General features: G+C 41.0%; 3 protein-coding genes across 4 annotated transcripts; 2 read left to right on the top strand and 1 right to left on the bottom strand.

Annotated features, from left to right (window-relative positions):
* The first annotated feature begins 22,459 nt into the window (after nt 1-22,459).
* LOC139464407 (cartilage matrix protein-like) lies at nt 22,460-36,539 on the top strand. The gene is made up of 5 exons (XM_071245941.1): nt 22,460-22,523; nt 32,883-33,437; nt 33,670-33,771; nt 35,195-35,296; nt 36,517-36,539. Exons 1-5 carry the CDS (start codon nt 22,460-22,462, stop codon nt 36,537-36,539), a joined length of 846 nt encoding a protein of 281 aa, XP_071102042.1.
* A 24,334-nt stretch (nt 36,540-60,873) lies between these two features.
* LOC139464391 (metaxin-1-like) lies at nt 60,874-74,524 on the bottom strand. 2 transcript variants are annotated; one of them, XM_071245921.1, is made up of 7 exons: nt 74,425-74,524; nt 69,349-69,418; nt 68,192-68,268; nt 67,596-67,688; nt 66,633-66,889; nt 63,776-63,933; nt 60,874-61,575 (listed from the first exon to the last, which is right to left on the bottom strand). In XM_071245921.1, the coding sequence occupies exons 1-7, from the start codon at nt 74,506-74,508 to the stop codon at nt 61,307-61,309; spliced, it is 1,008 nt and encodes a 335-aa protein (XP_071102022.1). In that variant the 5' UTR covers nt 74,509-74,524; the 3' UTR covers nt 60,874-61,306. The 2 variants fall into 2 exon arrangements, with proteins under 2 accessions (XP_071102022.1, XP_071102031.1); XM_071245930.1 differs by lacking the exon at nt 69,349-69,418 and having other exon boundaries at nt 74,425-74,506.
* A 224-nt stretch (nt 74,525-74,748) lies between these two features.
* On the top strand, nt 74,749-113,042 carry LOC139477680 (ADP-dependent glucokinase-like). Its single transcript, XM_071260061.1, has 5 exons — nt 74,749-74,967; nt 93,183-93,408; nt 95,140-95,205; nt 102,739-103,155; nt 103,853-113,042. The coding sequence occupies exons 1-5, from the start codon at nt 74,795-74,797 to the stop codon at nt 104,399-104,401; spliced, it is 1,431 nt and encodes a 476-aa protein (XP_071116162.1). The 5' UTR covers nt 74,749-74,794; the 3' UTR covers nt 104,402-113,042.
* The last annotated feature ends 16,745 nt before the right edge of the window (nt 113,043-129,787 follow it).

Here is a 129,787-nt window from a genome sequence, read left to right as displayed (position 1 = left end):
CAGTGGGGACAAGTAAATCTTTCTGATCAGTCCGATCAGATTTCTTTTTCAAATTGGCTGTCTGATATAATAATAGTTACGTGTATGTGACATGGGTGCATAATAAACTTGTTCATAAGGAGTGAACAGAATTGTATTTACGTGAATAAGTATACAGTTGGGAATAATATGTCTTTCTGATTTCTCAGGTCATATTTTTTCTTATGAACAAGGATTTTGTGTGAAAATATTTACGTGTATGTGACATGGGTGCATAATCAAAATTCGCCGTCATTCGCTTGGTGTTCAAACATGGCAGAAAAAGGCCGAGAAGAGCGGTAGCCACTTTACTAATCTCGCCATATTTCGCAATCCGTAGCATTGTATAAAGTATGAGTTACACGATGTTAAAGCTAAGATGATTTGGGTAATGATGGTTATAGTTTTGACTTTGCGCACTCAGTGTTAAATATCAAAATTCACAGTTTAAAAGGGCATTTTCTCGGGACCATATATGGTCCCCTGGCACTATGCGGGTGTGAAAAGTGAGGGACCATATATGTTCCCGTGGCACCAAGAGGGTTAATACTTGGGACAGTGAATGTTGTATAGTGTACTTCACAAGAGATAATGCATAGTATCCCACACAATAAACCTAAGAGAGTTAACTTAGCATCTATGTTATCTTGTTTAACATGGACCTAATCCGGTATCAGGTAATATTTAAGTTTCTCTATTCGCGATTGTCGAATAATACCTGTTGTGTTTGAAACGATATTGTAATTCAGTTTTCGGGACATTGGCTGTGAGCAGGATTTTACAATATACTCAATGTGTGAGCAGTGTCAGCCGCGCTATTCAGAGTTGTTTCCCTTTTCCCTTAAACTGTAGCTGCAAATGTTGAGGTGCTGTATTAGAGGTGCTGTGTTGAGGTGCTGTATTAAGGTGCTGTATTAAGGTGCTGTATTAAGGTGAGGTGAGGTGAAATGGGGTTTAACGTCGCGTCCAAGATTATTACACTTATATAGCGACGAGCATGCACGTGTATGTGTGTGTGAGTGTGGCTGCTTGTACTAGTCCGGACCGATGCCGATTTATAGTGCTAGCTCACTGAGATACCATGCCGCAGTTTAACCTGTTGTGTTTGAAACGATATTGTAATTCAGTTTTCGGGACATTGGCTGTGAGCAGGATTTTACAATACAATCAATGTGTGAGCAGTGTCAGCCGCGCTATTCAGAGTTGTTTCCCTTTTCCCTTAAACTGTAGCTGCAAATGTTGAGGTGCTGTATTAGAGGTGCTGTGTTGAGGTGCTGTATTAAGGTGCTGTATTAAGGTGCTGTGTTGAGGTGCTGTATTAAGGTGCTGTATTAAGGTGAGGTGAGGTGAAATGGGGTTTAACGTCGCGTCCAAGATTATTACACTTATATAGCGACGAGCATGCACGTGTATGTGTGTGTGAGTGTGGCTGCTTGTACTAGTCCGGACCGATGCCGATTTATAGTGCTAGCTCACTGAGATACCATGCCGCAGTTTAACATGAATACCCCACTCAGACACAGTATACTGACTCCGAGCCGACCAGTCCTTGTTTAAGCCCCTTAATGCCGAGCCACAGACAGGGTAACAACAAGTACCATCTTTTATCGTCTTTTGGTATGACGCGGCTGGGGATCGAACCCCGGACTTTCCGCTCTCCGGGGGGACGCTCTACCATTAGACCACGGAGGCGGTCCTGTATTAAGGTGCTGTATTGAGGTGCTGTATTGAAGTGCTGTATTAAGGTGTTGTATTAACGTGCTGTATTGAGGTGCTGTGTTGAGGGGCTGTATTGAGGTGCTGTATTAAGGTGCTGTATTGAGGTGCTGTATTTAGGTGCTGTATTGAGGTACTGTATTGAGGTGCTGTATTGAGGTACTGTATTGAGGTGCTGTATTTAGGTGCTGTATTGAGGTACTGTATTGAGGTGCTGTATTGAGGTGCTGTATTGAGGTGCTGTATTTAGGTGCTGTGTTAGGGTGCTGTATTGAGGTGCTGTATTAGAGGTGCTGTGTTGGGGTGCTGTATTGAGGTGCTGTATTGAGGTGCTGTATTTAGGTGCTGTATTGAGGTACTGTATTGAGGTGCTGTATTGAGGTACTGTATTGAGGTGCTGTATTTAGGTGCTGTATTGAGGTACTGTATTGAGGTGCTGTATTGAGGTGCTGTATTGAGGTGCTGTATTTAGGTGCTGTGTTAGGGTGCTGTATTGAGGTGCTGTATTAGAGGTGCTGTGTTGAGGTGCTGTATTGAGCTGCTGTATTGAGGTGCTGTATTTAGGTGCTGTATTGAGGTGCTGTATTGAGGTGCTGTATTTAGGTGCTGTATTGAGGTGCTGTATTGAGGTGCTGTATTGAGGTGCTGTGTTGGGGTGCTGTATTGAGGTGTTGTATTTAGGTGCTGTGTTGAGGTGCTGTATAAAGGTGCTGTATTGAGGTGCTGTGTTGGGGTGCTGTATTGAGGTGCTGTATTAGAGGTGCCGTGTTGAGGTGCTGTATTAGAGGTTCTGTGTTGAGGTGCTGTATTGAGGTGCTGTATTGAGATGCTGTATTAGAGGTGCTGTATTGGGGTGCTGTATTAGAGGTGCTGTGTTGAGGTACTGTATTTAGGTGCTGTATCGAGGAGCTGTAATAGAGGTGGTGTATTGAGGTGCTGTATTAGAGGTGCTGTATTGAGGTGCTGTGTTGAGGTTCTGTGTTGAGGTGCTGTATTAGAGGTGCTTTATTGAGGTGCTGTATTAGAGGTGCTGTGTTGAGGTGCTGTATTAGAGGTGGTGTATTGGGGTGCTGTATTAGAGGTGGTGTATTAAGGTACTGTATTTAGGTGCTGTGTTGGGGTGCTGTATTGAGGTGCTGTATTGAGGTGCTGTATTAAGGTGCTGTATTGAGGTGCTGTATTTAGGTGATGTGTTGGGGTGCTGTGTTGGGGTGCTGTATTGAGGTGCTGTATTTAGGTGCTGTATTGAGGTGCTGTATTAAGTTGCTGTATTGAGGTGCTGTATTAAGGTGCTGTGTTGGGGTGCTGTATTGAGGTGCTGTATAAGAGGTGCCGTGTTGAGGTGCAGTATTAGAGGTGCTGTGTTGAGGTGCTGTATTGAGATGCTGTATTAGAGGTGCTGTATTAGAGGTGCTGTGTTGAGGTGCTGTGTTGAGGTGCTGTATTTAGGTGCTGTATTGAGGTGCTGTATTGAGGTGTTGTGTTGAGGTGCTGTATTAAGGTGCTGTATTAGAGGTGCTGTATCGAGGTGCTGTATTAGAGGTGCTGTGTTGAGGTGCTGTATTAGAGGTGTTGTATTGGGGTGCTGTATTAGAGGTGGTGTATTGAGGTGCTGTATTAGAGGTGCTGTGTTGAGGTGCTATATTAGAGGTGCTGTGTTGAGGTGCTGTATTAGAGGTGCTGTGTTGAGGTGCTGTATTCAGGTGCTGTATTGAGGTGCTGTGTTGATGTGCTGTGTTGAGGTGATGTATTGAGGTACTGTATTGATGTGATTGACAAATCTACATACCAAACGAATTTCAGTTCACTATATTTCTATAAACCATTTTCAAAATGTTTGTGGCCACCCACAAATACACCTGAACTAAAAATATAATGCGTGGTTCCTTAACTACAAATTTATTATATCTACTCTCTGTACAATATCGACTTGGATCTAACACATACCGCGCCGCCCGCAGAGATATAGAGGCTGTGCCAGATCCCAGGTGGTGCCCCCTAGAGCGCCAGGTACGTCCTGAGCCGCCAGGTGGTTGCTTCAGATACGGGCAGGGGTCTGTTCTGGCTAAATATTTGTATCAGGTTGAAAAGACAAGTCATGCATTACTGCTTTATCTTTAATAGCGACTTTACAATGAAAAAATCGACTTCTCATGTACTTATGTTACTGCAAATGGACGAGCGAGAGTATATGAATGTTTTCATGTTAGTTTAAGCAATATCCTAGCAACCTAATGGCGGACGCCAGTCCCCCATCCGAGTATTTTTTTACCCTATTAGTTTCTTGGAATATGTCCTTAAAACTTAACGATATCGCACAAAGACATATGTATTAAATAGCTCCTTCGAAACTAGCATGTTTTCTTTCCTTTACTTATAAGCAGATGTAATTCAAAATTAAGGTATCGTTTATGGTTTGAACAAAATCAGTTAATGCACTATGGTATGACTGGATTTCTGGTTCATCACTTGATTGTCTGGTTTCTTTACAGGCGCATGGCAGTACTGTTGTGCGATGTCAGGCACCACAAACTGTGTGAGTGGCGGGTGACACCTGGTGTCAACAGCATGTCAGTGGTCCATTCATATTCCTTTTACCGCTTATTTGCCAATTTTACGCCCAATGGAATCGGTTTCGCCGGAAAATCGAGACTGGTGTTGACGTTTTACGTTGACGAACATCAGTTCGTGTGTGGGTATATACTTGGCATATGATGTAGTAGACATTTTTTTAGTGTCTGTCGTGAGTGAGTTGCGTTTTACACCTTTTAGCAATATCCCAGCGGTATAGTGACGGGATACCCTAGAAATGAACTTCACACATTGTATCCCGGTGGGGAATCAAACCAGGTCATTCGGCATGACGAGTGGACGTTTTAACCACTAGGGTACCCCACCAACCAGACAATGTCTACAGATTAATAGAGTTAGTGAGTTAGTTAGTTTGTGTATCAGTGTTAATAGTGGCAAAGTCTGTAGTTACATCGAAATGTTGGGTGGTTTGTGCCTCAATGTTAATGGCAGTGCAAGTGTCTGTAGCTATATCGAGTTAGTTGGTGGTGTGTGCCTCAATGTTAATAGCAGTGAAAGTGTCTGTAGCTATATCGAGTTAGTGGGTGGTGTGTGCCTTATTGTTAATAGCAGTGAAAGTGTCTGTAGCTAGTTACATCGAGTAGGGTGGGTGGTGTGTTCCTCGATGTTAATAGCAACGAAAGTGTCTTTAGCTATATTGAGTTAGTGGGTGGTGTGTGCCTCAATGTTAATAGCAGTGAAAGTGTCTGTAGCTATATCGAGTTAGTGGGTGGCGTGTGCCTTATTGTTAATAGCAGTGAAAGTGTCTGTAGCTATATTGAGTTAGTGGGTGGTGTGTGCCTCAATGTTAATAGCAACGAAAGTGTCTTTAGCTATATTGAGTTAGTGGGTGGTGTGTGCCTCAATGTTAATAGCAGTGAAAGTGTCTGTAGCTATATCGAGTTAGTGGGTGACGTGTGCCTTATTGTTAATAGCAGTGAAAGTGTCTGTAGCTTGTTACATCGAGTAGGGCGGGTGGTGTGTGCCTCAATGTTAATAGCAGTGAAAGTGTTTGTAGTTATATCGAGTTAGTTGGTGGCGTGTGCCTTATTGTTAATAGCAGTGAAAGTGTCTGTAGCTATATCGAGTTAGTGAGTGGTGTGTGCCTCAATGTTAATAGCAGTGAAAGTGTCTGTAGCTATATCGAGTTAGTGGGTGGTGCGTGCCTCAATGTTAATAGCAGTGAAAGTGTCTGTAGCTATATCGAGTTAGTTGGTGGTGTGTGCCTTATTGTTAATAGCAGTGAAAGTGTCTGTAGCTAGTTACATCGAGTAGGGTGGGTGGTGTGTTCCTCGATGTTAATAGCAACGAAAGTGTCTTTAGCTATATTGAGTTAGTGGGTGGTGTGTGCCTCAATGTTAATAGCAGTGAAAGTGTCTGTAGTACATCGAGTTAGTGGGTGGCGTGTGCCTTATTGTTAACAGAAGTGAAAGTGTCTGTAGCTATATCGAGTTACTTGGTAGTATATTCCTCAGCGTTGGTAGCAATGACTGTCTTTCATAGTATATACGTAGGTGCTTGTAGTTGTGACACTGTCTGAGATATTGTAGGCATATGCTTTAGCCTAAACAGTTTTGATGTGGCTTGTAGTTATCTCTCGGTTCGTGTCTGCTAGGTGCCACAGCGTTGGTAGTTGGTAGTAGTGTTTCTTGGATCAACATTTTAGTAATGTTTATAATTTGTTAAAATGTATTCAGTATATCAGTATGTCAGTTGGGTACAAGAGTATCGTACCAAAGTGTGTATCACCACGAGATGTGTACTCTTTACTAAGCCAGGGCGGTTGTTCCGCACCTCGGGCATCCGTGTCAAAGACTCGGCATTGGCCGATCCCTTCTCAATCCCTTCTGGTGCTTTTTCAACACCTTCACTTAACGTTTAACACTGCGCATGATGGTTGTGTTGAAGGATGTGGTCCCTCTTGGTCTTTTGGCATTGGGGGCTCTATGTTTTCGTGGGTACAAGGGGAAAACGAGTGTGCAATGTTTTGTTTTTTTTAATCAATACCCCACGTCCAGTGGCATGGTTGATGACAAAATGGAGAACTGAGTTGCCAGAGTTCTCAGACGTCCATGGTTGGAGGTTATGCATTCGTATCATGGTAAAAGTAAATAAGTCAGAACTCATAATATGTGCTATTAAATAGGCGAGAGGAGTACCAAGATAAAAAAATTAATGAAAAACAAGACACATACCAAGAACAATAGTATTGTTTCATTTGTGAACACCTATAGCCTCAGAAATTGCACATCTAATGCCAGTTGTGCGCGTTAACTTTCCAGGACCAGTGCAACACAAACAGATGAAGGATTGTTGAAATAAGTTAAATAACTTCACTGTGCAAGACCGACAAAGAACCTTAAAAGATTGTTGTGTTTTGTCAAATTATAATTCTGTTCAATTAGAACAGACTGTATGAAGTGTGAAAGACAACAGCAATTGTAGGGATGCGTTTTTCTTTCACATGTAATGGGCTTTATATCTTGAAAGTTCTATTTTGCATGACGCAGTTCTGTGATATCCAAATATTACCTGTGAAAAGAGGAACAAAATGAAGTCAAGTTCTACATTTCAGCGTGCCAAGAACAGATTGACTTCACGATTTCATTAGATCTTTCGCCAAACATTGCGCAGGGTGAATTTGATAGTGCGAAGTGTGTTTTAACTCAGATCATCACAGGTGATGTCGGGCCAAGTTCAATCCAAGTTGGTCTCATAACTTTCCGCAAGTCGGGAACCTTCCAGTTCCATCTGGACGAGTATACTGACACTGCCCATGTGATCAGTGAGATCCAAGCCGTCATTTTGATTCAATGAGATGAGCTTACTGGCACAGACACTAAGATCCGCATCGGACTGAGGGACAGCAGATGTCTGATACTGCCTCACCGCCTCAAGAGACAGACCATGCAACTGCCAGGAATGTCGTCCTGCTGATCACGGACGGAAAGGCAAACAGGACATCATTCTTAATAACACAGACCAACAAGTTAACAGACCCATCATAAGCCGAGGTTTATGTAATATGGATGGGCAACAACCCCTATATCGCTCTGCTGTCGTCCATACCGTCCTAGTAGAACCTTCTCTGACTATATCATATATTTACTGCAGGGAAACTTGCTTGCATAAAGCAACAGTGTTTGTATTATGGTTACATCGGGGCTGCTTGGCAGTTCGTACAGAGATTGTAATGTTTGATAATCAAGGAACGCTTGTAAAACGTAATATTTAAGCAGGACAGTTCCTTTTTAAATGTTGTCAAGTGTTGGATGAATACTGCGGCTTTGTCAAGGTGACCTGTAAATAATCGAATATGGGCCAATGACTGAAAACATGAACAACGATGCACGCCATCTGCTCACGATAGGATGACACGTATTTAGCCCTATTGCAGAGCCTGAACCCATTTTAGTCAACTCTTCCGAAAGGCATTGATTACGGAGGACCAGTTTGTTTTTTAATGGCTAGATTTAAAAAAAATGGTTAATTTCGACACTTTTTGCTTGTTTTTGTACTGGGCGTAATTCCTGTTAAGGAATCTACTATCCATCTTGGATAAGCGGGGCCTGAACCGACGGCACATGCACCTGCAACGATTGGTTGAAGAGGATGCTTGTGATATATAGATGATTGATTCGGTGAGTAAGTGTTGTTTATGTAGCAGTCACCAATATTGCACCTATATCAAGGCGGCCTTGAAATAATCGAGCATGGACCAGGCACAACAGTGACTAAAACATGAACAACGATCAACACCATCAGGCCAAGATGACACGCAATTAACCATACAGCAGAACCTGAACACCAAATTCATTTTAGTTGACTCTCTCCACAGGCAATGGTTACGAAGGAATAGTACTTCACAGGAATGCTCAGCTAGTCACACGTGGTTTGCAAATGGTTAGATCGATACAAAAACAGATTGTTCTATCATTGTTTTCTTTCCAGGAATATTAAACTATTCACATATGTTTTCTTAAATGGGTTGATTAATAAGAAAGACGAGTTGTTTCAAAATTGTTGAATGATCAAGTCTGGGCCAGGCAAACCAGCAAATGAAAACGTGAGATACGATTCACACCATCTGGGCACGATGACATGCAGTTAGTCAAGGCACATATAGCCTGGTGGACAGGGCACAATATAGGCACATATAGCTTCGTTGACAAGGATATTTGGGAATGTTAATGCAGGCACATATAGCATGGTGGACATGGATATTGAGAAATGTCAATATAGGCACATATAGCCCAGTGGACAAGGATAATGAGGAATTCCAATGCAGGCACATATAGCCTGGTGGACAGGGATATTTGGGAATATCAATGCAGGCACATATAGCCTGGTGGACAAGGAAAATGGTGCATATCAATGCAGGCACATATAACTTGGTGGACAAGGAAAATGAGGAAACATCAATGCAGGCACATATAGCCCGGTGGTCAAGGATATTATGGAATATCAATGCAGGCACATATAGCCTGGTGGACAAGGATATTATGGAATATCAATGCAGGCACATATAGCCTGGTGGACAAGGAGAATGGGGAATACCAATGCAGGCACATTTAGCATTGTGGACAAGGATAATGAGGAATATCAATGCAGGCACATATAGCCTGGTGGACAAGGATATTTGGGAATGTTAATGCAGGCACATATAGCTTGGTGGACAAGGATATAGAGGAATGTCATTATAGGCACATATAGCCTAATGGACAAGAATAATAGGGATTATCAATGCAGGCACATATAGCCTGGTGGACAAGGATATTTGGGAATGTTAATGCAGGCACATATAACCCGTTGGTCAAGGATATTGGGGAATGTCAATGCAGACAAATATAGCCCATGGACAAGGATATCGAAGAATGTCAATGCAGGCACATACAGCCTGGTGGACGAGGATACTGAAGAATGTCAATATAGGCACATATAGCCTGGTGGACAAGGATATTTGCGAATGTTAATGCAGGCACATATAGTCTGATGCACATGGATATTGAGGACTGTCAATATAGGCACATATAGCCTGGTGGCCAAGGATATTGAAGACTGTCAATATAGGCACATATAGCCTGGTGGACATGGATATTGAGGAATGTCAATAAAGGCACATATAGCCTGGTGGATATGGATATTTAGGAATGTTAATGCAGGCACATATAGCCTGGTGGACAAGGATATTGAGGAATGTCATTAGAGGCACATATAGCTTGGTGGACAAGGACATTGAGGAATGTCAATGTAGGCTCATATAGCCTGGTGGACAAATATATTGGGGAATGACAATGCAGGCACATATAGCCTGTTGGTCAAGGATATTGGGAAATCGCAATGCAGGCACATATTGCCCGGTGGACAAAGATATCTAGGAATTCCAATGCAGGCACATATAGCCTGGTGGACAAGGATAATGGGGAATATCAATGCAGGCACATATAGCCTGGTGGACAAGGATATTTGGGAATGTTAATGCAGGCACATATAGCCTGTTGGTCAAGGATATTATGGAATGACAATGCAGGCACATATAGCCTGGTGGACAAGGATATCGAGGAATATCAATGCAGGAACATACAGCCTGGTGGACAAGGATATTGAGGAATGTCAATATAGGCACATATAACCTAGTGGACAAGGGTATTTGGGAATGTTAATGCAGGCACATATAGCTTGGTGGACAAGGATATTGAGGAATGTCATTACACGCACATATAGCTTGGTGGCCAAGGATATTGAGCAATGTCAATTTAGGCACATATAGCTTGGTGGACAAGGATATTGAGAAATGTCAATATAGGCACATATAGCTTGGATGACATGAATATTGAGAAATGTCAATGCAGGCACATATAGCCCGGTGGACATGGATATTGAGGACTGTCATTATAGGCACATATAGCCTGGTGGCCAAGGATATTGAGGAATATCAATGCAGGCACATAGAGCCTGGTGGACAAGGATATTTGGGAATGTTAATGCAGGCACATATAGACTGGTGGACAAGGATATTGAGGAATGTTAATATAGGCACATATAGCCTGGTGGACAAGGATACTGGGGAATGTCAATATAGGCACATATAGCCTGGTGGACAAGGATATTGAGGAATGTCAATATAGGCACATATAGCCTGGTGGACAAGGATATTGGGGAATGCCAATGCAGGCACTTATAGCCTGTTGGTCAAGGATACTGGGAAATGGTAATGCAGGCACATATAGCCTGGTGGACAAGAATATTGAGGAATATCAATGCAGGCACATAGAGCCCGGTGGACAAGGATACTGGGGAATGTCAAAATAGGCACATATAGCCTGGTGGACAAGGATATTGAGGAATGTCAATATAGGCACATATAGCCCGGTGGACAAGGATATTGAGGAATGTCAATATAGGCACAAATAGCTTGGTGGACAAGGATATTGAGGAATGACAATATAGGCACATATAGCTTGGTGGACAAGGATATTGGGGAATGACAATGCAGGCACATATAGCCTGTTGGTCAAGGATATTGGGAAATGGTAATGCAGGCACATATAGCCTGGTGGACAAGGATATCGAGGAATTCCAATGCAGGCACATATAGCCTGGTGGACAAGGATATTGAGGAATGTCAATATAGGCACATATAGCCTGGTGGACAAGGATATTGAGGAATATCAATGCAGGCACATAGAGCCTGGTGGACAAGGATATTGAGGAATATCAATGCAGGCACATAGAGCCTGGTGGACAAGGATATTTGGGAATGTTAATGCAGGCACATATAGACTGGTGGACAAGGATATTGAGGAAAGTTAATATAGGCACATATAGCCCGGTGGACAAGGATACTGGGGAATGTCAAAATAGGCACATATAGCCTGGTGGACAAGGATATTAGGGAATGTTAATGCAGGCCCATATAGCCTGGAGAAAAGTGGTAGGAGGGAATGTCAATTTAGGCACAGAGTTATGAAGATCCAGATCACCCAAACGTGCATATGAGATTTTGCAGAAAAATATCATATACACACGAATCCGTTGATCATAATCTATGCTTTTTTCTTTCTTCCTCCCTGGCTCAATTCGGGAAGCTTTGTTTGTTTGTAACGCCGCATTCAGCAATATTTCAGCTATATGACGGCGATCTGTAAACAATCGAGTCTGGACCAGACAATCCAGTGATTGATATCATAAGCATCGATCCACGCAATTGGAATACGATGACATGGATCAACCAAGTCAGCGACCCTGACCACCCGATCCCGTTAGTCGCCTCTTACGACAAGAACATCAACTTTAGAACCTCAACACTAGTGGTTATATGTTCAGAACATCAACACTAGTGGTTAAATGTTGACTGAAATGAAATAATTTACTTTTAAGTAATTTACATGCTCACTTTATTAGTGACCGTGGACACTTAACACGTTACTATGTGACATTATATTGTTACATGTTGTTAGACGAACGTAATGTGATGCTAATACTAAGCTGCTAAAGACGTATTGCTTTATATGAAAATGACTTATTGACAATAATCACCATATTCGAGAGAGTCATAACTAAACTATCCAGATGACTTTATGGATACTAACATTTCAGTTGTACTATTGTTGAAATGGTTAAACAACAAAATCTAAATTTTAGTAAAACCCAGTAGAAACCGTACGTTCAATGTAGCCCCAAACTGTAAACATATCATAAAACAATTAATCTATGCCTACCCCGGGTCATCCTTGTGGTTTATCTATCCTCTCTATTATACTTTATACAAAGTACCAATATCACGCTTCCAAACAAACTACCACTACCTATTACAATCATCGAAGTATTAGCATTCATCCAAAACAAATACATAATCTCGTCCATGCTCCAACACAGAAATTATAGATAATGGTATCAAGATATGCACTAATTGCCAAAGGCTTAATACTAAGACAAAGCTAGACGTTTTCTAAAAATTTGAAAGGAAGAAGACAAATATATACTGTTTAAAAGGCATTAATTTTACCCCGAAACTAGAATCAAAGGTAAATATTAGCTCATATAAATTCAATGCCGTGTAAAATAATTAAATGATATTGACTCTGAAAACTGCTATATTTCAAGATTACTGACACAATACGGCCCAAGGTGACCATCTTTCTTCGTAAATATCATAAATATTGTTTGAACACTAGAATCGGACTGCTTTACTACATGTGGTGACTGGAACTTGAAAAAGAAAAAGACATAATTACTAACTCATAAGAAATTCAAAATCTAGAGACACAGTGTTAGAGTTTAAGGAATAATATAATTTATCCATTGTGATAATTAAACTTAACTTCAAAGAGATCGAGACAACCAAATCCAGTAAAGCAATCCAGGTTTGGCTTCATTTTAGTATCCTAAAAAGTCTCTCGTAAATGCTGGTATCGATACAGAATACAGATCACATCAATTGATATATTGTTGTTGTTGTAGTTTTTTCTAAAATTAAAAAAATGTTGAAAAGGGTCAACGAAACTGGAGATTCTCTTTGAGATATAGATATGCTAAATGCACTGAAAAAAATGAAACATGGCAATAGTCCGGGCTCATCGAGGATTTACAGTAAAATTATACAAGTTCTTCCGGCTAGATTAAAACAAGTTCTTATAAGATGATTAAACCTAGGTTATTTGAAAGGATAATTATCAATAATAGTCCAGACAAAATAAGATTTCACATTACAATTTATTTCATTACAATGCATTTCCAAAGAACGGCATACTGAAAGTCTCAAGCAAACCCAGTTTAGGAAATATGTCTTATTTGCATAATCCAATATGGCCACCAATTATCAATATATACTGATAGAAACGAATAAGCGAAACATGAAAATTATAGGGAAATAAGTTTTATTGTCAGTACATTTGACGTAGCGCATACATACAAATTCAACACATGTCAGAATCAAATGTTGATATGTCTTTGTGTGTATTGTTTCCAACGCATGTTTGGTAGCCAAGGCTGGGAGCTCATGATAGCACATCATTTTACGTTGTCTAAAACTATGTGTTCCCATATTCATTTCCATCAGTATATCTGTCATATATCAGATGAGGTTCAATCTTTGATGAAAAAGCATGTGTTGTATTGCAAAATAGCTGTACTGTTTCTCAAAAGATATTCACAACTACTGAACGATTTCGACAATTGACAAATCAATTGTTTGATAGGCATTATTAAGAAGTTGACGGTTACAAGGTAGACACATTTTTATGGATAACAACTTCTTTAATACTGTAAAGAGCAACGTTTCGGTATAGGTCAAGCAAGACTGAATGAGGGACATAGTACAGAATATATATAGTAGGTGGAGGAGTAACACTAACAACAATTGCATACATGAGTGGGATAACATTAGGGTTACAGACCGGCGAAGCCACATTTCGAAAATAGATAGCCCAAATTGATGTGGCTCTCGCGGCAATGGTTATGGTTGCGTGATTGTATAATGTGGCTCTTGCGGCTATGCTGTCAAAACATGCTTTGTGATTCTAACAGGTTACCGTATATAACAAAACAAGTCTTGTTTTCTCATTTTTTATTCAACAAGGATAACATATTCATCAAAACTTTACATTGATGAATATGAATAGCATATGAATATCATAGTGGATTTAATGTCATTACTGCATTACTGCAAAACGTGCATCGATTGCCTTGTACTTCTTTCTTCGTGAAGGTTCTGACCACTGGTGAGAGAGTCTCAGGACTGCAACCTCTTTGAGTGACTGCTCTCGCTGAAATAGCTTCACTACCTCGTAGATGTTCGGGTGGCACTTCTTGGCAAGTTTCTTTATCTTGTTCTGCCACCCTTCCAGGGGATTGTTGGTACGGTGGCCTTGGTTTTCGAAATGGTTCCAAATCTCTGGCATGAAGGCCCCTCCTTGAACCCAACTGGTTGTCACATAGTCCATGAAGGCAGTCACTTTAGGGCCAGCAGGAGAGTCAGCAATGGCATCAAGCCACACATCATCCACTTTGTCACGAGGTACTAGAGGGAGGGCAGCAGCTCTTCTTACCAGCTTCTTCACCTCCTCATCTTCCTTATAGTCCATCACCAGACCTTCTTTCTGCACCCTCCTCCAGATACATTGGGTGAAGTGAAAGAAACACCCTCTAACTAATGTCCCAGGAAATACATCAGTCACAGCATTGTGAGCTGCACTTTCAAAGTCCAACTGAATTGTAAGTGGGTCAAACTCTAAACCTCCTCTACTAGCAAAATCGCATAGGTACTGAAACATGTTGACATAACACTCTTTTGTTCGATTGGACAACAAACAGTAAACTAATGGAAACATATGGCCAAACACCTCAGCATGTAAACAATAAATATGATCTAACAACTTGGGACAGGCATAAAATGTACCATCACAAAATACAATGTCTGCAGAACACAAATGTTCAATGTTCTTGTCTGTAGTGAAGATGAAGATGTCGTCACTAACACGGTGTAGGAACTGGTCGCCTCCCTCAGTCTGGGAGTATTAAATTAGGAGTATAATTAAAATGTGGGACACTCATATAAAGGTATCGGTAATCGGATTAATTACTTACCTGCTAGAATAGTTGAAATGCACTCAGCTGAAAATGTGGCTCTACCGGCAATAGCCATTTCTGAAATGTGGCTCTCCCGGCTAGACACCAACATTAGTAGGTGTTGACAACAAAGGGATAATGCTGTCACAACACGATGGACAGAGAACACATAGGTGGAAGCCAATAGTCCCAAACCATCCCTGTTTGGAAAAGATGTCTAATTTGCATAATCCAATATGGCCACAATTATCAATATAACTTCTGTTTCAAATGAGGTTCAATGTATTGATGAAGAATTGATTGCGAAATAGCTTTGGTCCTTGTAGAAATGCATTGTGTTGAAATAAATTCAGATGCAATTTGTTCCAAATTAAGTGAAAATATGACCTAGATTGCATGGACTATCAGTGGAAATTGAGTTTAAAATGAACATGCTGCTTCATGAGCAGCATGCCACAAAGATACGAGTATAAAAGGAACGATGTATTGTTCATTCACACCTAAATCGTTGATTAATGATGAATAAGATGCCAAGATTAACGTTACTACAGAAACTAAAAGCAATTGGTATGATAAGTCAAGAAGCAACGTATAACAACGTCGCAAGGGCGATTGGCTGTAGCCGAATAAGAGTCACCAGGCCCATGGCCAGTTACAGGCAAACGGGAGAAAGGCCTCGGAATGGCCGGCCTCGGAATGGCAGGCCTCCTGTCACCACCACCTATGAAACCACTACGTACGTATACTCCATCTGGGGAATCGTTTGTCACGGTGTCGTGATCAGCGGCGACTGACATTGGCCATCCGTCAGTCGCTGAACAATGTCAACAAGACTGCGTCGGTACATTATCAGAGCTTAAAGACCAGTAGGAGGCGCAACGCTAACACCGTACGTCAACGAGATCGATAGGCTCTAACCGAAACTGACAAAGAGTTATGTTCACAGACGAGAGTAGATTCCATTCCAAACTTTTGGAAGGAAATATCACTGAACAGTGTTACATTGACCAACTTCTCCGCCGTATTGTACTATCGTTCCTGTTAAAGACGTCCCGGACCTTGTTTCAACAAAATAACACAAGGCCCCATGCAACGTCTTCCCTTGACCAGCACGATCACTTATAACTTATAGAATACGTGTGAGACGACCAGTTCGCCCTTATAACTGAGCTCAGTTAGCACAGACCCTCCGATAAGAATGGTGTCCAATCCCATTTCTTGTCATGAGACGTCTCACATGCGTCTCTGCCCGTTGCCGTGCCAGGGGGTTCATTGAAACCCGTGGTGGGTCATAAACGATATTCTGAAATATTAAATGGAGTTTCATGTTCTGATTTCACTCTTGATAGTTGATCAAATTTGAACAACTAATCACATCCTCCAAACTGTGGACACAATACCTTCATTTTTGTTCTCATTCGAGGCAAAACTTGTAATGCTGTTGTAGTTCATCTCTTTTCACAATACAATAGTTATCATATTTAGTTCTTATCATTATATTGGTCCCGTTCTATTCTATGTATATATTTTCACACAAACTTATGAAATCAAAATATCCCCCTCCCCTACCTGATGTAAGGTAAGACTATTCTGCCCCACCAGTACACAATACACAGAAAGGTCAATTGTTCATCTGGAAAAAAAACAAGTAAAGGAAAAGCTTTAAAAATTGATAATAGGGAATTGCATAATTTCTGTAATTAATGCATCACCTTTGGACATGTCTTCCACACGTGTAAGACAGATATTATGGAAGCTTTACTAATGTTTCAACCCTGATCAAACAAATTTTGAACAAGAGTCAATATGGCAATATGTCAAAATTCAAAAGTGTGAAGCATGACTAAGAAAATGAATTTGCAAATTCCTCCACATGTCTACCGTAAAACCTTTTCAAAGCTTTACTGGGGCCTTTAAATTTGATAATTGGGACATTCAAGTTAGCTCTTGTCATATTGTGTTGTGGAAAGTTTTTTTTCATTCTGAATGTTAATGTAAGACCGGTTTGCCTATCCAAGCTGTTTTCTGAATAAAGATTTGAGAATACCAATAATTTCCTCTGAAAGCATAACATTGAATCTTGAGGTCATGATAAAGTCACCTGTGACTATATGACCAACAGGTTGGTGGCAGTATGAAGAGTCTTTGCAGCAACAAGTAGTGGAATTTACATCATGAGCTGTCAATTCACGTTTGCAATATGTCCCTATTATTGAACATCATGGATAAAATGGTGTATTTTAACTTCTTGAAAATTCTTTAAATTTTAAATATTGTTGGACATTTGGGAAAACTAATTTTTATCCGAGAAAGTTACTTAAAGTTTAAAACGGCATCAATTATCTTGTTCGCAAATTTCAATTTCAAGAACATGCGGTCTTTTTTCTGATTTAGTTGAATCTGTTATGGGTTTGGTCAAATGTACTATACACACGAGTCGATACTGCAGGCTCTTACTGCCTGTAGATTATTTGGGGAATTTTGCTAGAGATCTCTATTGATCCATGTACATAGTGTAATCTGCCGCCCATGCGTAATCCTCACGATGACGTCACACTGTAACAATTATGCGAAAGGAGAGAAAGTACTGAACGTATAAATAAGAGTATTTTGACATCGTAGTTACTTTGTTTTTTTCTATTTATTGCTTACACACACACAGTAGCCATATATATATATATATACACAGTAGCCATATATATATATATATATATATGTATATGGCTAGTGTGTGTGTAAGCACATATATATATATATAATATATATATATATATATACTTCCTTAGTATATATATCATTGCATCACTGCATGGTTCTGATGCTATTCTGCTGGGGGAAGTTTCTTGTTGCTCTCGCAGTGTGGGCACGGGCGTTATCATGCTGAAACTCGTGGTTGTGGCGACGTGCCAAATGAGGTATTGTGGCAGACACAAGTGTTGATATACAGTTTTGTTGTACAATGTTTTATATATTTGAGGTCATTTAAGTCTGTAATATTATTTTAAGTTGGTAGTAAAGTAGGTTGGACTTGTGGACTTCTGGATAAGTTTACTTATAATGTAGAGGGTGGTTGGGTTGGTCCATGTTTTTGTCACTGTTTCTTCACTTGTTCTAACCCAAGCCTTGTTTTCATTGGTTTGTTCAAACTGTGCACTTTTCATCCATCTTGCACAAGACACTACACCATTTCAGAAGTCAGTCAACAATTTGAACTTGGACGCATCTTGGATAAATAATTCGATTGTTAAGGTTAATAATCTATAAAATTCCGAGCTAATATCTATGTATGTATTTGTATAATAATATAACTTATGTTATCTAAGTTATTTGGAATGCTGTTTCAGTATCATTAACATGCTTATCTATGGTATGGTGATTGTGTCACCATATTGCCAAGTTAATAATTAAATAAGGCTAAGTGAACACTATAAATGCTTCTCATCCTTTTTCTATTCTGTGTGTGAATGTTTGAGTGAATGCGTTGATTTTTATAATTGTGTAAATACTGTATTTGTATGCAGTGTCAATCATTGTAAGATAGTGTGTAGTTATATAGTTACATTTCCTACAATTCTTCAATTCTATTCTATATCTTATATTTATTCATAGTTGATTCTGTGAATAGGAGTGTGCTGATAGCTGCATAGCTACCACGCAAGGCGGCTGCTTGGAGAGGACAAACACCGGTTACAGTATGGCGTGTGGTCTCCAGACTTGATCAGTGTACCGAGCTGCTGTGACACCATTGCCTCTCCCTTCACCGATGTTCTGAAAGACCACAAGGCCTACCCTCTGTGTAAGACCAATTCCATCCCACACCACACCACCGTCGCCAGACTCTCTCTCTCTCTCTCTCTCTCTCTCTCTCTCTCTCTCTCTCTCTCTCTCTCTCTCTCTCTCTCTCTCTCTCTCTCTCTCTCTCTCTCTCTCTCTCTCTCGGCTGAGAAGAGGACTCTTCTCCACTGCTGCTGGTGGTGCCAATGCTGGTGCTTTGTTGCCCACAGAAGACGGTTCCGGCGATGACGTGGTGTCAGAATGGGTCCTCGGTGTGGCCTGTGACAGTGGAGGCGTCTGTTCGTTAATCGTCGACGCGCGGTGTCCGCACTAATGTGTCGCTGGTGTGTCCCCATCGTCTGTCGAGCAGTTTCCGCAGGAGTAACAAAGCGATCTTGAAGATGTTGTCGCACAATCTGACGATCCTGTCGTCGGGTGATGACCCTTGGTCTTTCACTACATGGTCGGTCATCTGTAGTGTTGGTGGTCGGGTACCGTTGCAGGAGCCTGCATATGGTCCTTACGTGCATTGGCTACTTGACGGGTGGTTTGTCCAGCTTGCAATCGTCCAAGGGTTTGGTGTCGCTGATTTCTTGTCAATCTTGTCATGATTTAGCAATTCAATAACGAATGAATGTCATCCGATCTGGGTGGATATGTTAGAGCAAGAAATGGGGAAACGATGTGCATTTCAATTTGCACGGAACTCACGTGCATCGGGTTTTCATGGCTGTTGCCGTGATGCGTTTGGGCGATCGGTTTTATTGTCATCTGCTTTGTTTTTTTTATCATCAAATTTCATTTTTCCGGACAAGGTAATGCTAAAGTTTAGAAACAAAAATTACCCAGATATTTCAATGACAACTTTTCATGCAAGGTTACTTGGGGTGACGTTTCTTTTGGTGTCTAGTATATTATATAAATTCATATACATTCATGAGATATTCTATCTGTCAAAGTTTGACATAGGAAAAAAAGAACACATTTAACTGTCATCGGTTACATGTGCTGAACACCTGGAGCCTTAGAACGGATGGGGAGGTCACAAAAGTCAGTCGATGTGTATCCAGTGCTATCATGTCTAGTTCATCTGCTGCTGTGTAGAAAAAGATCATAATGTTTAAGACAGAATAATTCAGATAATAGCCACAAAATATCGTTCGCACGCTTATTGGTACTTACTTGATTCATCTTGAGGGAGAGAAAAACAATGTAATTATTCGGCTTCAGAGAAAAAATATGTGTCTGGCAAAAAAGAAGAAGCTTCGGACTGGATCGATTTTCGTACTCATTAAATTCAGCAAATTGGCGTTTTGAATGATTATTCACACTAGCATAGTGGACATATCAACTTTGCAGATTTTCATACTTTAGGGCATACTTCATCACAAATTCTTGACCAAAATTAAATTTGAAAATCGAAATAGCCTTTAAAAAGATAATTAAAAACGACACGCGAATTCGTGAGGATTCCCCTTGCTGGAGGTTAAAACGGGTTCCCGCTGCATGACACACTGCGCATTTTCAATGATCGTGTCTGCGCCCAGTCTGCCTGGTGGTTTATTACGGTTTTCCTACTTGACCAGCACCTATTGTTATGGGTACAAATTCACCCGAGCGTGGTGATGGAAAGACAACAGTGGATAAAGAATAAAGAGGGGAGGGGGGGGGGACTCCCATAAGACAAGTAATTGGTGAATATTTCACAAAATATAACGACACAACTAATTGGTGAACTCTATTCACATACTCTGTACTGAGTGAAAAGGTTTAATTTATATGTCAATGAGTGAGTGAACATATTAATCATTAAGTACAATTACAAACAAGAAATAATTGTCCACTGTGGTAAATACGCAAGTTTAATTACAGTTTTTCCCATTTCTAATTGGGATCAGCTCTTGTTTTTGGCCGGATAAAAGTTCACGATTAAGACCAGACGTCATACTTCCATTCATTTGACACCATCCATCATTAACACCAAAGATGACAGGAAACTTCTCTGAGCAGTGGGACGGCGCTACAAATGACCTCGAAGTGTGGCATCCAAATATGTACGAATTCATTGAGATACTGCAGGTTGAGCAGGATAATACAGCGATCACACTCCAGGTAATTGGATCCCACCCAGGAAGAAGTATCTGAACTGAACTTTATTTACACCCAAAGCTACAAAACATAGCATACTGAGGTTAACAGAGAACATACTTATGTACAATGGCGATCTATACTTATTATACTGTTGTAGTGCAAACCATTTCAATACTTGTATTTAAATAGCTCAAACCATTTCAATACTTTTATCTAAACTTCATTCATCTTAAATACCTAATGGTTCAATATGTTTAATATATTCAGCAAACCTTCGGCTATCCCTTCAAATCAAAAGCCCCCTCCGGACAGGATCCTTTATCTCCAGCGCTATCCTTAAATGTCAGTTAACACCTCCTTACGTCGCCGGGTCCCACGTAGAAACATGCACGGGGGCCAATGACCTACAAAACCTGACTGACATGGTTAGACGGGCCCTGATCATCGACTCGTGTAAGTGACAGAGCTGGTCTCCGCATCGGGGAACATTGGCCACTCGGTCCCGGTGTGTGTTCTGTAATGTGATTACCATTACGGGTACCATTTCGACCTATTTCAACCTGCAACAATAAACATGGCTGCTGTCGTCTTAAAATTCACCCTAGAGTTTTATCGTCTGCCATCACATTGAGCTACCATACGTTCTTGGACACTACCTAACTACCATGGTTATTAGAATAAGTAATAAACTCATCAAGTAAAGTCGCCGACTAACCTCAGCAATGACTCTCGGTATATGTATAGAGTGCTACCTAACTACCATGGTTAACTATACATCAAACTAACTCTTTTAGACATCTCTTAAATGTCATTTGAATAGTGAAAAATATATAGAGGATATTTCATATGTCTCGTGAAATATCATGTTTCTCTCATCGAGTGACGGGGAAAGGAGAAAGGAGAGTGGCGTGGCCAGGAGTGAAAATATCTCCCTTCCCCTGACACGAGATGAGAGAAACATGGTATTTCACGAGACACATGGAATATGCTATTTATTATATGCATTTTGTGTAGTCAACCGGAAAGTTTTGTTTTTCATTCCAAAAGTGATACCTTGAAACGTAAATTATCCCAACCTAACACGCAGGGACGTTACGCCACTTAAAAGGAGTTCCGACTTTTCAAATCTTTAAAATATAAACAAAAGTAAAAATAGATATATGAGGTCACTTAACCTTTTTATCATACATTTGGATATGATTATAAAAAGTCTACTTCAGTCAAAATATTCTTGAATGCTAAGAGAACGCAGTTGGAAGACGCGACATTAATTCCATAAATGACCATCTGTCATTATTTTGCAACATGGAACGAACGTAAAAGGGAAGTCAAAAGTTTGTGTACGGGCCAGACACTTACGTTAAAGAGAGACAATTTACCGGGAGGTAACTCTTGTATGACAATAGTTCTGTCTAATTGTTATGTTCACTGCTGTTGTTGGTTTGTTGTTTAACGCCACACTCAGCATTATTCCAACTATATGACGGCGGTCTGTAAATAATCGAGTCTGGACCAGACAATCCAGTGACTGCAATCACGAGCATCCGACAAACGCAATTTTGATACGTGCAGTGATGTCAAAAATATCTGTGTCATTGTTTTTTTTACATGTGCATGAGCTGCGTCCCCATCTGTTGTGGCGTGCCGCAGTGCTCGCCTACTGGTCGACTCGTACTGCTTACAGCCTCACACAATACGGGAAAGGATCATAGATGTTAAGATGGGGATTATCACTTATCTGTGTATCTACACCTGTCTGATAACAGGTACCCTCTGCACCCAAAGTAAGTTTAACTACTTTAAAGTGCTTTACATAAATATGATTACAACATTTCAGGTGCGAATGCCATTAACAATATTCGCTTTAAGTCTACATATATTCTTTCCAAAATAATGTCTATATATACTACCGACAAAAATAAGGGACTGATGAAACGCCAGTGATAGTCAATAATAATGTCAATAAATGTCTGTCAAATTAGTTTTGGGTGTTTAGATCAATATCTGGTGTGTCCACCATTTTGGGCGATACATGCACGACACCTTGATGGCATACTGTTGATTTACTTGCGTACGGTTGCCTTGCTATTGCCCGGCATTCCGCCTCAAGAACTATCCAAGCTGAGCCACGCTGGCGGGTGCTGGTTCTCTAGCGTACACTCTCCACCCGAGAACATCCCACAGATGCTTTATTGGAGACAAGTCAGGGGACTAAGCGGGACAGTCTGATGTACGTATGCCTTCTCGGAGATACTCGGTAACAACCTGAGCACGATGTCTGGCATTGTCATCTTGCAGTTCAAAATATATGCAATAAATATCTTCAATTATTGTCAAATGTCCATTCAACATATCCATATCAGTTCGCCTGTCACGTTTGATACCGCCCCACACCATGACAGTACCACCCCTATACCGATCATGGTCAGGAATTGTTGCCATGACATACCGCTCGCCTCTACCTCGCCGACTGGTGTTGCCCAGGCTTTCCCCAGTCTTTGCCGTCTTTGGTAAGCGTTCACACCTTCACAGGACGCCTTGCTTTCAGGTGGGCTCCATATAAACGGTTTTCAAGGTAGATGTTGGAATTCGCCTTCCTGCTATTGTACGGAATTCTCTATTGATAAGAGGAGCAGATTTGAAAATATTGCGTAGTGACAATTAATGAGACGATCTTGTCTAGATGTTGTTTTTAAGCCTACCACGCTCAGGTCTCATTGCAACACGGCCCGTTTGACGGTACTTGCCCAACAGTTGAAAAAGTACACTTTTTAATTTGCCAAACATTCGGGTAACTTGGGACATTGACGCCGCCATTTTGTCTATTGATTGAGATACGGAGGCAGTTTACGCCCGTGGTTACCTCAGTTGCTTTAGTGATTATGAGTTCGCCTAAAGGTGCACACCCTTTGGTGTATGTGTGCACCTGCATCATGTGCTCTTCACGCATAATGTGCAATTTTATTTTGATTAGATATATTGTAAATGTACACCTCAACGATAGCTGCATTCCAATCGATAGTTCCCATATTTCTGTTGGTAGTATACATGTTTTTATGTTCACTGTTTCAATTAATGTTTTGATGGAATCGAAACTTTGTTGTCACGTTAATTCTTGTGTTTATTAAGCTGATTCAGTTATGAATATATGAATAACATATATTGAAATAGATCAGGTACCTTCTATATATCAACGTGTTCTATGTGTGTGATAGATCAGGTAGTATGCCTTCTATACATCAACGTGTTCCATGTGTTTGATAGATCAGGTAGTGTGCCTTCTTTATATCAACGTGTTGCATGTATTCGATAGATCACGTAGTGTGCTTTCTAAATATCAACGCGTTGCTTGTGTTTGATAGATGAGGTAGGGTGCCTTCTATATATCAACGTGTTGCATGTGTTTGATAGATCAGGTAGTGTACCTTTTATATATATACGTGTTGCATGTGTTTGATAAATCAGGTATAGTGCCTTCTAAATATCAACGTGTTGCGTGTATTCGATAGATCAGGTAGTGTGCTTCCTATATATCAACGTGTTGCATGTGTTCGCAAGTAAGTCAATGTTAACTTTTTCATTATAACGAAACTGTTGAATACTCGACTTATGACCCTAACATCGGAATTTGCATAATATGCGAATAAGATCCTATTTTTGGTCATAACTTTAAAATGTATTTCTCTGGTTCGTGTACTAGTTTTTATGTAGACTAATGACTCAGAAATTATTTTGGCATGCCAATCCTTACTCTCTTTGTCTTAATATGTTGGTTTAAAACATATATTGTCGCAATCAAACATATACTGAAAACATACTGAACATACAGTAAAGTAGCCCCAAACGAAAATTGTGGCGTCTGTTTTCATTATGTGATTTCAACCTATCATAACGTGACTTGGGGTGTCGATAACAATCCATATACAACAGTCTGCACCAATACATTACTCAGCGATGATAATATATAGAACACATACATAGGTTCTTCCTACTTCACCAAGCACAGCTTTGGAAGAAACCTTTTATTTACACATAAATATAGTTTAAGAAATAACTCTGATAAAACAAAATAAGATTTTCCACGACAAGTATAACTTATATTTCCGAACGATATAACAATATGGAAGGTGTTATACTGTCAGACATTATAGATTTTACTTTTAGAGAAACGTTTTGATATTCATTAAAAATCTAAAGAGTGGTACATAAGACCTTCTTGTTTGTAGTATTCAAGTCATCTGCAAATAAGAGTCCATCCCTGACAAACATATCTCAGTCAATAATTCTTCAATTCCTCAACTAACTCAGTTATTAAAAATATAAAAGTAAAACATGATTCAACATGCAACCTTAGCGTACCCAACATGATGTCGTGAATATTTCGAACTTCCTTTTCTAAATATGAAACGTCAACACCAGAGAATAATTATTAGCCTCGATTATCTGCCGAAATAGACTTCATTGAGTGTGAAAAAAGAGCAATAACCCTGAAAATTATATAAGTGGATGACTGAAAATCAGTGGTAAGCATGTCCTGCCCTACCAGCAGCATCCGTTAGTTGAGTCCAGTGATACCATAGAACATCTACTGAAACGTGTTCTTTTTGCAACACAGTCGGGGTCAGTTTAAATGTCTCTGCCTTAACACAACCTGGCATCTTGTCAGACATATCTTTCAAAATTTTGAACTAGATGTGAATATTTTACTCATTACACATAGTTTACCAATGTGTCATATAATCATTAACAGTTTCGCCTAACCCATCACTACCACCACAACAAGTAGGGTTTAGCTCATTTTAAAAATAGATAGAAGCTACTTCTCAGAAGAGATGTGAATCTTTTCATTACTGTTCTGCAGAAAGGATTTATTTTAAAACTTCTTACGAACACCAACTGCAACTGCAGTCAACCACAGCTGAATAAATTTAATCATAGTAATGTTATTTAAGAATGGCGACTGTATTCACGTTATTGAATAGCGTGCTTTCTTCACAACAGGTTATACAATGGGTTTTAACATACTCCTCACGCCTTTAACATATACTAGCCACATAAAGAAACTGTGCACGGAGAAAATATAGATATAAGGGCACACCGTCCATATATGAAATATAGGTTTGAACACAGCAATTATTGGAGACATTCAAACGCTCATGCACGTGCCATGACGTCATTGATGGGGGCCTATGGACGTGCAATGTGTTACTGCACGTGCATCCTGTGCAGCTGTACACAGCATGTGCAACTCAAAATTCGCTGTCACTTTGGAAAGCATGATCTGTGGTCATTCAAAAATTCAAAACTTCTCAGGCGCAGACACAAGTATATCACAAGCAAATCATGCCAAGATTGACAGCTGCACAGCGTCATGAAGCCATTGGAATGATCCGAGCGGGAATGAGGCAACAACACATTTCCAATGCCATCGTCACACGATATCGGCATTGGTGAGGCGTTATCAGAACACAAATGACGTTGCCGACCAGCCACGTTCAGGACGTCCCCGAGTAACGACGCCAAGACAGGACAGATGGTTTTGAGTTACACATCTTCGACACAGGTTCCAAACGGCAGTAACGACGTCCCAGACAATTCCTGGACTGCGCCGTATCCATCCCAACACTGTCGGGAATCGTTTACGTCAGTGCGGGATTCGACCACGACGCTCTGCCATACGTCCCATCCTGACACACCGTCATCGATTCAACCGTCTAAGATGGTGTCGAAATCATGTTCGCCAACCTCGAAAATGGTGGAGAAATGTTTTCTTTACAGATGAATCGAGGTTCAACATTTCCCACAGTGACGGGCGCCAACGTGTCTACCGGCGTTTGGGAGAACGTTATGCACGCAACTGTATTGTGGAGAGGAATCGTTTTGGAGGTGGCTCTGTGATGATTTGGGGTGGGATAACAGCACGGCACCGAACCCCTTTGGTGGTTGTTCAGGGCAATCTCACCGGTGTTGGCTACAGAGATCAAATTCTGAGGCCTGTGGTCATTCCTTTCCTGCAACGTCATTGCCCGGGATTGACATTTCAACAGGACAACGCTCGTCCTCACACGGCTAGGGTCGCAATGGATTTCCTTCATCATAACAATGTCATGTTACTGCCATGACCGGCAAATTCTCCAGATCTCTCCCCAATAGAGCATGTGTGGGATGAAATGGAGCGCCGTCTGCGTCGTCTTCCACATCCTCCAGATAACGTCCGTGACTTGGCACAGGATTTGAGGAGGATATGGCAGGCCATTCCCCAGGCCTTCCATGCCCATTTGGTGGACTCCATGCGTCGCCGATGCACTGCTGTGATTCACGCACAGGGTGGTCATACCCGTTATTGACTTTGTGACTTTGTCATCTGACCCCCTACTCCATTTTGATCTTCTGACGTCATCGTAACAGATGTTGTTCAGGTCCCGTTGACATTTTCTTATGGTCCGATCATTCAGCTGCTACAGCGCCTGCATCATTTTGTTCTTGCTGTGTTGTATTTCAATCCAGAATATATTTTCTCCGTGCACAGTTTCTTTATGTGGCTAGTATACATATGCATATACTCACTAATTATTAGTCAGAGTAACATTAACTGCTGACGTAACCATGTTGTTAGTGACTATTTAAACATAAGATAAACATACATAATAAAATAGTATTTGAGTAACAAGACATAAAAAGAGCTTTCCTTAAGTAGAAGTAAGAATAATGTAGATACAGATGCGTAGAGCAAATTGTGCGTTCCAAGCTTATTACAGACGCTGAGTGGTTTGGATAGTTCTGCCCTGCTCTCAAATTGGCAAAATGTTGATGAGGTAGAAACACAGTTTCCTCTGAGTAGTCGAACTGGATCTCTATTGTTTAGTATGTATGGCTACTTTAAGCACTAGGATATGATCAAATGCGGTTTACTTGTTTCCCGACCAGTGGATCCGTTTGTATTCCAGTTTTCTTTGGGAGGATACAACCCAAACTGCCTCCGGGCGCTAGAGGGTTTTGTACATCCACCTTACATATCGGGTACCCGTTCCCTGCTAGGTGAACAGAGGCACATTTGAACTAAGTCACTTGCCATGGGTGGCACCTCACGTTTTGACATGGGGGTTTCTGGTGAATGTACATATTTGTGCCATCTACCATCGGACGGCCCCGTGAAAGATCCGGGTTAGAGTAGGTCCTCAGCAACCCATGCCTGTCGTAAGAACATGCTTGTACGGGATCTGGCTCGCTGACTTGGTTGAAGCATGTCATCGTATCCCAATTGCGTGGATCGATGCTCATGATGTCAATGTCATGGATTGTCTTGTCCAGACTCGATTATTTACTGCGTCACACAGCTGATATATTGCCGAGTGCAACAAACAACAAATACACATACACAAAAAACAACATTCTAACACGAGATTACCTATTTGTATAATACAGTGTGTCATATTGCTTTAGCATTATAATAGAACTTGTCTATCTGCTATAATACATCTTTTAAGAATATCCAGTATCTTAATACTCCACAATGTGTGAAGCCCATTTCTGGTGTCCCCCGCCGTGATATTGCTGGAATGTTGCTAAAAGCGGCGTAAAAACCTACTCACTTAATACTCCAATGCAGCAGTCGATATATATGCTGTCAACCTCATTCTGCTACAACTATTCTCCTTGGCCCACTTTATCAAACTCCAAGAAAAAAATTGCAAAATATGTCATGTTCTTTTTTAATTTGTCATATTTTGATGTGACCCTATCTATAAGGTAAGATGGGCTCTATATTGCTGTCAAATAGAGGCAATAACCGTTAATGGTCTTATATCTTTGAATTTTAACATAAATCCTGTTAATCCTGTCAAAGACTGATGATTTACAAGCCAGCGAAAAGATAGTACCAGAAGAAAACGCACTTCCTCTATACTACTCCTATTAATAAACCATCACCTAGTCCTTGAAAGTTTCTTAAAACAATGATTTTTGTTGTATCTATGTAAAAGCTCTGCACGCTAACGTCGAATCCATTCGACAGAGGTGTCACTTCCCGTGCATCTGAGTGTCGAACCCATTCGACATGCGAATAGCATAACGACACCCCAAAATAAATCTTGCCATATCTCTTTACCAAGAAGGCTTTGCGTAACATTTAAATTATGTATGACATGCATAAATGCTCAGCTTGCTCATTATCAAAACGTTCAGTCATTTATTTACCTCAACAAGAAAATATCGCGAGTTAAAAAAGTTTCGGCCAAACTTCTCGGCACGCAACTACCAGAAACGGCCATTGTTGACTTTTGGCACTTCACGTTGAGCGGCATGCAGTCCGATATTTTCTTTATAATTTCATCATTTTTCCTTTTCGATCATAAATTTTTGTTTGCTGACGAAAGAAAAACACTCATGTTCCTTAATTTCTAAAATTTAGCAACTTTCGGTGTAACTAATTGTAAACAAAAACAATCTGAATCGTAACATCATCGATTGGATGGAACTTGTACGATCATGGCAACGGCGGTAAACAAACAACTCCACAGGCATAATTATCCCGTTAGACTATTACAATCATTTTGTCACATCTAACTTAATTTTCTAGAATTATTGACACGTATGTATAAATCTTTGTAAAAAAATCATTTTTAAAGAGTTTAAGTGATTTCGTTTGATAAACTTTCCGACACATTGACAAGCCGACAAACGTCTGTGATACGTTTGGGCGTGGCCTAACTTGCGATTTGTTGAGTTGAACAAAGTCAACAAACACTGCGAAAAATGACAAATATTGGATGATACGCAAAATCTGAACTGATATACATTCTAGGTAAACCATTCAATAGCAAAATAATGCAGTTTACGAGAAATAATCAAAATACTTGCAATTTTAGCTATCATTTCTGAAACCGGAAGCACGTACCACATGTGACACATGGAAGCAAAATATATATGCAAATGTTGGCAAGCTATCATGAAGAAATTCCGAAATAGATTCAAATTCAAAAGAAAATTTTTACTTTACTATTTTTCGTCAACTATTTACTATTTATTGATCTGGAGAGCAGTCTTCACTCATATTTGTTTCATATTTCTTCGTGATTGTCGCCATCAAATGTGTAAGTCTAAATCCGAAACCGTAATGGATTTCACGCTTGATGATTTTAATTTTAAAATATTTTCTGAAAACGAACGCAACGGAGAGCGGTATAACGTATTGATATGCAATAATGATAACAACATAATATTGTTATTAGTCTAACATTACAAAAAGAACAATTTCAAATATTAAAGATGTAGTTGAAAACTTTCTGAGAACCTCCCGTCCTCTTAACCAATACAACTTTGGTACACGACGAAGTAGTGTTAATATATAGAGATTCTAGGCTCCTATATGTGATTTTGTACCCAAAACAAATTAAATTGTACCCAAAATACTTTGTGAATTTGTACCTAAGAAAATAAGACAATAGATCTATAATTATATTTATGTTTTCATGTAGATGAACAGAACACATAATAAAATATTTCATCAAGTTCCTAATATGATTTTGACTGTGTTTAGTTTTGAGAGAAAATTGACGTCTTGTCACTGAAGAAGAGGCCAGTTAAGGTGGTTAAACCTAAGTTAGAATGAATTGTTTTGATAGGAAAGTGATTTTATGTTACGTTTAAGACACCAAAATTAATGTATATTTTTGAAATAACTCTAGGTAGATCTACAAAATCACATACCCATTTGGGTAACAAATTACTAGAAATTTTGGGTACAAAAGTCACCACTGTACATTTCAACTGATTTTCGTGAATCAATGGGATAAATAAAATTCGTCTGAATGATTCCTTTTCTCATTTTATAAGACAAGAATTTGTTTTATATAACAAAACAGGCAGATCTACACGGATCACGTTTTGTCCTAAAAATATATTATAATGTGAAAAATATGGACACCTCAGAAATGAGGGCTTATAAGGTTATAATTCTACCTAAATTGTCAAATGGTTTGACTTAGATCTAGGTCTATCTAAGAAAAGTCCTTATGAAAAAAAAGATTAATTTTTTTATGACACTGACATTTCTGGCACTTAGACAAAGAGTATTCAAGGAAAGACAGATATGTTTTTGAATGAAAATATGACTTTCCTTTATAATTCTTTTTTTCATGATGACAGGGGAACCTTTATACACACCAGCTGAGGAAGTTGTGATACTGTGATTGCATACAAAGGTCTTAAGGAAAAGCAGGTTGGAAACAGTACCTGTATGTATAAAATAGACCACATAAGGTGAACAAAAGTAATGGATTGGCTGACTGGAAAAAATACATCTGCCAAGGGTAAACATGTACACAGGCATGTTTCTTTTCATTCCAATCTGAAGACTGAGATAGCATTTTCCTTAGAAACATATGGCAAACTTACCAGCTCATGTGCCACCATGGTTCTTGTGATTAAACAAACAAAAATGTCAAGTACTGTTACTGTAATTAATGTATCATATTCCTATTAAATTATATTTCTGAATCGTTTAATTTGGAAACAAACCACTTAATGCACAAGATTAATGTCCATATGAGTTTATGTATATGTTTAGGATCTGATTAATTTATTCATTATTCATAGAATACCAAAATTAAAATGATGACATCAGAGAGTTACTTATTCACATAGTTAATTTTCAGAGTGAAAGATAATAATTGTTGAAAAAATATGTTTAAACTAAAGATAATAATTGAAGTTTGATCACCAAACATTATCACATCAATTGCAAACAAACCCGTGAAGATCCAGGTAAGAATAGGTTTTCAGCAACCCATGCTTGCCATAACAGGCAAGGCTGGCTGATTTATTTTATGCGTGTCATCTTATCCCAATTGCGTAGATCGATGCGCACGATGTAAATCACTGGAATGTCTGGTCCAGCAAATCGACTAAATACGTTTGATATTTTTCACAAATATTTATTTAAAAAAATAGGGTCAATAAAGAATATGATTAGAAAATATCTATGTGAAAATTGGGTACGAGACATGTAGGCAAGAAGTAGAGATCCCCATTAGCATCAATTGTAGCTCATCTGTATCAGCATGCATAGGAGTCAGAATTTCTGCTCGGATTGGCAGTCGAAACAAGGGAATTTGGCAAAGAATTATACGATAAGATTTAGGTACATGGATTATCTCATATATGATTTTGTATGTGTTTGCGACGGGGTTGTGTGTTGGGGGCGTTACTGGCGGGACAGGATACGCCTACCTTTTATGTGATACAGTACAATGTACGTTTAGAATTAGATTTCTTATGATTATAGAATGGGTTTGTTGCTAGAATTTGATATACCAGCCAGTGCAGCTTCCATACACCAACGTAATGCATGTTTTGGATACATCAGATTGTGTAGCGTCCACACACCAATGAGTGAGTGAGTTTCACGCCGCTTTTAGCAATATCTTAGCAATATCACGGTGGGGGACGCCAGAAATGGGCTTCACACGTTGTACCCATGTCGGGAATCGAAACCGGGTCTTCGGCGTAACGAGCGAACGCTTTAACCACTAGGCTACCCGACCACCCCCACACCCCAACGTGATGCATATGTTAGACAAAACGGGAAGTGCTGCTTCCATACACTAACGTAATGCACATACCAGGTAGTGTAGCTCCAATACATTACCGTGATGCAAATTCTGATAGATGAGGTAGTGTAGCTCCCATACACCAACGTGATGCATGTTGGTGCTACCGTTAGGGCAGGACATGCTTGGCCCTTTTCGCGAACACCTTGTGTCATCACTGATTTTCAGTGGTCCATTCATTTTCAAAGATATTTTGTCCTTTACGCTAAATGGAATAATCTGGATAATCAAGACTGGTAATTCTTATATGTTTGGGACAAATCATATAGGTTAATCACCATATATTCAGGTAATTCAGGTCTATACTGAGAAAAGAAATGTATACAGGCGTGTTAGAAATATTCGAGAGAATGCTGTTTAACCTGACAATCAGGGTACGATAGCACACTATTGTGTAGATGACGAGTGAGAGTCGATCGTCCCCAGCTGCCCAGCGCACTTTCAGACCCCCGAAGTTCAAGCGTATTCCTCTCTTGTGACAGACACGGAGCTCTGTTGGCATAATATTAACATGTACATTTACATTTTTAACAGATTGTGGCAAAATCGACCTACTATTCGTTTTTGACACATCCTGCTTTCACCGCAATGAATTCAAGGAATTGAAAGCAATGGCAATGCAAATTGTGAACAACATCGAAATCGGAGACGACAAAGTCCGGGTTGGGACAATGACATTTGCCAGACGAATCAAGGTTAACTTCCATCTCAATAGATATTCGTCGTGGCAGAATGTGGCAAATGCAATTCGATGGATCAAACCACAGTTCGGGCCCGACTACCTCCACAAGGCCATCAGAGAAGTTAACAGAAACATGCTTCGAGCCTCATCCGGAGACCGCCCTGATGCTCGGAACATAATCATATTTGTCACAAATGCACTTACGCGATCAAGAAGTAGTTTGATCTTAAATGATGTTGACTCGTTGAAGGGAAACGGCGAGACTGAAATATATGTTCTGTGCTTTGGCCCCAAAGCCAATTACCCGATACTTCGCTACATTGCCTCAGACCCTGATAGCCAGTATATGCTCTGCAACCCTTCGGCCTCCTTCCTTCAGTTTGTCACCCTATTCAAGGAACTTCTTTGTAAGTATGGATTTTTGACGAACATGAGCACTGTGTGTTTTGGTTACTTCCAACGATTTCATTGAGTGATTCACATATGCTGCACTTTGATAAAAAAAAAATGTCATGTTATTGCTATTCTGTTTATATTCTTGGTTTGTTTGTATGTTTTATTGTTTGTTGTCGTGTGTAGTTGTTGGGTGAGCACAAAACATATTCTCGTAACCCGATGGTTGTGCTCTATCTGTTGCAGGTCCCACTGGCTGTGGTAGCTGCAGTGAGTGCCAGAATGGTGGGGTGTGTGTTGCTGGCGTGTGTCAGTGTGCGAATGGCTTTTGTGGCGAATGCTGTGACAGTAAGTATTGCGATACATTCACCACCCGGGCCTCTAAGCATATTGAAACCCTCCTTGGCTTTATTTCGAAAAAAGGTTTCGAAACCTCTTATTTCTTACTTGGAGTGATCACGAACATACCTGAAAGATATTTACAATATTAACGAGGTTAGTTTATTATTTCCGTATAGAAATAATTATAATTTTACTTATAGTGTATTAAAAAAAGACTTAACTTTCATTCCCTGCAGGAGAACCGCCTTAAATTATGCTGAATATAGATAGGTAATGCCCCACTAGTTTAACACAACAACTGAGTAGTAATAGGAGTCAACGTTTTCAGCTCAACACCCACACCAACTAAAACTTGAGGAGCTGGCTACCAACCCAGTTTGATAAGGAATTTGCCCCCACGGGTGGCATGTGCTAATACGCACGTTTGGAACTTTCTGTAAAATTCCACTTCTAGTGACGATCCTATTATCACATACCCCAGCTCTAAGATCTATTCCAAATGCTTAAATATTGATCATATACCATAAAATAACACGAACACTATAAAAGATGGAATAAAACTTGTTTTAAGGAAAATAGTATCTCTTTAAGGAATTACACATAGTAGGAACGAAGTTTGCCCTCTTTCCAAAGGTGACTGACTTGTCGCAGAGAAACAATTTTCTCAACTAATACAAGTTTGTTTTGGATATACGTCTATGACATCATGTGTTATCCACATAAAAGATTCCCTATCATGAAATTCCTTCTATGTGATGTTCCAAACTTATAAATCCTCCCTCGTATATGTATGTGGTACTACAGCCGTTACAAACACAATAGTATACCCTATCAAACCGTACGTGCGGAGCCCGGGCTCTCTGTGTGACAGTGATGTAAAGTGTGATATTGAACCTACAACATAACGACTGGACAGTACATGGTTATACTGTAAATCTTGAACTTAACGCGAGCGTGAATTAAATGCGAAACATGCGAGTCGTTTTTCGCATTAACAAAACTTCGCATTTAGGTCTCCAAAACAAATAGCAACAATAAGACGGCCTCACTGCTGACCCTGGATAGCGGAAATACCAACTTGAATATATACACAAACACGGTTTATTGAGCAGCAGCTGTAACAAGAACATAACAACGTCATTCAAAGAAAAGGAATTACACAATAGGCACCGATAACGAACCTATAACATACAGGTTGGAAAGTGCATCTGTAATATACGTTATGTTGCAGCTGTGATATACAGTACAATAATGAACCTATAACATACAGAATGGAAAGTGCATCTGTAAAATTCGTAATGTTGCAGCTGTAATTATTAAAGGCGTAATAGTGCACCTGCAATACATACATATGCAGGGCAGTAACACTTTTCATAAATTTGGCGCTTTTGGGTTGATATCCTTGATTCCCCCTACTCTTGTGTTACAGCACCCATGTGTGGAACGTGTCTTGAGTGTGTCAACAATGGAACGTGCATTGATAATGCATGTTCCTGTCCCTGGTTTGTAACCGGCGTCTGTTGTGAAACAGGTAGGATGCTTATGCTACCATCACACCAAAGTAGTTTTATCCCGTTCTACCCTGTTCTAAACAAAATACTAGATCGGGCTGTGATCACGGTAGAAGGCGTAGTTTGGCGTAAAATACGATGCTAGTTCGTTCATAAGCAGTCCTCAATACGTCTGTCTCGTGCTTATCTCGTTCTTAACCAGTCTGCAGTCTGTTTGTATCCAGTTCAGATCGTGTAAAATTGCCCGTTCACCTCTTCCCGACAACGTTTCGAAACAGTTCGAGCATGTCCGTAGCCGTTCTCAACCCGTTCTTAACCAGCTCAACCTCGTTCTACCTCGTTCACAATACGTCCAAGCCAGTTCTAACTAATTCTTAACCCGACCAACTCGTTCGCAGTACGTCCTCATCTCGTCCCAAGTGCGTGTGTATTCGCGTCCTTGCCCGTCCTGGTCCGACTCCTAAGGATACCGAGCGCGTTGTAGCCAGTCTTCATTCAAGTTCAGGGCTCCGAGCTGTACACATTATGCCTCCAAAGAGAAGTCGACCCGGTCGGTGTGCACACGTGCTGAAATTTATGCCCGACTTCAACATGTCCCCAGTAGGTTCGAAGTACGGCAATTCCGTTCGTAATACGTCTTTCTCGTTTTAAGTACGTTGTCAGTCCGATCGCGACTAATTGCAGAACAGGGTGGACGGGATAAATTTTTGAGCAGACTCAAAGTTCGAGAACCCCTTCCCAGTCCGAGCCCGCCCGAGCCCGCCCATGAAATTCGTAAAAAGACTGTCTTTAGTTGCTACTACTGTCCACTACGTTCATACACAGTTGGAGCCCGTTCGACAACATTTTCACGAACGTATTTAGAACTAGTTTGGTGTGATGGGGGTATTACATAGCAACGCGTCTTTCACTTCGATCTCTCATAACGGAGACCCCTAAACAGTGTGACATTGTCAGCAACAGTGCATTGCACATTGATACTTATGAAACCCATGTCAAAAACAAGTTCACCTGATACAACTGTATTGATTTGTGACCACAAGCCTGACAGCATGTGCACGACTAACTTTCCTCACATAATCATTGGCCTGCTGTTGAGTGACGCAATCTACAGTCCGTCAAATTGAACACTTGCTCTCTTGTCATAATGTGTTTTCTCGATGACTTGTGTGGTTAAACCTGATCTCATTTGTCTACATCAACCTATCCTGCCACCTCAAGCTCATACCTCGTGTTTCAGATGAACGGTGCCCGCTGATGTAAACTCTTCCGATCTGCAATAGCCAGCTGTGGTGTGATGTGGCACTTGTATAGATGGAAATAAATGCAAAATAGCCTACACTTGTTGTCAGTTTCAATTCTCACACTCCGTGAGATTCAGCTTCCATGTAATGGGATCCTATGTTAAGAAGTGTCTTAGAATTACCATAAACACAACCAGTAGTGTAGGTAATAGGGGTTCTGCCGCAACTCCACTGGAGCCGGATTTATATACCTATACTGCTAATAGGTAATAGGGGTTCTGCCGCAACTCCACTGGAGCCGGATTTATATACCTATACTGCTAATAGGTAATAGGGGTTCTGCCGCAACTCCACTGGAGCCGGATTTATATACCTATACTGCTAATAGGTTATAGGGGTTCTGCCGCAACTCCACTGGAGCCGGATTTATAAACCTATACTGCTAATAGGTAATAGGGGTTCTGCCGCAACTCCACTGGAGCCGGATTTATAAACCTATACTGCTAATAGGTAATAGGGGTTCTGCCGCAACTCCACTGGAGCCGGATTTATATACCTATACTGCTAATAGGTAATAGGGGTTCTGCCGCAACTCCACTGGAGCCGGATTTATATACCTATACTGCTAATAGGTAATAGGGGTTCTGCCGCAACTCCACTGGAGCCGGATTTATATACCTATACTGCTAATAGGTAATAGGGGTTCTGCCGCAACTCCACTGGAGCCGGATTTATATACCTATACTGCTAATAGGTAATAGGGGTTCTGCCGCAACTCCACTGGAGCCGGATTTATATACCTATACTGCTAATAGGTTATAGGGGTTCTGCCGCAACTCCACTGGAGCCGGATTTATAAACCTATACTGCTAATAGGTAATAGGGGTTCTGCCGCAACTCCACTGGAGCCGGATTTATAAACCTATACTGCTAATAGGTAATAGGGGTTCTGCCGCAACTCCACTGGAGCCGGATTTATATACCTATACTGCTAATAGGTAATAGGGGTTCTGCCGCAACTCCACTAGAGCCGGATTTATATACCTATACTGCTAATAGGTAATAGGGGTTCTGCCGCAACTCCACTGGAGCCGGATTAATATACCTATACTGCTACTACAGGGGGATTTTTTTATGTAAAAATGACGATGCGATTCAACTATAGTCATAAGATTAAACTAAATTGTAATGAAAATATTCTCTATCATTTTTACTAAAACAGTTTACCGTTATTTTTAATGAAGTGATATTCAACATTTTTACTAAGTTCTTCGTTCATTTTACTAGGAGACCAGACTATATACTCTTCTTGGTAATTGGAAAGAAACAATTGATGACCGTATTTGGTTGGTTTGACATCACAAATATAATATATAACTATAATTAATCATGGTAATTCTATCATGGAACTGTTCTGGGTGAACAATACCTTCCAAATGGCGTGCTGGATTTCTTGGGGGAATTAGTCAGCAAAGAGCCAGAGTCACAGGAGACTAATCACAATTTTATTTACAAGAACAATTAACAATGAGCAAGTTACAATATCTTAGAAAATAACTGAGGGTGTCACAGAGAGTCGGTACAACACTCTGGGCTGTGGGAGAAAGATCTGCTTGGTAAGAGAGTCAAACCCCGTCTCTGTCCTAACAAGACTGACTGATATAGAAGATTTAACGTGCGCTTTCCGACTACAGCGTATTTCGCACACGGGCCTGGCTGGACCATTTAGTGTATTCCGAGAAGGGTGAAAGTGGTGTGTGCAACCCAAGAGGGGGCTTTTAGGGGTTGCTTATATTGATTTTTTGAAATTTTTAAATTTGGAATAAATGCCGAGGTGGGTGGAGGAGGGAACTAAGGGAGCCGGGTGAGGTGGGTGTTTGTGTGTTTATTGGATTTTGGATTGGTAGATTAATTAATTTTTAGATGCGCTTAATTAGGTCTGTTTTGATTAGGAAAACGCCTAGGGCCTTGAAGTTTTCTAGTTTATTTTGAGGGTTTAGTATTTCATCTAGAGTAGGAACCTTATTTAGATTGAGGGTGGTTTGTAGTGAGGTTCTGTGTGTTTGGTAGTGGGTGCAGTGAATGAGTGCGTGTTCTGTGGTTTCGGGTTGTTTGCAGTGGGGGCAGTTGCCTGTGGTGTGTCTTTTAAGTTGTTTTAGGTGGTTATTTAGGTTAGTGTGTCCTGTTTGGAGTTTTGTAATTAATCTGTCAATTTTTTTAGAGGGGTGTAGGATTTTAGGTTTGGCTAGTGGTTTTCCGAGCACTTTTTTGATTTGGCTATTTGAGTTTTGATATTGATTATGCCATTTTTTGGTTATTGTTTGTTTGCTTACACTTTTAATTTCTGATTTTGAGATGAGGTTACTGTATGTATTTAACAAAAAATAGAACAATAAAATGGAATATGATTGGTTTGATACACGATGGGTTGTGCCCTATGCTAAATGAATGGCTAGACAGAGGGGAATACTTAATCCTGTTAATCCTGTTGGACTGGCACTAATCCTGTTGACATATTTACTGGATGCTTTGAAAGAGATAATGGTGTCACTATAGACGGGCTTGTGTTGGGGCTAATCCTTAATGCACTATAGACGAGCTTGTATGGGGGCTAATCCTTAATGCCCTAGAGACGAGCTTGTATGGGGGCTAATCCTTAATGAGTCTTAATTGAAGTAATTGCTGAATGTTATTCTAATATACCCCGGTAGGTGATGACAGATGTAATTAAATAAAATAGTTCAAGGTAATCTATAAGACTATGTAGACATATCCTTTGTCTGGGAGATGGGATCTTGATACCTTAGGCTAGCATTTATCTAAAAGCTTCAAATCAATTAAACTATGTAGACGTAACACTTGTTTTATTGAATAGTATGTCTAGGAGATGCGCTCCCATTTCCTTAGGCTAGCATCTGTCTAAAAAGCTATAGACTGAAACTACTGATATTTTATATATGCATATTACCTGATGATAAGTTTTACTTGGTAAACTATTATATGAAATTATGTATAAATATTAAACCATGGTAACTCATAAAAGCACTTGATGTGGATCTAATTATTATAGGATAACTAAGTATAAATGTTAACCATGATAATTCTCTCCATTTGATAATTTTGTCCCTGAGCATAAATGTTTCAATAGCTTTTTCGAGTTCTTCCTTTGTTGTTTTGTATTTCTCCATTATTATATACTTACGTAAGCATTCGTTTAAATGAATTTATGATTTTTTATGTGGTACATCTAATGATAGTAAGCAATCTATTTTTAATCTCCAACCAGTTCTGTTTTGGCACGGAATAATTGACACGCTTGTTGTCTCCCCTGTTCAATGAACTTGTTTTTCTCTTCTTCGCTAATACCACTGGTCTTACGAGATTTTGATCGAATCTCCTGCTTCATTACGTTGTATTTGGTGAGTTCTGACAACACTAAACGAAACTCCTCCTCGGATATCTTACAATCAGCCATTGCTGTTGAAATATGATCCTCAATGCTGTTCAACTTTGCTTCGGTGAGTATCCGAATACTATCGTGTTTTAATGCTTTCTTTTGCAACCTACGAGAAATTAATTTTATCACTATTCCTGCCAGTCCTCAGACTCCGTCGGCTATTTCCATGCCAAGTACGATAGGCGCGGCGATTATAGTTGATAATAAACCAACACCTGCTACACCGAGTCCCATGCCAGCTGTTACAAGCGCGGTGTCAACTCCGTCCAGAGCATTCACGGCTCTGCGATACTTTTTATACAATCCAAGTCTCAACTCCCTCTCCTTCTCTATTCGATGTTTTATGTCGCTTATTTGATGTAATCGAAATCCATCAACAGATTCCATCTTTTCTAATGCCTCATCGAGCGCCGGATATAAACTCATAGTATATATTACGGCCATATAATAGTCTTTAATTGATCTTGCTTAAATGTTTTGAGAGTATACATCAACCTTATCAAATGAATATTATACGGCAAGAATATCTTAGTAAGAGAAATGCTGTCACTTTTAAAATTTGAACCCCCTCGAGGGTTGCAACGGGTGATGCTCCAATATGAATAAAACGTTGACGTTGGTGTTTCTTGAGCCATTTAATGATAGACCTGGTAATATTTCAAAGACATTTTCCGGTGCATCTCCGAACAAAACTTCAATATTAAGCGTAGAAATATTAGGTATTGCACTCAAGTTAACTTTAATATCATTGAATTCAGTAAAATTTAATCTAACATTTTGGACTGCCGGACGACTAGATAACATATGACCTGGGTTTTCTGGCAGGGGAGAGACTATCACACTTTTTCGTTTTGATGGGATATAAGCCGCGAGTAGGATACCACTATTTATTATCTTAGTTAAATTATGTGCCTTACCCGTCATCACATACGGTGGGGTAATGACGATATTCAGTAGCCATGTTTGCTTCGACCATAGTCCATTTTTTATCATCGTTGAGAATAATATTGTACGAAGTGTTTTTAATGAGTCTACTAACGTCGACATCGCTTAAATCTCCTAGATTACCCGTGAATGCGACTTCTTTCCGCTTGTATACATTATCTTGTAAGTGTAAAGCATATAACTTACCATCGGTACCGGGTCTACCGAATCCTTCTGTGTCTCCTAGATCGGAAAGCGCAATTGTATTACATTGTCTGAGTGTTCCAGGGCCTGATGAATCAACCATTATTTATAATATGGAGTGTTACACTTAAGTATCCTATATGTACAGGTTGGTGTTTTACATCTAATACAGAAATTTTGAGGTCTGAAATAATACCACTCTTTAATTTTGTATATTGTAATGTTGAGAAAGATTCCGTTCTATCGCTATTATATTTTTCATCTTTGACTGGAATAGATCTGAGTAGAGTTGAAGGACTTTCGAGTTGAATATTATCCGTGGTGCTTATTTGATCAAGATGGATGCACAACTCTTTATATGGAACTAAATCGGGTTATTTAACCCCCTGTGCTGTTATGTTAGGTTGTATTAATCCTTCGCTGCATATTCAAGTGTAATTGCTAAGTTCTCGTAAAGAATTACACCCTTTTCTCCAGCGCTTAAAATCAGTATCCCGTTCGACTCATTTTGTGTGAGACTAATTCCATGAGGCTTAAAACTTTCATCATTGAGTGAGCAAACACTGTAATATCCATCAGGTATAATAATGAGTTTGCCAATACCACTATTTTCAAATATCCATATCTCATTATTACCTCTTGCATCATTTATATTGGTCCACCGCGGGTAATACGTTACATCGCATAGAGCAACTTCAAGTTGTCCATCCGAGTTATCGATAGTATGAAGCAGTTCAATAGACTGACCATTTGTTATTCCCGGGAGTGTAACATACATATTAAATATACAATGATACTATATCATAACTTAAATATGGAATCAACCATTATTTATAATATGGAGTGTTACACTTAAGTATCCTATATGTACAGGTTGGTGTTTTACATGTAATACAGAAATTTTGAGGTCTGAAATAATACCACGCTTTAATTTTTTTTATTGTAATGTTGAGAAAGATTCCGTTCTATCGCTATTATACTTTTCATCTTTGACTGGAATAGATCTGAGTAGAGTTGAAGGACTTTCGAGTTGAATATTATCCGTCGTGCTTATTTGATCAAGATGGATGCACAACTCTTTATATGGAACTAAATCAGGTAACTTAACCCCCTGTGCTGATGTCTTGAGCACTGTTATATCTCCATCTGCAAATCCAAGTGTAATTGCTAAGTTCCTGTAAAGCTTTACTTCCTTTTCTCTAGCTTTTAAAATCAGCATCCCATTCGACTCATTTTCTGTGAGACTTATTCCATTAGGCTTAGACAATTCATCATTGAGTGAGCATGCGCTGTAATACCCATCAGTTATAATGTGTTTTTTACTATTTATTACTGTCTCATTATTACCTCTTGCAGCATTTATATTGATCCACGCATAGGGCGACTTCGAGTTGTCCATCCGAGTTATCGATAGTATGAAGCAGTTGAATAGACTTACCATTTGTTATTCCCGAGAGCGTGACATACATATTAAATATACAATGATACTATATCATAACTTAAATATGAAATCGAGATACATTACTAATCAATCTATTATAGTAACTGCCTCTGGTTTTGATTTTTTTCGTTAAATTCCCTTATATCTTCGAAAAGTACAGGGTCACGGCAACTAGTGATAAAATGGTGCACGATTGGTTTCACAATCCGATGCAATTTTGGCAGAATCATTAAAACTTTGCCATATGGTGTGCCACAACGGGATGTGGTGTATCTCTTTATGCTCCAGGATTTGAACTGAATAAGTCTGTGGTAACATTTCACGTATACTATCAGATTAGACATATACTTAAAGAAATTAGTGCTCCATTACCGCAGGATCGAGCATGGAATTCCACAAATAATCCGTACAATAGGTTCGTGTAAGAGCGTATTTGTCAGGAATTTAATATTTCTAAGAGTAACGATTGGCGTATTAAAGGAGCAAACCATGGTCTAGATGTCCCGTACAGCGGACAAAAAACTGTTAAAGAAGTCAGCGATGATTTAGTTAAAAAAAACTCATCAACCATTCGATCCATTTAAGTTGTTACAGAAAAACAATCTTTTTGTAAGATTGCATAATCTTAATCATGGCTGGGAACTTTCGAGTAACGATTGGAGAGTTTCTCTTATGAGTTTTAAGGGTGGTTTGGCTTATATTTTTACAAAATTTATACAATTGAACCATACCGCAAACGCTTGGAATAGATTTCTTAATGATAAAACAGAAAATTATTTTACTAACCCAGGAGTTGTAAGAGTTAATGAATCAACAAGAACTTATGTATGGGCAATTCTCGGTGCACTATCGCAAACACAAACGTGTTTCTGGGACGGCACTCAATGCGCAAAAACAGTTTGTCGCAAACGTGGAGGACGCCATTAATTCACCAGTTGACATACCATCTTCTAGAAAACGTTATCAAGATGTATTACAGTACGCTCAATCCAAAGTGGACTACGTTTATGTGCAGGGACTATACATGTCTCCGAGTAATATGGAACTTAAGATCGGTCAAGTGATAGGTTATAATAATAAAATTGTTATTGCTAACGATCAACAAAAAACAGGTATAAATTCAGATATTGACACCGAATTAATAACGCAAACAAACACAGGCGAAACAGGAATAGTCAAGCCACAGTTATCTACTATTGCTCAACCATCTACTGACGCACAACCACAAGTACCACCGCATATTGTGGCTAAAAATCAACAACATATCGATGAAAAAACAGCGCTTGTACTAGGTGGAGTCGCGGCTGGTTTACTCATGATTTGGTTAAATAGTTCTTAGCGAACTGATTTGGTTAAATAGTCTTTAGCAGATATGTACAACAGCCCTGCAATTGCTACGATCAGTGCCCACAAGTTTTGACTAAGCCAAGTGGTGGTCCTTGCTAATAAATTCAAGAGCCAGGAAACAATACTCCCTATTATACCGGGAAGTGCAGACGCGGCTTTCCCAGCGAGCTTTCCCAGTGCTGAACCTAATGCTTTTAAATGCTTTTTTATCCACTCTTTTATACCATCCCTATCAGTAGGGTTGTGGGCGGTGTGGGTGGTCCGCTGCCACCGGTTAACGCGAGAGTCAAAGTCGATATAATAAATCCCAATGCGGTTAAAATACTGGCAATGGTTATTCCCTGTTCTCTGAACAATGTTTTAATTTTATCGGCTAGTGTAGTGTCATCGTTGATGACTTGATCGATAGTTTCTCGAATTCGACTGATTTGTGAACGAAGTGCCTTTTTATTACTGTAAGCAGCCTCGAGGCGGGCCGATCTTTCATCTTCTAAGTTAAGCAATCTTTCTGCAACGCGACGTCTACTGAATTCATCACCCGCCTGTTCAAGTTTTGTCTTCTCATAAGCTATATGCTTGTCGATTTCGGATATCTTGGCTATATTATTGATGAGTTCTCCCCGCATTGTTCGCATAGCCTTGTCAAGACCTCGTAATTCCCTAATAATGAACTCTGAATATGGTGATACACTGACTGTGGAATTATCGTAGTAGGTATCCAAGATTTCTCCGAGTCCGTCTGAGGCCACCTTCATCACGCACAGTCCTAAGAACCTTAGTAGTCTTCGCGGAAAGTTTTGCTCCTCGTGAGTAGTCTACAAAACCTAATTCATTACGAACAGTGCTGATGCCGTGTTTAGCCGCTATCGTCGGCAAGGCTAGAGGCTTACGAGTACGAGAATTCATAAGATCAATATCCAGAGCACCACGCAGTTGCAATATTCCTTTACTATCTAATTCAAACTTTGAATAGTCAAGACCAATAGGACTAACATCTTTAAAGGTATCGTAATAATCATTGACAGTTGATTGTAAAAGTTCATCGTTAAGATTCATGCCACCAAAGCTGGTTTCATCAGTACCCTCTTCGATTGTACTAGTATCAGTTATGTTATCTAGATTAAAATCATCCATTTTTATATTAAACATATGGTTATATAATTTCAATATAACAATTTCTTCGCAATACGGACGCATGTTAAACACACAATGTAGACTTCGAGATCCATTAGGGGTCAAAGCAATTCGTCAGTCTGTAACTATAACTAATAACCCTAGTACCATTGATCAGAATCAAACGCTTCTGGTTCTCTTTCCTAATCTCGGCGCACACGATGTGTTAGTTCCGGGAACTGTCCGACTAGCATTTACGATTAGTTTGACTTCTACCGACATTAACAGGGAACCCGTTCAGAACATAGGTCGTGCTATCGTTAAGAAATCGCGATTAAAATTAGCGGTGATGAGGTTTTGAGTATCGACAATAGCAATATACACTATTGTTACATGGATCTCTGGAGAATGGATAAAGAGCGGAAATACTTACAGTACCAAGCTATTTGTAATCGGAACACATTGAGACTGCATGTAGATGCTTCTAGTGGTGATGGTACCGTCGTAAAAGATCAGGCCGTTGCCGACGCATTAGGTAACCGATTCTATATTCCCCTAGACTTTGAATTACTAGATTCCCACATGCCCTTTTATCAAGCATCCCTAGGCGATAGGTTAGAATACGAACTCACTTTTAATGACTATGGTAGAGTAATCAGAGCTGCTGAAGATGCTAGCTTTTCCATTGACAATATCTCGCTTGAGTATGATATGATAACAGATCCCGAATTAGCCAGACAAATTCGTAACCAGTATACAGGAAGTTTAGCCATTTTGAACGATCGCGTGCTGCGACATCAAACGATCACCAGAAACAAAAAAGATACGACGTGGAATATCAATCTAAACGTCCCTACGAGGTCGTTGAAGGGTATTATGATGTTGTTCGAGGACCCCTCCGATGCATTTAAAAGAAACACCGAGAAGTTCTACAATCCAAAGATTACAAAAGTAGAATTGACTATCGAGGGCGTTCCTAATCAACTATATAGCAAAGGAATGCTAGCGTATCAACAATGGGATGATATTAAAAAACTTCCTTCTATAAAACGAAGCCCAGAAGTTAATGCGGTCGTGAAAGATCTGTCTCTCGGGGGTGTATCGATGGGTGAATACCTCACCACGAAGTATGCGCTATGGCTCGACATGCGAAGAACGGACGATGACCAACTACACGGCAGTGGGAGGAGAATAGAAAATACCAGCAAGGGTGTCACTATACAGATAACGAAGCTCCAGGAATCAGCTGGTAAATTATACATATATTTGTACGTGATTATGGATGCACAACTTAATATGCAGAATGGACGATTCGTGCAAACAATCTCTTTATAATCTTTTACCTAAAGAACCGCACTGCACTATCATATGCGGGCAAACAGGTTGTGGAAAAACAGCTTTTATTCTAGATATTTCATTATCGGGACGTTTTTGATCATATTTTTATTCTGTGCCCAACTATAAGTGTTAATGAAACATACCTATCGAGAGATTGGGTAATGAATGACGACGGGGTACACAGAGTCGATCCGGGCGATCGTTTACAAGGCTGTTTACGAGTATGTCACGAAAAATACAAAGGAGAATCAACCCTTTTCGTAATAGACGACTGCAGCGCGAGTAAAGAACTCACCAAAAAGAAAGATATGCTTTCTTATTTAGCATTCTCCGGACGGCATACTCAGCATAGCGTTTGGGTACTTACTCAAAAATGCAACTCTTTCCTGAAAGATCTCAGAGACTGACCAAATGGGTAGCCCTGTTTCATTGCAAAGACCAAGATTCATTCGAGGAATGTCTACGCGAAAATGATGTTATTTATACCAAGCTAGAACAAGATAAAGTCAGAAAACTGTTAGCGGCAACGAAGCACTGTAAACTCGTATTAACAACCGATCAACCAGCTGCTTATGCAATTGCTTAACAAATTATGGTAAAATTGTAGCAAAATGTGGCAAAAATTATAGCAAAATGTAGCAAAATTATAGCAAAATGTGGCAAAATGTGGCAAAATTATAGCAAATATAGCAAAATTATAGCAAAAATACGATAAATTGAACATAAGCGGTTAATATGACATAATGTGGTTTAAAATCCTCATTCTTTCGCAACAGTTTATTATTACGGGTTGTATTGGATATGCCATATTATATTATGTTAGACTTAAATATCTCCTTAGGTATTACATTATGGAATGCGACAAACACATCGAACAAATGCTCAAAGAATCTGATCAACATGCAGAAGAACCTATGACAGATAAATCTTTTGATAAACATAGAGAAAGACTCGCGGCTTTGGTAGCCGGTGGAAAATGTTCCCAATATTTGGGGGAAAATTATACCATCGAAACAATTGATAACATGACCGACGAAGAAATTAAAAAACTGTACGCGCGTTTCGAGTCTAGACTGGGAGCTACCATGACTAAAACGATAGGGTCGGCTATATTACAACTATACACAGTCGTAGCTAGTACATTTCTCCCTATCCCGGCAGAACATCGCATGTATTTATGCGAATATCTCGAGAAAGACCCATTCATCGAACACGCTATAAGCTCAGTGAGCTGTGAGTTTTATCATAGATACGGAATGTTCTTAGCTCCACTCACCACAGCTTTAATAACGGCTAGGTATTGTCAATTTAAACATAAGTGCCCACTTAATAATAATGGAGACTCAACAAGTGACACCACAACAGATTGTGAACGAGGAAATAATAACCCCGACTGCACAACCACAACAGATTGCAGAACAACGAGTGAATGAGGAAATACCAGCGATTGCACCACAACCACAAACACAAAAACAAGTCAAGAGTGACGAGGAAAAAAACCCAAAAAATCTCGGCAGGCAGGTTGGGAGGACTCGCTCGCAAAGCGAAACTAATGAATAATTCAAATATTGATCCGATTAAAACATGGGCACTAGTAGGAGTTGTTGCTATAGCAGCTGTATGGTTGGAGACCGGAGAAGAGAAAACGTCACCCCCGATGTCACAACAAGAAGTTCAATTAGAGTGTTAGCTCCGTCACAATGGGCGCGGCAGAGAATGGAGAGATTAGATTTTATTCATGAAGAACTGCGTAGGGAGGGACATTCAATTCAAGCGTTTAAGGATGTCGAATCTGCCATGCACGAATACTTCCTCGTTTATGGGAAAAAACTTGACCCAATACTGAGACCAACAATGAGTCAGTTCTATACACCATCAGAGGCTCAGAAAGACTGCGAGGTCATATTCATCATAATCGGGTTGACTGCTGTGGCTATTTATAGTTACACAATAACTACGCATAAACCATGACCTAGTTAGGGGAGTCAGAGTGACAGCTAATCAATAAATAGCCAGTGGAGATGTTGAGATTTACCTTTTAGACAAATGATACGATATGTGTATAACCATGAATCTGTGTAAATATACACTCATGGGGAAATCGATTCAATGTCAGAAGCCATCTGTTGGTATTTACTGTGGCGCCCATGCTTATAACATAAGAAAGGGTTTTAAAAATTACGTTTGTTCTGTATGTGGGATTGGAGTCCAATGTAGTTACAGTTTATGTAAGAGTCATGGCGCTGATAAGGTCAGGAAGCAGATTATTTACGCTAGGAAGAGAGATTACATCAATGAGAGGAATAGGTGGTGTCTAGCCGCGAAAGCCACATTTCAGAAATGGCTATTGCCGGTAGAGCCACATTTTCAGCTGAGTGCATTTTACCTATTCTAGCGGGTAATTAATTAATCCGATTACCGATACCTGTATATGAGTGTCCCACATTTTAATTATACTCCTAATTTAATACTCCCAGACTGAGGGAGGCGACCAGTTCCTACACCGTGTTAGTGACGACATCCTCATCTTCACTACAGACAAGAACATTGAACATTTGTGTACTGCAGACATTGTATTTTGTGATGGTATATTTTATGCCTGTCCCAAGTTGTTTGATCAGATTTATTGTTTACATGCTGAGGTGTTTGGCCATATGTTTCCATTAGTTTACTGTTTGTTGTCCAATTGAACAAAAGAGTGTTATGTCAACTTGTTTCAGTACCTATGCGATTTTGCTAGTAGAGGAGGTCTAGAGTTTGCCCCACTTACAATTCAGTTGGACTTTGAACGTGCAGCTCACAATGCCGTGACTGATGTATTTCCTGGGACATTAGTTAGAGGGTGTTTCTTTCACTTCACCCAATGTATCTGGAGGAGGGTGCAGAAAGAAGGTCTGGTGATGGACTATAAGGAAGATGAGGAGGTGAAGAAGCTGGTGAGAAGAGCTGCTGCCCTCCCTCTAGTGCCTCGTGACAAAGTGGATGATGTGTGGCTTGATGCCATTGCTGACTCTCCTGCTGGCCCTAAAGAGCCACATTTTCAGCTGAGTGCATTTCACCTATTCTAGCGGGTAATTAATTAATCCGATTACCGATACCTTTATATGAGTGTCCCACATTTAAATTACTAAGCGTGGTGTTCTTTAGAGATACCTTTAAATGAGTGTCCCAGTATTCAGTTGGACTTTGAACGTGCAGCTCACAATGCCGTGACTGATGTATTTCCTGGGACATTAGTTAGAGGGTGTTTCTTTCACTTCACCCAATGTATCTGGAGGAGGGTGCAGAAAGAAGGTCTGTTGATGGACTATTAGGAAGATGAGGTGAAGAAGCTGGTGAGAAGAGCTGCTGCCCTCCCTCTAGTACTTCGTGACAAAGTGGATGATGTGTGGCTTGATGCCATTGCTGACTCTCCTGCTGGCCCTAAAGTGACTGCCTTCATGGACTACGTGACAACCAGTTGGGTTCAAGGAGGGGCCTTCATGCCAGAGATTTGGAACCATTTCGAAAACCAAGGCCATCGTACCAACAATCCCCTGGAAGGGTGGCACAACAAGATAAAGAAACTTGCCAAGAAGTGCCACCCGAACATCTACGAGGTAGTGAAGCTATTTCAGCGAGAGCAGTCACTCAAAGAGGTTGCAGTCCTGAGACTCTCTCACCAGCGGTGAGAACCTTCACGAAGAAAGAAGTACAAGGCAATCGATGCACGTATTGCAGTAATGCAGTAATGACATTAAATCCATTATGATATTCATATGCTATTCATATTCATCAATGTAAAGTTTTGATGAATATGGTATCCTTGTTGAATAGTAAATGAGAAAACAAGACTTGTTTTGTTATATACGGTAACCTGTTAGAATCACAAAGCATGTTTTGACAGCATAGCCGCGAGAGCCACATTATACAATCATGCAACCATAACCATTGCCGCGAGAGCCACATCAATTTGGGCTATCTATTTTCGAAATGTGGCTTTGCCGGCCTGTAACCGGTTGGGGAGAATACATATTTATATATGAAAAATAACCATTTAGACAAATAAATCATTTTGTATATACCATGGTCACAATGGTTTTTGTCAGAGAGTTGAAGGCTATGGCAAAACAACGTGGTCTACATGGATATTCTCGAATGAGAAAAGCTGAATTGATCAATTTACTCGGTTTGGAATACAACAAACCCCAGACTGTTAGAGAACTCAAAGCTCAAGCAAAAAACAGTGGGCTGAGAGGTTATTCTCGAATGAGAAAAGCTGAATTGATCGCTTTACTAGATAATAATGATGTTGATAATAAATCAGTTGACGATGTTGATAAAAAACAACAAGAATTAAAATTTGTACCCACATCGGCCGGCGTTGGTAAATATCTAAGAGGTTGGAAGATGGATATTAATTCCAACATGGATGTTAATGATGTTAAGCCCATCATATCGAGCAAAATTAACGAGGAGTTAGATGATTTACATAGTATAAAATACCAGCTGATGATTAAAATGTCATTGAGTAAAAGTAGCGCAGATGATAGCACTGAATATACTGAACCATATTTCCGGAGCAATCAAGAAGTTATAACCGAATCCGATACTATAAACACATCATTAGATACATCAAATCAGAGGATAAAGGAAACTTTAGAACGTTGAACTAATAGAGGTTCGGGTTGGGGTGTGGATAAAATCGATAGTTTATATTTAGATATAGCAAATTATATGCCCTTCAAAAATGGATCTTATATAGATTTACCCCCGTATCATAAGAAGAAGAAAGCCATAATTAATGTAAAAAATAAATCCGATGACTGTTTAAGAATGATGATAAGATCTGCATTGTTCCCCGTAGATTCTAAAATTGCAAATAGACCTTCGAGCTATCCCCAAAACGATGGACTCAACTTCGATGGTATAGACGAACCTACACCAATATCACAAATTGATAAGGTGGAAAAGCAAAATAATTTAGTTTTCGGACATTCTTCTAAAGGAATAGTTGTTCACAGGATAAGCTCCGCTCCGGAACATATTCCCAGAATCAATTCATTTCTGATCGAAAAAGATGGTAAATATCATTATACATGGATAAAGAGTTTAAACAGGCTATTATACGATCAAACTAAATATAAGGGGAGGGAAAAAATATATTAAAATTTGAACATTATTGTAATCAAATGCCAGTACCGTACGTAATTTACGCCGACTTTGAAGCGGTTATCAAACCTATAGAAAATAATCAAGATAATAATCAAGATAGTAGTTTTACGTACAAAACTCAAGAACATATTCCTTGTGGGTTTGGATATATAGTTGTAAGGTATGATGGGAAAACAAACCCGCCCGTGATTTACAGAGGTCCCGATGCAGCGGGAAAGTTCCTAGAATATCTACAAAACAAAGAGAGAATAATCAGGGAAAATATATCGTGTAAGAAACCCATGTGTATGACGGGGGATGATTTGAGGGCCCATAAGAAGTCAACGAGTTGTTATGTTTGTAATAAACCCCTGAATGGGGATTCTGTAAGAGATCATTGCCACGTCACGGGTAATTATCGGGGAGCCGCGCATAACGAGTGTAACTTGAAACTAAAAATGAATTCTCAAACAATACCCATCCCAGTTGTGTTTCATAACCTTAGGGGATACGATTCACATCTCATCATGCAAGCTATCTCAAAGACCGACGGCGGCTTAACGTGCATTCCTAATAATATGGGAAAATACATATCGTTCTCGTTGACTAAAACTATACATTATACGGACAAGGATGGGAAAGCTAGAATAAAGCAAAGTAATGGGCTTAGATTCATAGACTCCGTACAGTTTCTGTTATCTTCCCTGGACAATTTAGCTAATGCGAACAATCCCGGTGACTTTGCGATAACAAATCAATATACCGATAAGATAACTCGTCATTTGTTGCTGAGAAAAGGTGTATATCCTTACGAATATATGGATGATTGGTCTAGATTCGATGAAACTAAATCACCACCCCTTGAATCATTCTATAGTAATTGAACAGAATCTAAAATAACAGATGCCGATTATGAACATGCTATGACGGTGTGGGATAAATTAGGTTGTAAGAATTTAGGCGATTATCACGATCTGTACTTAAAAAACGATGTACTGTTACTCGCCGATATATTCGAGATATTTGGAAAGACATGTTTAAAACAATACGGCTTTGACCCGGCATGGTACTATTCCAGTCCCGGACTATCGTGGGATGCATTGTTGAAGAAGACCGGCGTAGAACTAAAACTACTCACGGATTACGATATGCACTTGTTTATTGAGAAAGGATTAAGAGGTGGTATATCAATGGCAGCGAAAAGGTATTCTAAGGCTAATAATAAATTAGTGGAAGAATATGATCCGAGTAAACCCGACACGCACATATTATATCTCGACACCAACAATTTGTACGGATGGGCTATGAGTCAACCTTTACCCACGTTTGGTTTTGAGTGGGTCGGTGATATCATTGCGAATTATATTGAAGTGAATGATATCGTTGCGAATAATGTGAATAAAGGGTACATACTTTAAGTTGACTTGGAATATCCAAGTTTGTTACATAAATACCATAACAGTTATCCGCTAGCTCCCGAAAGATTAATGGTTAATAAAGATTGGATGTTGGAATATCAACACTCCTTGATGGGTAATACAAGGTTAGCTAACGTAGGAAAACTCGTACCAAATTTGATGGATAAGACAAAATATATAGTTCACTACAGAAATCTCCAGTTATATCTATCGTTAGGTATTAGGTATGAAACTTAAGAAAATACACAGAGTTCTAAAGTTTGATCAAAGCCCTTGGATGGAGCCCTATATAAGGTTGAACACAGATTTAAGAAAGATAGCTACCAGCGATTTTGAAAAGAATCTATATAACCTCATGAATAACTCAGTATTCGGTAAAACTATGGAGAATCTAAGGAAGCGTGTTGATGTTAAATTAGTCAGATCTAATGAGGAAGAAAGACTCAGGAAACTTATAGCCAGTCCAGCTTTTAACAGAAGCAAGATATTTGATAACGACTTAACCGCGTTGCATATGCAGAAGAGTAATATAAAATTCAACAGACTGGTGTACGTTGGCATGAGTATTCTTGACTTGTCAAAACACTTAATGTATGACTTTTATTACAACCAACTTAAGAAGCAATACGGCGATAGATGCGAGGTGTTATATACCGACACAGATTCTTTGTTGATGGAAAAACAAACCGAGGATGTGTATAAACATATGGCAGAAAAAATAGATATGTACGACACGAGCGATTACCCAAAAGATAATCCACTGCACAGCGTAGTAAATAAAAAGGTGTTAGGAAAGATGAAGGATGAATGTGCTGGGACTCCTATAGCGGAGTATGTCGGATTAAGACCTAAGATGTATTCTATAAAAAAGTCTGATAATGGAGAGATAAGAAAAGCTAAGGGTGTTAAGAAGTATGTGGTAAAAAAGCATATCAAACACAAACAGTATAAAGAATCATTATTTAACGGTAGAACGTTCAAACACGAGATGAACTCTTTAAGAAGTTACAATCATAGGATATATGGATTAAGAATGAACAAGACATCATTATCCCCCTTAGATACAAAGAGATGGATTGATAAGGATGGTGTAACTACCTATGCTTATGGTTATTTAGGGCGGTAATACTGTACCGTTGGGAACTATGAACAACTCTTCTCGTACAAATGCCCTGCCCGGTCCATCTTTAAGATGATATAGAATAGGCTCTCCTTCTTTCATAACCAGTCGACTAATGTTATATGTCCTAAGGGACCATATTGGATCGGTTGTGCGACGTAGGCCTCCTTCGAGTTCACCGGGCTGGTATAAATATCTTACCCTTACTCTATCCGGAAGATTTTGTTCTTTGCCTCTCCTCGGTGCTGAAGATTCGGAAGTCACGGATTTCATTTGGATGGTTTCTTCCCTATTAATCTTGTTACTTCATTATTCAGCACTGATACAACAACTGATAATCGTGTCACCCATTCGGTTGATCTCAATCGGTCCGATTTCATTTCAATCCCATACTGATAACCAAACAAACGTTCCGCTAAAGTCCTGTTAAATCTTTCGACGATAGCTTGACTACGGTGGGCCTCTCTTTCACCACGCCTGATTTCGACATCATGCTTTGTTAACAGTTTAGTTATTGATCCCATAAACTCGCGACCGGGATCTACTTGAAATAGCTTAGGCCATTTTAGTGGTCCGTGTTTATATATACGACTCAGTGCATTAGCTACTTCTGTTGAATCTTTCGAGGTTAATGGCTCAGCCTCTTTGTATCAACTAGCCACATCCACTACGGTTAAAGCGTATTTATACGTTTTGTGTTTTACCTTATCATGAGGAAGCAACAAGAGGTCAGCCTGATGAACTTCATTCGTTGTAAAAATATCAAACTTCTTCCTCGGTATATAACGCGGTGCTGGCAAGTATATTTACCACATCGCTTGTTTCTTTAACCAATCCTTGGCCACATCTTTAGATACCTTAGCCGCGGTGGCTAATTTTTTTATTGCTCCTACACCTTTCCAATATTCTCGTGGGCTATAGTAAATTTTATTCATTATTAATTAATATTGATATTTCTTTTAATACGACTTAAGACTATCGTTGAATCGCATCGTCATTTTTACATAAAAAATTCCCACTGTAGTAGCAGTATAGGTATATAAATCCGGCTCCAGTGGAGTTGCGGCAGAATCACCATTACCTATAAAAATTTATATCATAGAAGCATTGAATGGCTCCAAGTGGTGGTGAGCTAGAGTCATTTTAGTTTAATCTCATGACTATCGTTAAATCGCATCGTCATTTTTGCATAAAAAATTCCCTCTGTAGTAGCAGTATAGGTATATAAATCCGGCTCCAGTGGAGTTGCGGCAGAACCCCTATTACCTATACTACTCAACCATTTAAAGATCAGAGCATCGGAGGGCTAAGATCTGTTGTTGATGTTGTTATTGTTTTTATGTGTTTTCTTTCTTGTTTAAAGTCGCATTGAGCACTATTTTAGCTATGTGACGGCGATCAGTAAACATTCGATTCTGGACCAAACAATCTAGTGATTGATGCTACCTTAGTCTAACCTAATATGTATACGGGCATTGTGATAGGTAAAGATGACACGACCACCATGGGAGTTATTACAAAGTAACAAGTCTTTAGAAACACTGCAGCTGGCTTTTCTCAGAATTGGCACTGACACACAGCACAGACAAACGTACATGGACATGTGTACGTTAGCTGGAGTGTGGCATAAACCATCTGAAATTCCCAATGTCACCCTACCTGCATATAATCATATCCTATATCACCTTTACCCACCTATCACTCTACCCTATGTACCATTACCCACATATCATTCTACTCCCGGGGGCGGTCGGGAAACCTAGAGGTTAAAGTGCTCGCTCGTCATGTCAAAGACTCGGGTTCAATCCCCGACATGGGTAGAATGTGTGGAGCCCATTTCTGGTGTCCTGTCGCCGTGATATTGCTGGAATATTGCCAAAAGCAGGGTAAAACCGATGCACCACTATCCAAATGTCACCCTTTCCCATATCACCCTACTCCCATGTACCACTACCCACATATCACCCTACTCCCATGTACCACTACCCACATATCACCCTACTCCCATGTACCACTACCCACATATCACCCTACTCCCATGTACCACTACCCACATATCACCCTACTCCCATGTACCACTACCCACATATCACCCTACTCCCATGTACCACTACCCACATATCACCCTACTCCCATGTACCACTTCCCACATATCACCCTACACCCATGTACCACTACCCACATATCACCCTACACCCATGTACCACTACCCACATATCACCCTACTCCCATGTACCACTACCTACATATCATTCTACTCCCATGTACCACTTCCCACATATCACCCTACACCCATGTACCACTACCCACATATCACCCTACACCCATGTACCACTACCCACATATCACCCTACACCCATGTACCACTTCCCACATATCACCCTACACCCATGTACCACTACCCACATATAACCCTACTCCCATGTACCACTACCCACATATCACCCTATACCCATGTACCACTTCCCACATATCACCCTACACCCATGTACCACTACCCACATATCACCCTACTCCCATGTAACACTACCCACATATAACCCTACACCCATGTACCACTACCCACATATCACCCTACACCCATGTACCACTACCCACATATCACCCTACACCCATGTACCACTTCCCACATATCACCCTACACCCATGTACCACTACCCACATATAACCCTACTCCCATGTACCACTACCCACATATCACCCTACACCCATGTACCACTTCCCACATATCACCCTACACCCATGTTCCACTACCCACATATCACCCTACTCCCATGTAACACTACCCACATATAACCCTACACCCATGTACCACTACCCACATATCACCCTACACCCATGTACCACTACCCACATATCACCCTACACCCATGTACCACTTCCCACATATCACCCTACACCCATGTACCACTACCCACATATCACCCTACACCCATGTACCACTACCCACATATCACCCTACACCCATGTACCACTACCCACATATCACCCTACTCCCATGTACCACTTCCCACATATCACCCTACACCCATGTACCACTACCCACATATCACCCTACTCCCATGTACCACTACCCACATATCACCCTACTCCCATGTACCACTTCCCACATATCACCCTACTCCCATGTACCACTACCCACATATCACCCTACACCCATGTACCACTACCCACATATCACCCTACTCCCATGTACCACTACCCACATATCACCCTACACCCATGTACCACTACCCACATATCACCCTACACCCATGTACCAATACCAACATATCATTCTACTCCCATGTACCAATACCAACATATCACTCTACCCGATGTACCAATACCAACATATCACTCTACTAGACTAACATCTAGTTTCTGAAATGAACATATCGTACAGAAAAAACCAGTTGTTCAGTTATCTTAATAAAATATAATAAAAAGGAAGCCCAGTGATTTTCTTCATTTTCATATACTGCAGTTATCTAGACTTGCCAAACATTATAGACTTGCATGGGCTGTATTTGGTATATACTTGCCAAACATTATAGACTTGCATGGGCTGTATTTGGTATATATTTGTATCAGGGTCTGTAAGACAGACTAATCACTCTACCTGATGTACCACTACCCACCTATCATTCTACTACCATGTACCACTACCCACATATCATTCTACTCCCATGTACCACTAACCACAGATCATTCTAGTCCTATGTGCCACTACCCACATATCACCCTTTCCAATATCAACCTATCCCCATGTACCACTACCCACGTATCATTCTACTCACATGTACCACTATATCTGTAGACGCCGAGTTGGCGGTACACATGATTTGGAAATCCTACCATTGACCGACACCATGGCAGTTTACGAACCGGATATCGATTTTGTTACACGATTTTGATTGGACTACAATACAACCAAAATATCATTCCATATTTCCAGCCAAGTTTGGCAACGGCTAAACTGGACTTTTATAGTCAGTTAACTCCCTTGCATCAGGAAGATTTATATTTGCAGCATCAATAGTGTCGCATTAGTCTAAACCTTTGGGAATGAAGTATGTATGGATGTGTTGATTTCAAGATATCTGAATTACTAGGTTTAAAAAAAATTAGCATTTTGATTCCATGAAGTGTTGACATCAACTCCCTCAGAGTGGAAGAATGAATCATATCTTTTTCATTATAATGGAACCGGAAATGAAATGGTGTGATACATGGTTTACCGCCGCGTTTCTAGTGATTTACGCATTAAAAGCAACTTACCTTTTATCAGCCCACTGAGCAATATTATCTAGGTCATTATAATTTACATTTGCAGTGGCATGGCAAACAGATAAATGTTATTATTTCTTTTTTACCAAGATATTTTACCTTGAATAGTGATATTAATCTCTGTGGTCTGTTTTTGGGGTAGCTGCTAAACCACCTTAACATATTTCCATCGATACCACATGATTTCAATTTAAACAAAATACTTTTATGCCATATTTAATTAAAAGGCCTTGTTAACATCACAAAAGACGTCTTTCCGGCTATCCAAAGTTGTTCATCTTTCCTGCCGAAGAAGTCTACGAATGTTGGAAGTAATCCATGATTCATCTAATTAATTAATTAATCTAATTCTTACTTACTTATTAAGTATGAAAGTATCACATATATTAACAATAGCCTCTACAATACCATTTGCAAAACCATCAACATTCGAAGAATCTTTTCGACCCAGTCAACATTACCAATGCTTCCATTCATGCTTTCAACATTGACTAAAGGATAGAAATAAAGTTTTCACATGAAAAGGCCTGATTAAAATGGCAATAAAATTATTATTGTCAAATTTAGTGACGCTAAAATGTATGACAGTTTTATATATTTTACATGGACAGCTCTTGGTTATTTTGGACAGCCATTGGCCATAGTTGACAGTTCATGGTAATATCGGACAACTCTTGGTCATAGTAGGCAGCGCTTGGTCATAGGGTAGAGCAGTTGGTTATAGTGGCCTGGTGATCCACCCGTGCCTATGAGGCCCAAATTCCCTAAGGCACGCCAGGATACAATCTGATATGAATACCAGATTATATCCTTGGTTTGGCATCATACCAGTGCTCGTAGGTATACCAACCTGGTAAACGTCTAGCTCCCATGAGCTGACACTCTTGTGATAGAACTGAAATGCTGTTTACAGCGGCGTTAATCCCATCTTCCCGAGGCAAGGGTAGTCAGTTTTTTTTTAACGGCCTTGCCTCGAGTAGATGCGTAAATCCACGACCCCCATTAAGTCACTCACCTACTAATCAACTCACCAACATAACATTAAGAGCTGCAACGTTAACAAATCTTAGCACGTCATGTTTTACATTGAGAAGGGGTGGTCTGGTGGCCTAGTGGTTGAAGCGTTTGCTCGTCAGGTTGAAGAACCGGGTTCAATTCCAGATATGGGTACAATGTGTGAAGCCGATGTTCCCTCCATATTGATGGAATATTGCTAAAAGCGGCATAAAACCATACTCACTCACTATGCTGAGAAGCTGCAGTATTCTAAATTGTAAGATTTTTCCTTGGCAATCAGAGGTTTGAAAGGTTGACAATCCTGTCATTCTCATGGAAGTTACTGGATACATACAACTGCACCTGTTGAAGATGGATTGTAAACCTATAAACCATCATTTGTACTGCTTGGTTGCAAACAAGGTTATACAAGTGACTCTTAGTCTTCAATCCCTTGACTTGAAATATTGAAAATGAATGAGATTATACTCTTTATTCGCATAATCAAATGCTATAGGGTCTAGCAAACGCTTGCAGAGTGTGTTCTTCAGTCATGCCACATTCCCTTCAGTATGGGTTAGAACCCCAATTCGCCCTAAGATAATTGCTTTTTAGCACTGTATCCTTGCTTGTTTACCCCCTGTGTCACATTGTGCCTTCCTCCCACATGGGAGCTGACAAGCCGTGATATGCCTGAATTAGTGTTCACAGAGTGTTCACAGAGTCAGTGGGTTTGATCCCCGGCTGCATCATACCAAAAGACGTTAAAAGATGTTTTGTTACCCTGTCTGGTACTCGGCATTATGGGGCTGAAACAAGGACTGCTCATCTCAGAGTAGTGAGTGGGATATCCATGTTAAACTGTGGCATGGTATCTGATTCTTTGAACAGGAAGTAGATAATCTATGAGATGATTTAGTTTTTGTTTGTTGTTTAACGCCGCACTCAGCAATATTCCAGCTATATGATGGTGATCTGTAAATATTCGAGTCTAGACAAGACAATCCAATGACTGACATCATCAGCATCGATCAATGCAATTGGGATATGAAGATATGCATCAACCCAGTCAGCGAGCCTGAATTGTTTTATAAATATCTTGGTGCAACCTTCTAAGGAGGTGTCCTGAGATCTTAATGCAAAGAAGTATCATATCCAGAAGAAAGACTTGATCTTACTAAGATTGTCTGATCCCCTTTCAGAATCTCTTGTGACCATGGCAGAAGTTATGGACGCCTGTACTGCCTTTGAATTTTTAGGAGAGGCTGTGCTGTTACCAATTACTAGTTGTCAGACCATGATTGGATATCTTTAAACTTCAACATGTTTAAAAGTTATTAAGTTTAAAAAATTAGAAACCTCTTAACTAAAAGCCCAGTTGGATTCACTCCATTCTCTCTCTGCAGTGATGCGGAAGAGAAGCAAACTAATAGTCTGAAATATATTTGATACAGCCAAGGACCATTCAAAATGCAAGATTTCAAAGTGTCATGTTAGAATAAAACTTGAAAGATGACCACCTTGATGGTTGCCCTGAAATGGATCTGGAGCATCCTCAAGGCCAGGATAAGTATAACATAAATACATTTCCAGTGTAAATATTTATGCAACATATCTGTGTAATTTGCAAAGTGTACACAACATGCAGATCCTGGGGATATCTCAATCAGACATTTCCACACATCTACATGCCCAGCACCCATAGTGAAGCATAGACTATACTTAAAGGATGAATCTCTTCAAACATATATACAGAGCTTAAATCTTTTGCCACAATCACTACAGTTCTTTTTGAGATCTACCTCCTTGTGGTACCACAACCAGACCGTGTGAACTGACACTAGATACTGTGACCTAAATTATGGTCCCTCAACTGGGGACAGTTAAATAACACACTGGCTCACATGACAGCTAGGACTTTGTATAATATTGTTCAATCTATCACCCAAAGGCATGCTCTTAATCAGCATCCATCTATTGTCACTGTTCCATACACGGATACATTGCTTTTTGCCACATTTGGAGGTTACTCCTCCTCGTTATCTCCTTCATCTTCAAACATCTGGTCAAATGCCTGGAAGTCGGGGGGTTTGGTCTGATTTTGTTGAGGGTCTGTCTTTTCTTCCGCAAAGTCCAGTCGTATGAGTCCACTCATGAATGCATATCCCACCATTGTGGTCAGGGCAAAGACTGCTGCTAGAACCATGTTCCTTCTCTTGTTGGGGAACTCTGCAGCATCAGAGTTGGTGTTGCGACGTTTCTCTTCTGCTTCTTTCTTTCGCTTTGCTTCTTGCTCTAGATAACAACAAACATCCAGTTACTCTCATTTTGGTTGGTTGGCTTGTTGTTTAACGCCTCACTCAGCAATATTCCAGCTATATGACTGCGGTCTGTAAATAATCGAGTCTGGACCAGACAATCCAGTGATTGATATCATGAGCATCGATCCACGCAATTGGGATCAATGACATGCATCAACCAAGTCAGCGAGCCTGACTACCTGATCCCGTTAGTTGCCTTTTACAACAAGCATAGCCGCCTTTTAAGGCAAGCATGGGTTGCTGAAGACCTATTCTACCCCGGAATCTTCGTGGGTCTACTCTCACTTTGATGCCATGTAAATAATCAAATGATGACAAGCTACTAGACAATCATCCATGATTATCCCATATATTATATCTCCATTCTATTAAGATAAATACAGTTTCTCCAGCTTGCTACCATAGCTTCGTTCTGAACTGGATTCAAATGTCATGACGAAAAAACATAGCCATTCGATCAAATTGCACTCATGACAGGACAGATAGATGCTGACATCACATTCGAAACAAAGGTATGGTGGAGGAAGAGTTCAGGGTATCTGGCATAATAACATGGAGGTCTACTACACAGCATAATCCAGGATGCTAGACAATTGTAGTTGAGATGTTAACATGCTGGCAACAAACTCATTGTCTCCATTGCTGAGGAATGACATAATTTTGTTAACAACATAACTAGCAGCTCCTCCAACAGGCCTCAGTCCTGACCTATCAATATAAAAAGTTTACAGACATATTTTCTTAAATTGAGATAAACATTATCAGAGTATTTCTGCATTAGTCAATATTTCAAAGTAGTTGTGGACACCGCCATTCTACTATGGAAACTTTTAACTCAGAGTCAAAAACAGTATTTTACACTCAATGACATCTACCAGAGAGTGGGTAGGATTCCATACTGACAACAAATGATCAAAAAGGTAATATTTCTGAAATCCTATTTCAAATCTACACTAAAATAGCCAGCTCTGAACTGAGATATCTGTGTTTCAACGCCATCCCAGTAACCACACAACAGGAGTCTACAGTGGCCACAGAGATGGAATATCAGCCAAATTCATTAAACAGCATAACAATGCATTCAAACATTCACATGACTTATCCGGAATCCATGTATCAGTAGTGCAACTCCATATCATAGGAAGACAGACATCATTAAGTAACATGTTTCAATGACACTGCTTTTGCATCCTAATTGTACAATACTCCTGCCCTACATGGACTGACCCACCCGCATGGAGATAAAGAAACCAAACTACTTTTAACGAGGAAACGCTGAAGTAAAGGGGGATAAGGATAACTCTTGCAACCTTACAATACATTCACCCAGTTCCTCTCAATCCACTGGTGTCATTGGGGCCATATTTGCTTTGCTACACCATCAAGTAACAAAACACAATATTGTGGCATTGTGATCCTGATCTAAATGTAACAACATTTTCTCATTGTGTTTTTATCAAAATCAAAGTGTATAATGTAACTCATTTCTACTGAGCATTTATGTCATGACATGCCAAGACTGTACATGGATTAAGGTGAAAGTGGGAACATGTAATATGACTTCTCCAGTGCTGACTGAGATGTGGTAGTGTATTAAGCCACGTGGAATCTGGTGAATGACACTGATAGTTCTAAGGGAGATTTTTTTAAATGTTCTCAGGGACACCTGATCTTTGTAACATGGGACAGCTAGTTACAGGAATGACACCTCACAACTTCACAAGTTCCCCTGAAACACTGCTTGGCAAGGTTCACACAGAGGGTGGAGCAAGGGTAGACGACATTCCCGAATGCTCAACTACTGCCTCCTGTACTGTTAGGAAGATATACTGATGCTGTTAGAAGCAGAGATTTATCAAGACCTATTCCGAGGCCGATATTTACAATCACTAGTTGGAGCAAATGACAGTTCAAATTCCTAAATGCAAAAAAAAAAAATCATTCTTGTTATTATAGTACATATGATAATGTTTCTCCCAATTTTCCTGCCAAGGGCACTTAATATTGAATTCTAGATAAATCCATCTCGACATTTACAATATTTATTAACTGAATGAGCTATTATCCGGGAAAGCCACTAAATTATTGTTTCTGTGTGGTTACTGTTTGATGCCGAGAATAATAACAATGTCATTCATCTAATAAGGCTACAAAAAAAATAAAAGCCTTAATACCTTCTGGATCTGGAGGGAAATATCTCTGCAGTATCTTGTTGACAAGACTGCACAGATTGTCACAGCCTTTTAGGTGGTTCTGTATTTGGTTGTTGGGCAGTGGTGCCTTCAGTATCGGGGCCAGATAGCCAAACACGAGAGCATCCAGCGATGAGGGTCTGTGTAAACACAAGCAATATCAGCCATCACAATAAGAAGTCAGGGCAGACACTCATGACAGGAAGTCAGGGCAGACGCTAACGACAGTAAGTCAGGGCAGAAATGACAGGAAGTCAGTGTAGATACAACAGGTAGTGAGGGCAGACACAAATGACAGGAAGTCAGGGAAGACATGAAAAGAAGTCAGTCTGAGCAGACACTTATGACAGGAAGTCAGGGCACACACTCATGACAGGAAGTCAGGACAGATATTCACGATAGACGTCAGACAGGGCAGACATGACAAGAAGTCACTCGGTGCAGGCACTCGTGACAGGAAGTCCATCTTCCCGAGGCAAGAGAGTTAACTGACTTTATAAGTCCAGTTTCCACCCTTGCCAAACTAGGCTGGAATTCCTGGGCTCAATGTAGCGCCACCAGTGGCTATTACGAGTAATGTCCTATCTATGCCTCTCCTATTGACCAATCAGATTCAACCTCTCCTATCACTTGCATTTGCTTCAAACAAAACGGTGGCGCCCAGTCAAGACGATCTGATCGTTAATCAAGATCTCAAGATCTATATTGTGATCAAACAAGTCTTTCATCGTGAAGTGCATCAAATCATGTGTGCACCTTGATTAAAAACATGAAAAGATATAGAAAATATCTGTTGACAACAAGTTAGCGGTGCACATTCTTTGCAAATCCTGCAGTCGACCGAAATCTGCATGACACTTTATGAAACGGATTTCTATTTTGGTGCGCGATTTTGATTGGACTATGCATAGACTCGTTAGTCCAGCCAGATGTAACTCCATAATACCAGCCTAGTTCGGCAAGGGTGGAAACTGGACTTTTATAGTCAGTTCACTCACTTGCCTTGGGAAGATGCAGGAAGTCCGGACAGAGACAATAGGAAGTCAGGACAGACTGTCACAATAAGAATTCAGGGCAGATACTCATGATAAGAAGTCAGTCATTGCAGACACTGACAGTCAGGGCAGACATGACAGGAAGTCAGTGTAGATACAACAGGTAGTTAGGGCAGACACTAACAACAGTAAGTTAGGGCAGACACTAACAACAGTAAGTTAGGGCAGACACTAACAACAGTAAGTTAGGGCAGACACTAACAACAGTAAGTTAGGGCAGACCTGACAGGAAGTCAGTGTAGATACAACTGACTATTTTCCTGACTTCCTATTGTCTCTGTCCTGACTTCCTGCATCTTCCCAAGGCAAGTGAGTGAACTGACTATAAAAGTCCAGTTTCCACCCTTGTAGATACAACAGGTAGTCAGGGCAGACACAAATTACAGGAGGTCAGGGCAGATACTAACGACAGGAAGTCAGGGCAGACATGACAGGAAGTCAGTGTAGATACAACAGGTAGTCAGGGCAGACACTAACAACAGTAAGTTAGGGCAGACACTAACAAGAGTAAGTTAGGGCAGACATGACAGGAAGTCAGTGTAGATACAACTGACTATTTTCCTGACTTCCTATTGTCTCTGTCCTGACTTCCTGCATCTTCCCAAGGCAAGTGAGTGAACTGACTATAAAAGTCCAGTTTCCACCCTTGCCGAACTAGGCTGGTATTATGGAGTTACATCTGGCTGGACTAACGAGTCTATGCATAGTCCAATCAAAATCGCGCACCAGGCAGACCTGACAGGAGCAACAGGTACTCAGGGCAGACACTAACGACAGTGGGTTAGGGCAGACACCAATGATGGTAAGTTGGGGCAGACACTTACGATGGTAAGTCAGGGCAGACACTAACGACAGGAAGTCAGGGCAGACACTAACAACAGGAAGTCTGGGCAGACATGACAGGAAGTCAGTGTAGATACAACATGAAGTCAGGGCAGACACTAACAACAGGAAGTCTGGGCAGACATGACAGGAAGTCAGTGTAGATACAACAGGACGTCAGGGCAGACATGACAGGAAGTCAGTGTATATACAACAGGTAGTGAGGGCAGACATGACAGGAAGTCAGTGTAGATACAACAGGTAGTGAGGGCAGACATGACAGGAAGTCAGTGTAGATACAACAGGACGTCAGGGCAGACATGACAGGAAGTCAGTGTATATACAACAGGTAGTGAGGGCAGAGACTACCGTTTAATATTAAAGCCTCAAAACAACATATCCAACTTTACAGCAAATACTTACTCCAAACAGATCTAATCAATAGCATTTAAAAATAAAAAACAATACCTCCAAATAAGCTAACCAAAACAATAAAAACTAAACTCAAACTCAAACCACAACTCCCTTAGGCTCTCCATCCCCTGGCATACATTCCAAATCTCCAAATTTCAAAATTCCTATATAAGCAATCCCAAAAGCCCCAAATCGCATTGCAAATTATTTACGCTCCTTTCGGCTAATACACTAAATGGCCTGGTCGGCCTGTGTGTGACATACGTTGTTAGTCGGAAAGCACTCGTTAAATCCCCAACCTCAGTCAGTCAGTCAGACTAATGACACTAAGTTAGGGCAGACACTAATGACAGGACAGGGCAGGCAGGAGCAATAAAAAAAAGTTTTCAATGTCGCCAGTTCTTGTCTCAGAAGATAACAATTATCTGAAATAGTTCCATCCAAAGGCAGGAACATCAACTTTGTCATGGCATTATATAGCAAAAGTAAACCACAGTAAATGCATGCAATCATGTAGCACAGAAATAATATTTGATAACTCAACTCACGTCTTCCCAAAGAAAAACTCCTGACTACCAAGCTTGTATGACAAGTGGTTAAGACACTCTTTGGCATCTCTGTAAATCTTCCCCTCAACCTCACTGTCAGTGACATTCTCCCCTCCTTTAGAAAGGAAGACGCGAAGGTTTGCATCTTTCTGTTTCCGCCCAGGCACATAGAAGTTCAGTGGGAATGGGATGATTCTAGCATACCATGGCCGTGTAAAGTCTGTGAATGTCTTACCATCTATCCACCACAGGTGCAACTGTAAGCAGAACATCAACCAGTCAACAGTAGGAACAACGAAAAATGTACTGAAATTTGACATTCAAACTTTCTATATATTTTATTTATCTTGTTATCAGGGAAATAACAGCCACCTCCACAAAGCCATATATTTGTCATAACTATACTGACATGAATTTGTAAAATCAACTTGAGAATTTTGACTGACATTTGCTGCAGACTTTGGCCCGCATATTGGCCTCTGAGCAGGTCGACATACATCTCCGCAATTCTTCTATGAAAGGATGAAGTCATGAGAGTTGTATTTCTCCCATAACTGGCACAGAGTGAGTTCGTTATTGCACTGTTTGTAGCAATATTCTAGTCATGTCATTGGGGGTGGGGAGAGACACCATAAATGAGCTTCACACATTGTGCCCATGTTGGGAATTCAAGCAGAGCCTTCACTGAGATGAGTTTTCACTCTGACTCAGTGACTTTGCCAGACCATACATGTAGTGCAAGGGACATAACTCTGACAAACTAACTACACATGTTTATGATTGCTTACCATATTGCACAACTTGGTTATAATATTGACTTTGTCTCTAAAACAATTTCAAATATATGTGTCAATATGAATTAGATTTCCATTATGAGTTGGGCACTAAAAGGTTTAACGTTATATTAACACTACAACTTCTATACAATGGTCATGAGGGTACCCGATCCTGTCAACCACTTACAACAGCAGGCAGTAGTTTTTCTTCCAATAGTGAGGAGAAGGCTATAACATCAGCACTCTGTTTGTTGGTCAGTTCAAAATCTGAGCCCCAGTTCTGAAAAAGAGTACACGGACACTAATGTGATGACAAACCTGGATCACATCATCCACCTTGAAAGCAAGTTGTGAGGCACATTATAGACCTCTGCATGCTTCTCCTGGTGGCTTGGATGAGTGACTGAGTATGGCTTTTTAGGCGGCTTTATCAATATTCCAGAAATATCATGGCGAGGGATACATGTTTGATGGGCTCACACATTGTAACTATCGAACATGGGATTTCAGAATGACACGCGAACGCTTTAACCACTAGTCCACATCATCTCCTCCATGCTCAATCTTTGATGAAATTACTGGACAATGGAGAACATTGACATTTGTCTCATGTCTACCTTATTCCCCAACTTCCATGATTACATTTTTACTACGGTCTGCTCAATTTCTGAACATAAAAATTCTTTTCATGTTGCAATCTAATTCACAAAAGTAGGTAACTTCTTGTGAATTCTTATACAAAAATATCCCATTCACAACTCTTTATAAACATTTATTGCATACCTTTTTACGTAGAAAACTGAATATCTCTGCCACTTTAGTTTCTGTGATGCCTTTATGCTTCAGCATGGGGAACTCCCCTGAAGAGAAAGGTAGCTCAGTATCACAGAAGGTCATCACATGTGCAATAGCTCTCATCAATGTTAGTCAGGTAAAGTAACTATACAATCATGACAATACATATTGCTGTAACACCCTCATGTGAATAATGAGCCAAATATGCACACTAACAAAAACAAGCACTGTATAATAGCATTATAATATAACGAACAATGCTAGAACGTCATCCAAAAATAGAGTCGGCTCTGATAAACTTTCAAAAGAGTACTGAAACATTTTAGAAGTCCTGCTGAAAATTGACTGGCAACAGGTGGGTTTAAGTCTTAAAGCCAGGGATCCGGAAACCGGACTAGTCCGATTTGAAATACAAGTTAGTTCAAACCGGACACTTTAAAATTTGCCAACAGGACATATGAGCAGGACATTACAACCTGAAACTGGATATCATAACAAAAGATACAAAATAAAGAGCTGCAACCAGACTGAAATGTCTTTGTTGTTGATGAGTGTATACACGACTTACAAAGGTGACTAGACGCTATCGGTCAAAATCAATCACCACAGGTAAGTGACACTGATTGGAGTCGTAGCTCAAGGATTTTCAAAACATTATTAAGAATCGACAGATGTAGATTGATGACGGAGACACTGGACAGACTTATGTGTATATCGCTTTGACCAAAGTTGATGGACTTTGACCCAACACAGACAATGCGCCGCTGGAAGGCTAGACACAACCAACAGTAATACAGTGGAAACTGTTCAAAAGCCAAGTTAGCAAAACCTCCATCCGATAGGTTGACATTGTATATATCAAATCTATGTACCGTTGAATTGTTAATAAATTGAATATACATCATGTATCTATGTTATAAAAGTGACACTTAAGTTATATTCTTTTTATTCATGCATGAATATCCAGCACCTCAGATATGAGGTGAGCATGACCAAAATGTAAATGTCCGATTGGCAAAAACATATTTCTGGATCACTGCATAAAACTGTCTGTGAGAGCAGTTGTATCTGCGTTGCTGGACACATATTCCATGACACATTGTATGTGCAGACACAGTTGAGATATAGACAGGTCGGGGTAATACCTGAGGGAGATCTGAATGTATTTCCGGTCTTTCTCACTCGCACAGGAACACCAGAGAATCTACAGTAGGCCTGCACAATTAAAATCATATAACATGTCAAACACTAGCTAAATAAGATGAGTTTATCAATAATAATGATAAGTAACAAACTGTTTCAGTTTCACTGAGATTCCCATACAAGTACTGGAATATGTATGCTGAATTTAACATAGAACAAAGTACCAAGGGTACAGAACTTGCCTTTCACTGTTATTTTAACACTATGATTGTGAGGACGGCTTAACTAAATGTTTTTTATCTGAAAAAAATACTGCCCTAGTCTTGAATTTCATCTCTTATAAAATATCCAGAATTCCCTACAAGTAGGAATTTATCAAAATGAGAATATTGTTTACATGATCTCATTTTGCTGTCCTTACTGACAAAAACCCAATGACCAAATGATGTCAAAACAGACTTTCTAATGGATATATAAATACAGTCATAATATATGAAGTTCAAAAATTTAAAGACGCCTGAAATATTTACTACATTTCACTTTGCACAACGTTCAATCGAAAAAGCAGTATGGCTTGTCTCCCTTTGATAATGCTGCACTATGTCCCAACTATGAGGATGGGATTTACAGGTCACCCAGCTAATACAAGACGGCACCGATGTTTCCAGTACAGTACCCAGATACATTGAAGCATACATAGCAAAGTGAAATCCTAGGTTGCATCTGACAATACTGAAGACTTTCAAGCAAAGGTCACAGTCATCCATAAAGGCTAAAGCTTTTGACCATGATCAGCTTGAAATATTGGTTTCATAAATATTACAGATTATTTTGACACATTGGTCATGGATTTGATCTTAATTACCAGGGTGACAACTGACAAGTGAGAAACAAGTTTTTTAAAATCCTTGCAAGAAACTTCTCTAACCATAATGTGACTACTTCGTGACTACCCTTCCTGGGTATGTGCTGCTGTATCACGATACTGCACCAGAAATGTGGAAACCATCCTGGACTAGATGGACACCTAAGTCTCCTGTACTACCCATCCTCATAAGGACTCTTAGCTCTCAACTGTGTGCCAGGATCTACACATGCAAGCAGTGTTTATAAAGCCATGTTTGCCAGGCATGGAGAAGAAGGCCTATACATGCTCAATGTATATAATTCTCATAAGGTAGTGTGTGTACTGAAAACACAACAAAAGGAACTTGACTCTTAGAATATTTTAAGTTTTAAAAAGGTGATTGGGTGACATTATTAAAAGGATTAGTATTGTCACTTATCTGGCATAATTAAAGGAAAATCAGTCAGTTGATGTTGGATAAGCCTCCCAGACAATGCCATGCACTATGTTGCATATAGCAGGAGCTAATTTATAAACATCGTTGTCTATGTAATGGAGTTTTTGTGTGTTTGTGTTTTTGTTGTATAGGTGAATGATTCATTTGTTTGTATTAATTGCAGGCTCACTTTGTTCTCTGGTCAATCATGCCTTGAAATAGTATTGCTGGACTTGTATTAGCCATTGCAATCTCTATGAATGTTGTTGTTAGTATGCCTACTTTGATATTTCATTTTGACAATATATAATATTTCTGGTTGTCACTTCATCACACAAAAATATTGTTAAAATATGGGCATTACATATACAAGGCTTCAAGTTACTTCAGCCCTATTTGCAATATCTGGAAAGATAAGTATTGAAACTTTAAATACAACATTCCGTGGGAATGGCAATGCCTTAACATGTGTAGTTCTGGATGGTAGATAATCATTATTAGAAGGAGCACTACACATAGCTCTAATCTTAATAGCTGTGAAGTCATAGCCATGTATTATTACTTCCGAGAACAATGTCATGATTAGCTGCTCCAATGGCTGCATATAATGAACAAGTGATCACATGGTGTGACCTGTGCACAATTTTAGAATACAATCCACAGCAGGAACTGGGAACAGTGTTGTACAACTGGAAGTCATTTTTCATACATTGTAAGACAGATGTTGCAATTATTTTTGCTATAGGTAACTAAATGCATGTCTCTAACATTTCTTTCATTCATAGAGGACACAATTTGAAGTGTTCAGCAAAGTTATACAACCCTGGACAGACTTGCAGGTACAGCAAGCCAGTGTCAACACAACACAAGAACATCCGAACAACTAGTGACAAGGTGAAACATCTGGATTAGATCAAGATCATCAAGTTCTTGTACCGGGAAGAGTTCCACCACATGTCTGGTGTACTCTATTGCAGTTCTCCTGGGTGTTTGGGAACCTTCACAACCTGATCACGGAGAAGAGGGCCAGGTTTAAGGCTCTGTTTAATCTGGGTTTGGCACCGAAGCCACAGTCACTGGTCGGACCTGCTGCATTGGTCATACCCAAACCACTGTTCCCCATGGATATGGGGGAACATAAGGTCAGCCCTGTGGAGGCAGGGACACCACAGGTAATGCATTCTCTAGTAATGGAACAGGCTTTGGACATAATTGTCTTTGATGAGGCTGTCTCAGGGTCTGATGGCCAGTCCCTTGCAGATCCCAATCTACCTCATGCCACCAACTCCCACTGTCACATCTTCCCAAGGCAAGGGACTTGACTATAAAAGTCCAGTTTCCACCCCTGCCAAACTAGGCCGGAATTATGGAGTTATATTTTGATTGGACTAATGAGTCTATGTATAGTCCAATCAAACTCATGTAACGAAATAGACATCCGGGTCGGATTGCAGGATTTAAAAATCATGTGTATTCCCAACTCGGTGTCAATAAATATTTCCCAAACGTTTTCATGTTTTTAATCAAGGTACTCACATGATGTGATACTCTTCGCAAAGTAAAACCTGTTTTATTACAATAGAGATCTGATTATCGTTCAGATTGTCTTGACTTGCACTGCTATTTTGTTTGAAGCAAATGTAAGTGATAGGAGAGGTGGAATCTGATTGGTCAATAGGAGGGGCACAGAAGGGACATATCTCGTAATAACCTCTGATGGCACTACAATCAAGCCCAGAAATTCAATCCTAGTTCCACAAGGGTGAAAACTGGACTTTCACAGTCATTTAATGCCCTTGCCTCAACAGATGCCACTGTCATGTCTATAGGTAAGACAAACCGGCAGGTATCTGAAACCTAAAGTAAAGGACCACAGCAACATCCAGACAGGCCATTTCAAGTGGTTAGCATGGCATCTGTTCACTGTGACCCAGCAACATACCTAAAGGTCACAGGCTATGATGCGCTGATTCATCCCAAGAAAGCTGACCAACATAAGAGAGGTATCAAGGAGAAGATCAGCCACCTCCTGAGAGGAGAAGTCATCTGAATAGACCAGTCCACCCACACAGCAACAGGGCGGGTTATTCCAATGCCTCCTCAAGTTCAAGCCATCAGGCCTTCCAGTGGTAAAAATAATAAGGTACACAATGACATAAGTGAGGTCCACGGGACAAAGGTGAAGTGTCAATCTCATTAAAGTCAGACATTAGATCTTGCTTAGGACATTCCATTATGGGTCACTTCAACATGTGTTCAAGTCACAGTCAGAAATTGTTTTTTTAATCATGTAGCCTCAAAAATGTTAACAGGATATTCAAAACATTTACGGGCTATTTGACTGATTCCATCAAAATCATTGTCTATCTCTTGCTTCTATGGGATACACATTTGAACAGAAAAGACTTTACACAGCCCATGTGACTAACTGCCATACAATCTTGGACTTTTATTAGACATTCCAGAAAGTTTAGTTTTCAAATATTGTCATAATATTTTTCAAAGCTTAGTTTTGCATGGAGGTCGCCAGTTTGATACTAGTGCCATATAGATCATCAAGTTCTTGAGAGTTTGTTCAGACATGACCTGTAATAGGATGTCCTTAGATATTTGTTTAGCGGTAGCAAGAACTAAGATCTGATTCTAACGAAATTGAGTGGAGCAAATACTCGCCACCACCACAGCCAAGCTCTGCACCACTTCTAAGTGATGAGGGTGGCACCTGGGTCTACTCCTGGCTGTCAGGGAAGTAAGCTAGCTGAAATACACAAGAGACACGCATTATGTGTATTTTGCATCATCTGTATCCAGCAGCAATATCAGCAGTCTGTTGTGTTGCAATGCATAAATAAGCCCTTAACACCTCTCCTAATGGAATGTATGGAGAAGGATTGTAAGAATTTGGAAGATTCACACAACTGAATACACCAAAGACAAAGTGGATCAAGTACCTGTGTCCATTCATGGGTATTCTATATCTTATCCATCTCATGCTATGTCCTCTACAACAACACCCAGCATCATCTAGCAATGATGTAAGTTTCAAGAAGTGCCTGAGCAGAAATGATAGAAGAGGCCCTTCAGCAAGGATATACTTCTTTGGTTGTACCTGAGCCTAGAAAACTGGGAGAAGCTAAGGAGACAACTCCAACTTCCGTGTGGAGATCATTTGTTTATGTAGGAATAACTCAAGCAGATGAGGCTAAGCACTGGGACTTTGGACTGTTGCCATCTAAAAGGTAAATCCATGTGTTCTGAGCTCTCTTCTCACTGTCATGGACGGTTATGTAATATAACTGTCTGAATGAGTGCAGCTAATCATAACATTGTTTAATGAAGAAATAATGCTACAGCTATGTAATGATTGTTCTGCCCTACTGTTACGTTTTGAAAGTACTGCTCGCTTACATAGATTCGGAACAAATCCCTCACAAGCTCCGTCAGAGTGCAAAAAAAGAATATTGTGGATTCGCAGGAAAACTTTCGTCTGCTAAACTGCTAAATGAAGTTTGAGGATGATTATTTGCTTAGTTAAGGGAGTGCATTACATGAAACATCAAATCCACACTTAGACCCAGACCAATGACAACACAAAGTTGTTGATTTGAACTGAGCACCATAGCATGGAACCTGTAGGTCTGTACCTATAAGACCTATAAGTATAACAGTATAAGAAACTGCTGATTCTGAACATGAGTTGAAAGTTAGGGACGCAACAATATGAAAACATTGTGACAATAGTTCAAGATTATTATAAAAATGATCCAATATGCAGTAAAGCACAGCAGTACGTACTAGTACAGCTAGACAGTTAGGGTCAACTGAAGGGAGACCCCAGTCTCCCTTCCAGACTTGAAGCTCAAGAACATCATCGGACATTTTGAAAGTTGCACTATTACTTCCGGTAAGGGCGGAGTAATCCGTGTTGACGTGTGATCATATGTGGTAACATAGAATGATTTTTACCCCATATCTATTCCATAAGGAAACAATAACGAATATAAATGATTATGAAAAAAGAACGTTCTTGTCCCCATCCGTTTTACGTCGTATGGAAATACAGATTATTTGTTTAGCGATATCACTTCCGGGTTATACCGGAGTGTGTTGTCAGGCGCTGAGAGGCTCACTTTTCGCCAAACTCTCCTATGTGGAACATAACAGTATGATTCCCAAAACTTTAATTGCTGGGGTTTCAGCAATCTGTATTGCGTATATTTTTGCTGTGTGGAATTCGGATTCCGATGAGTTTTTAAATGACATCGAAAGAAGTGTGATTGAAGCTTGGGGAAAACAAATTGAAGAACCGATCAGAAAGTTTGAACGAGTTGCTGTGGGGTGAGTGAGCAGAAATAGGTACAACTACATAAAGCCATCGTGTCATAAAAACAACAACAACAACAACAACAAATGTAGTATTAAAGGCAGACTACAGAATGTTCTCGGTTCAGGGACATGTGGACATTATCATTTATTTTTATTGATACAAGTTTACACTGTCAGTAGCCAGTTCACACCATTTTAAAATAAAAGGGTTGGATTTTTAAAACTATTTTTCTTGGGTTTGCTGATACATCAGTACAGGGATAATTCTAGGGTGGGGCCTTGTGCTTTTACCCCTAAATTTGAAAAAAGGCCCACATTTTCAAATTCAATGGGGCATATGATAACATTGTGCTGTATGAGTGTATCTCTTGAATATTTGAAATTTTCACATAAAGGGCCCATGTCAGAACATTCCTAGAATGAACCCTGCCAGTATTGCAACAAACTTGACTCTTCTAAATGCTGTCGAATCGTTCTTGCACAAGCTGTAGAAGTCGCCTACTGTCCATTTTTGTAAAAAAACCATCACACTTCTTTATCTCAAATATGAAACTTTATTAAACAAATAATTTTTATGCTGTCTTTTACATGAGTGCATTACTTTAAAGAAATCAAATATGTTGGTTTGGAATGTAATGAATGTCTTCGTCCATTTCAAAGCCAAAGGAACGCTCTGCATACCTGCAAGAAAACAGAAACGTTAAAGTTCATTACACATCATGACTGATGTACAATGTCAATATTGTCAGCGACATATGTTTTATGAAATAATTATTTGGACACAATTTAAGTCAGAGACAAAAGATTGTGAACTGCTCCTGTATTTTTCAGTAGCATCAAACAATCTGGATTTTAGCTGGTACCATGTTTACATTATTAAAAAACTTTAACCTGTATTACCAGTGGTTAAGATAGTTATGGAATAAAACTATTGTTTTGAAACTGAAGACACCACAAAATAATACCTGTACCAAGTACTAAAATCTATTCAGTTAAAATAATGAATTAGAGTTAGTATACATGGTTAATAAAACAGAACAAACAAATTTTAACATAGATTAGTACATCATGATCATCAAAAGAAGAGGACTTTCACTTTGAAAAGGACACCAGATAATAAACAATGATAAAGTTATTATCATTTATTTCAATAATTTAAGCAACTTCATGCAAACAAATCATGTCAGGTATTTAATGGTCACATTCATTATAATGATAACAAGAAACAAATCTCACAACATGTTAGTGTAAACATGTAAGAAAGAAATTGACTAGTAACAGTCATGCAAATCATAACCAAGCAGATCAAAGTCGTGCAAATACTGGTCATGCTGATCAATGATTCATGATTGGGAATGATTTGTGTTGATATCCACATGATCCAAGCAGCAGCTGCAACTGTTTTTAAGTGATAAGTGTAACTCAAGGCAAACACTCACTCCCAATTTTCCAAAGATATTCAAGTCTTAAAGGGTCACTGATCAAAAGCAATTCCCCGGGACTGGTTGTTGCCTTTGTTAATGATTTTTCCCCGTGAGTACCCGGATGAGATGCAACGCACCTGAGCGTAACACAAGTCTAGGCTACCGTCTTGGAGGCAATATTTGTTTTACGCATTTTTTAACACTGATTGGTTAACTCTGATCTATAAAGATTTCGACAAATGGAGCGTGTTAATTAATTTCTTCAGCCTAAACAAACAGACAAAAAGAATGGCGGAGGCTCATCGGATGTCGTTATTTGGAAATACCCCTGATGGTTATAGTTTAAAATTAAAAAAAAGTTTTCTGGGGTGTCTAGCCGGGAGAGACACATTTCAGAAATGGTTATTGCTGGTAGAGCCACATTTTCAGCTGAGTGCATTTCACCTATTCTAGCGGGTAATTAATTAATCCGATTACCGATACCTTTATATGAGTGTCCCAAATTTAAATTACTAAGCGTGGTGTTCTTTAGAGATACCTTTAAATGAGTGTCCCAGTATTCAGTTGGACTTCGAACGTGCAGCTCACAATGCCGTGACTGATGTATTTCCTGGGACATTAGTTAGAGGGTGTTTCTTTCACTTCACCCAATGTATCTGGAGGAGGGTGCAGAAAGAAGGTCTGTTGATGGACTATAAGGAAGATGAGGAGGTGAAGAAGCTGGTGAGAAGAGCTGCTGCCCTCCCTCTAGTACTTCGTGACAAAGTGGATGATGTGTGGCTTGATGCCATTGCTGACTCTCCTGCTGGCCCTAAAGTGACTGCCTTCATGGACTACGTGACAACCAGTTGGGTTCAAGGAGGGGCCTTCATGCCAGAGATTTGGAACCATTTCGAAAACCAAGGCCACCGTACCAACAATCACCTGGAAGGGTGGCACAACAAGATAAAGAAACTTGCCAAGAAGTGCCACCCGAAAATCTACGAGGTAGTGAAGCTATTTCAGCGAGAGCAGTCACTCAAAGAGAAAAGAAAGAAGTACAAGGCAATGGATGCACGTATTGCGTCCCTCAAGATCCAGCTCCTAGAGCAGCATCCCAGAGCACTTTGGTCAAAAGAACAAGGTACCAATATCCGAACACAGGAACATTTACTGTGTAACCCAACATATTCATATATGGATGTCTGCCGGGGAGCCCCTGCTGCGTGTGGCCCCTGGCCCCCCAAAAGAAGGGGCCATTCAAGGGCTGGATCAAACATTGGAGGTACCACATGAAAGTAAGTGTAAATGAACTGGTACATCTCGCAGAGTACAGAATGGGCCACGCTAGACAAATCTTCCTCTGCAAAAGGCCTGCCAGACACCCCCAAAGAGGGTCCCAAAATTTGGGCTGGGTTAAACATTGGAGGTACCACATGAAATCAACATAAAATGAACTATTTCACTCTACTAAGAATAAAAAACCCCATTGCCAGACAAATCGTCTGCTGCATAAGGCCTGCCAGACACCCCCAAATGTTGACCCTTAATGCACTCGGTGAACACTCTGGTAAAATTTGACTAGAGTATACATTCAAAGTACCAGATGAAAGTAAGTTTAGATGAACAGGTACATGTTACTGAGTATAACACGGCCCATACCTGACAAATTGTCCTCTGCATAAGGTCCGCCAGACCCCCCAGAGAGGGTCCCAAAATTTGGGCTGGGTTAAACATTGGAGGTACCACATGAAACCAACATAAAATGAACAATTGCACTCTACTTATTGCACAGTACCCATTGCCAGACAAATCATCTTCAAGCTATCAGGCTGTAGCAGGCTTTGAGGACTTCATAGCTGATCAGATATATATTCACAAGATTCAGAATCATGCAATCAACATTACATTTCAACGATAGGCCTAATCTATGATATCAATACTAGTATTCAAAGACCTGATTTTATAAATACGTGATTTTAATCTCAATAAAATCCTTCCATCTTTAAGAACAAAACATAAATTTGACCATCTGTTGACTCTCAGAGCTGATGTCCAATGTTTCATTATGCACACTGGGATTACAGAGGGTCATCTGTGTGGGGTGGGGTGAGGGTCTGTCTAGCGGGCCTTATGCACAAGAGGATTTGTCTGGCAATGGGTATTTTGTAATAAGTAGAGTGTAATAGTTCATTTTATATTGGTTCCATGTGATACCTCCAATGTTTAAGCCTTATGCAGAGGAAGATTTGTCTGGCGTGGCCCATTCTGTACTCTGTGATATGAACCTGTTCATTCAAACGTACCTTAATGTGGTACAATCGATATATATTCCAGACCAATTTTACCCGTGTATACCTGAAGGGTCAACTTTTTATGGGTGTCTGGCGGGCCTCATGCAGAAGATGATTTGTCTGGCAATGGGTATTGTGCAATAAGTAGAGTGCAATTGTTCATTTTATGTTGGTTTCATGTGGTACCTCCAATGTTTAACCCAGTCCAAATTTTGGGACCCTCTCTGGGGGGTCTGGCGGACCTTATGCAGAGGACAATTTGTCAGGTATGGGCCGTGTTATACTCAGTAACATGTACCTGTTCATCTAAACTTACTTTCATCTGGTACTTTGAATGTATACTCTAGTCAAATTTTACCAGAGTGTTCACTGAGTGCATTAAGGGTCAACATTTGGGGGTGTCTGGCGGGCCTTATGCAGCAGACGATTTGTCTGGCAATGGGGTTTTTATTCTTAGTAGAGTGAAATAGTTCATTTTATGTTGATTTCATGTGGTACCTCCAATGTTTAACCCAGCCCAAATTTTGGGACCCTCTTTGGGGGTGTCTGGCAGGCCTTTTGCAGAGGAAGATTTGTCTAGCGTGGCCCATTCTGTACTCTGCGAGATGTACCAGTTCATTTACACTTACTTTCATGTGGTACCTCCAATGTTTGATCCAGCCCTTGAATGGCCCCTTCTTTTGGGGGGCCAGGGGCCACACGCAGCAGGGGCTCCCCGGCAGACATCCATATATGAATATGTTGGGTTACACAGTAAATGTTCCTGTGTTCGGATATTGGTACCTTGTTCTTTTGACCAAAGTGCTCTGGGCTGCCGGTCTATCCTGAACCAACACCTGAGAGAGATGGAATATGCTGACCACGTAGGCGACCTCCTTCATCTGCAGTAATGACATTAAATCCATTATGATATTCATATGCTATTCATATTCATCAGTGTCAAGTATTGATGAATATGTTATCCTTGTTGAATAAAAAATGAGAAAACAAGACTTGTATTGTTATATACGGTAACCTGTTAGAATCACAAAGCATGTTTTGACAGCATAGCCGCGAGAGCCACATTATACAATCATGCAACCATAACCATTGTCGTGAGAGCCACATCAATTTGGGCCATCTCTTTTCGAAATGTGGCTTTGCCGGCCTGTAACCTTTTCTGGTATAACCCTACACTTGTGTATTTGTCGTCATTCACTTGATGCTCATTTAATGAATTTATTACAGGTATAATTAGTGGTAGCACCACTCAGATTACCTGACAAAGGTTCCCATTTGGCATTTATTGTGCCTGGGGTAATTATTCAATCTAAATCCAGGTTTGAAGTGAGGTGAAATGTGTGTTATGTAATATGCACGTGGCAGCCCAGCAAGAGATGAATGATCAGTTGATTTACTTTTTTGTAAATCAATGGATTGTTCCTAGTCATCAAAGGATTAACAGAAAATACATGGTGTGAAGTCCCGATGTAAAAACAACATACTTTGTTCAAAGGGTTCACCGATAATACGTTGATTGATTGCTCATCGTTATCTACCTCAATGGATTTTTTTAGGGACTGTGGACGTTATGAAAATAGTTGTCACATGGGCTTTCTCAGCCGACCTTTGAGATTCGACACCTATGTGAAACACCTGAAACAATCTAAGGATCAGTTGAGAAATGAACACAGGATATAATATCCCAAAATGATATATATATTTTAAAAAATATTTCATTGTTACAGAGACACGTGACATCGAACAAATTTCTTTGAACAGCTGCAGACATGTGGGATATTGTTCCTTTGTGTGGATATTCACGGATACATTCCTTGAACAAGGAAGCTGCCTACAATTATACACATAAATTTGGTCGGATGTAATTATTATATTTGCATTTTGCTTTCCTTCATTTGCTGTACCATTGGACAGATTCATTCTTGTTCCTCAACGTCTTGGTTGGAAAATTCTTTGATTCGCGATAGACGTTGTTTTCACAAGTCTTTTCCTTTGTAAGCGTGTATATATTACTGTCAATTTGTAACGTGATTCTCTCAGGCAGTTTATAAAATGTGTAAATATTTCAGTCATTTTGACTGAAAAATCTGTCCATTTCTTTAACAGATTAACTAGAATAGACTAAGACAATCATAAGGGCCTAAAAACATGACAATTGATTATTATGTAGGATTAAAAGCCAAACAATATAGAAATCGTAACATTTTCAGTCTCTTGGTGATGATATTAAACATAACAATGTTTAGAATTTGTTGTCATAATAATACAGATGGACACATTTTTCAGTCAATTTGTAAAATAACTGAATATACAGGCATATAATAAATTTCCATAGTGAACATTTTGCACATTTTGACTGTAAAAATATAAACATGATAAAATAAGCAATGCTCAGGAGAAATATTACTCTGCGTTGCAAGTCAAAATAGTGTAAACGAAAATCGCACAATTACCAAGCAAGTGACTTATACACACTGTTGTGTGTCTTGTAGAATGAGTAAAGTACCATGGCTTTATTTGCCAGTGTTGTGGCTGCTGGTCTACACTTCACCAGTTGGTCTAGTACTCCAAACAGAAGCTCTGGTAGTTTATTATGAGCTAGGGTTGGTGTACTTGAGACCTGATTTCTTCAGATGGCTGCCAGAATGTCCCCCCTTCCAGGTCATCACCTACCATTCTGACCAACAATGTATTGATCTCTGTGCAGTCTGTACTGCCAAAGTGTCCTGCACATCCTTGAGTAGGGAGTCATATATTTATATTGTCTCTGTCAACAAACACCTCATCAAATGGGATTTAGCCATTTCACACCTCCATACCATCCTGTATGCCATCATCTAAAAATGTCATCATCCTCTGGTAATCATGTTTAAGGTCCAGCACATGTTTTGTCTTTTCAACTGAATGGCGATGTCGATAGAAGAAGTCCAGCATGTCCTCCTTGTGGTAACCACAGAATCTTAGGAACAGAACCTTTTTCCTTTCTCTGAAGTGTATGCCTTCCAACCACCGTGCAGCCATTTTTCTTGTCCAATACTCTTGATAGCGCCTTGCAGCATAATCTTGCAAGCTCATATGTACCACTTTCTCAACTCTTTCTGAAATTTATATCTCTGAATTCAGTGGACTGTGGTGTATGATGTGTTGAAGTTACAGGTACTGGATCTGCATCAGGAATTGCATCATCTGTGGCTGGAGATGTTGATGGGTTTTGCTCACAAGCAGGCATGTGCCTCCTGTTTCACATGATCACTGTTTAGTCCTACCAGTGAAAAGGGCTAGTACCAGTCCATTCTGAATTACACTGCCTGGTACATTATTTCTAAGAAATTGTTCAGTGATAGTCCAAACATGATGTCAACTGTTTACAGTGTTGCATTTCTGAGAACAGAATCAAAGTCATACATGTTTTGAACAAATTCTAAGTCACCAGTAATTAAAGTCTGTGTGGCAACATCAGTTGTAGTGACAGGAGAAGTGTCCTCTCTCTGCCTTGGTAAATGGATCAACACTATCCTCCTCAGATGAAGATGAAGACTGTTCACCTTGCTTAAAGTGATGGGATAATGTGATGGATGAGATAGATTAGTCAGTGTTTGTCATGATGAGTGATTATCAGTAAACTTACTGTTTGATTCCTGGCTTTCAGTGTCCACTGGGTCGCATCATCGTCGACATCAGACAATGCCTCCAACAGTAGTCTTGGTTGCTGAAAATTGCTATCAATCAACATAATTACAAAATATTGCAGAAAAAATAAATACTTTGGGATTGCTTGCCATAGTAATCTATATATTCAGTGATTGTAGAGTGGTAGATTAAACCTATAAAAAATAGTATACCATGATGGAGAATATGCAAAATATATTGAAAGTATGATTCTCCCATTTCAATTTGTAAAGAGGATAATCACATCTTTAACATGTGTTGAGCAAAACATATCTGCAATTAGCACCCGTGGTCAAAGTAAGTTAAAATTTACTTTTCTTTACGGATCAGGGTGATATAAGCATGTGATAAAAATATCCTAAAGTGTGTCATTGGCTGAAAAAACATGTTTCTATGTGCTTCAATAGTTCAAATAGTTGACAAACTAAGAAAGAAAAAATCAAACAAACCTTCCTTTCCAATGGCACCCACTCTGCAATATCTTGCTTTCATTGTCATTGCTTTCCACTCAAATGCTTGTAAAACAATAACCCCTCCCGACAGCAAAATTGGACCATGTTTTTATTAGTAGTTCCGTCCCTTGCCGAATCAACGGTTTGGACTTGCTACTGTTAGTCTCAAATATCAATACATGTACCTTTTTTCAGGTCAGTACACTGAGAAGGAAAAGTGTAGATGGAGTGTAGCCGAGAGGGTCCAACTGTTAAGACAAGATCCTACCTCATGACCGAGTACAGTGCCTTAATAAATAGTGAGGATTTTATCTTGTTCATTTGTCCTGACTGTTGGACTGCCCATCATGCATGGCTCTTGGCTACATCACCTCCCACATAGGTTGGGGTGAATCTGGCAGACTAAAAAACCACTCACTTAATACAGCTCATATACTGGCGAGTGACTAGTTATTGCCAACCCCCCATATACTTTGCACCTGATCTCATCTTGTTTTGCTTGTTTTCATTAGAAGAGAGAAATATTTATCTGAGGTCGATAGCAAGACGGCTATCCATGCGGACCCCACTTCGATCCCTCTGGACCCACTGATCAGAGACATGGTCTCAGCCTTGGACGAGGACTTCAGTAAACTGTAACTGTCTCCTTCCTTTAGGGCCCCACGGTACAGACGAGATGACTTCCCAGTTCACTCTCTTCAAGTTGCGCACCACGCTCACTCCTTGGATGAGGACATGCATCGCATGACGGGATTGGACCACTCCACCTCAGTCCGAGTCTCTGACAACAAACTTGCCTACGTAGAGACCGAGATTCGCCACACGCTCAAACCCCTCTCTCTGATGGTGTCGTCCTCCAGGGCCATACTTTGCGGAGGACAACCCCCATAGGATTGACAATTTAACTACCGTTGTATCCTATCTCCAACAACAGGTGTAACAGATGCACTCCCACATGTGGGCGGCTCTGATCGAGCTCACTACCACCAGACGCCTTGGGTACCTTGCCTTGTCCAACTGGGACTCAGAGTTCAAGAGAGACCTCTTGCTCCAACCCTGGTCCGGCTCTGACCTCTTTAATGGACAAATATCCCAGACACACACCGGGTCTAAGCCTTCGCCCGTGAAGAGACGGCTCTCAAGGCACTGGCCAGGGTGTCTCGGCCAGACTTTGCTAGGTGGTCCAAGGCTGGCTCCTACCATCCACGTCGCAACTCCCTCCCGTCCCGGGGGCGGGGCGCCACCTCATCCTCTCTAGGAAAGGCAAGGGGAAAGGAAAGTCCTCAGGCTAATACCAGCCCCGTCACGGCTACCCCAAGAGGGGTAACGCCAGCCGCAGGGACTTCCAGTGAACCCCCGGATGGGCACGACTGGGACCTCCCACCCCAAGCCGTCCAAGTTGTCGACACCCCAGTAGGTGGGAGACTGGCTCACGTCTGGCAGAAGGACTCATACCCCCCAACTCAATAGCAGCTCCTGAGCCGGAACATCACGGCGCTACTATACAAGAAAGACATAGAGGTTGTACACGCCTCAGCCATAACACCAGGCTTCTATTCACCTGTCTTCCTGGTCCCCAAGAAGGACCCGGACAAGCACAGGATGATACACAACCTCGCCGCCTTCAACAAACGCTACCTGGTGCGTCCACCGTATCAGATGACCACACTCAGGCTACTGTGATCCCGGATCCAAGCGCAGGAGGCGCTCATCAGCCTGGACATCGAGGACGCCTACCTACACGTCCCTATACGTCCTGATGACCGGAAATTCCTCCGCTTCATTTTCATGGGAGTCCATTATCAATGGGCAGTCCTCCCATTTGGAATTTCTTCAGCCCCGTGGCTATTTACACGGCTTACCAAGCCGATAGCCTCGTACCTCCATCGCCGGGACATCCAGGACTATCTGGACCCGGTCACTCTACTCCACAGGGACTTCACCCTGCGACTCCTATACCAGTTGGGGTGGGAGATCAACTTCAGGAAGTCACCCTCCAAGCGCCTTCAGTTCATCGGGGGCCTCTTAAGAAAGGGCTTATGACCGCTCTATGCCTCTTCGTAGACGCGTCCCTCCAGGGACGAGGCGCACACCTGGAGGGACAGGTCACCTCAGGGCTGTGGTCAACCGATCAGCGCCTATGGCATATCAACAACCTCGAACTGGAAGTGCTTATCCTGGCCATCACTCACTGGAAGCAGGCGCTCACACACGCCCGGCTCTCCATCTCGACAGACAACATCACTGTCGTTTGGTGTCTCCGGAACCAGGGAATGACTCATTCGACCTCGCTCCTTCAACAGACGTTCCGATTATTTCACCTAGTGGATTAGCTGAGGATTCAGTTCCAGGTCCACCACATCCCGGGCTGCCGAAACATCCTAGCAGATGCCCTGTCTCAGCCAGACAAGGTGGCTCCCACAGAGTGGAAACTTCACCCAGACGCCTTCGCTCTTGCTTTTCAAGACCACGGTCTTCCCAACATAGACCTATTCGCCACCAGCCAGAACTACTAGATCCCGACCTACATATCTCCGGTGCCGGATCCACTGGCTTGGGCAGTCGACGCCTTCAGCGTCCCCTGGGAGGTACTAAAACCGTACGCTTTTCTGCGGCCTGTACTCCTTCCCAAAGTCGTCCAGAAGATCAGATCGACACGGAACCTTGATCTGACTTTGGTTGCGCTCTTGTGGCCAGCGAAGGCTTGGTTCATCGACCTCAGAGAGCTATCCAACGGCAACCCCCTGCCACTCCCAGATTGGCCAAACCTGCCAAGACAGCCACACCCAGGACCAGACAGGTTACGTCTCCACGTCTGGTCCATTTACAGAGAGCTTTGAGCGCCAAGGGCTACTCGGCCAGAGCGGCTAAGGCCATCGCGATGACACATCGCCCAACCATCAGGAGCCTTTATGATGACAAATGGCAATCCTTTGAGAGCTTTTGCAGGAGTAAGCACCAAGACCCCACATCTGCATCGCCTCAATTTCTGGCTGAGTTTATGCACCATCTGCGACACAAGCGTAAGCTCAAGAGCAGTACCATCATGACCTACCTTGTGGCACTCAACTCCGTCCTGGCAGTCCCGAAAGATGCATCATGAAAATCCTGGGACTGGAAGACCAAAAGGCAAAGTTCTGTCCCCCGGCCTTTGACTTGAATGTCATTCTCACCTCGCTGAGAGACGCACCTTTCGAGCCACTCGAAACGTTGTCATTCTCCAACCTGACGAAAAAGACGGTCTTCCTACTGGCGCTCGCTACAGCAGCCCGGGTCAGCGAGCTACACGCCCTAGACGTCACAATGGGTCCGTTTTGAGCAGGGAGCCCACAGAGCTGTGCATCTGGGCCTGTGCTGAGACTTCATCGCAAATAAAAAGCTCCCAGGCCAGCCTGACAGATTGTTTCTCATCCCGCCGACTGTCATCAATTGTGGAGGCGGAAGACGAACGAGAGCTCCGTCTACGTCTGGTTAGAGAGTTTCATTGGTACATCCGACAATCCGAGGAACGCTGTAGACAACGACGCCTCTTTGTACCGGTATCTGCGACCTCGCAAGCGGAGGTCAGCCGCAACACGATCCCCCTCTGGCTACGAGCCATCATCCTCCAGGCCTACGAGGCCGCGGGACTGGACCCTCCACGCTCCAACAATCTGCATGATATCCGGGTGATCGCCTCCACCATGGCGCTTCACAGCAACTGTTCTCTACGCGCCATCATGGAGGGATGTTTTTGGCGTTCCAACACAGTCTTAGCCAGTCCCTACCTGCGAGACGTCGCTTTGGAGGATGTGCAAGGCATGCACAGCTTTGGTCCCAGCAGGTCACCACTACTACACGTCATTGACCACGCCTCCAAGTCCAGAGCCGGCCTTTCGACCTCTCCTGGCGTAAGCCCTGGACTAGAAGGTTCATGCCTCATTTGCATACGGCTCGGTACTCCAGTCTCGACCTAACCCAGCGTTACTGTCAGGCTGCGCAGTACCAGGACACAACGCATACCTGACTCTTCCCATCTATGTCATGGTCACCCGATGCCGACCACACAGCTGAGGATTGGCATGGGAACAGAGACTGGAAATAACAGATGAAAGGTCCACATCTGAAGGTATGCCCACCTCCGGTGCATAAGGAGTAATGCAAGATAAGTTAAAAATCTATTAAAATCCTAGATATTTTTTACATTTGTATACTTATCCTGCATTATTGCGTCTAAATGGACCCGCCCATCCCAGATCTACTTCCCCACGGTACCTTCCGATGTTTCGGACTACAGAGTAATGTGATGATCCGTGACGTCACTTCCTTTGGTCACGTGAGAGCTGCATGATGGGTTGGCCTCTCAGCTAGTTGGAGCATCTTCTTCAAGCAAAGACCTTCACCAAAAATATTTGAGGATAACGTAATTCACCACCATTTTTAAGCCATAGAAGGAACAAAAGGAGATATATGAACAAGTATGTAATATGTCACATAGAGGGTGAAATATTTTTTTGTCCATAATATTTAGAAGATAAATACTATGTGTGTGTCTATTTCCGGGATTTTATCGAGTATTGGCAACTTGGAAATTCATTTGAGACCCGAAAGCGTTACCTTGAGGGGCTCAAATGAAAATATCCAAGATGCAACTACTCGATAAAATCCCGGAAATAGACAGAAACATAGTATTTATGGGTATTGTAAACCTATTGTTTTTATTAAGAAAAAAACATGCGCACTCTTTAACACCTCGTATTTACTCGGTTGTGTGGCGTCAACTTGGATGGTTCTGTTGTTGTTGTTATGGTGATTGTGATTTTGGTAATGACCTGGGGTCAGATGATGATGGACTACTTTCCTGAGTGTAAGTCATTCATAAGTTGCTCATGCTTCAGTTGAATGTTCACCTACGTCTGTATTGAACAACAGGACCATATGATTAATAATAAAAATAAACAAACTCAAAATCGTCTGCGAGTTTGTTTGTTATTATTATCAGTTACATTATTTGTTGTAATGTCAACATAATCATTTTTTCAGAGTGTAAACCCCCTGGATGCCACAGCGACACATATGTCCCTCCTCTTCAACCCTCACTTCGAAATCGCATAAAATTCAAAATACATCATGCAGAATAATACACTTCACAGTTTTGAATTCCCCCTTCTGTTTATCATTTACTGTCATTTTAGGCAATTCAAAATTACTGAAAGTGACTTCTGAAAATTAGGTACATTGTAAATCTCGCCAAATCACAATTCACGGCATTATATAAATATTTACTGTGTGTTTAGAAATCTAAATATCGGATATTTACTCGAATAATTAAAGTAGAAAAATAGCATATTAGCAATCACAGGTATCAAATCACTACTGATAATTCTGAAAGGTCGCTGATAGCCTAGAATCGTTTAGAATGTTTTGGAAAATATGCATACACGAACGCCGAAGTGTACGTTCCGCCATATTGGATTGTGTTTACAAAATGCCGGTTATGAGACACCTATTCGATCAGGTATATTTCAAACTCAGCTGCTATACATGCATCCCTGAATTCCTCATACATTTTCGAAACAATGGATGAATGGTCTTTGTCACCAATGCAAATTATCTGGATGAAATCATGCAAAATACATGAAAAACTGTGCTTGGAAAACTGTACTTGCTGAAATGTAAACAAAGCAAAATTCAGATTTAACACTGTGTAGCATTTTTAGGGGTACTTTTGTCTAATTGTTGCATACATTGGCTCGATCACGCGTTTGAGAATGTTCATGGTAAGAGAATCGTTGCATTTATTATGGAAATACACATATACACTACAATGATGTAAATTCAACGAAACTCCTCCTCTGGAAATCCTGCATACTGTTGTCAGTGAACACCCCATTTTGTAAAAGTCGGTCACCGGTAGTGATGTCATACGGAAGTAAACATTGTTGTACATATTTGGTGATTTCTTTGAGGTGTAAACTTTCAACTTGGCACCCAGTGTGTTCTTTGTTTTTGTCTAGTTTGCATTTTCATCATCGCCTTGATAATCCTCAGATATGACAGAAACATTTTTGTGTAGGGTCACATTATTTATGAGTAGTGAGCAGCACATAGGATGACGTCACTTATGACAGTGGTGTCATGTATTAATGCACTACTGCAATCATGAGAATAGACAAATTCATCGGTTCAATTCTTAAAAGGTGCGATTTTAGGGTGTGTAAGAAACAGATTACTGCACTCGTGCCTGTCAGATACCATTGATCTTACAACTCGTTGTTACAAAGCGTATACTTTTTGAAACACCTCGTAAGATCAATGGTATCTGACAGACACTCGTGTAGTAATCTCTATTTCCTACACAGTGATTCAGTAGCTTGTTTCAGGGAATGCAAACCATATTTTCACCCTTTGACATTTGGTCCCAAATTAGCCAATCACAAACACAGAACACACTTTCTATAGGTTTACAATGTGATAATATTTAAGCAGGAAAAGCAGTATTGAAGGAAAGATCAGAACTAAGAAATGTCCTTTGTTACTACACCTTACATGTGAGCCAACCTGGACCCAGACTGGAGCTGCTTGTCAAACACATAACCATGATAACCCTATTGTCAAACATGTAATAAGCAAGCACTTGGGAAGGCATTTGTACAACATACACCTCTCTGTTCTCAGCAACGATAATTTATTTGTAGACCATCTGCACGGAGAGCAGTTGGGGGTTCTATTCCCAGCCATATCATACCAAACACTGTTAAAAGATGTACTTGTTGTTGTCTGTTATAGGATTAGAATCAGTAGATAATGGTTTCCAGAAGAAGATTGCTGTCAATTACACAGGGAGTTACTTGAGGCAGAGACCACCGGTTCCCTCTGGTATATTCTGGCAGAAATGTAATAGAGGTAGAAGTTTCATAAGAATTATCAAACAATAGTTATCATTGTTAATAATTCTAAGAATACTACCTCTATTACATCCAAATTACTTCCTCCCACCTCCCTAATTCATCTTTCTCTAGTAGGACTTGAGGGAAAAAAGTGATGTTGTTGCCATTATGACGTCATGGCTTGGGTAGTTATGAGACTACTTGACGACAACAAATTAATTGTGTGATTGACAGTGAAGAGGACGTCTGTTAAAAATCTGAAAATTTTAGTTACCGGTAGTATGATTGAAGCCAAAATACAGGATTTATGGCAGAGATGTTATAATGGTAGTGTTCTTAGAATTGTTAACAATGATAACTATTGTTCGATATTTCAGTAAATATGCTTATTTGTAAACATGAATTCTTTTCACAAGTCTAGCTGAGACTGGAAAATCACCTAACACTGGTTATTATACCCCCATTTACGAAGTAAATCGGGAGTATATAGCGTTCTGTTCGTCCGTCCAACCGTCCGTCCTTCCATCCGAGCTTTTGTACAGCCCATAACTTTTTAACCATGCACCCTAGCTTCACCAAACTTGCTACGTACATTTACCACAATGAGTGCTTGTGCCTTTTGCTAGTTTGAAGATTCTGCACTTTTTAATTATACCCCCGTTTACGAAGTACATCAGGGGTATATAGCGTTCCGTTCATCCGTCCTTCCGTCCGAGCTTTTGTACAGCCCATAACTTTTTAACTATGCACCCTACCTTCACCAAACTTGGTACACACATTAACCACAATGAGTACTTGTGCCTTTTGCTAGTTTGAAGATCCTGAATTTTTTAATTTTTGCCGTTTCCATGGAAACATTAGAAACTTAAACTTTTAGGGTGGGTATTTTGTACGGCCCATAACTTTTTAACCATGTACTGTAGCTTCACCAAACTTTCTACACACATTTACCACAATGAGTACTTGTGCCTTTTGCTAGTTTGAAGATTCTGAATTTTTTTATTTTTGCCGTTTCCATGGAATCATGGTGAAACATAAATTTTGGGTAGTTTTTGTACGATCCATGTTTACAATATTATGTATCCTAGCATCAGCAAACTTGCTACATTAACCGCTATGATTGTTTTATAAGATTCTGAAAGTTTTGTCTTTTTCTCTTTTCATGGAAACATGATGGAATTTAGAAATTTTGATGACTGGTTTTGTATAGCTAATATATTTTCAAAAATTGTTTCCACACATGTAGATCATCATAAGTATCTGTGCTTTGTGATAGTTTGAATTTATGAATTCTTTACCATATCTGTTAAGGCTAGATGGAAATTATTAATATATTGATTTTCTTATATCATATTGTTCCATTTTTTATGTGTGTTTATATCAACAATTTTTGGTCCTTTTGATAATTCTTCTTATGTAACTCCTCAATCAAATTTTTATTCAAAGGTGCTCATGGTGATCTACTTCCTTGTAGTGAACACTGGAAACATGGGAGATTTGGGGGGGCGGGGGCAACTGTCACTGGAACTCAATCTTAGTTTTTAAAACATTGAAGTTAAAATCAGTTAGAAAGATGTAATATTTCATTAATTAACAAGCTATTTACTATTTGTTGACCAGCGGGGTTAATGGGGGTATGTGAGCTTTGCTCACTTCATTCTTGTTTAGTATCCTTCTCTGAACTGGCCTTGATTACCAGCTCTTGATATGACATTCACGTGAAAGGGAAGATGCAGCTAAAACTTGGTTCCTTTTGAAAATTAAACCACTTTTGCACATTTCCTCATCAGTGTTAATTTTTGACCAGTCAGAAAAATAATGACTGCTTATACCTGTAGTGTGCCAGATTGCTGTGAAGATGGGGTGTATGGATGTACAGTGGATTCACTCACGGACCATATGGCAGTATAATGTATGAAACATACTTGACTTGGGTAAAAGCAAAATAATTTCAACAAATCCAAGATATGAATTACGTAAGATTACAATGTGTTGTGTAATGTGATTCACATTCTGACACAATAAGGCTGAAATCAATGTGAATAGTAAGCAGCATTTTTCTTTTCTTGCTTTACTGGTTGTTGTTTTTTTTTATACGGAAAGACCTAGTTTAATGTGGGAGGAGAGCCTGCAACACAGCTGTTGCTTTAAGCAATGCAAACCTAACGAATCAAGCAGGACTACTGTTGTGCATCTATGCATCCTATCAGTTTCAGGAAGAGCAAACTATGTTTTGACTCCCATGATTAATATGTGTGAACTTCAGTGGGTCCTTGTTTAGAAAATATGTTTTTGGTACACTTTTCGCTGTACACTAGCAAATTCTGAATATATTCTTTTCCATTCAAACAAAATTTATAATCGGCAGATCTGAAAAGCAAGCAAGTGCTTTTGTAACTTGTAACTGTAAGCGTGGTAGGAAAAGGTATACTATTGTGCAATTACAAACTTATGTTTGCTATAGAATGTAGTAACACTATGAAGAGGGTCAAAGGTACGGTCACTTTAACGTGTAAAGATATGTTGTATTTTGTCCCACTGTCACTGTTGTAGTCAAATATGTTTATTATCATTCAAAACAATCTGCAAAACGCAATGAAAGGCTTCCAAAAGACCCATTTGCTATGATTTCATAATAAGCGTGCCTGTTTGAGAAAAATTAAGAAAAGTCTGATCCTGGGATATGCAAATTAGCTTGTGCTGGATTGTGGTTTATCTCCATGTACCTAAATGTAAACATTTTGATTTTTTTTTTGACACCTTAGATCATGTTGATATTCAGTGAAATGGGTTTGTGATGATAATTAGTATTCAAGATGATACCAGACTCTCGTCTTTTGTATATAACATTTGTGTTCATGTAACATGTTTATGTAAACTACCCTTTCAAACACTAGTCAGTGCTACTTGTGACATACATGTACTCTAATAAAGAAAATTACAGTGTTCCCACTGGCTTTTGAAACTGCCAGTCCTTGTGGACTGGCAACTCTAACAAGTACCAGTCCCCCGCAATTTTTGTCAGTCCCAACTTTCAACAAATAAAGAAACGTCTAAAAATTATTTGGTTTTAATTCTTTCATCATCATGTTCAGTGCAAAGATGTCATCTCTGAAGTAACTAAGTTAGATCTATACATCATTCACACAAACTTCAGTCATTGGATATTTAACCTAGAACCTAGATATTTAACAGACAAGCTGCCTTTGTATGAAAAATGTACTTATATGAATATCACCGATGTTTTGTTCAACAACAAAGATTTATAAGGTACTTAATTTGCCGGTCCACAGGAACTGGCAGTCACATGAATTACCGTGGGTGGTCCATGCCTAATTTTACCAGTAAAATACTGGCAATTACCGGTAAACGGGAACACTGTTATCATGATTATGCCACAACTAGCATTGACCATGTGTTGACAGGGTTTTTTATTCACAAAGGTTGGTTACTCATAAATTTCATGATGCACTTTACTCTTTAGGCTATAGGGGATGGCACATATATTAATTTGTAGACCCATTCCTCCTCTATTTTTAGAATCAATTCGAATGTAGACCTCATCGTCCCTGGTGTCCAGCTGCTGCGGAATCTGGGCGTGGCACCAGGGAGGCCCATCAATCACCAGGTCCTCTCCAGCATCAGTGACTTGCAGGAGACATTTGCCTTCTTCTTCCGCAAGGGGTCAGCAGCAGAGAGAACATTCACAGTGCGAGAACCGTTCCTCCAGGTTATTGAGGAGGCAGAGACATTCAAGACGAAAGAGGTATCATGTTTGTGTCAGAGATGCTTTGTTAGGGCAAAGAACGTGTTACATATGTTGAGTATGGCTGTTGTGTCTTGTTATCTCCCTCTTTGGTACTGGTAGGGGGTGGTGGTATTAATCTTTGGTAATCTATGCATATACTATGCTTGTCGTAAGAGTTGACTGAAATTGATCAGGTGGTCAGACTCATTCAGCTGATTGTGTCAGTGTGTTCCAATGGCATGAGTTGCTGCTCATGCTCTCAGTCACTGGTTAGCCTGGTCCAGACTTGGTCATTTACAGGCCACCTTGATATGACTGGAATATTTGACAGTATTTAGCTGGGTACTGGAGGGGTTGGAGAATTGGGTTCACCAAACACCATTCAAATGTACATGTCATTGTATTAATGTTTATGTATGTCATTGTTTTAATGACCACTTCAAGAGCTTTTCCATTTTGTTTTTTATGCAAAGTCATGGTAGTTCAGCATTATACCCTACCCTCCTCAAACACCCGGCCCTCCCCGAGCATCCCATCCTCCCCATGCACCCCTCACTCCCCCATGCATCCCACCCTACCCACACACCCCGCCCTCCCCGAGCATCCCATCCTCCCCATGCACCCCTCACTCCCCCATGCATCCCACCCTACCCACACACCCCGCCCTCCCCGAGCATCCCATCCTCCCCATGCACCCCTCACTTTCCCATGCACCACACCCTACCCATGCACCACACCCCTCCCTGAGCATCCCATCCTCCCCATCCACCCCTCACTTTCCCATGCACCACACCCTACCCATGCACCACACCCCTCTCTGAGCATCCCATCCTCCCCATGCACCCCTCACTCCCCCATGCATCCCACCCTACCCACACTCCCCAGCCTCCCCGAGCATCCCATCCTCCCCATGCACCCCTCACTTCCCCATGCATCCCACCCTACCCACACGCCCCGCCCTCCCCGGGCATCCCATCCTCCCCATGCACCCCTCACTCCCCCATGCATTCCACCCTACCCACACGCCCCACCCTCCCCGGGCATCCCATCCTCCCCATGCACCCCTCACTTCCCCATGCATCCCACCCTACCCACACGCCCCACCCTCCCCGGGCATCCCATCCTCCCCATGCACCCCTCACTTCCCCATGCATTCCACCCTACCCACACGCCCCACCCTCCCCGGGCATCCCATCCTCCCCATGCACCCCTCACTTCCGCATGCATTCCACCCTACCCACACGCCCCACCCTCCCCGGGCATCCCATCCTCCCCATGCACCCCTCACTTCCCCATGCACCACACCCTACCCACACGCCCCACCCTCCCCGGGCATCCCATCCTCCCCATGCACCGCTCACTCCCCCATGCATCCCACCCTACCCACACGCCCCACCCTCCCCGGGCATCCCATCCTCCCCATGCACCCCTCACTTCCCCATGCATCCCACCCTCCTAGAAGTGTGGTCCACATCACTGCCAACAAACACTTTCTAACAAATAATCATATGCCGTGGTTAACTGGTTTGCTGAATTATTAAATATGTAAGAAATAAATGATGTCGGTGTCTAAAAGATCTACGTCCACAGGCATGACTTAGAATGTCCTGGTAGCCTGCTATTACTCCTACTTGTGGAGTATCCTGATTATGATGAGGTAGTAATCAATGCGAGGTCGGCCAGCTGTAGTGTAGTAACAATCAATATTGTATGATTTCCATGTAATGACATGTGTGTGTGTTGATACAGCTATATATTGGCGGCAATGGAGCACTGATGGCAGCAAAGGCATCTATGCTATTCCCAGATGTTGCGGTGAGATTTATGACCATTATGCATGTAATACCACGAAATTGAACAATCCATTACAGTGTGTATACACAGCTGAAAACAATTCTTATATTATTGATCACACATGATTGCACACATCCTTTACACTGAAGTGTAGGACTCACTATCTCGGAGTCCAGTGCCTGATCTGTCAATCATGTATTCACTCCAGATTATTTAATTCAGGAGAATTTTACACATGCCACTTTGTCAGTTATAACATACTTAGTTAGTTCACAGTCTGTACTGATTAGGTAACACACTTAGAGGTTGGTTGAATTTAGGCTGCTAAGAAGCTGAAGTGTGCTCAACTCTCTCTTGTTGAAATAAAACATTCTTCACCAGTATACATTTCAAAGATTACATGATGAACATGTATGAAGTTGCTGTCAACAGTGTCTGGATGTTTATTTAACCAAAATTGTACTGCTTTAAGTCCTAGATCATGAGGTATATTAGTATATAACTTTTCACGTCTATGGTCACAAGAACAGCATCCGTTGTTACGGCTTCCCGTAGGTGATTTAACAAGTCTAATTTTTTATCTTATCCTGCATAATACTTCTACTGCTATGTTCTTGACCTTCTGAGACGGATCTGTGAGAGGTCCTGGCTACAGAACAAGTTGTCCCTACCAAGTTGTGTGGCTTGCACCCTCATCTCTGACCCCACGTGACTTGCTGTGACATCACGTAGTATCACATTGACAGATTGACAGATATCCTCGGCTTATCATTTTACATATCCTTGGATAACCAACATATTCTTTATCATGTACAGTTTAGTCTGGTGTACAAGGGTGCTCTGTTTAGGCATATGATAGCGTTTGTCTTCTCTAGGTTTTCCCGTGCATTTCATCTGTTATACCCTCCGCCATCTATTTTGGCACGATGTTGTGTTTACATGGCTTTTGCTTTGATAATTTAGAGTCTATCTTAGCTCTTGTTTCATGTATTAAATACATTTCTATCATTGTAAGTTTTGGGTTACAATGCCACACATATCTATTCTAATTACAGCGCTCATGTATCCATGACTGCTTCTAAAATTACCTCTGTGTCATCAGCGCCCCTGGCATCACTGGCGCTGGTTTGCCCAGCACAGGCACGCCCAGTATTACCCACCTCTCATGCCTCCCTGTTTCAGCTCGATTCTGTATTTGGATCCCGCCTGGGTTCACTGGATGCAATTCATGTATCCACCATCTGTGACCACTTCTTCGGCACCCCTGGCGTCTGCAGCGCCCCTGCCCTTCACAGTATCAGCGCCCTTGGCACCTCCAGCGTCTGCGGCGCCATTGCCCTTCACAGTATCAGTGCCCTTGGCACCCCCAGCGTTTCCGGCGCCCTTGCCCTTCACAGTATCAGCGCCCTTGGCACCCCCGGCGTCTGCGGCGCCCCTGCCCTTCACAGTATCAGCGCCCTTGGCACCCCTGGCGTCTGCGGCGCCCCTGCCCTTCACAGTATCAGCGCCCCCGGCACCCCCGGCGTCTGCAGCGCCCCTGCCCTTCACAGTATCAGCGCCCTTGGCATCTGCGGTGCCCCTGCCCTTCACAGTATCAGCGCCCTTGGCACCTCCAGCGTCTGCGGCGCCCTTGCCCTTCACAGTATCAGTGCCCTGGGCACCCCCAGCGTCTGCGGCGCCCTTGCCCTTCACAGGATCAGTGCCCTCGGCACCCCCAGCATCTCCGGTGCCCTTGCCCTTCACAGTATCAGTGCCCTCGGCACCCCCAGCATCTGCGGCGCCCCTGCCCTTCACAGTATCAGTGCCCTGGGCACTCCCAGCGTCTGCGGCGCCCTTGCCCTTCACAGGATCAGTGCCCTCGGCACCCCCAGCATCTCCGGTGCCCTTGCCCTTCACAGTATCAGTGCCCTCGGCACCCCCAGCATCTGCGGCGCCCCTGCCCTTCACAGTATAAGCGCCCTTGGCACCCCCGGCGTCTGCGGCGCCCCTTGCCCTTCACAGTATCAGCACCCCCGGCGTCTGCAGTGCCCCTGCCCTTCACAGTATCAGCGCCCTCGGCGCCCCTGGCGTCTGCAGCGCCCCTGCCCTAAACAGTATCAGCGCCCCCGGCGTCTGCGGCGCCCCTGCCCTTCACAGTATCAGCGCCTCCGGCATCTGTGGCGCCCCTGCCCTTCACAGTATCAGCGCCCTCGGCATCTGCAGCGCCCTCGGCATCTGCAGCGCCCCTGCCCTTCACAGTATCAGCGCCCTTGGCACCCCCGGCATCTGCGGCGCCCCTGCCCTTCACAGTATCAGCGCCCCCGGCATCTGCGGCGCCCCTGCCCTTCACAGTATCAGCGCCCTTGGCACCCCCGGCATCTGCGGCGCCCCTGCCCTTCACAGTATCAGCGTCCTCGGCATCTGCAGCGCCCCTGCCCTTCACAGTATCAGCGCCTTTGGCACCCCCGGCGTCTGCGGCGCCCCTGCCCTTGACAGTATCAGCGCCCCCGGTATCTGCAGCGCCCCTGCCCTTCACAGTATCAGCGCCCTCGGCATCTGCGGCGCCCCTGCCCTTCACAGTATCAGTGCCCTCGGCACCCCTGGCGCCTGCAGCGCCCCTGCCCTTCACAGTTTCAGCGCCCTTGGCACCTCCAGCGTTTGCAGCGCCCCTGCCCTTCACAGTATCAGCGCCCTTGGCACCTCCAGCGTCTGCGGCGCCCCTGCCCTTCACAGTATCAGTGCCCTTGGCACCCCCGGCGTCTGTGGCGCCCCTGCCCTTCACAGTATCAGCGCCCCCGGCGTCTGCAGCGCCCCTGCCCTTCACAGTATCAGCGTCCTCTGCACCCCTGGCGTCTGCAGCGCCCCTGCCCTTCACAGTATTAGCGCCCTCGGCACCCACTAATCTATTGTAAACGCTGCCACCATCAATGCACGTGGCGCCTCCGATTATACCACCGGCGCCGGCACAGTTAGAGATGTCAATGTCAGCTCCCGTGTTAATTGCTCCGCTTACTCAACACATGCGCACTTTATCATCACCAATCTCGTCTGTCTTTGGGTGCGTGAGAGGATGCCACCTTATCTCACGAGGCTAAAACTAAAACTAAAACTAAAACTAGATGCTGATTCCCATAGTCACTCTCCAATACTTCGACCATACGACTATGGCTCAGACTCCTCAGCAGGCTCAGCTGACTTTTCAGTGGATTCATGGCTTTAGTAATGCAGGATAAGTACACAAATGCAAAAAATATTTAGATTTTACTAATTTTTTTACTTATCCTGCATTACTCCAGCATTACTTGCCCCTTATTGTAAAAAGAAATTATAAACAAAGTTTGATTGGAAAAGTAGGGTACTTTTTGCTATTTTCACATTTTTCAATTGATTTTGCTCGGTTTCTATATTCTTCCTCCAACTTTGTGTGTTTTCTCAGGAACAACATATAGAAGATCCAGGGAACTTGTGTAAGTGCACTGACCCTTTGTTATGCCAACAACCTCTCAATAATGACAACCTGGTAGATATTTACGGGGGGGTTTTAAGTGGTCATTACTTACATGTCTTTTAGCCGATTTTGTTCCATCTTGGTACAAAGGTACCAACCGAATAGGTTTTCTTACCATCATGGCAAGGTAACCGAGGCATCTGATTGGTTGAAATTTGGTTAAAAGATATTTAGATATATTTTTGCACTCAAAGCACATTTTATTACTATAGCAACAGAATGGAGTCCTCTGCTTGGTCTTAATTTAGATAATAAGGCCGATTTAAGACCATTTCCCCAAAATACTAATAAGTGCTCTTTATGAAACTAGGTATGGATGATCAACACAAGGTCCAGTAATAAAACCTCATTCAGAAATACAAGATGGTCTCACAGTCACCATTTTGTAATTTGCAGGTCTCAAACATCTAAATCAGTAAATATGTATTTATGAAGTCCTTTTGTAAAGCCTCGTGAATATCATTTCATTAGTTAGAGCATATAATGGAATCAGCATGTCCGGCTGTCTGACAGTCTGTCCATAGAAAATAAATTCCTTCTGAACTAATTGACTGATGTACAAAAGACCACTTCAGCATGTAGTTTGGCACATTTCAAATATTTTTTTCATTTCGATGGAGTTATTGCCCTTTATTACTTTGACATTTCAATTTGTCTGGACAGCTTCTTAACTTCTACATTGATTTCTTTCAGATGTGTATGTAGGTGTAGCTACGGACACTGTTTGACGTACCATTGTGTTAACATGCAACAGAACGGAGGCATCTGATTGGTCAAAATTTTGAAATTGTCCGATTTCATTCAAATTTTGTGTATTGACATGTTATGGGACTCCAAACTTGACCACACAGGCTTTGTTTTTACCGTGTTAATGGAAAAGTGGCCTCTGATTGCTCCTTTAAATACTCTACCCCATTTCATATGAACTAAAAAAATCCATAGCTCTTCCAATGCGATTGCAGAGGGATGTTTGGATGTTAACAGTATCAAACGTCTACAGGAGGATTTTTATTCCCCATAGGACAGCTCTAGTTAGCTTAATTTATTGTCAATATACATACAAGATGGCCGAAAGGCTTATGTGACGTTTTGCCCCATCTTTCTTTGTATGTCGTACGTCATCCGTCATGCAAAATCTATTCACAATCCAATAATATATTCATAAAATATGTATATAGATAGCATTTACAGCTCACCTGGTTCAGCGTCCCCAGAAGATCGAATGGTCGGTCCCTAACTGACGTGTCGTATGCCTAATGTTCTTTTTTCACTGTTTTCAGGAAACAATGGTCTTACTTCAGGATATGCTAAACTGCTATAGAAAAGGTATAGACTTCATATCCGAAAAAATATATAACGTTTCATGGCTCTTTTTGACTTGACATGTTACTTGTGAAACTGACGGGGTGGGTTAACAAAAACATCATTGCATTTGAAATCCTGTCTTTTTAATATATGGTTCTGGTGTATGCCCAACTGTTATATGCGTAATACTGTTTCAAAATGTCCATTATTTTATGCCTAAAACTCTGATGTACTAACAACTAACAACCCACCACCATCTACGACTAAGTCTGGTCTGCTTGGCCTGAGTTCTCCTTTCCGTTGCTATGGTATTAGGATATTAACATAGATGAGACTCACCTCAACCTGTACCTTCTTAGGTGGACATTGAGATTGAATGTTTGTGACGGCCTCTATCCACCTGTTAGTTGATGCAACACGACAGGGTTGGGGGGCACATCTGGAGGATCAGACTGCCTCCTGGCTCTGGTCAAACGAGCAGCTCTAAGGTACATAAACAGTTGGGGTTAGAAGCTCTCATCTTGGCCATCTCCCATTTGAAGTACCAACTTCAGCATCAAGTGCTTGCCATATCAACAGACAACATTACAATCGTTTGACGTCTGTGCAATCAAGGGACCCCTCAATCATCATTGCTGTCACAAACCTTCCATTCTTGCAGCTGGTGGACCATCTATACATGCAGTTCATCGTCCTGCACTTCCCCGGTTGTCGAAATATACCAGGCAAATTGGCCTCAAAGTGGCCTCCAGCGTTCCCTGGACAGACCTAAAAGCGTACGTTTTCCACCACCTGTACTACTTACCAGTGTCCTACAAAAGATCAAACAGTGCGAAGATAAGCGCTAAAGGTTATTCAACCAGAGTGTCGAGGGCTATTGCCTTAGCTCATAGACCTTCGACACACTCCTTGTATGATTATAAATGGATTTCCTTTGAATCTTTTTGCAAAGATGAAAAACAGGATCCAATGTCAGCATCACAACAATTCATGGCTGAATTTCTCCTCCATCTCCATCACCTCAAGGGCAGTTCAATTACTACATATTTAGTAGCCCTCAATTCGGTGCTGGCAGTTCATATGGACACAAAATGACCCAAATTCCAGAACTTCAATCACATTTTGACTGGAGGATCAGCGTGCCAAGTTTTGTCCCCCTGCGTGGGATTTGAACGTGGTGCTAAAGTTACTCTGTACCGCTCCTTTTGAATCACTTGACTTAATTTCCTTTTTCAGTCCTTCCAAAAAGATGGTATTTCTACTAGCCTTTGCTACGGCAGCTCAAGTTGGCAAGTTACACGCCCTCGACATCTCCTGAGTACAGTTCGAGCACGGAGCGCACGGAGCTGTCAAATCTTGTGCTGTGCTTGGATTTCATCGCAAAAAATCAACCCCCAGGAAAGCCAGACAGATCTTTCACCATTTCAATAGTGGGATCCAAAGTCAAGGACAACTACGTTTGTTCCCTGTGCGTGCCCTTTTTATAGTTTTCCTTCGTCAATCCAAGACACAACGTGGATCAGGGAAAGAACTATTTATTCTGGTCTCCTTATCATCCAAAATGGAAGTCAGTCGAAACACGATTGCACTGTGGCTGCACTCCATCATACTGCAGACGTATGAACTAGCAGGCTTGGATCCACCTTGCCAACAACACTCATGAGAATCGAGCTTTGACTATGGCTCTTCCCAGCAATTGTTCCATTCACTCTATTATGGAGGGTTGTTTCTTGCGCTCGGATACTGTCATCACCAGTCATTATTTCTGAGACGTGGCTCTTGAGGATGTGCAAGGGGTTTGAAGTTTCAGTCCCCTGGTGGTAGCGCAACAAATCCCCAACCCCAGGCTAACCTGATTACTACACCCTGGAACTGACCCTGCAGCCTCACTGATAGTTATTACCCCAGACTAGGGGGGTTATCCATCTTCCAGTTACTTGTGTCGGAATCGAGAACTTGGCTGTTACCCCTTTCTACTTTTACGGTTCCATGACTGGATATCACCCCTCTTACTCTACCCTGTGTGGCATTATCAGACAGGAAGGTCTGTGGTCTCCAGTTTTCCTTCGCTCAGGATGCCATCTGCTTACCCGGACTGGTGGGTAGTTTTTGTCTACAACATCCGAAATTCCCCCCTTTGTTCTGTCTGATAAAGATGCATTAAGTAGTAATGCAGGATAAGATAAAATAAATTGTAAAATCTAAATATTTTTTTACATTTGGATACTTATCTTGCATTACTATGTCTGAAGCGTCCTCCCATCTCTTTGCTACCACCCCGCGAAGTTCTTTTAGAAGGTCCGTTGCTAGCAGTGATGTGATTTGGTCACTTGGTAGCTGAGGGAGGAAAGAAGACACACAACTAGTGGGCACAACAACTTCTGTAGCCAGACCTCTCACAGCTCCCATCTCCTAGGTCAGAAATATAGCAGTAGAAGCATTAAGGTATTAATGCAGATTAAGTATCCATATGGAAAAAATATTTAGATTTTACTTATTTTCTAGTATTTCCAATAGTACTTTATGAGTTTCATCTGTGGTAACACCGTCTTTCCTTATCTAGATTCAAACAATTATTCGATAGACAGTTTTGACACTGAAGTGTCAAGTGAGAAGTGTCTGAAGTTGGCATGTACATTGTACATTCCCTTGGCTCACCTCACATAAGTCAAGAAACCCTCACACATACTTACAGCTTGTTGTGTCCTTTGTGGTGAAATTGCTAAGAGTAACACCTCACACAGTAACATGGGATGTTTCAGATCCAGTTTGTAGGTCCAATTGGCCCACTCCTTCAACAAATGATGCCCGCTTCTCTGTCTATTCCTGAGACCAGTCTCATCTCTAAGGATGAGTTCCATCTCATCATGGAGTACAAAGTGGGGGAGGTGTGGGGGGAGGACTCCGCCCCTGTGGCCAACCGCTTCATCTCCAGCTGCGACTATTCCAACTCCAGACTTACCATGCTGGACACCTTCTTCAACAGCCTGGACAGTTTCAACCCTGACCTCATCCTCATGTCAGGCCTTCATTTACTTGATGGTCAGACCAGTCAGTTCTTCAGTGAGAAGATAGCACTACTCTCCTCCAGGTTACAGCAGATACCTTCGACTGTACCCATTCATCTTGAGTTTGCAAGCATGGCTACACAGAGCTTTGTGAGAGACATTTTGGAAAACGTAAGTGTGTTATATAATCACATCATCTCAGCCTTGCTGAAAATGTAATTCAAATTTAGAAAATGATATTGAGAATTATTCTGAAGCATGTACCAGCATGATTTATGGGTACCGTATTTTCTTGAGTATAGTGCGCACCCATATATAATGTGCACCCCCCTCTAGCGGGTTCAATATTTTGGAAAAAAAGAAATTTGAATATTATGCGCAGAAAAAAATTACACCGTACCCTTTCAGCGAAGTCCGGCAAACGAATGGGTGCTGAGAAACTTCGTCAGTACAAATTCGAAATTTGAGATAAAAAATCACCAGACATGTTTATTAACCGTTTAAATAGTATTTATTGTTCTGCTAGGTACTTTCATCTGTAGTTTTATTGCATTGCATACATATTTACTTGGAAAATTACTTTAGCATATCAAGTGCAGTCACCATAGTAAAAGATTATTGCACTAAGGATTTTACTTGAACTAAATATTTTCTGTATTTCAATTCCAAAATTATCACTCACTCCATGCTTCTTGGTTTTTTTTACAGTTATTGAAACAATTTCCTTCATTATCACCCAGTGAAAGTGATCAGTTCTGTGAGAACCTAGGTCTCACCAGTTTCTCTACACTGTAGTGCTATGTACCTAGTTTTGAAGCTGCCCTGTAATGGTTCAAACACTAATTCTTGCATTATGTGATGTGTGTAGGTGCTGAAGCATGTAGACTCTCTGGGCCTGAACGAACAAGAATTGGTCTTCTCCTCCAGGGCAGGAGGTGGGCCACACAGCCGAGACACGGACCACCAGCTTGCCCAGCCCGAGGTGCACAAGATCTCGGACATCCTTCTCTGGTTCCTCCACACATACGGACTCTCTGAACATAACCCATCCTCGCGTCTTACCCGTATACACTTCCACTCCCTTACATACCACATCAGCGCTACTGTGGGGGGCCGCTGGCGCAACCTCGAGTCCTCTATAGCCGCGGGGACAAGAATAGCCGGGATACAAGCCTGCAACGTCTCTCATCTGTCAGCTGACATACTTGATATAAAAATACCGCTTAAATATAAGCTTTTTTCAGGTGATGTGGACAGGGACTTCAACCCTGCCAGACCTGTTGTTTCTTTCAGTAGGGAAGGGATAAAGTTTGTCTTTAGTCCTGTTTTAGTATGTAAGCATCCTCTTAAAACTGTTGGTTTAGGGGATGCTATTTCTACAACTGGGTTGATGTATTCGCAGTTTGTGCCAAGTTGATGTTGATGCAGAGATTGTATCTTCCTCCTGTATTTCCAACGAATCTTACTGTGATTAAAGAATTTAACTATTTTTTGCTCTATGACATGTAGGATGAAGTCAAATTGTCTTAATTACAGAAATTCAAGAACTTGAGTTCTCCAAATATCTGAATCTCGTTTTGTGTGTCAATATTCTCACACATATTTTTGTTGTTAAGTATCTGTCTCAGCTTTGTGCTCCTACAAAAAATACTCGCTGTGTCGTTGATACTACCATCTAAAGCCACTTAAACTGTGCCCCCCACATTTCACAGAGTGACATTAGAGCTGTAGCTGTCATGGCTCCCACTGTTCAATGCATAGTCCCCCTCTGATTATAAAGTCCCCCTCTGATTTGGGGGGACTTAATAATATTGATATCTTGACATGCATGTGTGGAGGATATAAGATTCTGGTTTGGGAAATATAACCATGTAGATGGAGGCAAGTATCATGTTTGAAGATATTTTTGGTATCCAGTGTTGTAAATGAGAACATGTGTTTTACTACATATATGTTATAATCCCAACAATATTTGTTTCTACACCAATAATTGATAATTTGTTGAAGTTGCTGGTTTTTCCAAAGTGGTATACATATAACACCTACCACTCTGTGCTTTCCTCGCACATTAAGCTGACACTTAGTGATAAGATTGAAATACAGTCAAACAATGTTGTGTCGAACTTGAAGGGACCTACGTAAATTCTTTGAGTCAACCAAGGTTCCACACAACTGGAAATGATAACTAAAGAAGGAATACGCAGAGCCAAGATTTGTCTTTGAGGCAATGTTTGACACAACCAAGTTCAACACAACAGTGTTTGACTGTACTTTTCAAAGTTAACCAGCTCACTCTGGGTAAAACGCTAACTCATCATACATGTTGGGTTCCCTTTTGGGTTCCCTTCTTACTGAACAAAATCATCTTCATGTCATGTCACTGACATTACTTTACAATCTATACAAAGAAATCCATCTGCTGTGGCTGCAACAACCATTGGTTGTACTTCTTCAGGCTGAGGCCTGCTATGCTTGACAATCAGATTGTAGAGGACATATTCCTTGGCATTTAATGAATTTCCATGACTGGACAAATGAAGACTCATGCCTTACTGCCTCTTTTACCTCTATCGGAAGATGTTCTTAACATTCACCTCCAGAACATTCCGGTAGTATATTCCATTATTTCCATCAGTAACCATGCTTAAAGTGACCACTTTTTTTAATCTTGGAATATGTCTACCATTATTTCATCCTGAAATTTTTTTTACATATGTCTACATATACTGAAAGACAATGGTGTCTCTACATGAACAAATATTCTGTGTTTATATATATTAAGATGATGTGTCCATTGTCTGCGTCTGTTGCATTCCTGACTTCACTGGAGACACCAGTGTGTTAGGGGTCTGTTCATGATCAGCTATTTCTAGGAATGTGAAGACTATCATGTTTTTAAACTCAAATATGTGTCCTGAAAATGATAATGATTTGTCAAAGAGCATTGAGCTTTCAGAATTTTAAGCAAGACTACTTTTTAGATTTTCTTAGATATTGTTGATGGTCATGTTTTGGCAGAAAATACAACATTTCAAAGGTTATTTGCATATTTGTATCAGTAAAACAGATGTCTATAATAGCATAAAATATTAGGAGGTCTTAAAATGCTGAAGGTGTGTCATATTCTGTATTTGGCAAAAGAGATAACATTTTTATATTCTTAGAAATGATTTGGTTTGGATTAATTTTTTTAATATATAAATGTGTAAAATAACCTCCTCAAAGCCCTGACTATCAGATGATTTGTCCCCACTGCTTGAATAATATCTGGCTCGGTCACCATCATTAATTCATTCCCTTTGGACAGATAAATGATAGATTCTCAAACTTATATCAGGACATGTATCTCACTGCTTTCTGTTGGCACACGTGAACATTAGAGGCCATATAGAATATTTATCAATCAACTCTGACATCAAGTCATACAGTTTTTTTTCACACATTCAGCATGTCCAGAGAACTATTTCTGTTTTGTCCAGGATTTCTAAAAAATCCCAGCCCTTCCAACTCCATAATTCTAGCCTGCCATAGGGTGTTGGCATTATTTTCTCAATGACATTCCATCCTACTGAAGGATCTGCCCTGGCTGCTAAGGGTCATCCCTTGATCCTGCAGGTGTTTTCTGATGGCTTCACCACTGACAGCAATGGGACCAGCTTAGTGTTACCATATTTTGAGTTTCCTTTATCGTTAAGTGCCATGTTATACCAAAAGACGTCAAAAGATGGTACTTGTTGTTAGCCCTTCTGGCCCTCGGCATTATGGGGCTAAAACAAGGACTGGTCAGGCCGAAGTCGTATAGTGTGTCTGAGTGGGGTATTCATGTTAAACTGCAGCATGGTATCTCAGTGGGCTAGCACTATAAATCGGCATCAGTCCGGACTAGTACAAGCAGCCACACAAACACATGTGCAGGCACGTTGCTATATAAGTGCAATAATCTTAGACGCGACGTTAAACCCCATTTCACCTCACTGTTAAGTGGAAAGTGGATAACTAGGAAAAACGGATAAGTGGATATCTTTGTTGGTTCCCAACAGTCTTTTATTCATGATAACTTGAAACTGGAAAACTAGAATTGTGGATCATTTCTTTTGTCTCCATGTATTAACAAATTATCATTTTATCTAGAAAGAAGATTGTTATACACACGCTTTGGTTGTGGATGTCAGATCAGGATGTTATAGGTTCTAAGTTAGACATGTATGGATGTAAACTGGATGTAAGTACATACTTTTGTGCCCGTCCCTAGATTTGCCCTTAACGAGAATCAATTGTATATCAGTCATTACAGGGAAACAACACTCCAACTCTCGGTCGTCTAGATGTCGCTGTTTTAGTTAGCCTGCGTTATCACCAGATGCTAATTAGGGTCAGCAACCCAACAAACTGTGCTTCGTACCACCTCAATGACATCCCCTTGAATCTTCTCATTTGATTGGAAGATGCTAACTATAACTTTTCATCTTGCAAAATCTGTCAGTGTTTATAAATGTGTATGTACAGTTATGTAGTTTAGTATAAAGCAAATACATGTATGTATTATTTTTGCAACAATGAAGTTAACTTCATATACTCATATACAGCCACGACCCATATTTTTTAGGCAAATTGCATATAATACCACTAATAACTACTACTCCCTTCTTGTCCTCTATGTTTCATGATATAACCATACGCCTGTGTAGTTGTCATTCACTTGATGCTCAGTTAATGAATTTATTACAGGTATAACTAGTGGCAGAACCACTCAGATTACCTGACAAAGACTATGCAAAATAACTCAGTACCATTCACCCCTGCCTCTGAGGGTGTCAAGGATATAAAGCAGTCAGTGGTTCGCATTTGGCATTTCTTGTGTCTGGGTTAATTATTCAGTTATAAATCCATGTTGTGAATGTATCACATGTTATGTAATATGCAGTGGCAGCGCAGCAAGAGCGGAATGATCAAAGGATTAACAAAGGATTTGTCAAAAGTAAGTGTTTATGCAGGTTTACTAAAGCAGACGGAATACACCTACCGGTATATCTGGACGTGAAGTGTCTATGTAAAAACAACATACTTTGTTCAAAGGATTAGCCGATAATATGTTGATTGATTGCTCAGTATTATCTAACTGAAGGATTTTTTTAAAGAACCGTGGACATCCTGAACAAAGTTGTCAGGTGTACTATCTCAGCTGACGAATGACACCTATGTGAAACACCTGATACAAACTTACGTGAACAGTTGAGAGACGAAGACAGGTTATAATATCCTACAGGCTATAATAAGTGCTATACTTATTATTATTTTTAAACATATATCGTAATGGTTGCAACTAAAATAACTCGATACTAGAATATATTAATCTGATAAAATAATAGTTTCAGATACAATTCATCCGATCATTACATCAAAATTCTTTGAAGTTATGTTTATTTGGTATTTTATGATCCAGTCACCGATAGATTGGTAGAAAATGTGCGTACAGCTGATTTCTATTTTCAGCTTAGTTTATAAGAAAATACTCAATGCAATCAATATTTTTACATATAAAACAAAGAGTAGCAGAACAGAAGATACAATTTAGATGGTAAATAATCATTTTTAGTCATAATTTATCTCAATCGTCACATTTTTATCGACCAAGTTTGTTATCACCTGTTCTTTACCTTAAATCTCTAAAGGATACTATGTAGTTTTTTATTGTTCATAATATGATATTGATAGATAGCTTCACCATTTCAAGTTGTGTATGCATTAATCATCAACAAAAACACGTCAGTTTGGCTGTACCTATTTATTGTATACCTGTGTTATGATATACGGCTCTCATTCTTCAATTGTTTGATAGGTGTCGCTTCATGCAGCGAGAATAGTGCCAAACACTATTCAAACCAGTCAAAATTATAGTCCATAATAAGCAGATTTTGAATCAGTGAAGAAAAGGCCAATCCATATTTCAATACTTTTTAAAATTTGAGTGTTGTTTCCATTTAAGGTTACATAATCATGAACAGTGACCACATAGGTATGTTGACAGTTTTTGACAGTCTAGGTGGGTCATTTTGTCTCTGTATCTAGTGATCTAATGATTAGCTTACCATGGCACCTTGCAGGATGATGGTTGCCTTGCAGGGTGATATGTTGGGTATATTTTGTGCATGTTTTACATGGTGTCATCATCATGCGTGGAGGGGTATTGTTCCATGCTACATCATACATCTATGTGACGATTGTTATGTTTGAAGAGGTGGTGAAATTAGAATGACTTCAGTGCTTGTGCATTAGTGGCAAAAAGCATGTTAAAAATAAAATGAATTTTAATATAGTTATTGTATTTGAGTTTTGTTTCATTGATTTATTTTGTTGCACTTTAAAAGGTTTTGTCTGCACCATTTAATACTCATTTTCTTGCTCTCTTCCCCAATATCAAACACAATGGCTACATAGATATTTATGACATGGATATTTTTCTTCTGCAGTTCTAACATAGAATTCTTCTTGAACCTAACAAAAAAAAACAAATGAATTAGGTTGTTTTTCCCAGTAAATATGTCAGATGTGTTTATATTTACATGAGACATTTTTTATTTGAAATATTATATACTTCATCAAATCATATGATTCCACTACCTTACATTATTTCATTTAATAACAGAATCTAACAACCTACTTTCTCCACGGAAGTTGTGGCATACATCCTTCAGGGGATCCTGTTACAGATGCATTACTTATACATGGGTGTGTTTTCAGTCTTCGCATGATATTGTTTCGACAGAGGCTTGACTGTTGTGTTTGCTGATCATGCCAAACACTTCTTAAAACTTTATAAAAAAAGTAGATTTGAATTAGAAGTTTGTCGACATTCTAAACATCCATTTTATTTTAAACTGCTGACTACATGTTCCAGTCTTGAGTACAGACAAGTTTAGTGAACATTATGAGTATGTATGTTGCTGCCTTTGAAATACTGCATTGACTGCATCATCATAGCGACAAACAGTTAAATTTTTATTAGCTCACCTTACTGAAAGTCAAGTGAGCTTATGTCGTTGCCCGTTGTAAAGCACTGGACAAATGAAACATTTCTCAGCCATTTTTGTGAAACATGTAATAGAATTTGGTACATGTGTGTTTATTTAGAAGTTCATCATTCCTGTTAATGCCTTTTTTAGTATATTTTTAATTTCGACCTCTGTTTTCCCTTTGCACTTTGGCCATACTGAAATCGGAAACTTCTTATGGCCATTACTCAGCCATTTCCTTTCAAAGTGTAATTATTTTGGTATATGGGTGGGTTACTAGTGTGGTTCAACACATGTTCTGTTTTTTTCAATATTTAAAATTTTGACCTTTATTTGGACTTTGCCGTTGGACTATGCCCCTAAATTCTCTCAAAATGCATTTCATTTCACTGTAACCATATAATCTCCGACGAAGTCCCAGAACCCACGAAAAGGACCTTGTTCCCACCTCTGATGACATGAATTTTGGTCAAGTAGTGAGTTAGTATGGTTTTACGCTGCTTTTAGCAATATTCCTGCAATATCAAAGTGGGGGACACCAGAAATGGGCTTCACACATTTGTACCCATGTCGGGAATCAAACCCGGGTCTTAGGCTTGATGAGTCAACGCTTTAAACACTAGGCTACCCGACCGCCTCTTTGGTCAAGTAGTTTGAATTAGATTTGTCACAGCATTTGTAATGCTCTTAAATTATCTCAAAATGCAGTTTTTTCTCTGTTAACATCTTCCCTGAATGTGCCAGCTGATGATGGTTATCAGATTTTCCATGTGATTGTCCCTTGTGCTTGCCTTTGAAGTTCAACCTCTTGGTAGCATATACATCTTATGTGCTTGTGGTGGCTATGTACCTTAGTTGCTGTTCTCCTTTTCTTCGGTTTTAGCCATATCTCTGGCAGCATAGAGAGCGAGTGCATTGCCTAAGTTTAGACAATTTCCTTGCACAGCTGTTAAAAAGTTCAAATCCAGGTGTACCCCACCAGTACAGCAACTGTTTGCACTGATTTCTGTTCCTACGATTTGTATCTGCTGTATAATGCAGACATACATATTGTTAATATTAAAAACCACAGTGCATATTTTGTTTTAAAATGAACCATCTCTCTCTTCGAGAATTACAATTACTTCCCTTATGCTAATATGTTTACTCCTGTAGTCTGACACGTCAGATATTCACACTGTCCAAAAGTGCTAATACCTCGATACACAAACTGGTTTAACTTTTCCCGCATGGCGATATGCTGTAGGCCTGTCCCTGTCCGTCTCGACAGACAGACCAGCTACAAGGAAAGGGTCAACATTTCACCGCAGTGAAATGCTGTATGGGAAAATAGGTCGGATAGAGTTAGAATGGTCGCCTCCATAAACTAGGCGGCTGCAGGCGGGGAGCTCAAGGACTCTACTGCAGTTAAATCAGTCATAGGACAGAGCGTGTTTCCCTCTTATAATTGTGCTGACTACAAAGATGTTTAGATTAATAATTGACAGGAATGTTTTTTGAAAATATTTTCATAATTATTTTATTATTTTGTATGTTGACATATCATTATGTAAAAGTTTGTTTACAGCCTTGAAACTATTACTCATCATGATGTTACTTTCTCAAACCCCAAACAAATAAAGCATGGTGCCTGGCGCTGTGCAATGAGGCTCAGAGTTGAAAATTTGTGTAAAGTAAATTTAACTGTTTGGTATTACAAGAATGTTCTACAATAGTTCAATGATTCTTGCAGATTAAGAAACATTGTGGATAGTAATAGTTACTTGTCTCATATTTGATAATACTTTTGTCTTCGGTATTTATGCAGAAAATATTTAAGAAGCAAGCCTGACAACTGTTTGAAATGTTTTTACCGAGTCTGTCTCACATTTTCAGGTGAGCTACAAATCTGTGGCACTATATTTATCCTGTAGTTCTTATGGTATTGTCATTGTGCATTGATAATCAGAGATGTTACGGGTAACATGTAACCAGATATTAGATCCTGTATCTATGTATCCAAATTGCACAGTTTATGATTGCTAATAGTTAATTAATCGGAATTATGGTGCATGGTGTATACAGAGCTTCAGGTGTGTGTAGACAGCTACACCTGTCTGTACAGTCTACTGAGCTCCAGGCGTGTGTAGATAGCTACACCTGTCTGCACTGTGTACTGAGCTCCAGATGTGTATAGACAGCTACACCTGTCTGTACCGTGTACTGAGCTCCAGGTGTGTGTAGACAGCTACACCTGTCTGTACCGTGTACTGAGCTCCAGGCGTGTGTAGACAGCTACACCTGTCTGTACCATGTACTGAGCTCCAGGCGTGTGTAGACAGCTACACCTGTCTGTACCGTGTACTGAGTTCCAGGCGTGTGTAGACAGCTACACCTGTCTGTACCGTGTACTGAGCTCCAGGCGTGTGTAGACAGCTACACCTGTCTGTACCGTGTACTGAGCTTCAGGTGTGTAGAGAGCTACACCTGTCTGTACTGTGTACTGAGCTCCAGGTGTATGTAGACAGCTACACCTGTCTGTACCGTGTACTGAGCTTCAGGTGTGTGTAGACAGCTACACCTGTCTGTACCGTGTACTGAGCTCCAGGTGTGTGTAGAACGCTACACCTGTCTGTACCGTGTACTGAGCTTCAGGTGTGTGTAGACAGCTACACCTGTCTGTACCGTGTACCGAGCTCCAGGCGTGTGTAGACAGCTACACCTATCTGTACAGTCTACTGAGCTCCAGGCATGTGTAGACATGCAGCTACACCTGTCTGTACCGTGTACTGAGCTCCAGGCGTGTGTAGACAGCTTCACCTGTCTGTACCGTGTACTGGGTTCCAGGTGTGTGTAGAGAGCTACACCTGTCTGTACCGTGTACTGAGCTCCAGGTGTATGTAGACAGCTACACCTGTCTGTACCGTGTACTGAGCTCCAGGTGTGTGTAGACAGCTACACCTGTGCCCATGTGTATGTATGCAGTATTTATCAACATTTCATCAAGAAAGCTAGCATGTGCCTTTTGTTGGGCAAATGTTTCCAATGGTAAATAAAGTGCTTCGTTTTGCATTACAATTGTTTACATTATTGTCAGGTATGTTCCACTGTGGTGTCTGACTGCTCTCATGGTCTAGTGGTAGAGCGGCTGCCTCATCATACCAAAAGACGTTGAGAGATGATACTTGTTGATATCCTGCCTGTTGCTCAGCATTAAGGAAAAAAAGGTCTGGTCGGCTAGTAGTCAGTATACTGTGGCTGAGTGGGGTATTCATATTAAACTGTGGCATGGTATCTCAGTGGGCTTGCAATATAAAACCGGCATTAGTCCGGACTAGTACAAGCATGCAGCTGCACGCACGCACGCACGTTGCTATATAACTCGATGTTTAACCCCATTTCATCTCACTGTCTGTGCAGAAATGGTTGAACATGATATTTTCAATAGCTGTGTCCTAATGCTGCCCAAGTACAGGCTCAGACACTCAGACAGACAGACACACACACACACACACACACACACACACACACACACACATCGCTATATGAATGGGATCTTCAAAGCGATCCCATCGCACCATTGTGTCTGTCTACTACATAGTGTATTCTACCATGACACTGATGAATGCTTGATTCTGATTGGTTAAAAAGAGTTATCGTTTTTGTTACGGAAGCCCCTTTCAAATATAGTAAGCCTTTCACAAAAAATTGTGAGTATGAAAACATTGATAGCCTCTCCAAGTCAATTTATTAAAAATGGCTACCAATTGATTACCCCCCATATGAACTGTAAAATGTATCTTTCAGCTTATTGGTGCCTTTTGTTATTTTGAAATCTTTCTGAATATTATTTTGTTACATTTACATGGAAACAATTTGTTCTCAAACAACTCAAGGCTTCGTTTCTGAGCCATAACTCTCAAACTTATGAATATTTTTGCATGAAACTATACATGAGCAATGACTGTCTTTTCATATTTTTCAATTTATTTTTCTTGTTTGTTTCCAGCCAAAACTCTACAGCTAATGAGTATAATTCTTACGAAACTACTACCTCTATTACAAATCTGCAATAAATCCTGTAATTTGGCTTCAATCACACTAACTAAATTTTTCACTCAAGTTGGAAATTGGCGGCCATCTTGAATGTTTGCAGATCTGTCAATAGTCGAAAACGTTCAGTAGTTGTGAATATCTTTTTAGAAACATAATATGCTTTTTTCATCAAAACATTGAACCTCCTCAGAAATATGGAAGATAATTGGTGGCCATATTGGATTATGCAAATAAAACATATTTCCCAAACTAGGATTGCTTGGGACATTTAGTATGTTGTTTTTGGGATCTTGTAGAAATGCATTTTGGTGTAATTGTCAGTCCGTTGAAAATCTGAAAAATTTAGTTTGTGTGATTGAAGCCAAAATACCAGATTTATGGCAGATTTGTAACAGAGCTAGAAGTTTCGTAAGAATTATACTCATTAGCGATAGTTTTGGCTGGAAACAAACAAGAAATTAAAAAAATGAAATGATAACAATTGTTTGATGTTTTTTTTATCATGTCTGTCATGGTAATATTGGCTGCAATTGCAGTCTATAAAGCTGTGACAAATATCACGATGCAAAAAATATATTGTGTTATTGTTAGTCATATCTCATAATCATTTTGCAATGATACAGAAATGACAGCAATAGGGGAAAATGACATTTTGATATTTTTTAATATAAAAATGTAATTTTCCCCTATTGCTGTCATTTCTGTATCATTGCGAAATGATCATTAAAAATATTAAAATGTAATTTTCCCCTAATGCTGTCATTTCTGTATCATTGCAAAATGATTATGAGATATGACTAACAATAACACAATATATTTTTTGTATCGTGATATTTGTAAGGTTGGATCAGAATTATTTGAACAGGTTTTAGAGACATTTCTTCGACCTCAAAGAATTTCACCTTCATAACCCAGAGGTTTCAGAGATGTTGAAAATCGTAATTCTATAAATCCCTAAATAGTCAAAAGGCACCAGTGGACAACCTGGTCTATGTGTGTGCAAAGTGTCATGAAAGAGGACCTATTAGTTTTAGAGATATGGTCCAGACAAATACACCACTATATACAGAGTCAAAGTCAATTTTGTTGCCATGGAAACTGGAAAAAATATAATTTTTGCGAATCCTCTACCTCTATTACATTTTTGCCATAAATCCTGTATTTTGGCTTCATTCACACTGACTTAATTTTCCTCTTCACTATCAATTGCACAAGATTAGTTGTTCCCTAATAGCACTATAGCAACCCAAGCTATGACGTGCGTAATGGCGGGAAAGCTCACTTCTTTCCTGTGTGTGCTAGAACAACACCTATTGTATAGTTGTAACAATCTAGCACTTGGTACTGGTCACATTAATCAAAGATTGTTCTATAGTTTTCTTGAAACAGACATTTTAAGTCAATATTAATAGCTGCTAATTGTAGTGACGATCTTACCACAAGTACGTAACTATAAGGCTGGTGTGAGGTGTTTGTGATGTCGTCATGGAGTCTCCCTCTCCGCCTACTTGCAAGTCGTATGACCATTTTGTGATCATGGGAGATCCTCATAACAACTGCTTCAAGTGCAGAGAGGCCAAAGCACGAATGAGAGTTGATGTTTGAGTCATTCTCCGGGGAAGAATTCATTCAAACCGATTTGGGGTACAACAAGCGTCAGTCTTCTCAGGAGTTGTTTCGTCAGTCTGACTACAAAAAACGAGTATCCTATTGCCGGAGAAGACCTGGGGGCCTACCGCCTTTCAACTACGGGGCCAGTGGGAGGGCGTCTTCTGTTAGACGCCAAAAATCGGAAGCAGATTACGCCCGACTGCTTGGTCCTAGACATTATGGTTTATGGATACAAACTGCATTTCAAGAGGCATCCCATCCTGAAATCTCAAGCCGTTGGATTTCGTCTAGATGGAGCCAAGCTTGCGACATCAGATCTGGCCATCAGGGAGCTACTAAAGAAGTGAGCCATTCGGAAACTATTGGAGACCAACAAAACCAAAGGCTTTTATTCTCCGATATTCTTAGTTCAGAAAAAGAATTCGCCCGACATGAGGATGATAATGAACTTAAAAGATCCTCAACCAAAAAAAATTCCTGGTACCTCAGCCAAAGTTCCAGATGGAATCCATACTGAAGTTGCGGTCGACTTTGAGAACAGGAGATTGGCTCATCAGTCTGACCTACAAGATCCCTATCTCCACATCCTGATACACCCATCGTCATGGAAATACCTGCGCTTTGCAATCAATGGTCGACGTTACAAGTTCCAAGTCTTACCATTCGGGATATCAATAGCCCCTTGGCAGTTTACAAGGATTACAGCACCAGTCATCAGGTTTGCCCACCTCCACCTAGAACGAATGCATGGGAACCTGGGCCTAGATCTTCGAAACGATCTTAGCTAAGATGAATCTTAACTACTTACATTCAAAGATAAGATATCTTAAGTTTAAGATAGGATAGATTTTTGAAATTATCATAAACCTGTAGCAGATCGTTCAGAACTATGTTACTTATCGTAACTCTGACAGAGAACTCATTTGTGTTAGAGATTGAAAAAGCGAGGTGTTTCTCAATGACGTCACAGGGATTTCCCAGCCGCTATAGCAATAACAACATGGGGAAGTGACATGGAAATCATGATCACATTGTCAGGTCACACTGTTTAACACACAAATATTTGAATGACATTCCATACAATCCCATATATGTCCTACATGTAGACATTTGTTCTTATGATAAGAGATGACTACCCGAACACGAATAGCATTTGTGTGCCACGCAAAGCCATTTTTCAAACCCAATAAATGTTATAATCAATAAGTGTAGTGTTACCACCATAGCTATAAGAATTGAAATAATGTGCATCAAGATACTTCACTATTTCAAGTAGTCCTTCAGCAGAACTTTATGTGGACACGTTGCATACAATGTCAAGGTAAGGGACATTATTCTAAATGCCAATGACAAGATGAGACCTTTGATCGAACAGCAGGCGTTCAGCATTTAAGATGCGTGTTCAAGTCTGATGTTACGTGATGTATGCTGGGTCTATCTAGATCCATAATTCTTTTCACAATTTAATTGTGACACTAATTTTTGTATGCAAAGAGAGATTTAGGAATTGTCAAGTTATGTTGTCTCATGGAACACACCACAAGTTAACGTGAACATACATATAACATAGTCCTTTTCTATCCTTTTAAATTAAGTAGAGCTAATAAACTGACTTGTCTGATTTCATTTAAATCTGGCTGAGAGCAAAATACTTTGTAAATGTGTCAAATCTATTACAAAACGACCTTCAATTATGTTTGGCTTGTCTGACAGCATTGCTGAGGATCATTTACTAGTATTTGTCCGTTAACCCTATACTTTACAACAATTTTTGTCTGAATGGTCTCAAGTACATGTTTCTAGAAAAATTTTAACACAAAACAGGTAGATGTATACTTAAATATTAAAAAGACCAAAATCAATTACATTGTATTATTTTAAGATCAGTTTATTGAATGCCAAATTCAAAGATTGTTGTGTTGAAAATGTCTATTTTTTAATGATCAGTAAACTTCATTCAATAAACGTTTTCTGCGCACATATATTAGAAAGCGAATTTTGGATGATGTTCAAACTATTCTACTTTTTGATGACATTATAAACCGGAACGAGCATGGGAACCAATGTTTTACTTGATTTTTTGATAATTTGGTATATTTAAAGGAATACATCTATATGCCTTTAATCACCTGTTTTTAAAAAATGCAATTATTCAACAGACTGTTTTTAATCACTTATCAAATATTTGTCTTTCAATAGTATAGATAACCTAGGTTTATAACGAAACAAAATACAATTACTTTTGCTAGAAAAATATTAAATATACCATAAAATATTTGATCACATGTATTTCCTTGTTAAGTCAATAAATACTAGACTGTATAGTTAAAATTGAATTGTTAAAACAGCTCGTCCCACACGATTTTAGATATAAAAACTGATGCAATGGTTTTTTTACATATGTAGATTGACATAATTTTATAAATTGCAAAAATAAAGACTAAAGCATTGACACAGATGCAATCTAGAAAATATAACATGGTAACTCAGCGCTTTATGAAAACTGTAACATTGAGCAAAGTCTCGCCAGGCGAATACAAAGGGAAACCACTCTCAACTAGAGTATGAACTAAGATTAGCTGCCCCTGAGTTATCAATATGGTCATTTCTATAACCTGCCGACACCTTCCATTTTTATCCTTCCCAAATTATTGAAAAGGTACGTTGTTTCACACTTCTTCAGTATGGACTTAGATAGAAATATATTTTAAGCTATCGACTCCATAGTTATGTGGATCGGTGTTGCGATCAAGAACATTTCTGGCGTGAAATCATTGATGCGTTCTTCGTGTTTTTGAAGTGTCAATTTGAATCACACAGTTTAACAAAATGAAATGTTAATGTTTCAAGGTAAAGCAGTCTTTTTGTTTGGCAAAATATCTATGGCAAATTATCTTGGATGAAGATAAAATAAACTTATGACAAGATTGGGGCTATCTTAGATTTACGACAAACTTAAGAAATCTCAGGGCTAGGATAGTTTCGAAAATAGGCTTTGATAGCCTACAATTTCCTTACGATAACTTTATGATAACTTAAGGGCTATGATCATTTAGAAATTCTAGGCCCTGGACGAATTCCTGGCATTAAGAAGAAGCTCAGTTACACCAGAACATACTATTTCTGGTCCCTAGGCTTCCTAGTTAATCCCTCAAAGTCCGAGACCAGTCCGGTTCAAGACATCGTATACATCAGAGCACATTTCCAACTCCAAAAGGGATATCTATGTCCACCAGAGGATCGATTCGTCAAGACTATTACGATGATTCAATCCCTATCAAGTCAACCCAGCAGGTCACTAAGGTGGTGAATGTCTCTTCTCATCTTCCTGAGGCAAGAGAGTTAACTGACTTTAAAAGTCCAGTTTCCACCCTTGCCGAACTAGGCTGGAATTCCTGGGCTCGATCGTAGCGCCACCAGTGACTATTACGAGTTATGTCCTTTCTATGCCTCTCCTATTGACCAATCAGATTTAATCTCTCGTATCACTTGCATTTGTTTCAAACAAAACGGTGGCACCCTGTCAAGACAACCTGATCAATAATCTAGATCTATATTGTGATAAAACGAGTCTTACTTCGCGAATTGCATCAAATCACGTGAGCACCTTGATTAAAAACATGAAAAGATTTAGAAAATATCTGTTGAGTTAGCGGTGCACATGCTTTGCAAATCCTGCAGTCGACCGAAATCTGCATGACACTTTACGAACCGGATTTAGATTTTGGTGTGCGATTTTGATTGGACTATGCATAGACTCGTTAGTCCAGCCAAAATGTAACTACATAATACCAGCCTAGTTCGGCAAGGGTGGAAACTGGACTTTTATAGTCAGTTAACTCACTTGCCTCAGGAAGATTGGCTCTTCTAGGCAGCCTGATGTCTCTACTGGATATGACCTTTAGAGGAAGGTTGATGTTAGGTCCTCTACAGGCATGGATCAACTCACTACAATCTCACACCTCAGAATTCAAGACTCAATTACCTCCCAACTAATTACAGGACCTGCGTTGAGGGACTCACAGAGAGCATGTGATGAGCGGCATTCCTCTATTCCATCTATTTACAGACACGTAAGATTCGGGATGGGGAGCCAATATGGACGATCTCACTGTACAAGGATCTTGGAACACCAGAGAGAGGATCCTACATATCAACTGCAAGGAAATGAAGCCCATCTATTACGCCATCCTGGCATGGAAGATATGTCTCTCCCAATCGTCCATCCTCATAGCCACGGACAACACCATAGTATTGGCATACATTCAGAAACAAGTAGGAACCAGATCCAGTTCTCTGATGATGGAGACTACATGATTGTTTGCCTTGGCAGGCTCCGTCAGTTGCCGGATGGAAGTGAGACCTATTCCCGGGAAGCTGAACATCTTTGCTGACAGCCTTTCCCGACAGGGGAGAAAAGTGGCAACAGAATGGACCTTACATCTCGAGATCTTTGCTTGGATAACCATGTTATGGGACACACTGAACCTAGATCTCTTTGCTACCTGCCAGAACCATCAACTTCTGGTTTATGTCAGTGCAGTTCCCGACCCAATGGCTCATCAGACCAATGCGCTATCCATGTATTGGGACGGATCTATTTGCATACGCATTCCCACCATCGTCTCTCCTAGACAAGGTCATCCACAAGATGGAGGAGATGGATTGCATGATAATCTTGAAAGCACCAATCTGGCCACACACAGTGTGGTTCCCCAGATTAATAAGTCTATTAATGGAAGAACCTCTCTAGTTACCTCTTTGTCGAGATCTGTCACGACAGCCTAAGCCAAACATTTTCCACGACAATCTGCCCAGCCTACATCTAACCGCCTGGAAGTTATTATGCAAAAGATGCAGACATCCGGGTACTCTGAACTTTCCTCAGAAGCTGTGGCAAGATCATTGAAACCTTCAACCTCCCTTATATATGACAATAGATGGGATAAATTTGTCCAGTGGAGAAGACGACAAGGGATTATAACTAATACAATATCTATCCCTATGGTAGCGGACTTTCTACTACATCCATGTTAGGACGATAAGACTAATGGGATACTACATACTAGAAGATGTTCGCACACCTCATATCTTCCCCAAGTGAAACCTATCTGTTGTGTTTTTAGCACTTTTAACAGAACCTTACGAGCCCCAACTTTCCTCCTAGCCATGGCAACAGCAGCAAGAGTTTCAGAACTCCATGCTCTGGACTGTTCTAGTCTCACCCATGATCAACATTGGACCTCAGTCACTCTAAGATCGCTCCTAGATTTTGTAGCCAAGAATCAATCTACCACCATAGGGCCGTTTGGCCATAGACACTATACCATTCCTGCCTTGGGGTCGACAGTGGATCACCCATCAGAGCTCTCAAATTCTATCTCTCTTCTACAGACGCACATAGACGCCATCAAAGGAGGCTAATCATATCCTGCATGCCTCATTCCAACAAGGAAATCACCAAGGCTTACGATAACAGGCTGGCTTAAGGCTACCGTTGCAGCAAGTTATACGCAGGCACATAATTCCACTCCCTGTCTTGGATCCTGCTCAGCTCACGAAATCAGAGCCCTGAAGCCATGAGTCTCACTTCATGGACATCCATTTTGGTGGAACAAGTAGTGTCTAGCTGTCAGTGGGCCTCACAGAACACTTAACCAGTGTTTACTTGCGTGACATACAGCCGGACCTAGAGGGCATATAATCCCTTGGACCCATTGTTACGGCACAAACTATCATCCACCCTAGATTATCCTGTCTATTAGGCGTAGGATAGATTAGGAGCACCTTGAGTATCAACTGCTTCTAGTACTAAGTGCAGATGACCGGAAGTGACGTCAGTATCGGAAGAGATATAACCGGGAGTGACATCATCACCAGAAATGATGTCAGCACCGCAAATAGCAGTACACGGTCCATATAATCAGAAAACGTCTTTTGGTAGAAATAGACCATATGTGAGCAGGTTCCCGAAAAAAAAAGAGGAAAAGACTAGGGGGGTCTGGGGGCATGCCCCCTACCAGAAAAGTTTTAAACATTTGATTGCATTTTACACAATTTCGTGCAGTTTGGACAACATTCACACCAAGAAATGTAATAAATCAAGTAAAATTTCGAAGTTAAATCAGTTCTTTTAAAAAATCGGGCATAGCTTCCGCTCACCTGGCTACCTGCCAGGCCTGGGAGCAATACTTCAACCCCCATCCCCCAGACAAAAGGACAACTGACATAAGTGTGCAATGTCTGACCCTTTCCCCATGTTGAAGCATATTGAAAAAAAATTAACTTGTACTTGCTTACCTTTTGTTGAAAAAACAAAACTCCATTGCAAACATAAGACATTAATACAACATATACTAGCCACATAAAAAAACTGTGCACAGAGAAAATATATTCTGGATTGAAATACAACACAGCAAGAACAAAATGATGCAGACGCTGTAGCAGCTGAATGATCGGACCATTAGAAAATGTCAACGGGACCTGAACAACATCTGTTACGATGACGTCAGAAGATCAAAATGGAGTAGGGGGTCATACGACAAAGTCACAAAGTCAATAACGGGTATGACCACCCTGTGCGTGAATCACAGCAGTGCATCGGCAACGCATGGAGTCCATCAAATGGGCATGGAAGGCCTGGGGAATGGCCTGCCATATCCTCCTCAAATCCTGTGCCAAGTCACGGACATTATCTAGAGGATGTGGAAGACGACGCTCCATTTCATCCCACACATGCTCTATTGGGGAGAGATCTGGAGAAATTGCAGGCCATGGCAGTAACATGACATTGTTATGGTGAAGGAAATCCATTGCGACCCTAGCCGTGTGAGGACGAGCGTTGTCCTGTTGAAATGTCAATCCCGGGCCATGATGTTGCAGGAAAGGAATGACCACAGGCCTCAGAATCTGATCTCTGTAGCCAACACCGGTGAGATTGCAATGAACAACCACCAAAGGGGTTCGGTACCATGCTGTTATCCCACCCCAAATCATCACAGAGCCACCTCCAAAATGATTCCTCTCCACAATACAGTTGCGTGCATAACGTTCTCCCAAACGCCGGTAGACACGTTTGCGCCTGTCACTGTGGGAAATGTTGAACCTCGATTCATCTGTAAAGACAACATTTCTCCACCATATTCGAGGTTGGCGAACATGATTTCGACACCATCTTAGACGGTTGACTCGATGACGGTGTGTCATGACGTATGGCAGGGCGTCGTGGTCAAATTCTGTACTGACGTAAACGATTCCTGACTGTTGGGATTGATACGGCGCAGTCCAAGAATTGTCTGGGACGTCGTTACTGCCGTTTGGAACCTGTGTCGGAGATGTGTAACTCGAATCCATCTGTCCTGTCTTGGCGTCGTAACTCAGGGACGTCCTGAACGTGGGTGGTCGGCAACGTCATTTGTGTTCTGATAACGCCTCACCAATGCCGATATCGTGTTACGATGGCATTGGAAATGTGTTGCCACCTGTTGTTGCCTCATTCCTGCTCAGATCATTCCAATGGCTTCATGACGCTGTGCAGCTGTCAATCTTGGCATGATTTGCTTGTGATATGCTTGTGTCTGCGCCTGAGAAGTTTTGAATTTTTGAATGACCACAGATCACTTTCCAAAGTGACAGCGAATTTTGAGTTGCACATGCTGTGTACAGCTGCACAGGATGCACGTGCAGTAACACAATGCACGTCCATAGGCCCCCATCAATGATGTCATATCGCATGGCACGTGCATGAGCGTTTGAATGTCTCCAATAATTGCTATAATAAAAAATTATGCTGCTGAAAGCTCTGATCGAAAACAGGACAATCCGCGACTGTTGAGTGTTTTTTCTAAATCTTTGATTATATTTTTACGCGGAAGATATTTTTCTGAGGACTACTGTTTTAAAAAATATGATTGTTTTAGTCTGTTTTCAGTCATACGAATGGGTATCTCTCATACCCTCACTTCTAGTCGCACGTTTAAAAGGAAGCCAGAAGCTGGAATGTAAACATTAAACTTGTTTCCGTCTGGTTGCGCACGCACCTCCCTTTGACATGTCACAAATCTCTCAGAGCGCCTCTGAGACTGGTCGCTCGAGCAAGATTCACGGTAGACTGCTAGTTTGTATTCTACTAGTACTTATCGTTTGTCTACAGTTGTTGTTCTAATAAAGTAATAATAATATGTCTTACCTATAGACTCCTGGAATGTAATCCTTGGTACCGGTAATCCATTGTTTGTGTTCAACAAGTGTTTAGCTGTTCGACTTGATTATACATGTGGCAACATGTCGGGCATTTGTGCCTCGTGTCAAAGAAAACTGTCTAAAGTAGATCCTCACAAGTATTGTCCTTCCTGCATCATTAAGGACGGGTTTTCAACGTATTCGTGGGATAAACGTTGTAAAGAAGGTGAGCACTTGCCTTCTATAAACTTTAACTTGTATCTTCGTGTGTTGGCGAAGCGGGCTACTGACCAGTGCTACAAGTGGAGAAGGTCCTTAGGTGGATCCTTGGACTCTGCACCCTCCACATCCGGCCCTGGGGGTGGCGAGTCAGCCACACCTAAGAAATCAGTTGATAAAGACAGACCTCAGTCAACTTCTGTTTTCGACAAGACACGTGACTGTTCGCCTGCTGATGATACTACCAGCACGACTGATCTCCGTCAATCGGTTGATCAAGAGCGTCACTCAGCCACCCCCGTTATGACGAGACTGGGGGGTGACGAGGACCATGAGGGGACTACGGTCCCCAGTTGGTTCGTATCTCGTTCTACCAACGACGATAGGGACGTCGTGCGGGACGACAGTGAAAAACAGATCCCTCTCTAGAAGTCGTTCCCGTTCCCGGGACGACAGGTCGAGTGTCTCATTGAGAGACAGTAAATGACACGAGGACCTTTATCGCCTTCGTGGTCGTCGGGAGTACGATTCGTTCGATAACTACGATGGGGATTGTAGTACTTCTACTTTGTGAGATCGTAGCCCTCGTCCCCACGAGGACGTGCGACGTTCTCCAGGGGTTTTCTGGGAGATCAGCGTCATAGAGATAATGACAGAATGACACCCTCGTCTCACTTCCATATCGACCCGGCTTTGATAGCCCAGATCACGGCGGCGGTACTCACCTCGACGGCATCGACCAAGAAGGATTCGACTACGTCAAAGTTCCATGGACCGTCAACCAGTACACCAAATCCTTCATCTACGCCTACACAATCGACGTCGACAACCCTCCTAGGCCTCCCAAAGACATTGAGTTGAACTACCTGATCGTCATGGCAGGACACTCTTACGGGCCCCGTGGTCATCGCAACAGTTGTTTGATGGTTGTACCAACGAAGATCTGGATAAGTACTCAAGGGAAGCCGAGCGTGACATCATCATTTCGGCTTCACACAACCTGTCCAGATGCCACCGGTTTCGAACGCCCCACGAGAACGTTAGAGAAACGTGAATGTGCAACGGGCCTTTCGTAGGGACATGCCTCAACAGCCGTCCCGCAAGAGAGCTTCGGACAGGAAGGGTTGCCAGGTCTCCTTTTCCAAGTATCCCAGAGGGATAAAGAGCCGGCGGGGGAAGGGTCCTCACTTCTTCCCCCGCTGGCTCTTTATCCCTGTCACCGTCTTTCGAGTCTTCCCCGGTGACACTACGAGCTACCGGTAGGGGGGAGACTTCATCACTATGCCCTGAGGTGGGCATCGGCACCATCGCCGGGGTACTACTCGCCCATCTTTCTAGTACCCAAGAAAAAATCCACAAAGATGTGGCTTATTTTCAATCTCAAAAAGTTCAACGCAACATACCTCCAACAACCCGACACATTCACCATGATATCCCTCAGCTCTCTGCGTCGGATGATATTACCGAACGACTTCCTCGTCTCGACAGACCTTCAGGACGCGTATCTCCATGTACCAATATCTTCCGAGTTCCAGAAATACCTCCAATTCGCCTACCAAGGTATTCATTACCAGTGGGTGGCGCTCCCGTTTGGAATTTCTATTGCCCCGTGCATTTTCACGTGGATCATGAAGACGGTCGTAGAATGTCCTCATCGGCAGGCGATCAGGGTCGCCTTCTACCTAGACGATGGGCTCCAAGCTCACCAGTTCACAGAAGCCCTTCAAGGAGAGTTAGCGACCACCCTGAGTCTACTACGGTACCTCGGGTGGATCGTCAACCTTCAAAAGTCGCTTCCACACAGGGGTCAATCTGGTCAAGGTACCTCAAGACCGTTGGGACAAGATTGTCAGCAGCGTTCCAAGACTTCTACATGCCCCGGAGTCGGTGCACACGTGGCAGGAAGTCCTCGGTCTGTTGACATCGGCCCAAGACCTGACTTGCCGTGGTCGTTTTCAACTTCGTCCGCTGCAGAGATTGAGAAACTCCAGGTGGGGGTACAGCAATCTCCTGGTTCCACTTCCGGCGCAGCTACGTTGTCATCTGGAGTGGTGGCTCCAGCCGTTGAACGTTTGCGAAGGCGTCTTTATGAGCGAGCCTCCGTTCATACTACACCTATTCGTAGACGCGTCATTGGAAGGCTGGGGAGCGCACTTCAGGGACGACCAAGCGGCCGGGCTGTGGTCGCCAGAAGAAAAGGTCCTCCACATCAACTGCCTCAAGATGGAAGCAGAGATTCGGGCGGTCAAGTCGGAAACGGCTGATGATACAGTCGGACAACTCCACAGTCGTCCACTGCATCAACAAACAGGGAACGACTTGGTCGGCCGCCCTTCTGGACCGGACATTCAGGTTCTTCGCCGTCGTCGACGACTTGGACATATGTGTAAGAGCCCGTCACATCCCGGGGGCCAAGAATGTGATAGCCGATGCCCTGTCAAGACTATAGATGATCCATCCGACAGTCTTTCATCTGCTGACAGATTGACTCTGGTTGCTCCAAGTAGATTTCTTCGCAACCCGGTATAACAACAACCTCCCTCGATTCGTGTCGCCGGTTCCAGACCCACGGGCATGGGACCACGACGCTCTAGCGATATCGTGGGAGGGTCTAGACGCTTACGCGTTTCCGCCAATGGTGCTGTTACCATCGATACTGGAGAAAGTTCGTCAAACGGCCAACCTACATCTGCTTTTGGTCGCGCCTTATTGGCCGTCCAGAACGTGGTTCCCGGAACATCTTAAGATCATCGATCAGCAACCGTTCCCGTTGCCAGATCGAGACGTCCTCCTTCTTCATCCTCAAAACGACGACTAGCATCCGGGGATAAAGAACTTCCAGCTTCACGCCTGGGTTTGCTTAAGACCTCGTTAATGAAGAAAGGATATTCGGCTAAAGCGGCAGCGCTTGTCTCGTCAGCACATCGAGTTACGACTCGTAAGTTGTATGATGACAAGTGGACCACTTTCTCCATTTTCGCCAGGTCTCAGGTAGCCTGGTGGTTAAAGCGTTCGCTCGTCACGCCGAAGACCCGGGTCCGATTCCTGACATGGGTACAATGTGTGAAGCCCATTTCTGGTGTCCCCCGCCGTGATATTGCTGAAATATTGCTAAAAGCGGTGTAAAACCATACTCACTCACTCACTCTACCCGGCGGTAGCAACCCCACCACAGGTGGCGGAGTTCCTAGTCTATCTCTGGTCATCTCGGCGTCTGAAAGGGTCGATGATCTCAACTTATCTGGCAGCTTTGGCTTCAGTGGTGCCGTCTCCTACGGGCGACAAGCTCACTAAAGTACGGGAGCTGCAGAAGATTCTACGTGCCTTCATGGTTGAAGATCAGTCATGTAAATTCCGACCGCCGGCCTGGGACCTCGATGTCGTTCTGCGCAACCTGTCTAGTCAGACTTACGAGCCTCTAGATCAGGTCGCATTCGACTTATTGTCTCAGAAAACGGCTTTCCTTTTCTCATTGGCTATGGCAGCGAGAGTATCGGAAATACATGCCATTGACGTCGGTCAGATTACAATCTCATTAAAATCAGACCTTGGTTCTCGCTACCGCTAAACAAAGATCTGAGGACATCCTATTACGGGTCACGTCAGACCGACCTTGCCCGAACTTTGACCAACCAATAGAATGACCAATCAAAAGGCAGCTTTCTCGTGCTTTACAGCACTAATTTCAAATTGGCGACAACGCTTCAAAACATATTTTGACAAATTCTCGATTACAAATTTGAAACCTAAACAAAAGAACATTCTGGAATGGCTAATAGATGGTCTAGATTGTATGGATTCAGTCATTAAACCTGTAACTCGTTAAAATCGTTTGGAATACCGGTACCCCGTGTTAAAGTTTTCGAGGTTGTATGATTAGAAATCACATTCCGACTATCACTTTCATGATCTGGTAAGGGACGCTCTCATTGGTCGGATGAAAGGTCGTTCTGACGTGACCCCTAATGGAATGTCTTCAGATCTTTGTTTAGTGGTAGTGAGAAATAAGGTCTGAATTTAATGAGATTGGTCGGATTACGTTTGATCAGCGTAACCATGGCAACGTCCATCTTGGTCTCAGATGGGATTTTTTAGCGAAAAATCAACTTCCTGGCCAAGATTCAAGAATGTTCCACATTCCTTCCTTGTCTGCCATTATGGGCCCTCATGATCACGCTGATCTCACCCTGTGCCCAGTTTGTGCGCTTCGTATATTTACCTGCAGCAATCTGAACAGCGACGATAACATTTTCGACAGCTGTTCATACCGCTCTCAACCAATGCAAAGAAAGAGATTACACATAATACTCTCTCCTTTTGGTTGAGAGCGGTCATTCTCAGAGCTTACGAGGCGCAAGGACTCGCACCTCCCACCTCCTCTCATCCGCAAGAAGTTCGAGCCATAGCTTCAACATTAGCACTCCACAGTAATTGTTTGCTGCAAGCTATTATGGAGGGCTGCTTTTGGAGATCTACTTCAGTGTTTGCTTCGCATTATCTCAGAGATATCTCAACAGAAGATGTTGAAGGACTCAAACAGTTTGGTCCACTCGTGGTGGCACAACAGATCTCCTAGAAAAGACAGTGAATTTGTGAATTTTTGTTGCGTGGAGTACTTCGGCTTTTTTATTATGGTTATTCGGTGTATGCATCGTCTTCCCATACTTTATAGTACTGCTCGTATTTTTTAGTTACCTTGTATACTGCGAGTTGCTCTGTAACTAAATTATGCGCCGACCACACTTCAATTGCAGTTCAACTGACGTGTGCAGTTGTCCTGTCGCATCGATACTTTGTTGTGTGTCGAAGAGCATTAACCATGCTGTGCATTCGTGATAAACAACTTGTCTCGTCCATGCATCTGGTCGAATGTTCTATAGTCACTACAGGGGTGAGGAACTTGGTACATTCGACGTGAAAGAGGTCACTTCCTGATTACTTTCCCGACCCTCCTTCCAGTGTTCCATCGAATTCTACCCATTTGTACGACTGAAAACAGACTAAAACATGGGTTTTTCAGAATAAAAACGATGTTTTATTGGTCTGTTTTCAGTCATATGTTCCTACCCAGCCATCCCCACAGGGAAGTAATCCAGTCCAGTCCTGAATGATGGCTTATTCTTCGAGATTTGTGACATGTCATAGGGAGATGCGTGCAACACACGAAGATACAAGTTAAAGTTTATAGAAGACAAGTGCTCACATTCTTTACAACGTTTATCCCACGAATACGTTGAAAACCCGTCCTGAATGATGCAGGAAGGACAATACTTGTGAGGATCTACTTTAGACAGTTTTCTTTGACAAGAGGCACAAATGCCCGACATGTTGCCACGTGTATAATCAAGTCAAACAGCGAAACACTTGTTGAACACAAACAATGGATTACCAAGGATTACATTCCAGGAGTCTACAGGTAAGACATATTATTATTACTTTATTAGAACAACAACTGTAGACAAACGATAAGTACTAGTAGAATACAAACTAGCAGTCTACCGTGAATCTTTCTCGAGCGACCAGTCTCAGAGGCGCTCTGAGAGATTTGTGACATGTCATAGGGAGGTGCGTGCGCAACCAGACAGAAACAAGTTTAATGTTTACATTCCAGCTTCTGGCTTCCTTTTAAACGTTCGACTAGAAGTGAGGGTATGAGAGATACCCATTTGTACGACTGAAAACAGACCAATAAAACATCGTTTTTATTCTGAAAAACCCATTTTACACGTCCCTGACCATAAGAG

This window comes from Haliotis cracherodii, unplaced genomic scaffold (assembly GCF_022045235.1).
Source record: "Haliotis cracherodii isolate W230 unplaced genomic scaffold, xgHalCrac1.p SCAF_1, whole genome shotgun sequence".
Classification (NCBI taxonomy): domain Eukaryota; kingdom Metazoa; phylum Mollusca; class Gastropoda; order Lepetellida; family Haliotidae; genus Haliotis; species Haliotis cracherodii.
This window is presented reverse-complemented; position numbering and strand designations above follow the sequence as displayed.

Excerpts from the sequence above, each read along its gene's own strand:
- LOC139464407 (XM_071245941.1), top strand. The coding sequence starts at position 22,460 with ATGGGGATTATCACTTATCTGTGTATCTACACCTGTCTGATAACAGGT. Across the intron at positions 33,438-33,669 it reads CCTATTCAAGGAACTTCTTT|GTCCCACTGGCTGTGGTAGC; the intron begins GTAAGTATGGAT and ends TATCTGTTGCAG. Across the intron at positions 33,772-35,194 it reads TTGTGGCGAATGCTGTGACA|CACCCATGTGTGGAACGTGT; the intron begins GTAAGTATTGCG and ends CTTGTGTTACAG.
- LOC139464391 (XM_071245921.1), bottom strand. The coding sequence starts at position 74,508 with ATGTCCGATGATGTTCTTGAGCTTCAAGTCTGGAAGGGAGACTGGGGT. Across the intron at positions 67,689-68,191 it reads TCAGTTTTCTACGTAAAAAG|AACTGGGGCTCAGATTTTGA; the intron begins GTATGCAATAAA and ends ACTCTTTTTCAG. Across the intron at positions 61,576-63,775 it reads TTTCCCTCCAGATCCAGAAG|AGCAAGAAGCAAAGCGAAAG; the intron begins GTATTAAGGCTT and ends GTTGTTATCTAG.
- LOC139477680 (XM_071260061.1), top strand. The coding sequence starts at position 74,795 with ATGATTCCCAAAACTTTAATTGCTGGGGTTTCAGCAATCTGTATTGCG. Across the intron at positions 74,968-93,182 it reads TTTGAACGAGTTGCTGTGGG|AATCAATTCGAATGTAGACC; the intron begins GTGAGTGAGCAG and ends CTCTATTTTTAG. Across the intron at positions 93,409-95,139 it reads AGACATTCAAGACGAAAGAG|CTATATATTGGCGGCAATGG; the intron begins GTATCATGTTTG and ends GTGTTGATACAG.